Source organism: Hylobates moloch, unplaced genomic scaffold, assembly GCF_009828535.3.
Source record: "Hylobates moloch isolate HMO894 unplaced genomic scaffold, HMol_V3 SCAFFOLD_1, whole genome shotgun sequence".
Lineage (NCBI taxonomy): Eukaryota > Metazoa > Chordata > Mammalia > Primates > Hylobatidae > Hylobates > Hylobates moloch.
This window is the reverse complement of record NW_026652276.1, coordinates 56,195,328-56,339,506: the sequence shown is the minus strand read 5'-3', so window position 1 is coordinate 56,339,506 and position 144,179 is coordinate 56,195,328. Positions and strand designations below refer to the sequence as shown.

At 35.1% G+C, this 144,179-nt stretch overlaps 1 protein-coding gene and 1 long non-coding RNA gene across 3 annotated transcripts; both read right to left on the bottom strand.

Annotated features, from left to right (window-relative positions):
• Window positions 1-30,507: 30,507 nt before the first annotated feature.
• On the bottom strand, window positions 30,508-76,835 carry LOC116810569 (uncharacterized). Of its 2 annotated transcripts, XR_004370322.2 has the most exons (5): window positions 76,747-76,835; window positions 52,853-53,065; window positions 51,862-52,004; window positions 50,450-50,541; window positions 30,508-30,548 (listed from the first exon to the last, which is right to left on the bottom strand). It is a non-coding gene; the product is annotated as an uncharacterized LOC116810569 (long non-coding RNA). The 2 variants fall into 2 exon arrangements; XR_009213991.1 differs by lacking the exon at window positions 30,508-30,548 and having other exon boundaries at window positions 50,241-50,541.
• A 16,847-nt stretch (window positions 76,836-93,682) lies between these two features.
• On the bottom strand, window positions 93,683-94,243 carry LOC116810567 (trace amine-associated receptor 1-like; the record flags this gene model as incomplete). Its single annotated transcript, XM_032755204.1, has 1 exon — window positions 93,683-94,243. A coding segment is annotated over one exon (561 nt), but the record flags the coding sequence as incomplete, so codon positions are not given.
• Between the last annotated feature and the right edge of the window lie 49,936 nt (window positions 94,244-144,179).

The window sequence follows — 144,179 nt, the reverse complement described above, 5'->3', positions numbered from 1 at the left end:
TGAGATAAATTTTCAATCCCTTTGCCCCTTTATTGAAGTGTCTGTTTCTGTTTTCTGACTGGAGACTATGCTTTCCAGTCTGTCAGAATGGCCACCTTGCATGCAGGCTGTAATCCTTTAAGGGAAATAAAGCTCTATTTTCCAAATTTTTTTTAAATAGCTCTTTTAATAAAATAAATGTTAATCTCATTCAAAATTATCCAAACAGAAACACCCAGAATTATGTTAGCCTAAATATTGGGGCATCCTGTGGCCCAGTCAAGTGACATATAAAATAAACCAACATAATACTATATTATCTGAATTTTTTCCTGTTCAAATTTTGTTTTCGCTGCATTTAAACATTCTTGAATTGCACTGTAGTTCCTACAGGACTATATAAGTATTTGTCCACTTTTCTCTAGCTTTGAAAATTATTCTTAGAAAGTATAAGTTCAGCTTGACATTTTCATTTATAAGTGACTTTGCATATTTTTTATGTATACCTCATTTTTTATCTGTAGTGTCCAACAAAATTTTGGCATTGACCACTGGATGCCAATTATTTTCTTAGCATTTTTTGATTCAAGTCTGATTTTATTCTTGCATATTTGTCTTGAGTTATAACTTACAATACTTTTTTTTCTTATTTTGTTACTTGTTCAGAGATACCAACTTTTCCTGTTAGATGGTCATTGTATATTTTCCTTTGCTCTTAATCTCTTTTATTGTATTAAATATATGTTCTCTTTTATTTCATTGTGCTTGAATTTATCAGTCCTGTGTTCTGTCCTGAGAATGAAAAAAACTGGTTCTATAACTGACAGCTAGTAACAGAGAATTAAATATGGTCTTCCCCATGCGACATAAGAAATGGCCATGACAGTGACTATGATAGAGAAAGATAAAAACAATACTATTTCATAATTATATCTGAATGCCAAGAAAACAAAAGGACACTCTAGTGGACTAAATAGTACCCTCTTATTCTAATCCCTATAACCTGCAAATGTTACTTTATTTGGAAAAGAAAAAAGGTCTTTGCAGATGAGATTAAGATAAGGATCTTGAGATGAGAAAATTATTATGGACTATCCAGATGAGTCTAAAATGTCATCTCGTGTATTTGTATAAGAGAGATAGAGGAGATTTGACACAGGAACACAGAGGAGAAGGCAGTGTGAAGACGATATCTGGTAGATATTTGAGTGATGTGGCCACAAGCCAAGGACTGCCAGTAGCCACCATGAGTTAGAAGAGGCAGAGCCTCTGGAGAGAGGAAGCACAATTCTACTGACATCTAGATTTTAGCTCAGTGAAACTGATTTTGGATTTGTGGCTACCAGAACTGTGGGAAAGTAAATTTCTGTTGGTTTAAACTAACAAATTTGTTGCAGTAACCACAAGAAATGAATGCTGATCCTTCCCAAAACAAGACAAAAAAGCCAAATAGCTCTCTCTCCTGGGTAAATTGAATGAAAACTGCTTCGCTACTAATGACAACTCTGGCCTCACTTCCTTTCTTCCGCCCCCTAAATAAAAAATTAAGATACATTATTATCTGATAGTACCAAAACCCAGAACAATTGAGCCTCCAGGAACCCTCTCTAAAATCACTGAACATGAGCCCAAATTCTATAACAAGTACCCCCACACACACCTCATTCCATTCTGAGTTGCTCCAGTTTTTCCAGTTATGTGCATACATGTAGCCTTGCTACAATGATTAACAAGAAGAACTTTGTTAGACTACATGACTATATTTGGTAGTTGTTGCATCTTTACTATGTTTTCACTGTATCTATAATTCTTTGATCATTTCTGTAACTGTCTCTGTTTCTCTCTTTCTCTCTCTCTCTCTCTCCCTCCCTCCCTCTCTCTGTTTTCACAGTTACAGGTACTTATTAGTCTTGTGGAAGGGGTAGTTTGATTTCTGTACTTTATTCTTTTGTTTTCTTTTGAACAGGAATTTTTTAATAGTGAAGTATGTAACTTCATCTTTTAACACCATGTAAAACCTGACAGTCCTAAGAAACATCTTGAGTAATTTCTCCTTCCTTTCAAATACCATAACATGTTCTATATAGCAAACTACTTTTTACTGTTACTCTATTTATTCATATACATGTCCTCTTCTCCACTAAACAATAACCACCTTGAAGGCAGAGACCTTTTGTTTAATATTTATATAATATTCACTCCATATCTATCTATATAGTCACTTAGGATAGCAGTTGGAACTAAGTAAGCTCCCCTAAATTAATTAATTTCATCACCAATTCAGCAAATGTTTAATAAGTGTCAGACACTGTGCAGGATGCTATAAATAACAAAATGAAATAGACATGCCTCAATCTTTAAGGAACATAGTCTAATAAAATAACAAGGATATTAAAAGTGTGATACAATACTTCAGATGCTATGAAAGATGCATATATGAGTAGGTCTTCAAAGAAAAGTGGCAGACAGGTGGGACAGGTGTGGTGACTCATGTCTATAATCCCAGCATTTTGGAGTCCAAGGCAGGAGGATTACTTGAGCCCAAGAGTTCTATACCAGCCAGGGCAACATAGTGAGACCCCGTCTCTCCAAAAAACAAAATGTAGCCAGGAGAGGTGGAGCAGTAGCCTCCTAGCTACTTAGGAGGCTGAGGCAGGAGGATCACTGTTGGGAACAAGTCCCCCAAAATCTGGCCATAAACTGGCCCCAAAACTGGCCATAAACAAAATCTCTGCAGCACTGTGACATGTTCATCATGGCCATAACGCCCATGCTGGAAGGTGGTGGGTTTACCGGAATGAGGGCAAGGAACACCAGGCCCGCCCAGGGCAGAAAACTGCTTAAAGGCATTCTTAAGCCACAGACAATCGCATGCGATTTGTGCCGTAAGGACATGCTCCTGCTACAGTTAACTAGCCCAACCTATTCCTTTAATTTGGCCCATCCCTTCATTTCCCATAAGGGATACTTTTAGTTAATTTAATATCTATAGAAGCAATGCTAATGACTGGCTTGCTGTTAATAAATACATGGCTAAATCTCTGTTTGGGGCTCTCAGCTCTGAAGGCTGTGAGACCCCTGATTTCCCACTTCACACCTCTATATTTCTGTGTGTGTGTTTTTAATTCTTCTAGCACCACTGGGTTAGGGTCTCCCCGATCAAACTGGTCTCAGCAGATCACTTGAGCCCAGATGTTCAAGACCAGAGCAAGCTATGATTGTACCACTGCACCCCAGTCTAGGTGATGGAATGAGACACTATACATATTTTAAAATATTAACAATTAAGAAATTAAAAAGTTAGAGAAAGAAAAAAAACTGTCAAGCTCTATAGGAACAAGAGATGAGACTTCATAGATGTGACAACATGAGCTAAGAACATAATGACATATAGACATCTTTCAATAAAGAGGTTTTCCAAAGACAAAACACAAATAAAGAAATAAAACCAAGGTACTTTGAGGAATTATTCTTTTATCAATAGAATTGTGTCATATGTTGCATGAGGGGCACTCTATGTGTTATGCCATACAGTTAAGCAAAAAAAAAAAAAAAAAAAAAAAACAGATTGATGATGAAGGCCTTTATGTACCACGCTATGCAATTTGTACCTCATTGAGAAGAACCACTGAAGTGTTTGGCATGGAAGTAAATTATCAAGTTTAAATATTATGATCAATCCAAGGCACTTATGAGGATAGAATGGAAGAAAGAAAGATTGTAGATCACTTTATAAACTTTCACATTATTCAAGCAAGAGACAGAAATAATCTTAAATAAGATGGTAGCAATAGCAATATTATCTTTACCAATATTCCTAGACCTGGTTTCCATCACAGACTGAATGTTTGTGTTCCCCTAGATTCAAATGTTTAAATTCTAAACTCCAGTTGACTGTATTTGGAGATGAGGCCTCTATAGGAGTAATTGAAGTTACATGAGATCATAAGGTTGAGGCTCTGATCCAATAGGATTAATGTCCTTATAGGAAGAGACATCAAAGGGCATGCTTGCTCTCAGTAAACACTAAAAGAAGTTTTGCAAGCACACAGCAATATGGCAGCAGTCTATAACACAAAAGAAGAGGCCTCAGAATGAAACCTACCTGGCTGGCACATTGACCTTGACCTTCCCAGCATCGAAAATTGTGAGAAACAAATATATGTTGTATAAGCCACCCAGACTGTGGCATTTTGCTATGAAGCCCAAGCTGACTAATACAGTCCTCCATTGGCTACAGGGATGGTGGGGAAGAGGGGGAAGGGAGAAGCAGGAAATGAAGACAAAAAGAAAAGAAGGAATTCCTCGACACAAAGATTGAATAACAATGCATTACACCTTCAGGTGCAGGATGAACCCAGGTGAATAGGTTCTGGAATGGAACCCCAGCAAACTTCAGCAGCCCTATGGAAGAGGGGCCTGACTGTTAAAAGAAAAACAGTCAAACAGAAAGCAACAACAACAGCATCAACAAAAAAGTCCCCACAAAAACCCCATCCAAAGAAAGGTTAGCAACCTCAAAGATGAAGCTAGATAAACTCATTAAGATGAGAACAAATCAATGAAAAAAACGCTGAAAACTCAAAAGAACAGAGTGCCTCTTTTCCTCCAAATATTCACAACACCTCTCCAGCAAGGGCACAGAAGTGGGTGGAGGCTGAGATGGATGAACTGACAGAAGTAAGTTACAGAAGGTGGATAATAACAAATTTTGCTGAGCTAAAGGAGCATGTTCTAACCCAATGCAAAGAAGCTAAGAACTTTATAAAACATTACAGGAGATTTTAAACAGAATAACCAGTTTAGAGAGGAACACAAATAACCTGATGGAGCTGAAAAACACAACATGAGAACTTCACAATGCAACCACAAGTATTAATAATCAAATCTACTAAGCAGAGTAAAGAATTTTATAGCTTGAAGATTATCTTGCTGAAATAAGACAGGCAGACAAAATTAGAGAAACAAGAATGAAAAGAAAAGAACAAAATCTCCAAGAACTATGGGATTATGTAAAAAGACCAAATCTATGACTGATTGCAGTACCTGAAAGAGATGGGGAGAATGGAACCAAGCTAGAAAACATACTTCAGGATATCATCCAGGAGAACTTCCCCAACCTAACAAGACAGGCTGACATTCAAATTCAGGAAATCCAGAGGACCCCAATAAGATACTCCATGAGAAGATCAACCCAAAGACACAAAATCTATCAGATTCTCCAAGGTTGGAATGAAGGAAAAAATGTTAAGGCAGCCAGAAAGAAAGGCCAGGTCACCTACAAACGGAAGCCCATAAGACTAACAGTGAAGCTCTCAGCAGAAACTCTATAAGCCAAAAGAGATTGGAGGCCAATATCCAACATTATTAAAGAAAAGAATTTCCAACCCAGAATTTCATATCTGGCCAAATTAAACTTCATAAGTGAAGGAGAAATAAAATCTTTTTCAGACAAGCACATGCTGAGGAAATTCATCACCACCAATCCTGCCTTGCAAGAGCTTCTGAAGAAAGCACTTAATATGGAAAGAAAAAAAAAACCATTACCAGCCACTGCAAAAACACACTGAAGTACATAGATCAATGACACTATGAAGCAACTACATCAACAAGTTTGCAAAATAAATAGCTAGCATCATGATGACAGGATCAAATTCACACATAACAATATTAACCTTAAATGTAAATGAGTTAACTGCCCGAATTGAAAGGCACAGAATGGCAAGTTAGATAAGGAGTCAAAATCCATCAGTGTGCTGTATTCAAGAGACCCATCTCAAATGCAAAGACACACACAGGCTCAAAATAAAGGGATGAAGAAAAATTTACCAAGATAATGGAAAGCAGAAAAAAGCAGGGGTTGCAATCCTAGTTTCTGAAAAAACAGACTTTAAACCAACAAAGATTTAAAAAGACAAATAAGGGCATTACATGATGCAAAGAGATCAATTCAACAAGAAGAGCTAACTATCTTAAATATGCACCCAATACAGGAGCATCTAGATTCATAAAATAAGTTCTTAGAGATCTATGAAGAGACTTAGACTTCCACACAATAATAGTGGGAGAAATTAACATTCCACTGTCAATATTAGACAGATCATTGAGACAGAAAATCAACAAGGATATTCAGGACTTTAACTCAGCTCTGAATCAAGTGGACATGACAGATATCTACAGAACTCTCCACCCCAAAACAACAGAACAAACAGACTTCTCAGTGCCACATGGCACTTACTCTAAAATCAATCACATAATTGGAAGTAAAACACTTATCAGGTATATAAAATAGCTGACATCGTAGCAAACAGTCTCTGAGACCACAACACAATCAAATTAGAACTCAAAATTCTAAAACTCACTCAATACCACACAACTACATGTAAATTGAATAATCTTCTCTTGAGTGTCTCCTGGGTAAATAATGAAATTAAGGCAGAAATCAAGTTCTTTGATACCAGTGAGAACAAAGAGACAACATACCAGAATCTCTGGGACACAGCTAAAGCCGTGTTCAGAGGAAAATTTATAGCACTGGATACCAACATCAAAAAGCTAGACAGATCTCCAATTGACACCCTAACATCACAACTAAAAGAACTAGAGAACCAAGAGCAAACAAACCCCAAGGCTAGCAGAAGACAAAAAATACCCAAGATCAGAGTGTAATTGAAAGAGATAGAGACACGAAGAACCTTTCAAAAAATTAATGAACCCAGGAGCTGATTTTTTTAAAAAAAATTATAACAAAATATATAGTCTGCTAAAACAGATAGAATCAAGAAAAAAGAAGGAAGAATAAAATAGACACAAAAAATGATATAGGGGATATAACCACTGACTTCACAGAAATATAAACAACCATCAGAGAATACTATAAACACCTCTATGCAAATAAACTAGAAAACTGAGAAGAAATGGATAAATTCCTGGGCACATACACCCTCTCAGGACTGAATCTGGAAGCAGTTGAATCCCTCAATAGAACAATAACGAGTTCTGAAATTGAGGCAGTAATAAATAACCTACCAACCAAAACAAAAGCCCAGGACCAGATGGATTGAGAGCTGAATTCTACCAGAGGTACAAAGAGAGCTGGGACAATTTCTTCTGAAACTATTCCAAGCAACTAAAAGGAGAGACTCCTCCCTAACTAATTTTATGAGGCCAGCCATATTCTAATACCAAAAACTGGCAGAGATACAATGAGAAAAGAAAACTTCAAGCCAATATCCCTGATGAACATCAATGTGAAAATATTCAATAAAATACAGGCAACGTGAATTCAGAAGCACATCAAAAAGCTTATCTATGATGATCAAATAGGCTTCATCTCAGGATGCAAGGCTGGTTCAACATACACAAATCAATAAATGTAAATCATCACATAAACAGAACTAAAGAAAAACCACATTATTATCTCAATAGAAGCAGAAAAGGCCTTTGATAAAATTCAACATACCTTCATAGTAAAAACTCTCAATAAATTAAATATTAATGGAACATACCTCAAAATAATTAGTGCCATTTATGGCAAACCCACAGCCAATATTATACTGAATGGACAAAAGTTGGAAGTATTCATCTTGAAAACCAGCACAAGAAAATGATGCCCTCTCTCACTACTCCTATTCAACACAGTATGGGAATTTCTGGCCAAAACAATCAGGCAAGAAAAAGAAATAAAGGATATTCAAATGGGAAGAGAGGAAGTCAAACCAGCTCTGTTCACAGTTGACATGATCCTGTATCTAGAAAACCCCATAATCTCAGCCCAAAAGCTTCTTAAGCTGATAAGCAACTTCAGCAAAGTCTCAGGATACAAAATCAATATGCAAAAATTATAAACATTCCCATACACCAATGATAGACAAGCAGAGAGCCAAATCATGAATGAACTACCATTCATAATTGCTACAAAGAGAATAAAATACCTAGAAATACAGCTAAAAAAGGAAGTCAAGGATCTTATCAAGGAGAACTATAAACCACTGCTCACGGAAATAAGTGAGGACACAAACAAATGGTAAAACATTTCAGTATCATGGATAGGAAGAATAAATATCGTGAAAACGGCCATAGTGCCCAAGATAATTTATAGATTCATTGCTATTCCCATTAAAATACCATTGACATTCTTCACAGAATTAGAAGAAAAATACCTTTAAATTCATGTGGAACCAAAAAAGACCCTTTATCTAGCGGTCCTGCCGCAGGGGTTATTCAGGGATGCACCGAGAAGTAGTGAGAGGAATGATGAAAGAAAGACACAGAGAAGCGGGATTAGGAGGGACGGTCCTGATAGGGAAGCGCCGACAAGCTCTGGTTTATTCAGTGTTTTTATACATGCCAGGGGTTAACAGTCCAGACAATAACTATTTTTGTCTTCCTCTGATGCGGCCTCTGCAGTCTGTCCTGTGCTAACCATTAACTATGAGAAGCCATTCACAGCGCTTCACTGATCTGGTAAGAACAGGAAGCTACCCATAACAGGACCTTCAGCGGTCAGGTCTTTGCCATGACACCTACTTCCCTGTCTGCAGGCTTTGCCAATGCATGGGAATGTGAATTTGGCTCTCCACACCTTTATAGCCAAAACAATTCTAAGCAAAAAGAACAAAGCTGCAGGCATCACACTACCTGACTTCAAACTATACTACAAGGCTACAGTAACCAAACAGCATGGTACCAGTAAAAAAACAGATACATAGACCAATGAAACAGAAGAGAAATCTCAGAAATAAGACTGTGGATCTACAACCATTTGATCTTCAACAAACCCGACAAAAGCAAGCAATGGGGAAAGGATTCTCAAAACTGGAAAATTGAAACTGGACCCCTTCCTTACACCTTATACAAAAATTAACTCAAGATAGATTAAAGACTTAAATGTAAAACGCTAAACTATAAAAACCCTAGAAGAAAATCTAGGGAATATGATTTAGGAATAGGCACAGGCAAATATTTCATGATGAAAACACCCAAAGTGATTGCAAAAAAATCAAAATTTAAAAATGGGATCTCATTAAACTAAAGAGCTTCTAGACAGAAAAACAAAACTATCATCAGAGTAAACAGATAACCTACAGAATGAGAGATAATTTTTGCAATCTATCCACCTGATAAAAGTCTAATATCCAGAATCTACAAGGAACTTAAACCAATTTACAAGAAAAATTCAACCTCATTAAAAAGTGGGCAAACGACATGAACAGACACTTCTCAAAAGAAGACATTCATGTGGCCAAGAAACATATGAAAAAAAGTTCAACATAACTGGTCACTAGAAAAATGCAAATCAAAACCACAATGACCACCAGTCAGAATAGTGATTATTAAGAAGTAAAGAAACAACAGATGCTGGTGAGGCTATGGAGAAATAGAAACACTTTTACACTGTTGGTAGGAATGTAAATTAGTTCAACCATTGTGGAAGACAGTGTGGTGATTCCTGAAAGACCTAGAACCAGAAATACCATTTGACTCAGCAATCCCATTATTGGGTATATGCCCAAGGGAATATAAATCATTCTATTATAAAGACACATGCATGTGTATGTTCATTGCAGCACTATTTACAATAGTAAAGGCATGGATTTAACACAAATGCCCATCAATGATAGACCGGATAAAGAAAATGTGGTACATATACACCATGGAATACTATGCAGCCATAAAAAACAAGATCATCTTCTTTGCAGGGACATGGATGGAGCTGGAAGCCATTATCCTCAGTAAACTAAAACAGAAACAGAAAATCAAACACCACATGTTCTCACTTATAACTGGGAGCTGAATAATGAGAACACATGGACACAGGGAGGGGAACAACACACACTGGGCCCTGTTAGGGGTGTGGGGGGAGGGAGAGCATCAGGATAAATAGCTAATGCATGTGGGACTTAATACCTAGGTAATGGATTGATAGGTGCAGCAAACCATCATGTACTTACGTAACAAACCTGCATATCCTGCACATGTATCCCAGAACTTAAAATATTTTTTTTAAAATGCATTGAAAAAATTAAAAATATATTTGCAAGTGTCTCATGCCAATATAAAATACTTTGTAATGATAAGCCTGTATATATCTTATGAAATCAGTTAGAATGAACATCCTAATAGTCACATTTATATAATTTGATATAAAATAGTCACAGGATACATATTATTAATTTTGAAATTCTAGTTTTAAAATTTATAGTCTGTTTAAAGTACTTCACTTTATTTCTGAGGTCTGGGATCTTATTTAGTTGATAATGTCTCTGAATTATCTGAGTACCATGAGCCTGTGTGGCTTATTCTGCTGCCTCTAATGTTGCTGTTGTTGTTTTGAATATGGAATGAGTGTGGTGAGTGGATTTCTTCAACTATTTACTACCATAGAACCTCAAGATATTTCCACCAAATAAATAGTAGAGAACCAAATAAAATAAGTCAAGTGTATTTTTACAGCTACATTCACATCTATTAGACAGTCTTTCATAGAAATTTTATAAAAGAGCTTCATAATCCTCACACTTGTCACAACACAGTCTAAACCGGCAACCTCTATTCACTCTAGGACAATATCTAAGGGACGGTGTGAAGGATATTGCAGGCATGCACACACACACACACACACTCACATCTCACCCCAAGTTAGTTTACAAATAGAGGTTTACCTTTTAGGTAGTAAGAGAGGGCCCGTAAAGAAGTCACACACTTTCAGCCTAATCAGTAATTAGTTCAAATCCAATAGAAATGACATTTGAAATTGTAATCTTAGAAACAAGATTCTACTGAAAGGAAACTTTGGAATGCACCAAAAATCAATTTTTCAATTTAGAAATGTTGCTTTTTCACTAACTCTTCAGTCATCACACATTGTATTTTTTGATGTCTATATCTGGAAAAACCTTTGTAGCCACAGGTAAAATTAAATATGGGAATTGTCACTCTACCTTGATTTAATAAATGTATTCAATTGTTTTAATGACATAAAATAACGTGGTTTGTCTTAGACTACACAGTCTTGACAACAGGGAATTCATGTGTGTACTTAGCAAAATGAGGTACAGATAATGACAATGTGAAACCAATAATTTTCAAAATTCCTAGTGGTGTTGACAAGGGTTATTATCTTTGTGGATTCTTAGAGTTTATGTCTGTAAACAGCTTTGGGAAGTGAGCAACCAAAATGTAGAAAAGAACCCTGCATCACCATAAGAACAAGTATGAAAATAAGGAGGTATTAGGAACGTTGAAGAATTTAGCAATGTATGTAAAACCTCATCCTTTGTTTTCCCTTTCATCTTTTCTCTCCCACCCTCACCCACTTTTATCTCCTTCTCTACCCGCCCTTTTCTGCCCCCGCACCTCCCACCGCCACCATACACACACACTGTGCAGTCTTTCTGTTATCATCATCTGCTCCTCACTGGCAGTAAAATAAAGAGGATAAAATTACTGGATTCTTACAGAGAACCCAGCCTTTGAAAATATCCCTTCTCAACATCTGGTTTCACTAGTTCTTCCGTCACTCAATCTATAAGTGAACATGATTTTCTGAAAAGTCATCAAGAATCAAACAGAATATTTTAAGCATCTTGTAACCAGGGACCACATTTATCCTGCTTAATTTTTATTCCCTGCCCAGTAGGACACCTGCTATGAGCTCAGTAAATGTTTGTTGTTTAAACAAATTATCCAGTGATTCTGAATCACAGCCATGCCTTTATAATGGACATTGTAGATTTGTCTTCCCAGCTTCTTCACACCAATCCAACCCCTTTGCCCTCACACCACCCATGGTAAGAGCAGTAATAATTGTAAAATATGGTCATAGGCTAAGATTTAATACCTGATCCAAACTCAGCAAATGAGCTCTTCCCCTAAGTAACTTACAATCAGAACTAAGGGATTCAGGCCAGACACAGTGGCTCACACCTGTAATCCCAGCACTCTGGGAGGCTGAGGTGGGTGGATCACTTGAGGTCAAGAGTTTGAGACAAGCCTGGCCAACAAAGTGAAACCCTGTGTCTACTAAAAATACAAAAATTAGCTGGGCGTGGTGGTGGGCACCTGTAATCCCAGGTACTCAGCAAGCTGAGGCAGGAGAATCGCCTGAACTCAGGAGGCAGAGGTTGCAGTGAGCCGAGATTGCGCCATTACATTCCAGCCTGGGAGACAGTAAAGGATTCAAGAGTAAGTCTGACTGCTTTATTGTGATGAGACCATGTAAACCCGGAAGCTGAGAAACATAGGATGCTTACATGTAAAGGTAGAGAAGACTGAAGCTGGCTTGCAAAGACAGAAAGGGGACCAGAAAGGAGACTGCAAGAGAAGCCCTCTATGGAGCACCTTCAATGGACTCTGGCCACATCCCTACTCTGTTTCTATAAGAGACCTTTTTATCCTTAAAGTAAGTTCGCCTTTTACAAGGTAGTGCAAGATAAGTTTTTTATTTATAACCTAAAGAGTGTTAATTAATTCAGTCCCACTATCGTCTGTGAAGATTTTTCAAAATGAAAATGAGAGGCCACCCCAGGAGATTCAGACTCAGTTTGAAACTCAGTATGAATGGGTAAGGATGCTAGCCTCTCTCACCATATGTTTTAAAGCTTCATAGATCACTGAGATGCTTAACCAGGGTTGAAAACCACTGACCTATGTTATGCATGTAGGAAAATACAAAGAAAAGGAAGACAGAGATTTTGGATTTCATTAATTGTATTGGACATGCACATGTAAATAATACTTAAGTAAGTTTTGAAAGAACGCATCAAATTTTTGAACAAGCTTTATTTAGAAGTATTGAATAAATAGGGAGGAAATATGATATTGGAATTAGAGCAAACTGCTTCTCTTGGAAAAGTGTGTTTATTTCCATTTCAAAGGGATCTTTCAGGACAATATATTAGAAAACTTTAACCTCTTGAAAATGTAAAAATAATGTCAATTTAGGTTAAATGACATAATTTAAGGTTAAAAGAATGGTTCAAAACATTCAAATCATGAAAATAAATTGTAAATTAGCTTCTTGAAACATTAAGATTATAAAACTGAAAATTTCTTTTGACTTATTACCAGATGAATTCATCCTATTTTAATTCCGTGTATCTGCTCTGGGCCATTTTTCTATGAATTATATGCTATTCATCATCCTGACATTACTAAAACAGCATAAACTTCTATTGATAAAGATACTGCATTTAAATGTCATTGCTGATATTCTCTTTATATTTCTATGTACGTCAGAAGAGATGTATGTAGTTCTGAATATGTGAATATTCAGAATATTCATCCGAATATGTGAAAAGTTCTGGATATGTGAATAATGTTGGCCAACATACATTTTATCTCAGAGATAAAAATACAGATTATTTTTCCATTAGAGTAACTTATGTATTCCTCATACATATTTTTTATGAGACAACATGCATAAAAATATTACTGACAAGCCTAGAACTATAGAGGGCTCTCAACTCTAGGCCACACATTTCCATTTATGCCTTTATTTAAACATTCATCTTTATTTTCCATAGTGGAAAACATACACATTCCTTCTAGTTGATAAGAAAAAGAGTCATTCTTTTGCTTTTCTTTAATTCCACTTTATAGCCCTGAATTATAATGTTTTAAATAAACTATGATCACTCAAAAAATTTCTCTTTCAGAAAGATGTTATTTTGAGATACGTCCCATCAATACCTAATTTATTGAGAGTTTTTAGCATGAATGTTGTTGAATTTTGTCAAAGGCCTTTTCTGCATCTATTGAGATAATCATGTGGTTTTTGTCTTTGGTTCTGTTTATATGCTGGATTACATTTATTGATTTGTGTATGTTGAACCAGCCTTGCATCCCAGGGATGAAGCCCACTTGATCATGGTGGATAAGCTTTTTGATGTGCTGCTGGATTTGGTTTGCCAGTATTTTATTGAGGATTTTTGCATCAATGTTCATCAAGGATATTGGATATATGCCGCATATCTGCAACTATCTGATCTTTGACAAACCTGACAAAAACAAGCAATGGGAAAAGGATTCCCTATTTAATAAATGGTGCTGGGAAAACTGGCTAGCCATATGTAGAAAGCTGAAATCGGATCCCTTCCTTACACCTTATACAAAAATTAATTCAAGATGGATTAAAGACTTACATGTTAGACCTAAAACCATAAAAATCCTAGAAGAAAACCTAGGCAATACCATTCAGGACATAGGCATGGGCAAGGATTTCATGTCTAAAACACCAAAAGCAATGGCAACAAAAGCCAAAATAGAGAAATGGGATCTAATTAAACTAAAGAGCTTCTGCACAGCAAAAGAAACTACCATCAGAGTGAACAGGCAACCTACAGAATGGGAGAAAATTTTTGCAACCTACTCATCTGACAAAGGGCTAATATCCAGAATCTACAATGAACTCAAACAAATTTACAAGAAAAAAACAAACAACCCCATCAAAAAGTGGGCGAAGGACATGAACAGACACTTCTCAAAAGAAGACATTTATGCAGCCAAATAACACATGAAAAAATGCTCATCATCATTGGCCATCAGAGAAATGCAAATCAAAACCACAATGAGCTACCATCTCACACCACTTAGAATGGCAATCATTAAAAAGTCAGGAAACAACAGGTGCTGGAGAGGATGTGGAGAAATAGGAACACTTTTACACTGTTGGTGGGACTGTAAACTAGTTCAACCATTGTGGAAGTCAGTGTGGTGATTCCTCAGGGATCTAGAACTGGAAATACCATTTGACCCAGCCATCCCATTACTGGGTACATACCCAAAGGATTATAAATCATGCTGCTATAAAAACACATGCACATGTATGCTTATTGCGGCACTATTCACAATAACAAAGACTTGGAACCAACCCAAATGTCCATCAATGATAGGCAGGATTAAGAAAATGTGGCACATATACACCATGGAATACTATGCAGCCATAAAAAATGATGAGTTCATGTCCTTTGTAGGGACATGGATGAAACTGGAAACCATCATTCTCAGTAAACTATCGCAAGGACAAAAAACCAAACACTGCATGTTCTCACTCATAGGTGGGAATTGAACAATGAGAACACATAGACACAGGAAGGGGAACATCACACTCCAGGGACTGTTGTGGGGTTGGGGGAGGGGGGAGGGACAGCATTGGGAGATATACCTAATGCTAAATGACGAGTTAATGGGTGCAGCACACCAACATGGCACATGGATACATATGTAACTAACCTGCACATTGTGCACATGTACCCTAAAACTTAAAGTATAATAATAAAAAAAGATGTTATTACAGTTTATACGTTTCAATCAAGCTATAAAACCTGAATGTAAACCTAATTAACTACTATTAGCTGGGAAACAGAAGGTAGATGTATACCTTCCAAATTGAGGAGGAGTTACTGGTTTTCAGGACTTGGTCCTCACATTTGCAGTACAGAAATTAGATGTTCATTTGATGAGTATTTTTTTAAGTTTACCAGACAGATGCATTACTATTTTTCTGAACTGCCTATTCAGTTTTTTTTTCTTGTCCCATTTTTCTATTGCAGTGGTCATCATTTTTATTGATGTATAATAATATTGTATCATAAATCTTCATAATATGTGCTTCCAAAGTTTTTTCTAATTTTTCACTAATCTTTGATTTGGTATTTAATTTTTAGTTGTCAGAAGTTTTTAATATTTGTATCGTCAAAGCTATCAGGTTATTAAAATTGACTTCTTATTTAGACATACTACGAATTTTTTTTAGGTAACAGAAATAAATATGTATCAAAGAAAAAACCAGAGCATAGCAAAGCTGGCTATGTCCAATGGCAATTGGATCAGTCACCTTTCTTAGCTCTTGACAGCATGTACATGTACCTTCATTCATGAAGTTCTCTCTTTAGCTTCCAGGATAATATCTTCCAGATTTCTTGTTTCCTCTTTTGCCCCTCTTTTTCTATCTGCTTCATAGGCCCATCATGCATTACTTGCATATTTGTTGCAATTCTTCAAGATTTAGTGATAAGACCTCTTCTGATTTTATTTTTTACTCTCAACCTTGGATACCTCATTCATGCTAATAAATTTAACTGCTCTCTGTGGTCCATTGGTTGCTCACATTTTTATATCCCCAACTTGGATCACTCCTCTGATCTCTGTGTATGTTCAACTGCCTACTTGACACATGTACTTGTAAACCACAAAGGTACCTGAAACTCAACATGTGCAAAACTAAGTGCCTTATTCCCTCTCTTCCTGCATGATGCTCTTCTAATATTAACTAATACAATGATAACTATCAATATATCATGCAATTCTGAAATTTAGAAGCCATGTTTGACATCATGCTTTCCTTTATGTCTATATCCAATGCATTATGAAGTGATGCATAACAAACCCAAGTAGTATGATTCTACCTCTTGGGTTCACCTATTTCCCTTGCTGTTGTAAATTGACAATTTATAATTATATTAATTTATGGGGCACAAAGTGATGTCATGTTTTACAAATATATTGAGAAATAATTAAATCAAGGTAGTTAACATATTCATCACTTCAAATAGTTAAAATTTTCTGGGATGAGAACATTAAAAATTTACTCTCTTAGCAATTTTGAAATGTACTGCAATGTGTTATTAACTCTATTCATCATGCTGTGCAATAGAACTCAAGAAGAAAAACAAATCCTTTCTGTCTCTGAGATTCTGTGTCCTTTGACTACTATTTCCCCATTCTCCCATGCCCCTGCTTTGTGTAATCACCATTCTACTTTCTGCTTCTATGAGTTTAATTGTTTTAGATTCTACATATAAGTGAGATTATGTGGTATTTTCTTTTTGCCTGGCTTATTTCATTTAGTATAATGCTCTCCAATTCTGTTCATGTTGCTACTTATAACAGAATATTCTTTTTAAGCCTGAATAGCATTTTATTGTGTATATATACATTTTCTTTCTTCATTCATCTGTTGATGGACATGTAGATTGATTCCATTTCTTGGCTGTAGTGAATAATGCTATAGAGAACATAGAGTGCAGACATCTCCATCTCTTTGACAAACTGATTTTAAAACTTGTGAGTAAATACCGAGAAGTGGGATTGCTGGATTATATGCCAATTCTATTTCTAGTTTTTTTGAAAAACCTCCATACACAGTTCTCCATAAGGCCCACACCAATTTACATTTCACCAAGCGTATGAGGCTTCCCTTTTCTCCACAACTTGCTAACACTTATTTTTCATCTTTTGTTAAAAACCATTCTGACAAATTTGAGATCATATCTCATTGTGGTTTAAATTTGCATTTGCCTAGTGATTAGTGATGTTGAACATTTTTGTATATATCTGTTGACCATTTGTATGTCTTCTTTTGAGAAATGTCTGTTTGAGTCTTTTGCCCCTTTCTTAATTGTTCTTTTTTGTTTTCTTGCTGTTGAGTTACTTGCATTTTTTTGCACATAACCCCTTATCATATGAATGGCTTGCACATATTTTCTCACAATCTACAGGCTGTCTTTGAATGTTGTTGTTTCCTTTGTTGTGCAGAAATTTTAGTTTGATGTAATCCTATTTGTCTATTTATTCTTTTGTTGCATGTGTGTTTGGGTGATATCCAAAAATAATTGCATTGCCCAAGTTGTGTGAATTTTCACTGATGTTTTCCTCTATTAGCTTTAAAGGTTCCGGTCCCATGTTTAAGTGTTTAATCCATTTTGGTTTGTTTTTTGTATATGGTGTGAGATGACGATCCAATTTTATTCTCCTGCATGTGGATATTTAGTGTTCCCAGAACCATTTATTGAAGAGACTGTCTTTTTCCCTTTGCATATTCTTGGCATCTTTGTCAAAAATTAATTGACTGTACATACATTTTATTTCTGGTGTCTCTATTTTGTTCAATTGGTTAATATATCTATTTTTTTTGCCAGTACCATGCTGTTTTAATTGCTACAGCTTTGTAGTATAGTTTGAAATCAGATAGTGTAATTGCCTCCAGCTTTGTTCTTCTTGCTCATGGTTGCCTTCTTTATTCAGGGATTTTTAGTTCCATGTGAATTTTAGGGTTGTTTTTTTCTATAGCTATGAAAAATTACACTGGAATTTGGATAAGGACTGCACTGAATCTGTAGATCTCTTTGGATTGTACAGACATTTTATTATAAAAATATGTAATTCTTCCAGTCCATGAACATGAGATACTTTTCTGTTTATTTGCTTCTTATTGAATTTCCTTTATTGATATTTTATGGTTCAATGTACTAGTCTTTCACATTTTTGGTTACATTTATTCTTAACTATTTTATTTCTTTGTAGCTATTTTATAAATGAAATTGACCTTTGATTTTTTTCAGAAAATTTGCTGTTAGTTTATAGAAACACTGCTGACTTTCACATGTTGATTTTGTATTCTGCAATTTTACAGTATTAATTCAGTTCTAACAGATTTGAGGTGAAACCTACAGGGTCTTGTACATTTTCTATACATAAGATAATGTCCTCAGCAAAGGCAATTTCACTTCTCCTATTTGAGTGCCTTATTTCTTTCTCTTACATAAAATTGTTCTGGCAAGAACTTTTAATACTATGTTGAATAGAAGTGGCAAGAGTAAGCATCCTTTCCTTGTTTCAGATTTTAGAGAAATCTAAAAAGACCTTCAACTTTTGAACATTGAGTATAATGTTAGCTGTTGGCTTCTCCTATATGGTCGTTATTGTATCACTGTATATTCCTTCTATACCTAATTTGGTGAGAGCTTTTATCACGCAAGGATGTTGAATTTTGTCAAAGCTTTTTATGCATCTAATTAGATGATCATATGATTTTTGTTCTTCATTTTGTTATTGTGATGTATCACAATTACTGATTTGCATATATTTCAACAATCGTTGCATCACAGGGATAAATCCCACTTGATCATGGTGGAAGATCCTTCCACCATGTGTTGTTGAATTTGGTTTGCTCGTATTTTGTTGAGGATTTTTGTATCTATATTTATCATGAATATTGGCCTACAGTTTTCTTTTTTTGTAATGTCCTTGTCTGGCTTTGGTATCAGGGTAATGCTGGCTTCATTAAAAGAGGTTGCAAGCATTCCTTCTCTTTGACATTTTGGAAAAATTTGAGGATTGGTATTCGTCCTTTTTTAAATGTTTGATAGAATTCTGCCGTGAAGGCATCAGGTCCTGCGCTTTTCTTTGAAGGTAGACATTTTATCACTGATTTAATTTCCTTGCTTGTTATTGGAAATCTCTATTGAGACCTACTTCTTCATGATTTAGTCTTAGTAGGTCATATGTGTCTAGAAATTTATTTCTTCTGGGTTATTTGTTAGTGCATAATTGTTCATAGTAGTCCGCTATATTTTTTGTATTTCTGTGGTATCAATTATAATGTTTCCTTTTTCATTTCTGATTTTGTGTCCACTTTTAGTTTAGCTAAAGGTTTTCAATTTTGTTTATCTTTTCAAAAACCAATCAATCATTCTGAGAATCTTTTGTATTTTTTTCTAGTGTCTATTTCACATATTTCTGCTCTGAACTTTATTATTTCTTTCCTTCTGCTTACGCAGGTTTACTTTGTTCTTTTTCCAGTTCCTTGAGGTGTAACATTACGTTATTTATTTGAGATCTTCTTTTTTGATGGAGCCATGTATTCCCAAAGACTTTTCTCTTAGAGCTGCTTTTGCCGTATTTCATCAGTTTGGTATGCTGTGTTTCCATTTTCAATTTTTGCAATTTTTTAAATTTTTCTTTTAATTTGTTCACTGACCAACTGGTTGTTCAGGAGCACGTTGTTTAATTTCTGGATATTTGTGAATTTTCTGAAATTCCTCCTGATTGATTTCTAGTTTCAAACAGAAAATATATTTGATATAATTTCTATCTTTCTTAATTTTACCGAGGTTTGTTTTGTTTTCTAACATATGATCTATCCCGGAGAATATTCCATACGCAATTGAGAAAAATGTGCATTCTGTTGTTGGATTGAATATTCTGTATATATCTACAAGTCTTTTTAGAGTTAGATTACTACCTTTCTCTGTTCTCATCTTAACACCATCTTGATGGACATTTTATTTCATGATCAATGTATTTCTCTCATCAATAATTTTTAATCAGTACTTTTATCAATATAATTAATTCTTGATTTTTATGCACTGTATCACATATTTGAGATGATTACTAAGTATGTGTTAGAAAAAGGTTAGAGATAACTCTCTTATAAACGGTTAATGGAAAATGGATTTCATAACTTTGCTTTCTTGCATCACAACTTACTTAGAAAATATATATTTTCTGGTTGTCAGCTCCTATGTGACAATTGTGTGATGCCACATAATTATAATCTTCAAGACAGTTTCTAACTCTATTTCATATACTTCAGAAAATCATGCTAAGCATCTAGCAATCATCACTGAAAATATTTAATAAGACCTTGTAGTGGAATTTACTTAGATGCACTCATTATGTGTAACAAAACAAAAATACTTATTACTCTGAATTAAATGTTGCTTTCTACATGCATTTTTACTGAATGTAATTTTTCTTTTTTTTTTTTACTTTATAAAATGCTTTATTTATTAAATCCATTCATTCTCTACTTTTTCCCAAAAATGCTGAGAAATTGCTCACAATAAAAAAATATAACAGTAAGGTAAGATATAATGACAATCTATTTATGCCAGGTCCTTTAAGTTATATACTATTGACATATTGAGAAGGAAAAAATATTGCTAATGTACTATACTAGCCAAGAATGCAAAATCTAAATCTAATCATGAAGAAATAGCAGTCAAACCCAAATTCAAACACAATGTACAGAACAACTAGCTTATATTCTTCAAATGCGTCAATGTCATGAATGACAAAGGCTGAGGAACCATTACAGATTAAAGAAAATGTAATTTTTCAAATCAACTTATTTTAATGACTTTGAATAACCTATTACTGGCTTATGGACAATCATAAGCAAGTCAGTCAGAAATATGAGATTATTACATTTGACATGTGACTCTGTTTGGGGCACATTTAATCAAAAGAAACTCACCTACATTTTTATGCCTGTGCTGACATTCAATAGTGCCAATTAAATGGGCTGCCTATGCTAAAGCTTATGAATATTATCATAACATTAAATGGTAAAAATATGAATGATTATATGAAATAACTCTCTATGGTCAGAGTAATAATAATCACATCTAGACTTTTCCAATTAAAAATAATAATTCATTGTTCAAAGTAATTAGACAAAATTGAACTAAGTCTGGAAGTGATAAAATGTGATATCTCACAATGGCCATCTAAAAGGCTAGTAGAAAATTCAGTATGAGAGATAGACAACTTCACATAATTTAAAGAAAGAACTTAGAGCCAAAAGCACTAATCAATTGACCTCAGAGAAGTCACTTAACCTCTCTGAGTCTGATATTTCACATGTAAATGAGCTAACAATGACAAACTTATAAGATAATATCTATGAGATAATTATACATTAGTGTGTGTGCACAAATGTAAACATTCTCATATACTTGAAAGTTATTATAATGCTCACCTTTCCACGGTAAATTTGCCTGCAAGATGAACCAGTCAACATTTTACTACTGACTTGTTCTAAAATATTGAAGTAACTGATACAAGCTGAATATCACCTTCAAGGTGGGTCTATTCTGATCATTCTATTTTAAACAGCAACTCAATAAATGTATTCCATACCTCACACTCACAATGTACTTTGCTTTGCTTTTTTATTCCATAGCACTTATTAGCGTGCATCCATTTATCTACATTTCATATTTTCTTTTCTCCTTCCTTCATTACAGTGTAAGTTCTGAATGATGAATGCAAAAACAATTGCCTATATTATGCAGACTTGGGAATAATATTTGCCACACAGTAGGCACTCAGAAAGTGTTTGTTAAATAAATGAATTAACAAACTTTATACTTGGACTCTTATACGTCTTTATTCCCCTACTTTGCTCCAAAGAGTTACTTGTAAAAGCCCCCAAAAATAACCTCTCATTCCAGTTGCATGAAGTCCTATTGAACCAAAGGACATTCCTCTAAGGCTAGTTTATTTGTCTATTCTTTCCCATTCTTTCCATGTCTAATTTTAGTAATGTTGGTAATTCAGTTATTATATATTATTTCATTCTACTTTCTATGAAAACAAACAGATGTTTTATCTAATCGTGTGGGAGTGATTTTGTGAATCAATGATTGATTTTTTTTTCTTAGAACTTTTTGTTATAACAGAGAAATAGGTGGTCATAATGTCTGTTGAATTTAACAAGTACAAATCATGGAATAAAAATAGAGTAATTTAAATTATAGGATAAAATGGCATGCTGGGTTAATTATGGATGCTTTTATTCTAAAACTTATAATGACTTTATTTTTCTTCTCCTATTCTTGGAAACATATATTTTGGTTACTTTGAGATAACCATTTAAGAGGGCTATTTTAGAAGATTTGAGGTAATATAAATTGGCATTGAAGAGTCCCTGGGACAAAATACATTAAAAAAAAAGAAAGAAGTTTATTATTCCCAGGTCCAGAGTGGTTACAGATGTTGACAGGAGGCCAACGGGAAGTCTGGAGACAAAAGTGTGCTTGACCAGTGTGTACAGAGAGAGATAGAGAGCAAGAACCAGTAAGACTATGTCTTTATTATAATCCACAGGTACTATTCTTTAGGCTTTCCCATGGGGCTGTGGATAGGCTAGCTTAAAGAAAACACATGAAGGGACATCTTATTCACATGACTGGTGTTGACCAGTAGTTTTCACTGTGGCCAGCAGCTGTGGCATGTGTTGAATTTGGGGTCAGTGAGATGGGGAACAACAGGGCTATATCACAAATAACCACTAGAGGAAGGAAAATTTTAATAAAACCAAAGGTGACAAGGCATGACTGGTCACCTTGACTATGTCAAGCCAAAACTGGATGCTGAAGCAGCAACTATATTAGACAAATTTATGACACAAAATAATGTTCATCCCTATACCTAGAGTTTGATTGTTTTATACTTATCACCTTCTGAAATAAAAAACAGTCCCCAAAGCATTAAATCTCCACTAGGTGTTCCTTGATTCCTCCACAGTTGTCTCCAATGTGCTTGGATATAATGCTCTGCTTTTGTTTCAGGTTTTCAAACTTCAGATCTTACATAGCATCTATGTTCTGAAAGTTACTGGGAAGAGGTACTTTGCTATCATTGCTACTACCCTCTGTGAAGGGGTGAACAGCTACCTACCCAGGTGTACCCATAGCCATAACAGTTTCAGGTTACCACACTATACTTTAGTTCTCACCGCACTGACAAACCATGCCGCAATGGCATAATGACCAAAGAAAATGTTCCACTCCCAGACTCCATGTGGCTTGGTCACTGAAGTCATGCTGCTTATACATAAATCTCAAAGTGTTTTCAGGCATCTGTCTACTTTCATCCTCCCCATTAGACCAAATTACTGGAACTAGGAAAGCAAATAAATAGCACTTCCCTGTGTTTTCTGGTCTTTCCAATCTTTCTAGTACGTGCTTCCTTCATCCAACATTCTCTTACATGTCATCACAATATCTCTTGTGAATAAATGCCTAGAGTGTCACCAGCCTCATAGTCAGTTTCAGTTCATCATGCTGGTTGGAGTCAGATTGATCTAGATTCAAAATTGAGCTAAGCCACTTACTATAATCTTGGACAAGTTCCTTAACTTTTCTGAGTTTCAGTTCCTTATCTCAAGAAAAATGGAAATATCATTACATACACCACAGAATTTTGGGGGCTTAATACAAACGATGCACATAAATCATTTAGCTCAGTACCAGGCACAGGAAACGTGTCAGTAAATATTACTAATTATTTATTGTGACATAAAAACCATTACCCACCCATGTAATTTCTTCCAGTGATTTCTTAATTCCTCCAAAATTATTTGACATATCATTAGGTACAATACCCTGTTTTTGCTTTTGTTATTTTACATTCCAGATACTGCATAATGTCTAATTCTGAGGAAATTAAACTGCAGCTAGAACTAAAGAAAATGCTCAATTTCCTAAAAGCCAAACACTTGGTGGTATGTTATTTCTAGCCCCATTTAAGAAGAAAGACCTATGCAATTCAGCATAATATTATAGATATACTTTTGTCGCTTCCAGCAAAGTCTCAAAGTTGTCAATCATGGCCTAGTACATCAGTAAGACAGCTCTCCAGAGACATTACACAAGGCAATTCTTTTAATATTTTATCAGCTGCTGTTGATAGGAGGCACTGCAGCTTAGTGAGTCTTTTTATTACTTCCTTTCATTTATTCTTGAGAAGCTTTTATCTCTGTTTATTGATTGCCACCTTTTAAATTTTTATTTAACATCACTAAGCATAGAAATGATTAATACATTTGATTAAAATTTTTAGTAGAAAATTACTTTAAATGAGCTTTCACACATTTAATGTACTAATTTTCTCATAGACTTTTTTTGTGTACATCTGTATCCACTCCTTTGTTATGCTAGTTCTCTGAAGACTGATACTCAAGTGAAGGAGAAAGTAGAATTGTAACTAAAGAGAAGTTCCACATCGAGGGGAAATTCTTTTTTAGGCTGTTTTCAGTAGAGCAATACACAAGGGGACACATGCCAAGGATCAATCATAAACCTCAAAAAGGAAAGAAAATAGCAGTTACAAATATATAGAGAGATAATATTTATTCTCAAAATGACTTAGCTTTTCTTGTACTTCTTCCTGCTAGTATGGAACCCCAAATAACATCCAATTGTCGCAAGAGAAATTTGCTAAGTAGGCGGAAATATGATTCAAGAGCCTCTTTTAGCTTACAGCCAGAAACTTGCTGATTTCAATCTTTCCCATATTAGCAGCTGCAAAAGGAGCAAAGTGAGAAAGAGTTAGCAGAGCTAAAAAAAATTCATTAGACTCAATAAATTTATAAAACTTATTAAGACATCATTGCTGAGGTATCATGGTGCATCTCAAAAGGCTGCTGCATTAGCAAGCTTTACTATGGGTGCTGTCCTCAGCCCCTTTAATCTTATGCTGACCAGTTGTGTTTCTGAGACTAGCTGGGGTGAGGTGAAGGATCTGCTTTATGTTGTTATTATTATTATTATTATTATTATTATATAATTACCAGATAATTCTGTCAAGTATATGAAATTGGGAAACTTTGAACTAATCCTGACAAGGATGGTTGCTCACAGAACCTCAGAGAAAATGTTTTAAAGGTCAGCTCTACTGTAAGGTTTTGGGGAAAAAAGAACCATTACTAACTTGCTTTTTCCACACATCCTTCATGTTCATAGCGGTAATGTCCACAAGGCCAAAGTGGTGGTATGAACCTAGGGAAAAGGCGTCCAAAGAGGCCACGACTTGCTTTCAAACTCCACTTAAGCCAAGCAAAAAACGAGTTTAAACTCATAATTTCTCCAAGCTAGCTAACTAATGTAAATTAATTCATTTTCCAGAAATGTCTTTTATGCCCATAGCCCTTGTGAACTTTTTGAATCAGGAGCTGCCTGACTGAGCCAGGAAATAGAGGTCTTGGTGAAATCTTACTCATATCAGGAGACTCCATTAACATACATGAAATAGTGGCGTATTACTAGAACTGTTCTCAAATTCTCAACCTTGGCTGCACATTAGAATCACCTGGGAAGTTTCCAAAAAGTCTTAATGCCCAGACCACCCCCCAAACCAACTAAATCAAAATCTCTGGGGGTAGACTGAGACATTCACTTTCTTAAGCTCCCTCAGGTACAGAAAATATGGAGCCAAAATTGAGAACAAAATTGAGAAGGTATGTCCTATACTTAAGTCAGGATTGATCTATTTTTTCAGTCCTTTAAAACCTATAAATGCATGGACAATCTCAACCTAAATAACAAACAGAGAGAGGCTCTCTAAAAGAAAATGACATTTGTTCGGGAATAGGGCATTGCAAAGGGGAATGTGCATGCCATAGTAAACTATGTGAGTACTCAGGGAAGTAAAGGAAAACAAACATTTTTAAAGGAAAAAATGAGGAGAATTACAAAATTGTTTTGAGATAATTACCCTTTACTACAAGGACCAATAATAAGCGTGACACAATTCTGAGGTTTAACAGGCAATTGTCAGATAAATATCCTCACAGACGGACTTTTAGTGTAATGTTTTATGGCCTTTGGGCAAGGTTATAGCTTTTGCAGTCTTTTGTCATAGTTTTTGTTATCAGGCATTTACACATCTTATAGTTTTCTCTAACTCTATTTGTCAAGTTTTTTTTTTTTTTCACAAGTTACTCCATTTTGATTCTGACAACTTTCACAATACAATCATGCACCACATAATGATGTTTTGGTCAACAACGAACTGCATACACAATGGTGTCATAAGATTATAATACCATATTTTTCCGTACCTTGTCTATGTTTAGATACACAAATACAATTGTGTTAAAATGGCCTGCAGTATTTAGTACAGCAATATGCTGTACAGGTTTGTAGCTTAGGACCAAGAAGCTATACCCTATAGTCTAGGTGTGTAGTAGGCTACACCATCTAGTTTTGTGTAAGTACACTCTGTAACGTTCACACTGACAAAATTGCCTAACGACGTTTCTTAGAGCATATCCCTATTGTTAAGTGATACATGACTGCGTACAAAAATTTATTAGTGTGGTCAACTATTTACTACTCAAAGGGTAAAAATAATTTACATGTAACACTTTTATGTGCTAGACACATGATGCATTTGCCCACATGGCCCAGAGAAATAAGTGAATCTATCTACCAGATTTTGATTTAATATAACTCTTTACTAAAGTAATTGGACCTCCTTGGAGAAATAGCTGACTGGGGCAGAGAAAGTAGGAAGTAGGTCTGGAAAATATTATTGTGCCAGAAAAGTAAGAAAGCACTTAAAGAATGATGGGGATATATCAAAAAGACAGAAAAGCTTGCTTGACAAGTGTTCCTTTGGCCAAATACGGAACAATTTTGGCATTATAATAAATTTACTGATCTAAACAAATAAATGAATATATAAAAAGTTTAGTAAAGAATAGAATGTTTACACAGTCTCAAAGTATCTCTCCACAAAATTCTTATTTATTACAAATGTAAAATGAGTAGTTTTACAGTGAAGTCTGACAGACATGTATTTAACATAATCAAAACTAAGATCATAATAATGTGACAAATCAAAATCATATGCTTACTCATAGAAACATAGCCTCACTTCTGTGATATTCCTTCCAAATGTGCATAACTAGAATTTAATCAATAGGAAATATGAGACAAACTCAAATTCAGGAATAGTCTATGAAATAACAGGCCTGTTATATTCAGAAGCATCAAAGTTATGAAAGTTAAGGAAAGTGACACTACCCAGAACTTTACAGACTATTGATTCAGTATGAAATAATACATTTTATACTCTCTGCCAAATGTTGTAGATCATAAAATGGTTTCTAAAATCAAAGCATTTAAGCAATTTAAAAGTTATTTTTAGTTTAATGTCCATCTCCTCATATTTGTAAATTAGAATATTTTGTTGATGACCTAAAGCATTTTTTACTACTATTAAATAACATGACCACAATATATCAATAATCAAGGCTAAAGTGAATAGCTTTCTATTAGAAAAGGAGGCTGTGTTTATTTTTCTTTTCCTAGTATACACTGGGAAGATAGAATAACATAGCTATTTACTACTAATAACAATCCAGATATGGTTTTCATATAGCTAAAATAATGTAAGTTAAAAAATAAAATATTTTATTCTGTTAACATCTAAACTATAGATGTAGTTATCTTTGAATATTTGATTATTGCTAATTTGATTTTGAAAAGTATTTTCATCAAAATTGATTTTTTTAACTCTATTATTATTAGCAACTTGAACTTTCATCAACTGAAAAGTAAGATAGTAACTGCTAACAGCAGCAGTGCTTTAAATTTGTATGTTGCCAGACATTTGAATTATTTTCATATGGTTCAATAACCTTTTAAACAAACACAGAATTTATAGTCTTTGTCAGTTCCATTACAGTCCTCTTCTATAACATGGTTTAAAGTGAGAACTCTTTTCAAAATGATAAATGATATGAGAGCATGACCAATAATTTGTCATCACACAAGATAAGCTGATTGTATTCAGTATCTTCACTTGGGCTCTACTAGACCATATATAACCTCTTCGGGTTGTCTTATAGAGCACCTAAAAGCATTTTAGCCTGCTGGTTCAAGCAACCTATATGTCAAGCAGAAAAAATAAAGCCACCGTTCTCAGGTTTGTGTTTCCCCAGAGGAAGAAAACAGTTTGATGCAATTTGTCAAAAGCCTGAGTGGTACTTTAATGGGCAATTTACTTTAAATGGCTGCAGTTATTGCAGAACAAAGGTCCAAAGCTGGAGATAAAAAATCCTTCCCAAATGGTTTTACTCCAATAGATTTAATTCTCTAAGATTAACTAAGGATATCTAACTTCTTATACTCCCTATCTATCTAAAAGCAATAAAACTAATAGTAGAAATTTCTGAGTTTCTGGGATTTCTTCATCTTTAATATGTGAAACAAAATCAACTCCCTAAATCTGTCATTCTGTTAAGACATCTGAGACAAGAACCAAATCAACAAAAAGGACAGCAACAGAATCCTAACTTCCCAAACTCAAGAGTGCTTCAGCTTTTGGGTAGAAGTTTCAAATGACCTAAACATTTTATTAATATATTTTATAAATATATACATATATATGCACATGTGTGTTTGTGTGTATATATAGATATATTTACACATATTTTTTGCTTCATAAATTGATTATTGAATAAACAGGAGATAATTTGAAAAGTTTTCACATTTTTATATGAGTATTTCTATTTTACCTTACATGCTGAGTTGTAAACTACTGTAATTAATAATTTTCATGACAGGGATTTTAAGAAATGCCTACTGAGAAAAAATTCATATTTTGTTCCTTTTATTTTTCTGTCATTTAATTCCATGTTAATATTTACAATATTTGAGATTTTTACTGGAAGCAGTACCATTATGATTCTTTATATTTTTATCTCCCTGCTCCAGAAATCTTGGTTCAAAAATTAATCCCAACTCGCAAGAGGCAAGAAGTGCTGAATGTGGACGTGTGTTTGCCTGAAGCTGACCAGAGTCCCACATGTTCAGTTTCTATAGTATGGACTGATGCTAGAAAAGTGGCCAGCCATCCTAGAGACACTGAGGACCAAGAAAAAAAAAAAAAAAAAAGAAGTGGTTCAGAACAAGAGACTGATATAGTAGACTAGAACAATTTGGGCTTTCTACATGTCTTTCTACGTATTTTGTACATACTATAAAAACTAACCTTCTATGAAGGATCACATAAAGAAGTAAACTCCAGGAGAAACAAATCAGGACTGATTTTCTCAATACCAGTCTCCGTCAATTCACAGTTGCCTTTAAGGACCTGCTAAGAACATGAGTGTTAACTAGACTTGATAGATTAATTTTAGTTCATAGAAATACTGTATAAATTATTTATAATAAAATGTATGCACACTTTAATAGCCATATATAAAATGATAAGTTAGCTTGTAAAGTATTAAAAAGGTAAAATTTTATATTTATTACCAACTTCTATGCCCTACATAACAACACATAAGAACTTCCATTTTATAATTTTATTTCTGTGTATATCCCACAGAGAAATGAATGCTTGGAAAGCCTCAACTTCAAAATGTAAACTTCCTCTTCATCAAAGGGGATTCTAAGCCATTGAAGAAAGAATGAACCACCAATATACATGATATAGATGAATCTCAGAATAATTTTGCTGAGTGAAAAAACGCCAGAAAATAAAAGAACACATTGTGTATGATTTTAGTGATACAAAATTTCAGAAAAATGCAAACAAGACTATTATGACAAATCAGATCTGTAGTTTAATGGAGAGCGGGATAACAGATTGACCCTAAAAACTTTTGGAATAGTCATTATTTTGATTATTGTTATGGTTTTACTGCTGTGTACATAAGCCAAGCTTATGAAATTGTACGCTTTAAACATGCACAATGTTTTGCATATCAATTTTCCTTCAATAAAGCTCTTAAATTAAAAGCAAAGAAAATTATTTCTTAATCCTTAACATAGCTCAAAGGGAATTCATCTTTATTTTTTAAATTACTACTACAATTGATTATATCAAAGATACACTACTGGCACTAATAGTGGTCTCATAAAACAGTCATATTTTACTTTGCACTTTTAAATTACACAATTTTCAAAGTATATACACACATATTTTTCAAAATCCCTATATACAGACCGTTAAAGTTGTAAAAGAATTTTAAATTATTATATACAAACTTCACAAATATATCTGTATGCTTATAAATTTATCTTTAGAGCACCAGAATGCTTATTTTTTTACAGGGTTTTAAATTCTATTTTACTTTCTTAAAGTCAGATGTTCTACAGTTTTTCTTTGAATGGCATACCCCTTAAGCATAATGAAGGATGATATGAGTACCTCTTAACTTCTTGCAGAGTCTTGTCCAAATTTCTTATAGAACACTTCTGTTTCTCCTATATAAAAACAGGTAAAATAATTACAAAATTATGCTGAGGATTGGTTTTAAGTTTTAAATAAGTCAACTATATGTTTATTCTAAAAATGTATGTGCATGCTACAATGACAAATAAACTACTTAGTTATTTCTCTATAAAATTTTTCTTTGAAGTTTCTCTATCCAATTAAAAATATTCTTTGAGATGCAAAGCATTTTTTAAAGCCACAGACTAGATATGTTTTTGCAAAACATATATCCGATAAGGGTTTGTAACCAATTTATAAAGAACATTTATAATTTAATAAGACAACCCAATAAAGTGGTAAAAATTTTTGAACAAATATTTCACAAAATAAGATATATGAATAACCACTAAACACATGATAATATGTTCAACATCACCAGTCGTCAGAGAAAAGCAGACTAAAACCACAAGGAGATATTTTGAAGTATATTATTTGAAACATAAACATTTAGAACTGTTATAAAGGTATATAATGGCATCATCTTTAAATTTGACTTGTTTCAAAAAATGTGAATATATTCTTAGAATAATATTTATTAGATTTTCTTGAATACCTTCTCTGTATATATAAATATATTTAGAATACATATGTGGTATGTGTCCTTTTTAAAAAGATTATACATATAATCTTTTATTCTTATAAAATCTAATGAAATATTCTATATAATCTTTTTAAAAATGTATATAATCTTATAAAACATTTAAAAATAGCTTTTTCTTTTTTAGTTGATATATAATCATTGTACATATGTGTGGGTAAATAGTGATGTTTCAATGCATGTAATATATAGTGGGCAAATCAGGGTAACCAGCATATTTATCATCTCAAATATTTATTATTTCTTTATGTTGGAAACATTCAATATCTCCCTTGCAGCTATTTGAAAACATATATTATTGTTCACTATAGTCATCCTACTGCTATAGAACACTAGAACTTATTACTCCTATCTATCCCTTATTTTGTATCTTTTAACAAATTTATTTTCGTTAGAGAAGACAGATGACACTGCAGTGATAATTTATCTGAAAGAGACACGTCCACTGGCACAGTTCAAAGTCCTGTGTCATTCCTTATCAGACACTTAATGTTGTTAAAATAATCAGTACTACTAATACAACATTTATATGGAGGCTTTTCCTGGTATATCTCTACCGATAAATTATTTCAAGTTGTAGTTCACCCTTAACATATTTTCCAGCAGCTTCTTTAAGTAAAGCGAGCTTTAGTAAATAGCTCGCTATTTGCTAAAGAAATTTTATTAATCTTGATACTCTCTCAAATGCATAATTATCTTTTTATTAACTTTAATTTTTATATTAAAATAGAGTTCTTTTAAAACTTTAAAGTTTACTAAAAAATTGATATAATCAAAACAAGATTTTTAGCCAGGAGCATTTTAGACAAATTTGCCAACAGGCATTTTATTCTGCTATACTGTGTAGCAAGGTGACTAAGCAGGACAGCTGTGCAATCAGATTGTCTGTAAGTAAAGATGTGGAGCAACAGGAGCTTTAATTTATTGATAGTGGGAATGCGAAATCCTATAGCCACAAAGCTGAACGTAAATTTACCATATAATCTGTTGCTTGTGCTCTTAGGTATTTACCCCAATGACATGAAAACTATGTCTACCCAAATACCTGCATATGAATCTTTATAGCAGCTGTATTCATAATTACACTCATGTAGAGGCTTTCAATCTCTGGCTTTCTGACATTTTTTTAGCCATGAAATTCATTGTCAAGGTTCTGGCACCCTGAGTACTGGGGACAGCAGTGAATAAGAGAAGGCATGTTTTCATAAAGCTTACAAAAGATTGAAGAAAGTACAATATGAAAAATATTGTAACAATGGAAACAAATAATATTAAAGGTATACATTCAGGGTGCATGGGGACATACAATGGGAGAGAACAGGAGGATGTATTATGCAGCATCTATCTTGTACCACCTTGCTGCTAAAGTACTGCCTCTGCCTCCATGGTTCAACACTGTCTTACTGCCTTTTCTGTTGCTTATAGCAGAATATCTGAAACTGGTATTTTATGAAGAAAATGAATTCATTTCTTACAGTATAGAGGCTGAGAAGTCCAAGATCAAGAAGCTGCAACAGCTGAGGACCTTGCTAGTAGGAAGACTCTGCAGAGTCCTGGGATGGTGCAAGGCATCACATGGCAAGGGAGCTGAGTGTGCTAGCTCAGGTCTCTCTTCCTCTTCCTATAAAGCCGCCAGTCCCACTTCCATAACCCATGGATCCATTAACCCATTAATCCACCAATACATGAAACCACAAGTAGATTAATCCATTCATGAGGGCAGAGCCCTCATAACCAAATCACCTGTGAAAGGCTTCACCTCTTAATACTGTCACATGGGTGATTAAATTTCAACATGACTTTTGGAAGGGACAAATATTCAAGCTAGAGCATTTTACCCCTGGCCCCCCAAAACTCATGTCTTTCTCACATACAAATCATTAATTCCAACCCCATAAGCTTAAAGTCTTAACTTGTTCCAGAATGAATTCAAAAGTTCAAAATCCAGAGTCTCATCTGTGAGGCTATGCAATCACAAAATATTACCTACTTTCAAGATAAAATGGTGGTACAGGCGTAAGACAGATATTCCCACTCCAAAAGAAAGGGGTAACAGGCCCCAAACAAATCTCAAAAACAGCAAGGCAGACATTAGTCATAAAGCTGAAGAATAATTATTTTGTACTCCATGTGCCACCTGTTAGACACACTGGAATAGGAGTTGGACCCGAGGCCTCAGATAGCCCTACCCTTACAGCTTCGGTGGGTACAGACCAGGTGGCTGCTCGTGCAGGTTGGAATCTAGTGCCTGAAGATTTCCCATGTAGGCACTGCATGCTACCAGGGACTATACAGTTCTGGGGTCCCCAGGGCAGTCTTGTTCCCACAACTCCACTAGGCATTTACCTGGTGGGGACTCACTGTTATGGCCTTGCATCTATAAATCTACTAAGCAAAGCCCTGCTGGGAACTATCTGCAGCAGCTGCAACCCCACATTTCCACTTCTCCTGCTCTAATAGGGGCTCTCCGTTGGCTCCCTCCCTGTGACAAGTCTCTGTTTGGGCCCCCAGGCTTTTGACAACATCCTTTGAAATCTGGGTGGATGCTGCCAAGCCTCCACAGCTACTATTTTCTCCAAGACTGTGGAATTAGCACCACGTGGATGCTGCTAAGATTTATGATCTGCACCTTCTCAAGCTGCAACATGAGCCACACCTGGGGCTGCTTGTGCCATTGCTGGGGCAGCTGAAAAGCGCTGTGCTGGGGGTGCAAGGACCAGAATCCCGAGGCAGCCCTGGAGAGTGAGCCTATAGAGAGTGCCCTGGGCCTGTCTCCTAAAATCATCTTCCTTCCTAGCCCTCTGGGCCAGTATGGGAGGAGCAGCTTCGAAGATCTCCAAGATTCGTTTGATGTCTTACTTTCATTGTCGTGAGGAACAGCACCCAGCTCCCTTCTATCCATGTTAGTCCCTTTAGCAAAGAGTTCCTGGGCTACACCTTTGGTTTTTCCTCTCTTAATCATGTTTTCTTTTCACTCTTTAAGTTGCCAGGTGGAAATTTTTCTAAATCTTTCTACACTGCTCCACTTTTAATTATAAGCTCGGTCTTTAAATTTTTACTTTACTCCCAAATCTCAGTGAAAGTAACCAAAAGTAACTATGCAGCTCCTTTTTGTTTAGACATTTCTTCTGCCGGATACTCTAGTTCTTCACTATCAATTTCCACAAAGCCCTCAGGCATGGACACAGTTCAGACAAGTTATTTGCAAATTTATAACAAGGATGGGCTTTACTCCAGTTTTCAAGAACTTGTTCCTCAATTCCGTCTGAAGCCTCATCAGAATGGCCTTTACTGTCTATATTTCTGCCAGCATTCGAGTCAAAACCACTTGAGCAATCTCGAAGGAGTTTCAAACCTTCCCTAGTCCTCTTGTCTTCTAAGCCCTCACCAGAATCTAGGGTTCTTTTAGTGGCTCCTCCAAATTCTTCCACCTTCTGCCCATTCTCAATGCTGCATCCACATTTTCAGGTATCACCTGAAACAACTTCATCAGCAATCCCCAACTTCTTGGTACCAATTTACTATATTAGTCTGTTTTATGTTGCTTATAACAGAATACCCCAAATTGGGTATTTTATTTTTTAAAGGAACTTATTTCTTATAGTTATGGAGGCTGAGACACCTAAGGTTGAGGGGCTGCATCTATTGAGGGCTTTGTTGCTGATGAGAACTCTCTGCAGAGTTCGAAGGTAGTACACAGCATCACATGGAGAGAGGGCTGAGTGTGCTAGCTTAAGTCTCTCTTGCAGTTCTTATAGCCACCAGTCCTACTCTTACGATAACCCATTAATCCATTAACCCATCAATTTATGAATGGATTAATTCACTCATGAGGGTAGAACCTTCATGACCCGATTGTATCTTAAAGACCCCAGCTCTCAACACTGCCATATTAAGGATTAAATTTCAAATGAATTTTGGAAGGGAGAAGTTTTCAAACCATTGCAAACAGCGTTGCCATTACTGGTGTTTTTAAAAATGCAGGATCTCAGGCCCTACCTCAGACCTGTGATCGAAAATCTGTACTTTTGCAAGAAAGTTTATATGCTCACTGAAATTTGAGAACTGCCTTAGAAGCAACTGAAAACCACAAGACAAGAAATAGCTAAAAGGAATCAAGTTTATTAACTTCAAAATAGCGTATGGCAATTCCTGGTTTATCATTTCCAAGCAAAGAAACTTCAATTATTTTGTTGGTATATCAGATTATTTTTATCTGTCAGTTTATTAGAGAATATCAATACAAGTTGAGATGTTTAGACACTTAGTAATGTAAAACAATCTCACAAAACTATTGATAGCTTTTTTCCCTTTTTATGTATTATGTACCAAGAAAGTTTTATTATATACAGTCATAGTCTCATTTAATCTTCAATACAGATGATGAAAGTAAAGTTCTTCAATAGGTAGGAAATTCATTTAAAACTCAGTTTTGGCTAAATTGAGAGTTTAGATTGCCAAAATACTTTTAACATTCCTGATTTTGATACAGCGTAAGTATCAGAATATTGCAAGAAACAAAACTGCTCTTAAAACTGAAGCTAAAAGGCCTTTAACAGAAAAATTGGGGTCAGGCCCTTTAGTATGTACCAGATAAATCCAGAATTAGTTTAATATGTTCTCTGGTCTGAAAGCAAAAAATAATTGATATCTGATCAATGACAGTGTTAAGAGCACAAAGGTTTTCAGGCATTCCAGCAGGAAATCGATATATAATAAAGTTTTTAACTTATCAGGCATAACAAATGGCAACAAACATAATGAAAACCATATGGTAGTGGTTAAAGAGCTTGAGCAGAACATAAAATTTATAATAAAGGAATCATATGGTACATTTAATGTCAGTGCTAACTCTATTTCTCCACAAATAATGGCTATAAATTAGTGCAGCATGGTTGAATGACTCATTTAATTCTATCAAGTGATTTCTACGTAATAATGGCATTTTTCTTTACAGCTTAATTTTTGGAATTGGCATAGCTGCTGCACAGAACTCAAGTCAGTACCTACAAGATGAAAAACTATCTTTAACAATTGTACTGCAGCTGTATTATAAGTATTCATAACATACACCAGCAACTGGGCCTTGTAAAGAGTATATCTGAGTTTTTTTCAGTAACTTGCAAGTCTATTTGAAATCCATTGTTACATTGTTATACCAGATGTTACCACTATTTTAAACACAAAATTTATTTCATAAATTTTTAGACTGCAAAAGTATATAAAATGTACTTTTACATTGTAAAAAATACATTTATATTGTAAAAATATAGAGAGAAAATGTGGGGGGAAATAATCTCTAAAGGGAAAAATAGAGTCATTCCTAAAATACTCAATGAGACATGGACACTGCTAGTATTTTGGTATTTCCCACTTTTTCTATACATTAAGTATCCTTGTTTTTAAAAGTTATGCCTTCACTTAGAAAAAAAGCAAAACCATACAGAAAAGTTCAGTGTAAATGAATATAATCATATTTCAGTTTCTATTTTCCATTTCCTCTCGGGCACTTCTATAAAAAGAATAGCTTATAAGTTTCCTGATAAACCTTCTTTTTCCTAACCTTGCTGAAGATGTATTAGTTATAATTTATACTTCTCCTCATGGCTGTATTTATAATATTAAATAATCTACTTAAACCTCTGTCTCTTACTCCGTCACCATGAAGCTCAACTACTGGTTCTCTGTAGGTCAAATGAGAAAATGAGAGTACCTATGCTTTCCTACTCTTTCATCTTTCAGATCTCTGTCGGTTATACTATTAATTGCAATTTAGTAATTATATGTTTTCTGTGTATCGTCAATAGAAAAACTTCATCATTTTGAAGCTGACAAAACATTTATTACAATATTGCAATTATCATGCACTACAGAAGCAAATAGTGCTATCAGACCCATAGGAAGGGAAACCTAGTTATGTTTAAATTAACCCTCAAGTGTTTCTGCTTAAAGAAAAGTGCCTCAGGCGTCAAGGTTCAGTGGATTTCCTGAACTGTTTTTTGATTCTATTTATTTATTTCAGATTATACTTAGCTGCTTTTCATTGTTATATCTGATGTTCAGCTACTTTTGGCTATAAACAGAATTACAGAAAAAATTCAATTTCCTTAGCACTGAATTTTCAATCTGGCATTATTGGTAAGTAATCTGAAGTCATTCTTAGTTTCATTCATTTGGTTGTATTTTTTATTATTATTATTATACTTTAAGTTTTAGGGTACATGTGCACAATGTAAAGGTTTGTTACATATGTATACAGGTGCCATGTTGGTGTGCTGCACTCATTAACTCGTCATTTAGCATTAGGTATATCTCCTAATGCTATCCCACCCCCCTCCCCCAACCCCCCGAACAACAGTCCCCAGTGTGTGATGTTCCCCTTCCTGTGTCCATGAGTTCTCATTGTTCAATTCCCACCTATGAGTGAGAACATGCGGTGTTTGGTTTTTTATCCTTCTGATAGTTTGCTGAGAATGATGGTTTCCAGTTTCATCCATGTCCCTACAAAGGACATGAACTCATCATTTTTTATGGCTGTGTAGTATTCCATGGTGTATATGTGCCACATTTTCTTAATCCAGTCTATCGTTGTTGGACATTTGGGTTGTTTCCAAGTCTTTGCTATTGTGAATAGTGTCACAATAAACATACGTGTGCATGTGTCTTTATAGCAGCATGATTTATAATCCTTTGGGTATATACCCAGTAATGGGATGGCTGGGTCAAATGGTATTTCTAGTTCTAGATCCCTGAAGAATCGCCACACTGACTTCTACAATGGTTGAACTAGTTTACAGTCCCACCAACAGTGTAAAAGTGTTCCTATTTCTCCACATCCTCTCCAGCACCTGTTGTTTCCTGACTTTTTAATGATCACCATTCTAACTGGTGTGAGATGGTATCTCATTGTGGTTTTGATTTGCATTTCTCTGATGGCCAGTGATGATGAGCTTTTTTTCATGTGTTTTTTGGCTGCATAAATGTCTTCTTTTGAGAAGTGTCTGTTCATATCCTTTGTCCACTTTTTGATGGGTTTGTTTCTTTTCTTGTAAATTTGTTTGAGTTCATTGTAGATTCTGGATATTAGCCCTTTGTCACATGAGTAGGTTGCAAAAATCTTCTCCCATTTTGTAGGTTGCCTGTTCACTCTGATGGTAGTTTCTTTTGCTGTGCAGAAGCTCTTTAGTTTAATTAGATCCCATTTGTCAATTTTGGCTTTTGTTGCCATTGCTTTTGGTGTTTTAGACAGGAAGTCCTTGCCCATGCCTATGTCCTGAATGGTATTGCCTAGGTTTTCTTCTAGGGTTTTTATGGTTTTAGGTCTAACATGTAAGTCTTTAATCCATCTTGAATTAATTTTTGTATAAGGTGTAAGGAAGGGATCCAGTTTCAGCTTTCTACATATGGCTAGCCAGTTTTCCCAGCACCATTTATTAAATAGGGAATCCTTTCCCCATTGCTGTTTTTGTCAGGTTTGTCAAAGATCAGATGGTTGTAGATATGCGGCATTATTTCTGAGGGCTCTGTTCTGTTCCATTGATCTATATCTCTGTTTTGGTACCAGTACCATGCTGTTTTGGTTACTGTAGCCTTGTAGTATGGTTTGAAGTCAGGTAGCATGATGCCTCCGGCTTTGTTCTTTTGGCTTAGGATTGACTTGGTGATGCAGGCTCTTCTTTGGTTCCATATGAACTTTAAAGTAGTTTTTTCCAATTCTGTGAAGAAAGTCATTGGTAGCTTGATGGGGATGGCATTGAATCTATAAATTACCTTGGGCAGTATGGTCATTTTCACGATATTGATTCTTCCTACCCATGAGCATGGAATGTTCTTCCATTTGTTTCTATCCTCTTCTATTTCATTGAGCAGTGGTTTGCAGTTCTCCTTGAAGAGATCCTTCACATCCCTTGTAAGTTGGATTCCTAGGTATTTTATTCTCTTTGAAGCAATTGTGAATGGGAGTTCATTCATGATTTGGCTCTGTGTTTGTCTGTTATTGGTGTATAAGAATGCTTGTGATTTTTGCACATTGATTTTGTATCCTGAGACTTTGCTGAAGTTGCTAATCAGCTTAAGGAGATTTTGGGCTGAGACAATGGGGTTTTCTAAGTATACAATCATGTCATCTGCAAACAGGGACAATTTGACTTCCTCTTTTCCTAATTGAATACCCTTTATTTCCTTCTCCTGCCTGATTGCCCTGGCCAGAACTTCCAACACTATGTTGAATAGGAGTGGTGAGTGAGGGCATCCCTGTCTTGTGTCAGTTTTCAAAGGGAATGCTTCCAGTTATTGCCCATTCAGTATGATATTGGCTGTGGGTTTGTCATAGATAGCTCTTATTATTTTGAGATACGTCCCATCAATACCTAATTTATTAAGAGTTTTTAGCATGAGGGGTTGTTGAATTTTGTCAAAAGCCTTTTCTCCATCTATTGAGATAATCATGTGGTTTTTGTCTTTGGTTCTGTTTATATGCTGGATTACCTTTATTGATTTGCATATGTTGAACCAGCCTTGCATCCCAGGGATGAAGCCCACGTGATCATGGTGGATAAGCTCTTTGATGTGCTGCTGGGTTCGGTTTGCCAGTATTTTATCGAGGATTTTTGCATCAATGTTCATCAAGGATATTGGTCTAAAATTCTTTTTTGGTTGTGTCTCTGCCAGGCTTTGGTATCAGCATGATGCTGGCCTCATAAAATGAGTTAGGGAGGATTCCCTCTTTTTCTATTGACTGGAATAGTTTCAGAAGGAATGGTACCAGCTCCTCTTTGTACCTCTGGTAGAATTCGGCTGTGAATCCATCTGGTCCTGGACTTTTTTTGGTTGGTAAGCTATTGATTATTGCCACAATTTCAGAGCCTGTTATTGGTCTATTCAGAGATTCAACTTCTTCCTGGTTTAGTCTTGGGAAGGTGTATGTGTTGAGGAATTTATCCATTTCTTCTAGATTTTCTAGTTTATTTGCATAGAGGTGTTTGTAGTATTCTCTGATGGTAGATTGTATTTCTGTGGGATCGGTGGTGATATCCCCTTTATCATTTTTTATTGTGTCTATTTGATTCTTCTCTCTTTTCATCTTTATTAGTCTTGCTAGCTGTCTATCAATTTTGTTGATCATTTTAAGAAACCAGCTCTTTTATGGATAACCTTATATCATTTACTTTTAAATCCAGAATTCTGAAATCTTACCCAATGTGTCCAGATATGAGGTCTTTTTATAATCACCTTTTCGCTGTTATTAGGTTCTTTCAACATAAAGAATTTGAGTAATTTTTAATTTCACTTTCTAAAGTATTATCTTTTTTTTTTTTTTGAGATGGAGTCTGGCTCTGTCGCCCAGGCTGGAGTGCAGTGGCGTGATCTCGGCTCACTGCAAGCTCTGCCTCCTGGGTTTATGCCATTCTCCTGCCTCAGCCTCCCGAGTAGCTGGGACTACAGGCACCCACCACCACGCCTGGCTAATTTTTTGTAGAGACAGGGTTTCACCATGTTAGCCAGGATGGTCTCGATCTCCTGACCTCGTGATCCACCTGCCTCGGCCTCCCAAAGTGCTGGGATTACAAGTGTGAGCCACTGCGCCTGGCCAACTATTATCATTTTGAAATGCCAAGGGCTTTAGAGAGTAAGTCTTCATTGTTTACATGTCTTCCTAGCAATATGACCATAGCACCCTACATATACTTCTATTATTGTATTTATCACATCATATCAAAATTATACTTTAGGTCTCTCCAACTTTACTACAAACTCTGCTCAAACAGGAATGGATGGCTGCCTCACTCATTTCTGAATTCTAAAATGGGCTGAAATATAACAACTAATCAATAATCTTTTGTTCAACTGAAGTGAATTTAATATATGGCATGATGGCTTATGTTTGAAAAGGAAGAAATTCAACCATCACCTTAAGGTGATGCCTAAAATTTATGTTAACAGGTATATTTCTTCTTAAGTAATACAAGATATATTCTTCTAACAGACTTCTACTAACTTTCCAAATGATAACTGATAACCATGGCAACCTGAACACTCCTGGTTGATAGGCCAATTCTCTAGGGCTTCAAGTCATGTTGGTTGCCTTCAGATGGAAATGCCTTCTCAAAATTGCAATGTAGGTATGAGATACTCCCTTAACAAGATTACTGTCTTATCTGTTCATTATTTACTTTGATTAAGGCCACTAATTGAGTTTTTTGATCAACTCAGGCTTTATTGAAGAAGTGATGATGGAATGTCAAAGCTCTCTGTATTCTACTCCCTGACTTTGCCTGAAAATGAGTTTGGAAAGGCACACAGTAATTTTTGCATCCCATGCATCCATATTGTAAACAGAATCTATTGTAGGATTTTTAATTAAAGAGTGAAATGATCATATATATGTTTTGTAACCAACTTTCAAGATGCTAATGGGATGATGATTGTTAAAGAATGAAGTTACAGTCTAGGAAGCATAAGGCTATTTTTAAAAGCCCATCAAAAAAATGATGACGTGGTGAAGGTGGAAATGACATGTCAGAGATTAAGGAAAGTGAAGAATCTGTGATTGTATTATTCTGTTCTTGCCTTGCTATAAAGAAATACCTGAGGCTGAGTCATTCATAAAGAAAAGAGGTTTTATTGGCTCTCGATTCTGAGGACTGTACAAGAAGCATAGTGGCTTCTGCTTTTGGGGAGGCCTCAGGAAGCTTCCAACCATGACAGAGAGCAAAGGCGAAGCAGGGATCTTACATGGAAGGAGCAAGAAAGCAAGATGGGAAGCTGCTACACACTTGCAAAAAATCAGATCTTCACAAGAACTTACTCAGTAACCCAAGAACAGCACCAAGGGAATGGTGTTAAACCATTCTTGAGAAATCCATCCCCATGATCCAATCACCTCTCACCGTGCCTCACTTCCAACATGGAGGATTACAATTCGACATGAGATTTAGGCAGGGACACATATCCAAACTATATCAGTGATTTCTCTCAGATTTCTACCAATATATTTTCCAGCAGTTTACTTTCAGTGAAAGTATCTGGTAGTAGTGCTATTCACAGAGAAAGAAAGGCAGTTTCTAAAGAAGTACAAGTTTTTATACCTGTATTATGTGATCTCTTACAACAAGAATGAAAAGAGATCAGAAGTACAGTAGTCCTTCTTATCTGAGGGACACATATTCCAAAACCCTCTTGGGTGCCTGAAACCAGAGATAGTACTAAACCCATAATATTGTTTTTCCCTAAACATACATTCCTATGATAAAGTTTAATTTATAAATTAAATGTGATTAAAAATAATAATAAAATAGAACAATTATAACAACATGCCAGCTTCACTACTCTTGTGCTTTGGGGCTATTACTAAGTCAAATAAGGGTGACTTGAACATGAGCACTGAAATACATCAACAGTCAATCTGATAATCAGATGGCTGCTAAGTGACTAATGGGGGATATCACATACAATGTGAATATGCTAGATAAAGGGATGATGTACACTATTCAGAATAGTGTGCAATTTAAAATGTATGAATTATTTCTAGAATTTTCTATTTAATATTTTTGGACCACAGATGACCACAGATAAATTAAACCACAAAAAATAAAACCATAGACAAGGGAGGACTACTGTATTTTTAAAATCCTGTCCTGGGGAAATGTGTGACGTATGCATTATATTCTTAAGTCTTTTAGGAAAAAAGATGTATCGCTCTTGAAAGGTCACAAGGGATCAACTCCAAAGGGAACTAATTCTCCCCATTTAATTTTTACCGAAAAGGAAGAAATGGTGGATGAAGAAGAAATGATGAGAAGCTGCACTCAGAAAATGTGATCAAATGATCTAAAAGCATTCATAATAATCAAGGCAGAGAAGGCTGATAAGAGCAAGACATCAAAAACAAGCAAATAAAAACAAAGCAAGGACATTTTTTTTTTAATCTAGAGCTTCTTTTACTATCTCCCCCAAGCTAATTCCTACTTATGATTTAGATTCCTAAACTCCTAAAATTGCTTTTGTCTACTGCCAAGTGCTCTCACAGTACCTTGCACCTGCAGTTATTGCTCTGCGTATCAACTCCATTTATCCTATGTATAGCCTTCGTCCATTCAGGCTGCTGTAGCATAATGTCATAGACTGGGCGAATTAGGAATGACAGGAATTTATTTCTTACAGTTCTGGGGCAGGGAAGATCTAAGTGTCGGCAGATTTGGTGTCTGGGGAGGACCCACTTTCTGGTTCATAGATGGCTATCTTCTCAATGTGTCCTCACATGGTGGAAGTGGTAAGGGAGCTCTCCACCGTCTCTTTGATTAGGGCACTAACCCAATAATGAGAGCTCTGCCCTCATGACCTAATTGCTTCCCAAAGGGGCCTGCCTCCAAATCCCATCACATGGAGAGTTAGGATTTCAACATTTCAGTTTTGGGGGGACACAAACATTCAGTCTATGGCATCAACATCCTCCACAGATACTGTGAGTATCTTCTTATTCATAGCTGTGCCATCAGTATATATGCAAGACACCTAAAAGGCATTTAATAAATAAATATTATTTAATTAATAAAGAATGATTCCATGACTTATGACTCTGAAAGAGAAAATAACTAATATTAAATACTAAAAAAAATTATACTACTAAAGGGCCAAGTGATTCTGATAAGATAGTTACCTGATTAGCAGGTTAATAATTCATAAAGGAAAAAATATATAAAACCAACCTGTATTAGTATAAACAAATCTAATATTTATTACATATTTAGTTTGCTAAGATTGATGAGCATAATAAAAAATACTCTGTTAGGTACAGCATGATAAAAATATTTCAAGAAATAGTCACAAAGTGCCACTATGTGCAAGGCATTGTGTTAGGTTCTGTACAGACATCAATATAAGTGCAGTGTGTTCTCTAATCTTCAGATTATAATCAAATTGAAAGGAGTGTTACTTTTAGGGAAGAAATATACAGTGTAAAAATATATTTGTGAAATCACTCTATAGATAATCTATACCATAGAAATACAAAGAAGAAATGTTACTAACAGCTGAAGAACTGAGAAGACGTCTGAGAGGTGAACTAAATTATGGATGTATTAGCCCATTCTCATGCTGCTAATGAAGACATATCTGAGACTGGGTAATTTATAAAGGAAAGACGTTTAGTTGACTCATAGCTCAGCATGGCTGGGGAGACCTCATAATCATGGCAGAATATGAAGGAGAAACAAAGGCATGTCTTACATGTAGCAAGCAGGAGAGCGTGCACGAGGAAGCTGCCCTTTATAAAACCATCAGATCTCATGAGACTTATTCACTATCATAAGAACAGCATGGGGAAACCTGCCCCCATGATTCAATTATCTCCCACCTTTTCCCTCCCACGGACATGTGGGGATTATGGGAGCTACAATTCAAGATGATATTTGGGTGGGGACACAGCCAAACCATATCAATGGGAGAATGAGGGGTTCTAATAAATATTTTTGTCAAATCAAAAGAAGACAATTCTGCCTGCCATCAAAGCATAGAATTAGAAGGAAAAAATATTTTAATGTATTATTCTCACTTATATGTGTTTTTTTTAACTTGGGCAAGGAGAAGAAACAAAGAGATTGAACATAAATAAACTAAGGATACAACTGCTTTTCCTATCAAGCTTTAGTGTTCAAACACAGCTCAATACAATTCTTCCCTGCAGGAAACACTTTCATTTAGGGCCAATTGAGAGGTGACAAATTCAACTGCTTAAAATTAAGAGCATCTACAGCCCTAAAGTACTAAGTGAAAGAGATAGACTGAGAGCACATGATGAAGTAAATGAAGTGACCTCGGTGTGTCTAGTGAGGCTTTCTACAGGAAGTCTTCTGCTCCTGACATTTCTGGCATTTTTTGCCCTTGGATGTGTGGATCATTTTCACTCCAAAGATGAGAACTTTGACTCCCTGTCAGGCTTGTCGGGTCTTTTATTTTTCCTCAACTTCAAGCAAGAAGTTTATTCTTATTTGTGAGTGCCTCTATTTTTATTCCCTTTCAAAGGCCAATGCAAGGCCAAAATGCAAGAAGTCTATACTTTAATATAATATCATCTTGTTTTGTCTAAAAGGCATAAAATATTTTTAAAATAGCATTCACGTTTTAGGATATATGATGACATTTATACATAAACCTCAGGGGGGAAGTACACAACTGTGTGGCTCCTATATTATTAGATAATTTCATGTCAAAAGTAACGATAAAATTTTAGCTAAACTTTTTTTGCATAAGCTGAAAAATATGCCAATTTAATGTTTGTTTGTTTTATTTTTACCTTTTGGTAAAAACAGTAAGCTTGAAACAGAGAAATGGAACTGAAGATTTCAATTCTCAGGTGCAAATTATATTAAGAAAAATACTCAGTGTGCTTTTAAATGGTTTAAAAAATAATCATTATCATAAATACATATCAATTATGGAATATTAATGAGGCCATGTGGTCCTTCCCTTAATTTTATTGTAGTTTAATCACAATAAGCTCATGACACCATGAATAAATTATAAAACACATTCTAATAACAAAAACTGAAGGAAATATTCCTTTGCTCACCCAGGGCCTCTTGCACCTGCAATTTTCTGTCCCTGGAATTCTTTTCTCTTTTCCTTATTTCTCCTGAACTGTGCAGAGCAGCCTTCTTCTCATCCTTCATCTTTAATATTATATTCTCAGAAAAACTTTCCAGATTATCCTATCCTCCACCCTCTAGTATTCCCTACCCAGAGCATTTCTAGAAAATACCATAGTTTAAAGTTACGTTACATCTTTTATCTCTTTTTTCCATTAGATCAAGCACCCTATCTTTCTTGTTTGCAATTGTAATCCCAGTACTTAGTAGAATGTTGAGAACATTTTTAAAATAGTCTTTGAATGACTGGAAAAATAAACTTAAATATTACTTAATATTACTTAAATAATATTAACATAATATCAAAAAACAAGAAAACTGCAATATAAAAATTAAGTTGAAAAATCTAAAGTCAGAGTAAGTCTGAAATCTCATATGTAAATGTTATATTAATTTTTTTAAAATTCCATTTACTTGGCCGAGCGAGTGGATCACCTGAGGTCAGGAGTTCAAGACCAGCCTGGCCAACATGATGAAACCCTGTCTCTACTAAAAATACCAAAAAATAAGCTGGACTTGGGGGTTCCTGTAATCTCAGTTACTTAGGAGGCTGAGGGAGGAGAATCACTCGAACCCAGGAGGCAGATGTTGCAGTGAGCCGAGATCATGCCATTGCACTCCAGCCTGGGCAACAAGAGCAAAAATCCATCTCAAAAAAAAAAAAATTGATTTACTCTGTATTGAGTTGAAATACATTGTGTTTAGTTTTAAATATGAGACTTACATTTAACTGATAGGACCTCAAGACTTTTTTTATAGAGGAATCATTTTTATAGTGCCTTTAAGAGTTATATGTGAGTGTATTAAAAAAATCATGCTTTTATTTCAAGAAAAACACATGTAAGAATGTCAAGGTTATTAATAGTTTTATATAAATGTTAACTTTAAAACTTAATGAAATATTTTTTGAAAGTTACTATGCCTAATGCACCATGTTAGATGCTATTAAAACCAGAAAATACATACACATGATGGTTAATTTGTTCCAAATTTGGAGGTTTTAGAGAAGTTACAATTTTAAAATCTTTTTCAGTGTTTTCAGGCAGTTGACAAGAATGACAACTTGCAAATGCCATCTCCAAAATTTACTCTAGTGATATCCTATAGTCTTAACGCTACTATATGTTTATGCTATCCAAAAAAAAAAATTGAAAAACATACTAAAGGTACATCATACAAAACAATTATCTTTAATATTCCAAAAAGTATTGTAATTCTACAAATTAAGCTGAGTCATGATGTAGAAGGCAGAAGCCATGAAAATAAATCTACAGGGAACTAAGCAGTACAACAGCAATAATAGTTTTGTTTTGTTTTATTCTAAAACATTGTTTTTTTTAAGTGTGTTTTTTGTCAAGTGTTGTTGCCCTACCAGCAATACTCCCAAAGCAGCAGCTCAGCACCTCAACATTACCCCAATACAGAGGAGTGTTTCAATGCAAGGGCTCTGTGCTCTGGAGTCAAATTTACCTGGGCATGAAAACTGGCTCCTCCACCAATTTCATGATCCTGGATGAATACCTAAATTCCCTGCACCCCAATATTTTCATCTGTAAAATAACAATTATCATAATAATAACTCCTTCATTTTCTTATGAAAATTAAATGAATTCATTTGTATAAAGTACTAAAGAACAATGCTCAGCATGTAGTAAACCCTCCAAACAATGGCCATTATTTTTTATCAGAAAAGACTATAAACATAGATGGGTGTGAGGTACATGGAAGGGGAAATAATAACCACCTTACCATGGAAACAGAAAACAGTTCAAACACAAAGACTCTAATTTATTCTTTATTGAACTGCTGCATGTACAGAAAATTGTGGAAGAGAAAATATATAAAATATGGCATCCCTCAAGGAATACAGGAGATAAAGCATTTATATAGATATCAAGCCCACATAGAATACTTGTCAGAGGATGTATATCAATAAGAGTTGGTGAAGTAACTTGGTTATTTTCATCAGTCAACTTTTATTTTATTTTTATTTTTGAGAAAGGCTCTCACTCTGTCACCCAGGCTGTAGTTCAGTGGTGTGATCATAGCTGACTGAAACCTCAAACTTCTGGGATCAAGAGATCCTCCTGCTTCAGCCTCCTGAGTAGCTGGAAATACAGATGTATACCACCATGCCCAGCTAATTTTTTTTTTTTTGTAGAGACAAATTCTCAGTATATTGCCCAGGCTAGTATCAAACTCCTGGGCTGAAGTGATCCTCCCACCTAGGCCACCCAAAGTGTTGAGATTACAGTCATAATCCACCATGTCTGGCCAGTAAATTGTTATAAGGAAGGATTTGAGGTAGAACCTGAAATATTAATAGAATGTCCATAAGTAGACAAGAGGAAGAAACCTCTAAGAAATGTAATGAAACAAACATCGAGGTGTAGGAAAGGAGAGCATATTGTGTAATCAGTACAAACAGTCCAGGTTATTGGTGATGTATGAAATACAGCAGTAATGGCAATGGCAAATGAGCCCCAAAGATAATATAAGGAAATGTCAATGAGTTTGTTAATTAGTATAGGTCTATAACAACATGTAACCCCCGTGAAAAATGTTTAGATAATACCATATTTGCTTATACTCAAGCAAAAATATTCACTATTCTATTCACTTTGGTTTTTCTGGTCTGCAGCAAAATCATAATGGCAGCATTATCATAATAAAAGTATATAGTAATGGATAGCTTTTAAAGTAGAATTCATTATGTTTGTATTTTTATTTAGCAAGATAGTAAAATTAAAGGACAAAGATAAGTTGTAAGACTCAATAAATAATACTTGCGCAGATAATTCTCAGACTTAATGGATTTTGTCATTACTGAGGAAGCAAAAAAATGAAACACAGGAGGTAAATACAAGGTATAATGGTTGAAATTAATGAAATAGAACTTTTAAGAATATTTTTTAAATAACTTTTCCCTTTCCTCTATAAATGTGTGCTGAAGATGAAACAGAATGACTATTCTTGGCAATAGGCTGTAACCATTAAAAAGACAAATATAGATACATTTTAGTTTTTTTTTTACATGACAGTTATTGGGTTATAGGTAAATATTTTGTTGTTACTTTTCTGACTTGGAAGGTTATGTCATTTAAAATTAGGAAAACATTTATATGAGCATAGGCAAAAAGGATATGAAAAAGATTGTAAGTAAAGATGTAGAAGTTTCTTTCATCCTCAAAGAAAACCCTCATCTTGTCTCTTATAAACTGTTCAGGTTTAAGAGACATCAAAAGAAGCAAATTACTGAGTTTTAAGAGAATTCCACATGCCTCTTTTCTGTTGGCTATAATATATTTATTTTGAGCAGATCTAAAATGCTACATTTTGTATCACGTGCTTCTACTAAAAGTGATATAAAGAAAATGGTGTCCTTTATTTAAGTCACCTTCCAGATCTCCAAGTGCTTCCGAGAAACCCAGTTCCACTCTACTGGCCCTGATCCTCCCCAGCAAGATTTATGGCAGGCCCCAGAATTCCATGTGCTCTTGTTGATGTTTTCATCACCCATCCACCCGTGATACCACCTAATGCTCTCTTTAAATCAAATCTAGAAACCCCTCAGAGACCTATAATTAAGGCTAGGACACCCAGAGCTGCCTGTTCTAAAGCCACCCCTCCATCATTTGTGACTCTACCCTCAACATAACATAAGGATGCACTCCATATAAGACTATCATTCTTCCATACTACAACACCGTCAGCCTCACCTCTGACAACTGACTAAAAGATCAATTCTAGGAAAAAGATATAATTAGAGCTGATTACCATTTCCCTTGGAAGACCAGCAATACCAATCCTGACTTCCTTGTTTATTTCAGATACTCCCAAAAGTGAAAATCTCCCCAAGCCCCCATCTAAGTTTGTGTACAAATCTTACTCTACACCCATCAAGCTTTGACACAACTGACCACGCCCTCCCTGAAATTTCTTTTCTTTTTTGCAGACATCACACTCTTAAGATTCTCATTTCTCACTGGCTACTCTTATTCTTCATAGCTGGTTCCTCCTTATTTTTAGATCTTGAGACGTTGGAGTGGCTCAGTTCTCAGTTATTAGCACTCTTTGCTCTCTATATTGTCTTTCCCTAGGTAACCTCATTTATTCTTACATTTTATAAATGATATTATTAATATACTGATGAATATCAAGTTTACATGCCCCAAACTTTACCTTTAATTTCAAACTTATGTATCTAACTTTCCAGACAACATCAGCAGTTGGATTTCTCATAATCTAATAGGCTTAGCATATATAAAAGAGAACTCTTGATTTGCCCCTCCAAAAAACAAGTCCAGCATCATCCCCAGGCTTACTTATCTCAGCAAATGGTACTACTATTCTTCCAGTTGTTTAAGCCAGAAACACACACACACACACACACACACACACTATTTTAACATTTCTTTCTTGCTCTTGCCCCTCATTTCTTATTTGTTATTAAGTGCAGTGAACTCTATCTTCAAAATATAGACTGTATCCAATCAATAATCATCCCTTCCACAACTACTATCCTAGTTTAAGCTACCAACATCTCACGCAAGGACTACCAAAATAATTTTTTAATTGGCTTCCCGTTTTTACTCTCCATGCAGACTTTTTCTGTCTGTCTCTGTAGATCCTTACAGTGCTCACTTACCTATTCTTTGACTTCAGTCTCTTGTTGCTCTCTTTACTCCACATTCCAAAGTAAACAAGCCTTTTTTTTTTTAATTTCTTTAGAGGCATATACTGGAAGAAAGGGAAAAAATCTTGCTTAAATTCACCATCTACTAGCTACCATTTCATTTCCTTCTCTCCTTTCACTAAAAAATATCTCAGATGAAAAATTAACATCCTAGTCAATGGTTTAACAAATATTAATTGTTCACCGATTTCTCAAGTATCATCAATTACCTCTTAGTTATGATATATAATGCTTTTTTCCAAGTTCACATTCTCCTTGTCCTACCTATACTGCTGTCTCTCTATATATATAAATATATACATACACATATCTGTGTGTATATATGTATACACAGATGTGTATGTGTGTATATGCATATATACACATGTACACATGTATATACACATATACACATGTATATACACATATATGTATACACAGATGTGTATGTGTGTATATATGCATATATATACATGTGTACATGTGTATATATGCATATATATACGTGTATATATATGTATATATATAAAATCACTTAACCTACATCATTTAGGCTTTTCATTAGCATTTGTGATTTTATTTTATTTTTCTTTTCTCCTCAAATTGAAACAAAAAAATCCTTACAAACAAGACTCTCTCCTTTGAAGTAGAGGACACAGTATATATACATAGATACATAGATATATATGTATCTATGTATATATATGTATCTATGTATATACACACATATATGTATATGTATATGAATATACACATATATGTATATCTGTACATGTGGGTATACATATGTGTGCATATACATGGCAATGTTTTTGTGTTCCATCACTCAGACATATGTATATATGTGTATATACCTATATACATATGTGTGTATCTATTCATATATATAAATATTTTTTTTCTCTTGAAATATGTCTGTTCTCTACTTACTGGCCACCCTTTCCTCACTAAATACTGTTCTTCTCAAAAAAGTTATTAATAATATCCTCTACTTTCTTAACCAGACTTAATTCACACCTATGATTCCAGGTACTTTCTCTTTTTATTAGAAATTTGATAAAGATCTCGATTAGAAACATGCATATAATATATATTTCAATTTTCCATCTTTAAACATATTCTTGATTTTTATGTGTAACTATATATTTTCAACATTACATGTCATGGAAGATATATATAAATTATTTTCCATTGCTAGATACCTATTCTAATCATCCTACTTCTGCTTTCTATCTCTGGAACCACTGCTGTTAATTCAGGCTCCATTCATCTCTAACGATTACCTTTCTCAATGTTCCATATCCAATCAGTGATTTTTCCATTTCAATGCCTCTTACAACTTCCCATTTCTTTCCATTTCTGTTCAGGCTCTTATCACTTCTCACCTGAATTACTTCAATAGAATTATCACTGGTCTCCAGGTTTCAGATACTTCTCTTTACTCTCCATCTTGCTTACTGTTGATAGATTAATCTTCCTAAAAGTTCCACAGCACGTTTTCCATCATATCATTTCACTGTTCACAAATCTTTAGTGAGAAGGAAGATGGAAAAACAGAAATAAATGGTTTTCTTGGGAGGAGAATATGAGGACAAGTTTTATAAAAATTATATTTCATTTTAAATTCTACATTATTTTTATAATGTTGCTTTGTGTAATTAGTATAATAAAATTAATTATCCAGAAGTTAAAATTCAAGTGACCTCTATAATATGCTTTCAACATTCTTTTTGCACTTCTTATTCCACTGTTCTATTGAATAAAATTTCTGCTATCTCTATATCCTCATATTTTCAACTATGAAAATTACATCCTTGAATTATTTTAAACTTAAATTCCACTATTTTATAAAGCTCCTGATTACATTCGCTGGAAATAATTTCCTTTTCCATATAACAACCCTAACTTCTTATGAGAACTAATCACTTAACCTACATCATTTAGGCTTTTCATTAGCATTTATGATTTTATTTTACTTTTCTTTTCTCCTCAAATTGAAACAAAAAAATCCTTAAAAACAAGACTCTCTCCTTTGAAGTAGAGGACACAGTAGCTTGAAAACACACAGTAGTCATTTAATAAATATTTATTGTTTCATCAGATAAGTAATCATATGTTTCTAAAGCAACAAGATATTTTCTCATGGAGTAACTTTTGACTTTATTTTAAAGTTAAAAGCATAAACAGAGATGTGTTGCCTTTAGAAACTCTTTTGAAAGAGCAAGCTTTATAGCAATTGTTTAATCTATTATTGATATATAATATAAATGTGCCATACCTACTACAGCAATTCATTTATTGAGTATAAATTAGAAAGTCTTTTCTTATTCAATTAAATTACAAGGTACCACTCAGCACCTAGCTCTCCAACTTTACCTCAAGTTGCAGAGAATATGAGTAGCACTCCAAGTGTCCCTTTGTTAGGCAATGTTTTTGTGTTGCATCACTCAGAGATCGACAGTCACTTGAATTGCTGTCATTATGGAGCTTGAATAGGAGAAATTCACTGGAGCCATCATTAATGCTTTTTAATGAAATATTAAATCGCTGTGGCACAGAGTATATGGAGTGAGCCAGTTTAACAGCAGTCTAAGCAAAAAAGAAAACAAACTTCTAAACACATAAATAATTAGGACATCATTTTTCTTTTCCCTTCTTTTTCCAATGAGACAACTAAGCTGGATCAAAGAAAGCAAATGAATGTATCCAGCTTTTTGGACAGATTAACTGATATTTTTACTACACATTTAATACATGTTTCACTGCAGTAAGCAATTCAGGCAAAGATCTGATTACTCTATTTATCATTTGATACTCTTTACAAAAGCTGAAGATTACACTCATTCTAAATCTTATGTTAGCTGGCAGTAAACAAAGCTCAAAGCTGGCCAAGGGGTTGCTTATATAATGCTGGCAAATTGCCAGAGAATAAAAATAGCTCTTTGGATTTCTGCCTTCCACCCCAACTGATGGCAAAGGAGAGAGGTGGCAGTACAAAATCACCACCTTAGCCACCAGTTGCTACTTTTGTCAGTTTCCAACCTATAGGTAACATAACTAGAGCAACTACTTATTTCCCATGTGCAGGGTATGTACTGAACCTGAGGAAGTACAGGTTTCAGCCAATGGTGGTTGTAGAGACATCGGTAACTGCAGTGATCATTGAATTATTTAAAATATTTTTTTAAATGAGTGGTACCAAATTAGTTATGTAGGAAATAATTTTCTTTGTTAAAACTCAGGCATAGTGAATGATGAATATACAAAATACTATAAGTATATATATAGTATATATAGTTTGTGCTGACATTGGGTAGATTACAAAATCCTAAGAGAAAGATTCCCTTAAGTGCGTAAACGAAACTCAATATATTTTAAAATTCTACCATTATCTTTTGGTGCCAAATAAAATGCTATTGCCAGTCATAGCTGCCTGTGATGCTCTCTGTTGCATGAGCAAGTGATACCTGTATCTCAAAGCAATCATAACACTTCTTTATATTGTCAATTTCCATCTGATATGTACACCCAAATATAGCTTTAACTGAAGATTATTTCTATCCATATTGCATAGAAGAGGTGTCCTGGTTTGTGGCACTAACTGGTATCTCCAAAGCTTGGCAATGTTTGGGATAATGACTAGCTGAATGTTTGCTTCTGCTTTTGCTTTATATTTGTTTCAGTTAAAGCTCTCTCTCAAGATGTCCTTCAACAGTGTCAACTTCCACCCTTCTCATGTTTTTTTACCATCGTTTTCTGTCTAGATTGACAGAATTATACTATGAGTATATTTTATTGTGATAGGAACACATATTCTTCTAAAACCTGGAGGATGATCTTAATAAAATAGGGCTCTTTAAGGAAAACACCAAAAAAAAAATGTTCAAGGGCAGGATTAGGTCCTATTACCTGAGAAGACTGATATGTTTCCAATGCTTTGAAGAGCTTCAGTTTTACAAATGGAACCATGATTGTGATTGCTGTTGATTTGTATGTTTGTTTAATGTCCTATTTCTTTCTAAAAGTAGAGTCTATGAAACTAAAGCATCAAAAACATACATTGATTTTCCTATTACATTGCCAGGTGTTGGCCTCAAATTTATTACTGAGATTCTGAGCAGCCAATGCAAGAGGGTAAATGCAATTTATAGTGTTTATAAGCCAAACAACGTATTTTCTTAAAAGAAGCAAGATATCACTGTGAATGTCCTGAGAATATTTCTTCCATGGATCCTTATAAATGGATCATTGCATGATGTTACAAACACTGGTTGAATGCTATATACCCATATGCCTCCCAAAGATCATGCTGTCTCAAAGTAAATTTCAGTTCCATGATGTATATTGGCATTTTAGACTTTACATTCCCTTCTTCATTAATTATGACAGTGTTTGGTAAGGTGCCATCTGTTCAGTTTCAATCCAAATCTGTTTGTATGAGGACAGAGGCTTCTTCTGTTATCTCACTATCATGTTCCCAGGACCTAATCAGAACCTGGAACATAGCTCATCAACGTTTAGTGGGTTAAAAAATAAAATCTATAACTTGGAGCAATCATGTATCTTCTTTATATAGTTAATCTCCATTTTTTACTTTTATTCCAATATATCTAAATCTCAGGACTATTTCTTCCTAGATGCTTTGGAATCTCCCCAATTTTTACACAATCAGAAATTGATAATAGGAGATTCTAGATTTCTGTTACTCATAACCAGGAAATTATATTCAGTGCTTTGGTTTATTTTGTATTTCCTTGTCTTCCAACATGCTGCAAAATGGAAGGCCCTTGTATTGTCAGATTTTAGGCCTCAGGGTTCCAGGGACAGAAGAAAGTATATATAAGCTACCAAAACAAATTTAAATATATATCATCTTTAACAATTATGTAAAATTGATACTGTGTTTTTAACAATTGACTAAAAGCACATTTAAACAATTTTAAACCAATAAACTCTAATGCAGATTCTAGGCAAGTAGATGTAATTTCTTAACAGCTTCAATCTTGCTGAGTATCAGTATGAGTTCAGCAATACAGAAGTTGCTACAGCTTCTGAAATTCAGAGATTACCATTTCCAGATGATAGAATTACCTTGAGATTTAACCCTGAACCCAGTTAATTGAAAGTTTCAATGACCTAATTTGCCTTCTCTACAATCACAAAAGCTGCAAGATTTCTGCTGTGCTCAAGCAGGGCTTTCCCATTCAAATAACAGAGAAAATAATCTTTAAATTTCCTGTGTAAATACAGAAATTGGGCTGCAGTTAAGGTTTATATCACATATTCATCCATAATATTTTTAAATCCTTTTAACAATCTCATTTCAAACTCTACTTATTTTATTTCTATACTGTAGCCAAAAAAAAATCTTCTATCTAAATCTAACCTCTATCTTTCTCTCTCTTCTACTCCAATTGATCAGGATCTGTTCAATCCAGCTGAGAAACACGAATTATTAAGAGCTGATGGATTGGGAGTCTACCAGAGTGGATCTCATTGGACACAGTATTGCTTCCACTGTGACCCTGCCTAAATATTCTTTAGTGTTACTGTCTCAAAAAACTCATTTCTGGTGAAGGCTAAAAAGAAATAATTCTCATATTCCAGCTGCAGATTTTCTATCTGGATAACTTTATTGAACTTATTTAATTTATATTTTAAAAATCCTCTGGTTGCCAGCTGGCAGCCATAAATTTCGAATATCAGTTCAAATGACTACAATTTAATTTATTTTATGATTCATCATTCAACTGTCCTTACTCATCAAATTGTACTTTATAAAATGCTGTGTATGCTTCCTAGAGATGTATTAGAGTGATTATAGATGAATTAAACATTATTATTCCAAGACAGTAACTGGCTATTATCTGATGCTGCTTAGTGACTTAATTATGTTAGACAGACTAAATTGTTTCAAATGAACCTTCACAAAGGTCCTTAATAAAATAAAACAGTGATTTTATTTTGTGTTATCTACTTTCTCCCAGAAGGTTCTCTAGAGGCTTCTGCAGTTTTCTTTTCTTTCCTATTAGCTAGAAAGCACAATCTAGTAAGCCTGTGAACCTTGCAGGAGCTTACACGGAAGATATTTCTCTGTCTTTGACAAGCACTATGGTAAGATTTGGGGCTGCTGTGTAAGCAGCAAGATTTAGTGGTTTTCTCTAAGGGAGCTAGTTACAAAAGTGACTTAGAATGCCTTAGGAAATAAAGAAGAACTTTCCTATTGATAGTGTGTAGAGGGGATAAGTTTATATAAAATTTTGAGTGGAGTGGATATTTGAAATAGAGAGGAAGCTTCCAAAGTAGAATTTAAAGTGTCAGCAGATTCATAGAGGAACTGCCTTAGACAGCAGGCTATAAAAGATATTAAATTTTAAAATAAGGGGTTACATTATTACTTCAGTTTGCTTTGTGCAATACCAGAAGTTTAGGGATGAGGGTAGACAATTCATCTATTATTTCTAAGACAGAGCATATTAGCCATGACTACACAGAAGGAGGCCCCCTCACTGTTGGGCAGTGTGATGAGGGGTTGAATGTGCACAAACTATTTCTCACTTCCAAAGCAGTTTGACAGGCAGGTCAAGTACGTGAAAAAGTACAATGGGATAATAAACTTACTACACTTCTGAGCAAGATGTGCAGTGTAGCAGCCAAAGTGTGGGTCTTTGTGAGAAAGTAGCAGACAAAAGTGGTTCTCGGCAACTAAGAACTGTTTGGGACAGTGGAAGCTTTCTAGACTAGTTGTTGCTATTCTTAGTCTTCCCTCACTATGATGTCCATGCTCAGCACAGCCAGCCATTGTATAGAATTATTTCTTTCTCCTTCAGTGCACATGCCCAAGAAGAAAACAGTACATGCACATCAACAATACAGAACTCTTATTTTAGAAACTTTTCAATTTCCAGCACTTCTCTTATTTATGGAGTACCAAATAACATTGGAATTTTCCAGATGTTTTAACACTTTTGTTTCAGAGTATCATCTTTCCTGTGTAGAGTACAATGAGGCTGACCACAAAAAAAATAGAAAAAAGAATAAGAATTATATGTATTGCTATCAAAATTTTCTGTCATTACAATGTGTGCCTTAGCTTCTAGCAGGTAGGTATCTATCAAAAATATATCTCTAGCTCTATCTTAATATTTATAAATTTTAGATGGGGAATATGGACAAAAATAAAGAGTATGTTAAATCTAAAAACATTTTAAAATTGGCCAAATACATAGTTTCAGTACATGCCCCAAATTTTGTATATCTTATTGGAGAAAGTAAAAAACAAATATGGTTTATTCCACACAGGTAAAGTAGGAAGACACAAATGAGGAAATAAATAGCTTCTTTCCTGACAGTTGGGAAAAGCATTAACAAAGAGCTCACCAACCTCTAAACATTATTAGTGCTCAGAAAAGGCCTAGAAGGGATTCATAATTAAGCCCTTGGGGGAAACATAAGAAATAAGTATAAAGTTGAGGCAGTAGAAAGGAAAGCCTGTTTTCAAAAAAAATATATTGCTGAAAGTAACAAGAACTAGTTTGGTTTTAAAATATGAGCTCCCCAGAAGTAATTCCTAATGTAGAATCTTTGAACATTCCAATTGAAAATACACTGGACCTTAAAAAAGAAAACAAACAAATAAACAAAAACTCCTGCAACGTCAAAAAACACTACTGTAACCTCAAAAACTAGGACTGACGGTCAACTTCTGGCAATCATTTGAGAGAAATTTACACCATAATATGATAAATTGGACTGAGAATTAATCATTATTTTTGCCAAAAAATGAGTAAAATTGTTAGCCAAAATTAACATTAGAAATATATTTTATTGAGTACTCCAGCTTTTCCTGGACAGATAAATGAAAAATCTGTAAACATTAAAACTGGCCATCTCTTATTTCTTTCAAGCAACTTGGGAATGGGTTACCTACTTCCTCTATAATTACTTTTATCTACTTTTTCTACATCCATTCTGAGATGAAACGCTACCCGTGGCAAGAAAGTACATAGGAGGAGGGGAATGGAGTTAGCATAGATCATCCTGTTAAAGTTTACATCTCGAACATAACATTTTTAACTGGAATGACCAAGAAGCGGGAGCTAGAAAGCTCAGTGACCTCAATGCATTTTGAAGATTATAGTTTTTCATGTACCTTTTCTTATGTGAATGTCATAAAACCAATCTAAGAATGCATTCATCTGGGTTAGTTGTATTAACTAACATTAACAACTAATAATAAAGTTGTGTTAGTTAATAAAACCAACCCAGATCAATGCATTCTTAGGTTGGACTAAGAACAATGCACATTCACTTGTGTTTCTGATATTTTTCTACAAAGAGGATTCATTCCTTCCCCAGGTCAACTGACAACACTCCAATTTTCAATTTTGGCAGACTTTTGGTCTAGAGAGCCCTTTCTCTCTATTAATTATTATTGATTTCTTCCATCAGAAAAGAGAAGCAAAAGCAATACAAATACATAAGTGTCATAAAATAACTGTGTTTTTAGACCCAAAACATATCATGAAGCAAAGATATCTTTGTACATGTAAACATTAACCAGCCAGAAGATTCTTATTTATTAAATATTGCTTCCTAAAAATTTGTTAAAAGTTGTGGCAACTGTAATTACTACTCCACTGCTCTAACTGGCTGCTAAGAAAAAAATAATAAGCCAAAGAAAATTAGATCCTCTTCCCCTGCTACCAGCATCCCTGTATTCCTCAGTAGAGACACACATGTGCATGCATACACTCACACTATTCACACACATGCACATACACAAACACACTCCCCAAACATTGACAGTGAAGAAAGAAGCAGGGAAGTCCTAATCACGCTCTAGTAACAAAGTGCTAGGCAGGTGGGCTGGGGGTAGGGAGTCATGTTATAAAATATCTTAAGCCTAAATACAGCCTCTTTCTATGGAAGTTGCTTTATATTCATTACTCAAATGGATAATGCTCTGAGAACAATCCACATTCTACTAAGTATATGAAAATTGGGAAGATGGGAAGCTAAGACACAGTCCAGGACAACCAATTAACACTATCATAGGCAGTAAGGTTCCCAGGAAAAACAATATTTAAACATTGAAAATATTTCATTCTTAGGAGGAAGAAAATGAGAATTAGATGATCTTTTATACTTCTGTGTTTTCACATTTTACGAAATAACTGTACCTCCAAAGATATTTTTTCTTTTTAAGGCTTTTAAATATTTTATCTGATTGTTTCACAAATATAGATGAGATGAATTTTAAAAGGCCAATTGAGATTAGCCCAGGACCTATTTACTCATTGATGTGATGTGACCAAAGTGTTACTGATATGGTTTGGCTCTACGTCCCCACCCAAATCTCATGTTGAACTGTTATCCCCAGTGTTGCAGGTCCGGCCTGGTGGGAGGTGATTGGATCACGGGGGTGGTTTCTAACGGTTTAGCACCATCCCCTAGTGCTGTCTCGTGATAGAGTTCTCACGAGATCTGGTTGTTTGGAAGTGTGAGGCACTTCCCCCATCACTCTCTCTTCCTCCCGCTCCAGCCATGTAGGATGTACTGGCTTCACTTTCACCTCCTGCCATGATTATAAGTTTCCTGAGGCCTCCCTAGCTATGCTTCCTATACAGTCTATAGAATTGTGAGCCAATTAAACCACTAGCAATGTGAGAATAGACTAATACAGTGAGAAATAAATTTCCCAGTTCTTCAAAATTTATAGTTTTTAAAATGTTTGAAACATAAATATATTTCATAAATTCAAACTTAATAATCTTTCATTTAAAGATTTTATCTTAATTGTTAAAGTTAGATTGTCCTTTCCCAGTCAATGATCTCATATTTGTTACATAGCATTTTCCAAGGGTTGCTAATATTTATTACCTTGTCCACATTGTCTAATAACTGTTTCTGAAAGCATTCTAGGCAGAGAGAATAGGCAGTGCAAAGGTCCTGAGGGAGAAGTCTGTTTGTCTGATTAGGAAACAGCAAGGGGACAAGCATATCCAGGGAAGACTGTTAAACAGTGTGATAAGAGATGAAACCTGAGAAGAGGACAGGCCAGAACTTGAAGGCTTCCTTGGACATGACAAGAGTTTTTTTCACCCAAGTATAATAGGAAGATAAGGGAGGGTTCTGAGCGTGTAAATAGCATGATCTGATTTTTATTTTAAGAGTGCCTAGCTTGTTATGTGGATAGTTGATCAGAAGGGAGAAAAAAATGAGGAGAATGAACATATGTTTCAAAGTTTCTTCACTAACCCAGGCAAAAAACAATGATGGCTTGGTTTAACATGGTAGCCAGTTGGGGGCAGGGGTAGGCAGAAAACGTTGGAATTCAGATATATTTTGAAGAAAGTAATACCAGGCTGATGAACTGATCTGAAATGTGAAAGCAAGAGGAAGACAGAAGTCTAGAATAACTTAAAGTTTTCAAGCTTGAACTATTGAGTGAATGATGATGCCATTTAATGAGCTTCCAGGGTCAGTGGGGAGACTGTGTGTCAAGAAATGAGTCAGCTTTCAATATCTGTTAGACATTCAATGGAAATGGTAAACAATTAGATGGATATACAAGTCTGGACATTTAGTGAAGATACCTGGACTAGATAAATAAACTAGGAAGTCATGGAAGCTGTTGTATCACATTAAAGAGTTTGAAAATTTTATCTTATGGGTAATGGGTACACTATGCAAGAATTTCAGTCAGGGAGGAGATATGCCAACAACTCTAACTGTATCAATTTTGTCTCCAAGCTCGTTGGTTTCTGGAGCGTGAGAAATGAGCAGCCTACACCAGGATTCAAAGAAACCATATCCTCCTTGTAATTTACTTAATACAGATAGGTTTTATAATAAATAAAATACAACCTAAATCAATGAAGTGATATACTATTTTATTGAGCAGAAGAATCAATATCATCAAGATGACAGTTTTAGCCCAAATAACTTATAAATTCAATGCAACTCTAATCAAAATTCCAACACTGATTTAACAGAAATTAACAACTTTGACATAAATTTAATATATATGAGTAAAAAGCCCAAACGTTTTTAAGTAACCCTTAGGAGGGACTCACTCCATCAGATAACAATTGCTGTTAAATTACAATAATTGAAATTTGAGTATTGTTGCAAAGAATTAATATATCAAGAAACAGAACAGAGAACCTAGAAATTAATCCATATATGTGTACATGAGGCACTCAACAGGTGAAGCAGGGGCTATTCAATAAATGGTGCTGAATAAGTGGTTAGGTCTATTAACGAATAAGTACAGGGTGATCATTATGTAGCAGGCATTGTAGTTTACACTATTATTTTATTTAATCTTCTAAATGATATATGAGGTAAAAACTATTATTAATCCCATCTCATCGATGAGGAAACTATTGTACACAGAAGGTAGGTATCTTGGACAAGGACACACTGCTAGTAAGTGGCAGAATCAGCATATCTCTATGATACAGGATAAAATTAAATCTCTACCTAATGCCATAAAGAAAAATAAATTTTATGTCAATTAAAGATGCAAAAATGAAAAACCCATTTTAGAAGGAAATATTAGAAAATATTTTGGTGAACAACAATTTTTTTTTTTTTTTTTTAGAGACAGAGTCTCGCTCTGTCACCCAGGCTGGAGTGCAGTGGTGTGATCTCAGCTCACTGCAAGCTCCGCCTCCTGGGTTCACACCATTTTCCTGCCTCAGCCTCCCGAGTAGCTGGGACTTCAGGCGCCCACCACCATGCCCGGCTAATTTTTTATATTTTTAGTAGAGACGGGGTTTCACTGTGTTAACCAGGATGGTCTGGATCTCCTGACCTCGTGATCTGCCCGCCTCGGCCTCCTGAGGTGCTGGGATTACAGGCGTGAGCCACCGCGCCCGCCATGAACAATTTTTAAGAAAATATTTTGTTAACAAAAGATTTCTTTACCAAGATACAAAAGGCACTGATCATTAAGAAAAAGATGGATTCATATGAAGGCATTAAATACAAAAGCTTCTATACACCAACATCAAAATAAATGTATCAAATATATCATTAACACAGTAAAAAGGCAACCACAAACTGGGAAAAGATATTTATATGATTCCCAATTAGTATATACTAGGAAAGTTGTAGTCATATTTAAAAATAATTCAGTACCAGTTATAATTAATAATAATGACTCTTAACCCCCCTTAAAGTTTTTCTTCCTAGTCTTCCCATCCCTTTCAGGAGCTCCCTGACTTCCCCACGATGCAGCAGAGGACATCAAGTCACCCTTAGAAAATTAGTGTTAGCTATTTTGTATATTGTGAATAAATATATTTATCAGTCACTCATGTGACTAATAGAGGAGATAGTAAAGGTAACTGCATGTATGATATTTTATTAAGTCAGAAAACAATAGAGATTGGTATAAAGACAATGTCAAAATATTAACATGGTAGGTTCACATTTATTATGTTTTTGTACATTTGAAATCCATTTAGTTAAAAAGATTTAAAAATAAATGAGAATTACATATTACCTATCAAAAATTAATACGTTTCTAGGTTTTAACCCTGTAATCAGATTACCAACACAAAAAAAAAAAAAAAAAAAAAAGCAACAAGCCATACTTAAAACCCTGGTGTTCCAGAAAAGACTCCTCTCTGACTTTATTCCTCACCTCAGGGGCATCATTAAACTTTTTCTGCACAAACTCCTTTTCTCCTTTTTCCTTGAGTGAATTTACGTGTTTGGTTTTATGCCTGGCTTGTTTTCTCTGCTCACCCCTGGAGAATTGATGTTTGAGACTGTCTTTGCTTCCTGAGGTTAACTCATCTACCTCCGGTATCCACTCTGTGCAACATAGGCAAAAATTCTGTGGTTCACTCTTTTACTAATTTGGCCCAAAAGGTGAGTTTAGGCAGCTGTTTTTGTCAGTTTTCTATTGCTATCCCAAAAATGTAGTGGTGTAAACAATACACATTTTAGTAATCTATAACTCTGGGTTAGCAATTTATTTTGTGGTCAACTGTGTGGTTTTCTGCTGTCTGTGTCAGGGTCATTTATGTAACTGCAATGATATGGTGGACCAATTGCACATGGATGGTCTGAGAAACCCTCATGTCTGGAGGCTGCAGCTGGCTGTCAGGTGGGCCATGTGTCTCCAGCAGACTGGCCTGGACTTTCTCACACAGTGGCAGCTTTTCAAGAGATTAAGCTTCAATGTGTTAAGTGTTTGTAAAGCCTGTGCTTGTATCACATTTACTGATGTCCCATTTGCCAAAGTAAGTCATGTGGTCAAGCTCAGAGTCCCATATTAAGGGGTAATATAGCAGAACAAAGACACAGGAATTCATGTGTGAATTGGATCTATTAATCTTTTAAAAGACAGTTGATTATGTTTTTTTATAAAGTCATTCCCTTTTCTGCTTTATTGTGCTAGTCGGTAAGATGAAGGGTAAAGATGAAAGTGGGTAAATGGGTAAATCTGAGTAAATCTTTGATTTTTCACATGCATCATATTTCATTTTATGGGAAGTTTATTTAACACCAGTCAAGACCACTGCAAATTTGAATAGATCACTAAGCTAATTAACCAGAACATTCAGTTCTTTTAAAGTCCTCATGCATTTGCAGAAATATCTGAACTTCATCATAAATGTCAGGACATCTATAGTTGAAATTTCATATTTTTATCTGCAACTTGATACCCTATTTTAACTTTATTTTTATGTAATGAATAAGATGGTAAAGTTAAGTATTTAAATCTTTAAGCTATAAAGAATTGTTTTCATTTTGCCTTTTTTTTTTTGTGCTTTTAACCTGGAATACCATAGATATTTCCTTGAAACTATATTGGTACTTTTAAGTTTTCACTTTTCATTTAATGTGAGAAAACTAACAACTGGCTTTTCAGCATCATATGTTAAATTACTAGAGATTTGATAGTTATATATAGATTTTAAAGAATGATGCCATTCTTCATTATAAATAATTTCTCTTAAGAGATCTCACTTTAGAAGTCTGAATGGGTTTCTACAACTTAAATTTGTATTACTCTTTTCGTGTTTTATCCCTAAAAAACACAAAAGGGTGGTTTTATCCCTAAGTTTAGCAAACGCTATTTTGGTAACAGACCATAAAATATAGCTTTTAAGTCCTCTAAAATCGATACTCACATGCAACTGAAGCAGAAATTGTTCCTTTTTTATTTTTTTGAGTTGTTTTTTTCCTAACAACAGTGCCCTTAACTATTCAGCATTCACATCTGTGACTTATACACAGCTTGCTATTTCACCTCACATAAAAAGAAAGCCAAAATGCTGAAATCAGACTGTTCAGGACTTTGAAGGAACACAAGCAGGTTACTTCTTTCTAAACAGAAAGGAACCTCAGCACAATAGCCTGACATTGCACAGTGCCTGCTGATCTACAAGTTAGCCACATGTGAGGAACCAGTTGACCAAGACAAACTAAGGACACATACGGATGGATATGCTATACATTATGTGTCCTGAGAGATTTGTTGCCAGTTACAGTATTTCTTTTAAAACATATGATGCTGGAGGATGTTATTATTTCTTCTGCACATATCTTACAAATTGCAATTTAAGCACTGAAAAAAGAGACCTGCATTGTAAATTTAATAGTTGATTTACATGTTCCAATGGAGAAGTAAAAGAACACATTCACTGATGTCTTAAATTAGCAGAACATTTCAATATCAATCATATTTTACTTTGAATTTCAAGAAATAATATCTATCAAATATCCACATGTATTAAGTGAACATTCATATCCACTGTGAAGGCTACTATAAGCATAATTTTCTGTTTCCAAAGCATATAACAACTGACAGAGGGGAAAGTCGTACAGGCACCACCTCTTCCTCAGCAGGAGGCTAGCAACTTCCATTTAAAATTTACTACAGAGATAATTGAAAGTTAATCCTAAGTATAAAACATTACCCCAAATTTAGATATGTGGAAATAAGGATACAAATAACCTTTAGAATCTATTCTAAAGTTTACACAACCACAACAATATAAACATGGAATCTAGAGAAAGAAAAATAACATTACCTTTGTTCTGTTTTTATCAGATCACGTAGGGTAGAGTGCCAAAGGGCAAAGAGAGGAGTGATGTAGATAGTGAAAGTGATGCTCAACAAGCCACTTATCTTATGAGTTGGAAACATTTTAATAGACAACTAGAGATAGGGGCAGTAGCTCCAAAGGATATAACTCTAACCACCGAGCAAAAGTTAAAAATAGGAAGATTTTGAAGCTGTATAAAATAGAAATTTCAACTCAAAAGAGTTACTAATAAAGCAAGCTGCTTATATGGTAGTCAATCTTAGATCACTGAGAATTTTTTAAAAAGTGGAAAGATTATTTGTAGACAAGATTGCTACACTGAGCAGGAGTTTAGGATCTAGAACTGTAAGTATATTTTTAATAATAAGATAATATTGCAGGCATTTTTTTAAAGTGGAGTTACTTTTGTTTTATGTTCTCTGAATTTAAGAATATTACTTTTACATCAACCCATATGTAATGTGGGTAATCAAATGTACTGCAAAATAAACAATAACTTTAAAACATATGAACAAAACATGTGCTCACATTAAAGAAATGTCTCTTGGGAATACAAACAAAATTACATTATTAGAAATTATCTCCTGTTGCTGTTCCCTAATTTCTAGGTAACATTCCTCAGACCCTGAGTCTCTCCTCAAGCTTAGCTCAACTTTGGACCTTAAACCAGCTTGGTTCAAATTGTCAGTTACTAATAAACCTTAGATTTTCTTTCATGGATTAAATACTTCTTTTATTAACAGAGCAATTCTATTATGTCAAACAAGACTTGTTCCAGATGGAATGGTATATTCTAGACATCCTAAAAAGTCATAAATGGTAAAATGAAAACAATAAAATAAGTTAGACATCATCTGAAATGACCTCTTTATTTTACAGATGCTTTTGGGGGAATCCAGCATACCAGAGGTGACCACAGAAAGCTTATCCTCTGGGTAAGATTCTGAGATTGAATTACTCACCCATTGTATGTTTCCAGAAAAACAGAACCACATATATATAAATTAAGGGACAGACAGAGAGAGAGAGAGAGAGCAACCGACTTAAGTTTTACATATAGGGCAGAGAGATAGATTTATTATAAGGAATTGGTTCATGTGATTATGGAAACAGGCTAGTTCCAACGATATGCAGAATAAGTCAGTAAGTTAGAGAACCAGGATAGACAATGATTTAGCTCTAGTCTGAGTCTGAAGGCCTGAAAACCAGGAGAGCCCACTTCGTAGTTTCCATCTGAAGGCTGGCAGGCTGGAGACCCAAGGAGAATTGATATTTTAGTTAGAGTCCAAAGGCAGAAAAAAAAATTTCCAGTTCTAAGGGCAGGCAAGCAGGAAGAATTCTGTCTTAATTGGGAAAGTATTATCCTTTTTGTTCTATCCGGGCCCTCAACTAATTGGAAAAGCCCTATGCACATTACAGAGGATCATCTATTCTACTCAGTTTACAAATTTACATGTTTATATATCATCTAAAAACACCTCCACAGAAACACTTATAATAATGGTTAACCAAATATTTGGGCACCTTATGGCTTGGTAAAATTGACACATAAAAAACATCACACCCGCCATATGGCAATAAGGAACCATTTTTTGTTTTAAGTGGAGTTGCAATCATTCCTGGAAATATAGTAGCTTTAGAGTAAATAAGATTCTTGTCTTTGATGAATTGGGATGGTACACAGGTGGAAATGTGATAGCTTATCCAATATCCGTATTGTGTGAGGGATATAGTAGCAATGATACTATTAGAAATGTGTAACTGTTAAGTGCAATTGATTCACTGAACAAAGAAACAGACAGCCTGAAATTAGCCAACCACCATCTAGGGTCAGGTTTGGAAGCCAAAAGTCTCTATGGTGGTGTGTTTTTTTTTTTTTAAAAAGCTTCATCTTCAGAAAGGAAACAGTAGATTAGTCTGAAAACTAGGCCAAGATTTGGTTGTGACTGTAGCAGAACTGCAGAGAACTTTTAAATTAATAACCCTATCAACTTTCCTCTGCTGACATCAAAGCACTAATAAGAACTACTGTAACATCTGGTTGATGCACTTAAGAGCTTTGATTCTCTGATTCCCTGGAACCCTCTGATCCTGCCGAAGTTGTCAACTATACTCTTGCTAGAAGATAGCACCCTCCCTCACCTGGAAATAATATAGAAGCTTTAGTTAGAATACATTTTGCAAGAATATATTTGTCCCACTTAAGAAGTATCCTTCATGGCTTCTAAGCACCTAACTAGGTCTTTTCCAGTTGAGAAAGAAAGGGCTGCCCCAGCTTTGAGAAAAAATAAATTATTTGCCAAAAAGCCTCAGTGAAAACAGCTAAGGATTAGATCTTAAGGGTGATAGACTGGCTTAATAAAAGAGTGGATAAGACTTGGATTTTTAAAAAATTGTTTCTTTATCCAGTATTAACTCTAAACAATTACTTGCAGACACTCCAATCTGAGAAGTACGGTAATGACAAGCTTAGACATTCACTGATGAGGATTGTGTTATCCAACCAAAGAAGGGAATCTAGAGCAGCAAAGCCATCTAAGCATGAGAGGATTCTAGATCAGATGCTAGAGAAACAAGATGAATTTCCATTGCAGCCTTAGTACCAATTACAGAGGGGTGACTGTAGTTTTTCTCACCAACCCTGTGATTTTAAATGTTTGTTTAAAAAAATATATATAACCAGGTACAACTTTTAAGAAACAGTAATTAGATATAGTTAATATAAGATGTAAATATGCAGAAAACAGAAACTGGACTCCTTCCTTACACCTTATACAAAAATTAACTCAAGATGGATTAAAGATTTAAATGTAAAACTTAAAACCATAAAAACCCTAGAAGAAAACCTAGGTAATACCATTCAGGACATAGGGATGGGCAAAGACTTCATGACTAAAACACCAAAAGCAATTGCAACAAACGCCAAAATTGACAAATGGGATTTAATCAAACTAAAGAGCTTCTGAATAGCAAAATAAACTATCATCAGAGTTGAACAGGCAACCTACAGAATGGGAGAAAATTTTCACAAGCTACCCATCCGACAAAGGTCTAATATCTAGAGTCTACAAGGAACTTAAACAAATTTACAAGAAAAAAAAAAAGCATCAAAAAGTGGGAAAAGGATATGAATAGACACTTCTCAAAAGAAGATACTGATGTGGCTGACAAACATACGAAAAGAAGCTCATCATCACTGATCATTAGAGAACTGCAAGTCAAAACCATAATGAGATACCATCTCACACCAGTTAGAATGGTGATCATTAAAAAATCAGGGAATGATAGATGCTGGTGAGGGTATGGAGAAATAGGAATGCTTTTATACTGTTGGTTGGAGTGTAAATTAGTTCAACCATTGTGGAAGACAGTGTGGCGATTCCTCAAGGATCTAGAACCAGAAATACCATTTGACCCAGCAATCCCATTACTGGGTATATACCCAAAGGATTATAAATCATTCTGCTATAAAGACACATGCACATGTATGTTTACCGCAGTACTATTCACAATAGCAAAGACTTGGAACCAACCCAAATGCCCGTCAATGATAGACTGGATAAAAAATATGTGGCACATATACACCATGGAATACTATGCATCCATAAAAAAGGATGAGTTCGTGTCCTTTGCAGGGACGTGGATGAAGCTAGAAGCCATAATTTTCAGCAAACACAGGAACAGAAAAACAAACATCGCATGTTCTCACTCATAATTGGGACCTGAACAATGAGAACATGTGGACACAGGGAGGAGAACATCACACACCAGGGCCTGTCAGTGGGTGGGAGGCAAGGAGAGAGAGAGCATTAGGACAAATACATAATGCATGTGGGGCTTAAAACCTAGATGATGGGTTGATAGACGCAGCAAACCTCCATGGCACACGTATACCTATGTAACAAACCTGCACGTTCGGCACATGTATCCCAGAACTTAAAGTAAAATTTAAAAAAAACAAAAGATGTAAATAGATCTGAGCAGTAGAAAGGCTAGACTATAGTCGATATTCTCAGGGGTCCACTTACCTCAAACCTTACCACAATCAGTGTGATCTGGACAAATTGTAGTTTAAAATGTGTGCATCTCTGTGATTAAGGCATGTTTCTGAAACTGGGGAAGGCCACTTTCTGGAAGTGCAAAGGAATCACCACTACCAGAAGCAAACTCAACAATTGATTCTTGGGAGGTGGTTATAAATGTCTAATTATCCTCATCACTCAGGCGAGATATTCTTTTATTTTTTATAAGCTTTATTAAGATGTAATTTACACAACTATTTTATATAGAAAGATATAAATCATCTATTTAAAGTATGCAGTTTAAAGTTTATAATTTGAAAATTTTTGTTATAATCACAGATATGTGTAACCATCACTATAGTCAATTTTAGGACATTTTCATCTACTCAAAAATAAACTCTATACTAGTTAGCTGTCATTCTCCAATCTCCCAATCTACATGCCAGCTCTAAGAAATCACTAATTTACTTTCTGTCTCTATATATTTGCCTATTGTAGACATTTCCTATAAATTGAATCATATAATATGTCATTTTTGTGATTTACTTCTTTCACTTAGCATTAATGTCTCAAGATTCGTCCATGTTGTAGCATGTATCAGCACTTCATTCCTTATTATGGTTGGATAATATTTGTCTTTCATTTTACTTTTTGTTTCTATTTATCTCATGTCTTTTTGTTCAACGCTGCTTTCATTGTTTTATTTTGATTGTTAATATTTTCTAATGTGATAATTAAATTTCTTTAATAACATCTTTAGGACAACTTTTGACTTATTTCTTTAGTGATTGTTCTACAGCTTATTATATACAGTTGAATTTTGAACATGGGTTTGAACTACACAAGTCCACTTATACAAGTATTTATGAGTGCCTCTTCTACCTCCCCTTTCACCTCTTCCTTCTCTACCATCCCTGAGACAGCAAGAACAACCCCTCCTCTTTCTCCTTCTCCTTAGCCTACTCAATGACAAGATGACAAAGATGAAGACATTTATGATGATCCACTTCGACTTAATGAATAGTAATATTTTTCTTCCTTATAATTTTCTTAATAATATTTTCTTTTATCTAGCTTAATTGTAAAAATATAGTACTGTTTATGTTATCAATAAGGCTTCCAGTCAACAGTAGGCTATTAGTTAAGTTTTCAGGGAGGAAAAATTATAGGGGATTTTTTTTACTGCATGTGGAGTCAGCACCCCTAACCCCTACATTGTTCAAGGGTCAGCAGTACATGTTAATGTGTCAGAACCAGCTTCAGATGTGTACTAACTTAACTCCAGTAAGATATACAAATGTTACAGCTACATAGCTCTATTCCCTTCCTCCCCTTATAGTATTATTTGTTGTGTATCTTATATCTATAAATATTACAAACCCAATGATAGAATGTTATAAATATTAATTTACATAACTTTATGTCTTTTAAAGAAACTAAAAGGAGACCAAGTATATATTTATAGCTTTTGTTATATGAACCTTTCTATTTATCATTTCTCCATTTGTTCTGGTAGATTCAAGTTACCATCTTTTAGCATTTATTTACTCCAATACAAATCCTTTCCCATTCACCATTTTTCTGCTGTTTTTATCAAATGTATTGCATTTCCATACATTATAGGCGCAATAATAGATACATACATATTGTTTTATACAATTTCTTTCTAAGTAATGAAAAAAGAAAAATGCATTTATAACTGTCTTTTGTAAGTGCATAATTATCTTCACTAATGCTTTTGTTTTTTCAAGTGACCATCTGAGGTCACTTACTTTCAAGCTAAAGAACCTCCTTTAGTACTTCTTGTAAGATGAGTCTGATAACAACAAATTCTCTCCATTTTGGTTTATCTCCAAATGTCTATTTTTTCTTAACTTAACTTTTGAAAGATAGCTGTGCTAAGTACAGGCTTCCTGCTTGATAGTCTTTTTCATCCAAGTGCTTTGAATATGTTATCCCACTTTCTGCTGGTCTTCATTTTTTTCTGATGAGAAGTTAGCTATTAATTTTAATGGTCTATCTTTGTACATGACAAATTGTTTTTCTCTTGCTGCCTTCAAGATTTTCTCCTTGCCTTTGGCTTCTAGCATTTTTACTGTCATGTATCTGTTTGTAGCTCTCTGTGTTTATCCTGCTTAGAGTTCACTGAACTTCCTGGATATGTGGATTCTTGTTTTTCAGTAAATTTTGGAAGTTTTAGGCTATTTTTTTGAATACTTTTTCCTCCTTTGTCTCCTGATATTCTTAATATGCATATATTGGTATGCTTAATAGTATTCAACGCTTCTCTAGGGATCTGTTTATTTTTCTTCATTTCTTTCCTCTGTGTTTTGAAGTTGCATAATCTCTATCAATCTACCTTCAAGCTCAATAATTCTTTCTTCTGTCAATTTATGTCACCAAACTCAATGACACAATGTTATAAATATTAAGCACCACTAGTTAATTTTTCATTTCATTTATTGGACTCTTCAGCTCCAGAATTTCCACTTGGTTCTTTTCATAAATCATTTTTATCTCTTTATTTTTATTCTCTATTTTATACCACATTGTCTTCATAGCTTCTTCTATTTATCATTTTTTCATTACTTTGAACATATTCATAATGACTACTTTGAAATCTTTGTGTGTTAAAATCTGACATCTGGTTACTCTCACAGGTAGTTTTAAATGCCTGCTTTTTTTGGTGTTTGAGTCATACATTTCTGTTTCTTTTTATATCTCAAATTTTTTTGTTGAAAACTGGGCATTTTAAATAAATTATAACAACACTAGGTACTGGCCATCACTCTTCAGAACTTATTACTGCTATTTGCTTATTAATTTGTTTAATGACTGTCTAGATTATTTTTGTGAAGTACTCTGGAATATAAACTGTTGCACAGATAAAGATAATCAAATCTGGGCTCCTTTGAGAGGTAGTTCCGGAGGCCAGTGGTTAAGAGTTGTTCTGACTCAGGCGGATTCCAGCTGCTATTTCCTAGGTTCTGTCAGGCAAACTAACTGGCCTGCAGTCTAACATATACATCTGATGAATCTACAAACTCCTTCCAATTGCCTTTCACTATTACCTCCACTGTTTCTGAGAACACTTTTAGGCTTGAATTTCTTCAGCCTGGGTTACACATAAAGTGAGTTCCTTGGGGAAGAGATTAGTAGTTATTAGTTTTATGCTTTGCTTCTCTCCAGGCAAAATACCTGAGCTATGTCTCTGGATCTGGCAGTAGGGACAATGGTGCACTTCTCTATGAGTGACAGCCGCCACTTTAGGAGCTAAGTGCTTCATTAGGGTTGAGAAGGCACGCAGCAGCCTCATATCTTGTCAGATTGCCTCTCCCATGGTGGGCCCATCACTTTATGAATTTGAGTCATGGAGACTGAGGCTTCAGTATTTTCAGTGGCTCCCTGCCTAAAGCATAACCTCTATACCATGAGTGGGGGTGAGCAGGAGAAGGGATTTCCTGCCTCTCAGGAACTCTCATCGAGAACTTAGGCTCAAGGGCAGGTAACTGGGGGAAGGATGAACCATCCTACCTCTCCAGAGATGAAAGCCCTCTTACAGTCCCACCAACACTAGTTCAACAATTGTGGAAGACAGTGTGGCGATACCTCAGGGATCTAGAACTAGAAATATCATTTGACCCAGCCATCTCACTACTGGGTATATACCCAAAGGATTATAAGTCATGCTGCTATAAAGACACATGCACACTTATGTTTATTGTGGCACTATTCACAATAGCAAAGACTTGGAACCAACCCAAATGTCCATCAATGATAGACTGGATTAAGAAAATGTGGCACATATACACCATGGGATACTATGCAGCCGTAAAAAATGATGAGTTCATGTCCTTTGTAGGGACATGGATGAAGCTGGAAACCAACATCCTCAGCAAACTATCACAAGGACAAAAAACCAAACACCGCATGTTCTCACTCATAGGTGGGAATTGAACAATGAGAACACATGGACACAGGAAGGGGAACATCACACATCGGGGCCTGTTGTGGGTGGGGGGAGTGGGGAGGGATAGCATTAGGAGATATACCTAATGTAAATGACAAGTTAATGGGTGTAGCACACCAACATGGCACATGTATACATATGTAACAAACCTGCAGATTGTGCACATGTACCCTAGAACTTAAAGTATAATTATATATATATATAAAAAATTAAAAAAGAAAGAAAGCCCTCTTACTGGGAGCTGAGGGGAGAAGGAGACCTGTGTTTTTGGCTGAAATAGTCTGCAGTAGTTTCTTTCTTGATGATTTGGGAGAAGGGAGGAAGAGAGTGAGTCTCTATACAAATACCACAGATTCTCACCATTCTTACCAATTTTTAGTAGATTTTAATTAGCAAATGTTTATTTTCTCTACACCTTTGGGATCATTTCCCAAAGACTTAAAAGAGTGGGTTTTTAATAAATAATTTTCACCAGTTTCACTTGGGAACGGGTCCACAAAACTCACATTGTCTTACTGGAAGTACACCCTCCAAGTAGTATACTTCTGAGGCATGTGTTCCCTACCAATTTCTGATCAAGGTCCAACTGACCACACGGTTAGTACACTTTAACTGCCACCTTCTGTTAGCTGCTTTCCCTACCCGGCATCACTTCTGTACTCTTCTGTTAACATACTACGAAACCGTCAAATAAACTCCTTGCTCCTGAATCCTTATCTCAGAGTTGGCATTTGAATGATGCTAACCTGAGATCTCGAAAATAATATTTAATCTTTTGACTTCTGCAATTAAACACTTAGAGATATAGAGATTGAATGAATAGTGGGTAGAATACAATATGAGAACCTGGAAAGGGGATGGGATCCAGAACATAGGTGCTATGATTAGGCTTATATAAGAGAAGGGATACTTCCTCCCTTAAAGCAGGACAGCAGGAGGAAGAAAGAGAGAATGGATGCAAATGCAAGCATATGTATGCATTTGGTAGCAAGATTTTCACTATTGAGATGACTTTCCATTAGAATCTTTATACTACCTAATGTCCTTTAGCTTCACAGAACGCTTAAACACCCTAAAGACATGCTTGCTTACTAAAATATACAAATGATGACCCTAAGGCTTCCTTTCCTTTAAAGCCCCTTTGGGGACTATAAATCATGCTGCTATAAAGACACATGCACGCATATGTTTATTGCAGCACTATTCACAATAGCAAAGACTTGGAATCAACCCAAATGTCCAATAATGATAGACTGGATTAAGAAAATGTGGCACACATACACCATGGAATACTATGCAGCCATAAAAAATGATGAGTTCATGTCCTTTGTAGGGACATGGATGAAGCTGGAAACCAACATCCTCAGAAAACTATCTCAAGGACAAAAAACCAAACACCACATGTTCTCACTCATAGGTGGGAATTGAACAATGAGAACACATGGACACAGGAAGGGGAACATCACACATTGGGGCCTGTTGTGGGGTGGGGGGAGGGGGGAAGGATAGCATTAAGAGATATACCTAATGTTAAATGACAAGTTAATGGGTGTAGCACACCAACATGGCACATGTATACATATGTAACTAACCTGCATGTTGTGCACATGTACCCTAAAACTTAAAGTATAATAATAAAAATAAAAATAAAAGAAAAGCCCCTTTGGATGCCACTGCTGAAGTTTGCCTGAGACTTCTCTTCATTATTGTACTCAAGTCTAATTTAGCATGAGTGTCTCATTTATTGTTTCAATATGTTAGTATACACAATAGGACTATGATCCAATATTTTAGAACTGAGAACTCTTTCTCCTCCTTTGGATGCCCTTCTATCCCTGCACTGACCCATTAGCATTGATTTTAAAAATGAACTCTCAAAGGACTAATTTACTGGTATTTCTTATGTGAAGTTTCCTGCTGTAAATCTACATACTCACTGAAAATCTGATGAAAAAGACAGGTCCTGGAGAGGTTAAGAAAACGGAGAGCATATTCAGTTAGAGATGCTGAATATGCTCTTCCTTTTAAAAACCAAATCTTTCTTTCTTCAAGAAAGACTCAATACATAAGACAGATTTGGACTTTAAAATGGACTTGAATGATGAGCAAAGAAAGCAAAAAGCTGAAAGGGTGGTTTAGGCAAAAGGAAATGACAAATCACAAAGCACTAAATATGTTTGAGGAATTACAAGTTTAACAAGATAGAGTTCACAAAGTTTAAAGAGAAAATTCAGAGAGATAGGTTTGAAACGTGTTATGAAAGGGCTTAACAAAACAGTGTGCTTAATTTGATAGACAATGGAGGATTATAAAAAGGTTAATTTAGAAGTTTGTCTTATTTAAGCCAGGCTTTAACAAATGCTATACAAAATTATGTAGTTTTGTCTACATTCTTGGTAATACCTGCTGTATCACTGTGACCATTAATTTAGACATGGGGTTTTTCATATATTCATCTCGAAATCTGTGTGTTCTTTTTACTTCGTAATACCCCAAAACTAATTATGATAACAGGCAACAAATTTTCAGATACTATTATCATTCCTGTTTCCTCACCATGTTTAGTTAGTCCTGAAAGCATGCCTGACTATTTTATGTGAAGTGCTTTTCTTCCTTTTGCTATTCAGCTTCCAGTTTGGAACTCTGGTATTATCTTTCTGCTTGGATGAATATCCCTGTGCAGCTGCTTTAAAAAAAGAGAGAGAGAGAGAGAGAGACAAACCATACTGATACCTAATGGACACACTGCATTCTTGAATTTCATTATTAGAGATAAAACCACCAAATTGACTTTACATGTGAGATGCAGGTGTCCACAAATGTAACTTTCCAAGTTGTAATCAAAATTTTACATTTAACTTACTATTGCCTCTCTATAAAAAATTCATTTTTGCGGTTTTTATATATGCTTTCTTCTCACAATAATTTCATTAAAATATATAATATTATATATATCCAACTATATGAACATATATTTGGATATAATATTTAGTATGTATATTTGGTAAAAAATATGAAGATATATTTTGTAAATATATATATGTATATATATATATGGGGCTATACCTAATAAATACATTGTCCTGCCCATTTTACCAAAATAAACACAACTTTATATATATATATATATATATATGTATGTATATGTAGAGAGAGAGACAGAGACAGAGACAGAGACAGATCCTTGTGAAATAGCAGAAAATGCACCTGATTTGGAAGCTCAAAATCTGTGTTCAAATTCAGTTCTTGAAGTTGAATAATTGATCTCTTAAGCTTTTAGAGTGTCTGTATGTCTGCAAAAGAAAGATGTTATGAGAATTATATATAAGACATGCCAAGTATATGCATACGTTAAATAAAATATATTATATAATTACATATATAATTATATAATGGAAATAAAGATGTTTGGAATAATTCTTGTAATATTAGCAGGTAACTAAAGAATAATGATACTTCGACTTTTTTGTCTTTAGTATAATTGCAATCATTTGAGTCTGCCACTATATTTTACCCATTTTAATTCTGAAACATAATAAATATTTCACATTCATCAAGAATACCAGACATACTAGATAAAAAACTATAGTCAGCAAAAAAGACGTTTCTCATATTTAAATGGCCATGAATACTTAGAGGTGTGAGATCTGCCATAAATTCTAATTTCAGTTCTGTCACTTGGTTCATAATACATGCAATCTATATCAATACATAATATCTATATCAATCTATTTTCTACTTCAATATTTAAAAATCCAAAGTTAAAAGTTGGCCCTAAAATGAAAGTCATGTTTCATATAACTGTAATATTACCTAATAGAAAAACATTACTAAGTTGGGGCATAGAAATAGTTGAATTCTGTTTCACTCATTACAGTAATAAATTGTAAATGCAAACCACTTATTCTGTTCTTATCTGTAAAACAGAAAAGAGGACATCTACATATGCTCAAGATCTAAAATTCTGTGGTTTTATAATCTTCTAATTCTATTAATTTCCTAATAAATAATTTAAAATATAAACTAGTTTCAAAATACTTCTGTTTCAAATAATGCAGGAAGCATTTTCAGTTTTCTACGTTCATCAAAGATGAGGCTTACCTTTCTTGGGCTGGCATCATATTTCAGATATGGCATGTCATATTCAACAACTTAAAAATGGCTGGGTGTGGTGGTTCACACCTGTAATCCCAGCACTTTGGGAGGCCGAGGAGGGCAGATCATGAGGTCAGGAGTTCGAGACCAGCCCGATAAACATGGCAAAACCCCATCTCTACTAAAAATACAAAAATTAGCCAGGTGTGGTGGCGTGCGCCTGTAATCCCAGCTAGCAGGCTGAGGCAGGAGAATTGCTTGAACCCGAGAGGTGTAGGTTGCAGTGGGTTGAGCTCATGCCACTGCACTCCAGCCTGGGCAACAGAGTGAGATTCTGTCTCAAAAAACAAAAAACAGGACGGGCGCGGTGGGATTACGCTTGTAATCCCAGCACTTTGGGAGGCCGAGGTGGGCGGATCACGAGGTCAGGAAATCAAGACCACGGTGAAACCCCGTCTCTACTAAAAATACAAAAAAAAATTAGCCGGGCATGGTGGCGGGCGCCTGTAGTCCCAGCTACTCAGAGAGGCTGAGGCAGGAGAATGGAGTGAACCCAGGAGGCGGAGCTTGCAGTGAGCCGAGATCGCGCCACTGCACTCCAGCCTGGGCGACAGAGCAGGACTCTGTCTCAAAAAAATAAATAAATTTAAAAAACAAACAAACAAAAAAACAACAACAACAACAAAACTTAAAGACTAGAGGGGTTAAAATATGGAAGGAAATGATATGTTTTAAAGAAAAAGACAAAATAATAAACAAATGCATGTAATATCCACTTTATGAGTAGAAGAGAAGATTTGTCTATTTTCTAGTGAAGAATGGTCACTGTGAGCAAAGCTTCTTTCATTCCACATTGCCTTCCTCAAGATTTGTATCATTACAGGTTTGCAATGCACTGCAATGTCACAGTCATTGTTATGAATAATTACAAAGTGAGATGTGTATTTTATGAGACTATTCCAGAGAATGAATCAGTGGGGGAAATTAAAAATAAAAGAGCCTAGATGTCTTCACAGCAGAAAGTCATAGTTACATATGCCCCTCTTCAGCTTTTACTATAAAATGTTTTTAGTGCTCAGAACCTCAGCTTTTTTTTCTTAAGTTCCAGAGACAATCATTAAAATCATTTTGTTATCAATGTCTTTAATTTCTATGTCCCTCTCTCCATCCCTTCTCGCATGTTGGTCAAGATCCTACTAATTTCCTTTGCGCTTACATCCTGCCAACTGAGGGTTGTTAAATAAAATCACATAGATTGGTATTATATATTCAAAATAGTCAGTATTAATTGAGTAGTCAACAATGTCCATCAATCTTACTCTATTTTCATATGGTGCTAAAACATTTATATCAATGACTTTTCAATGCATTTTCCACACTAACCAAACCTCTCACTCCCTTCATCTTTTCATCACACTTTTTAGCTGATGACCTCAATTACTATTTTGTATAATCTTGAAGCCATCAGATAAGAACTCAACTCATCTCATCATCAAACTGCAAACTTAACCTGAACAGTCACCAACACTCTCTTTATTCACTCTTGTTATAATGGATGTCAGAGTTGTGGTTTCCCTTCTTCTATAATCCTAGCACTCTCGTTGTATTTGGGACCCTATCTTACTCATTTTTTAGTCACATCCACTGACTATATCTTCCCTTTCTACACATCGTTGTCTGTGAGTATTCAAACATTCTCTGGCATCTCTCATATTAAAGAAAACTAAATCGCTCCTGAATCCCATATTACTTTCCATAAGCTATAATATTTTCTTTTTCATTTCAAGTCAAATTTATTGGGAAGAATCTTTATATATGCTACTTTATCTCCTAAGCCCATGTTGAATCTGAACTGACTCTCCATTTGGCTTCTACCTTTGCCATTGTATCAAAACTGCTCCTACCAAAGACACCAAAAATATGTTCTGCCCACCCCAACCTTTCTTGAATAATTGGATAATTCCTATTCAAGTCTCATATTTTGTTTCCTCAATGATACCTTAATAATTAATTAAATTATGATGTCACAGTAATCTGTATTTATTCTTCTTAGCATTTATCAACATAGACTACAATTCAATGCTTATTTTGTTGTTGCTCAAAGGCACATCATTCCATGCTGGTACAATTAAATAAAAATTCTGACCAAGAAGCATTACTGAGTACTGAGAGTAACACTATCAATACATAGCAAACTTATCAAAAGAAATCTGCTTATTGCAATTTTTCCCCTAAAGATTCATTCAACAATGTGATGGCTCTAATCTTTCTTTCACTTTTCTCAGCCTAAAACAATCTGAATTTTACCTCCAGCTAATCAACTATCGTCTTCATTTCTTACTCAATTATCTTGCTACCTCTTTATTATATACAGAAATCTAGTCTTTTTCAGCAGCATGAAAAAAATGTCTTCTAAGAAGGATAGAGACCTTGTATCCTTCTATAAATGGGAAAGGGTTATCAACTCTTCAGTAATGTTTAATTTTTAACCTTTACTACTTACTTAGTCCCTATCTTTCTTAGATCTCTTACCTATAATTGAGGGAGTGAATGAGTGAATAAATGCTTGAAAAAGAAATTGGTAATGACATCATGATTCACTGAGAATATGCCAAGAAAGAAGAATGAAAATAGTTAGAATGAAATATTTGTGTTATTTTAAGGTTTTGAAACTCTGCCCTTTCTTTTAGAGGTCTAAGTCATTAGATCCCAATATCTTTATTTAATTTTTATATGGTAGAGATCTAGGAAGAACATAATTGTGACATGTCATATAATTACTTCCTGATTTGATGTGCCATTTTAATTAATTTGGGGTTAAGTTCCCATACTATAGGATAAAATGGTGGGGTTCATGTTATCTCTTCAATTTTTCCATTACTCTGGGGAGGAGAAGGGAGAGTACTTAAGCTTTTCATATTAAAGTTTCTAAGCTGATAAAAATTCAAGGTTAGCACAGATTTTGTGTTGTTCAAGTAAAACACACACTATCTGAGGAATATTTAGGCGATCAAATATATTTTTAGAACTGTCTCAGAGATTTTTTTCTCTGACAAAATAATAGTTTCTAGGAAACCATTGAAAGACTATTTTTTTTAAATTAGCTTCATGATTAGAATATTTTAAAAACCATCAGTACTTATTTTTTACTGAAACATTTCTCTATTCAAAACAAGCAGATGCACTCTGACTCAATATCAAACTCAAAATCATTGCTGTTTATATCCAAGATTATCAAGTAGCTAAACTTATATCTGCCTGCTGTTTGTCAACACTTCCTCCTCATCTGGCCAAGTGCACAGTGACTTTGTTTGACATCATTTGGCACACGAATTCTCCAAGTTTAATTCTTCAGGCCAGCACAGTTGCAAGTTTCTTTAGTCCTTCCCCTCCTCTGGATTATTCCAGAACACCTTTCCTTTTTAAAGGGGAACTGCTGCCCCATTATCTAGGGCTCAGCTCTCTATGCATAAATCTCCAGTAAGGTACACATGGATTTTTCTCTCCCCAAACTAACTTCTTGAGAATTTCATGCCCCAGGGAATAATGAAGAAAATGTGATTCACTTCCGTTTCCACTTAATGACATATATTAACTTTGTAATGAATTCATAGACTTAAGTAACAATTATTCTAAACCAGGAGTTAGCAAACTTTTTCCATAAAGAGCCAAATAGTAAACATTGTTGGCATTGTGAGCCATATGATCCCTTTCACAGCTATTCAACTCTACCACTGTAGCTCAAGAACAGCCATAAGCAATTCATAAAAGGATGAGTGTGACTGTGTAACAATAAACTCTATTTACAAAACTAATGGTGCACCAGGTTTGACCCATAGGCCATAGTTTTCTGACCCCTATTCAAAACTAACTATTAACATATAGGGAGCATACTGACATAAGTGAAAAAACATGGTTATTGAAGTCAAGCCAACATGTATTCATATCCTGGCTCTGGCAATTTATATAATTTGGGATAAATGATAAGACCTATTTAAATCTTCTTTGTCATCTGTTAAAGGAAATTGTATCTCCCATCCCACACACGTTCTATGAATATTAGATGAGAAAAAATGTTTATAAAAAGTTTAAACAGAAATTTTTACAACAATGAACATGAAAATAACATTGCTATTTATGTGAATAATAACCATTATTTCAAATTCTATGAAACTTACCTCAGATTCAGTTTTATGCTTGACTGAGAATGGCTTGTCCTTATATACACTAGATACTTTAAAAACTGTGCTAGTAAGTGAAATGCAAGAAACACATGACTTTAGTTAACTATTTGAGCAGTAATTGTCAATCTGTAACTTGGGCATGACAAAAAAGTTTCATTTAAAAATCTATTATACCTTTTATTCTTCAAATCTAGACTCACAGGTTATTATCATTTTAATCTTGAAACCCCATCTTAGTTAGTAATATAGTTGACATCCAATATAATTTTGCTAGATTTCAATAATATAATTAGTCATTGAGATAATCTTCATAGTGAACATATTTAAATTATTTACAAAATTAGTTTGGTTTACAATATTTATAACAGTTTTCAAACATGCATTTGGTTATTCTGACTACATACCAATGTCACAGTTTTATCACAGTTTTATCATGTTAACATTTTCAAATTTCCTACTTTAAATTTTATAGGGAACCAAAAAAGAGCCCATAGAGCCAAGACAATCCTAAGCAAAAAGAACAAAGCTGGAGGCATCACACTACCTGACTTCAAACTATACTACAAGACTACAGTAACCAAAACAGCACGGTACTAGTAACAAAGCAGATATATAGATCACTGGAAGAGAACGGAGGCCCCAGAAATAACACCACACATCTACAGTCATCTGATCTTTGACAAATCTGACAAAAACAAGCAATGGGGAAAGGATTCTCTATTTAATAAATGGTGTAGAGAAAACTGTCTAGCCATATACCGAAAGCTGAAACTGGACCCCTTCCTGACACCTTATATGAAAATTAACTCAAGATGGATTAAAGATTTAAATGTAAAACTTAAAACCACAAAAACCCTAGAAGAAAACCTAGACAATACCATTCAGGACATTGGCATGGGCAAAGACTTCATGACTAAAACATCAAAAGCAATTGCAACAAAAGCCAAAATTGAGAAATGGGATCTAATTAAACTAAAGAGCTTCTGCACAGCAAAAGAAACTATCATCAGAGGGAACAGGCAACCTACAGAATGGGAGAAAATTTTTGCAATCTATTTATCTGACAAAGGGCTAATATCCAGAATCGACAAGGAACTTAAACAAATTTACAAGAAACAAACAAACACCATCAAAAAGTGGGCAAAGAATATGAACAGACACTTCTCAAAAGAAGACATTTATGCAGCCAACAAACATATGAAAAAAAGTTCATCATCATTGGTTTTTAGAGAAATGCAAATCAAAATCTCAATGAGATACCATCTCACACCAGATAGAATGGCGATCATTTAAAAGTCAGGAAACAACAGACGCTGGAGAGGATGTGGAGAAATAGGAATGCTTTTACACTGTTGGTGGGAGTGTAAATTAATTCAACCATTGTGGAACACAGTGTGGCAATTCCTCAAGGATCTACAACCAGAAATACCATTTGACCCAGCAATCCCATTGCTGGGTATATATCCAAAGGATTATAAATCATTTTACTATAAAGGCATATGCACACATATGTTTATTGCAGCACTATTCACAATAGCAAAGACTTGGAACCAACCCTAATGTCTATCAATGATAGACTGGATAAAGAAAATGTGGCACATATACACCATGGAATACTATGCAGCCATAAAAAAGAATGAGTTCATGTCCTTTGCAGGGACACGAATGAAGCTGGAAACCATAATTCTCAACAAAGTAACACAGGAACAGAAAACCAAACACTGCATGTTCTCACTCATAACTGGGAGTTGAACAACGAGAGCATATGGGCAGAGGGAGTGAAACATCACACACTGGGGTCAGCTGGGGAGTGGGGGGTTAGGGCAGGGATTGCATTAGGAGAAATATCTAATGCAGATGACAGGTTGATAGGTACAGCAAACCACCATGGCACTATGTAACAAACTTGCACATTCTACACATGTATCCCAGAATTTAACGTGTAATAAAAAAATTTAAAAATAAGAACAGTAATAGAAGCAATCATTAATAAAATCTATTTAGCCTGTATCTTAACACCTAAGCAAAATGAGAACATTAATAAAAGTTGCTTACTTATGTTTTACATAAACATATGTAACTTACATTCGCTGAATTTTTTTCAGATAAAGAATAACAACTCAAAGTAATTGTATGCATGCATAAAAGACAGACATCACAACAGGAAAATCTATACACATTCATGCATTGCTTAACACTGAGGATATATTCTGAGAAATGCATTGTTAGGCAATTTTGTTATTGTGAGAACATCATAGAGTGTACTCACACAAACCTAGATGGGAGAGGCTACTACTGTATGTATAGCCTGTTGCTCCTAGGCTACAAACCTATACAGCATGTTACTATACCAAAACTGTAGGTAATTATAATAAAAAGGTAAGTATTTATGTTTCTAAACATTGTAATAAAGAGGTAAGTATTCATGTTTGTAAACATAGAAAAGATACAGAAAAAATACAGTATAAAAGATTTTAAAATGATACAAATGTATAGAGGCTTTACTATGAATGGAGTTTGCAGGACTAGAAGTTGCTCTGGGTGAGTCTGTGAGTGAGTAGATGTGAAGGCCTAGGACATTACTGCACACTATTGTAGACTTTATAAACTTTGTACACTTAGGCTACACTAAATTAATTTTTAAATAAAAATAAATTATATTCATAAAAATAAATTAACCTTAGCTTTCAGTAATTTTTTTACTTTACAAACTTCTTAACTTTCTTAGCTTTTCTACTGTTTTTCATAACACTTAGAAGACAAACACATTGTACGGCTGTACAAAAAAATTTCTTTCTTTATATTTTTATTCTATAAGCTCTTTTCTATTTAAAAAAATATTTTTAATTTTTAAACCTTATTTTAAACTAAGACAAACACACACACTAGCCTTGGCCTGCACAGAGTCAGGATCCTCAATATCACTGTCTTCCACCTCCACCTCTTGTTCCACTGGAAGGTCTTTAGGGGCAATAACACTCACGAAGTTGTCATCTCCTAGGATAATAATACTTTCTTCAGGATTACCTCCTGAAAGACCCACCTGAGACTGCTTTACAGTTAACTTTTAAAAAATGTACTTACTATACTGTACTTTTTGTCATTATTTTAGAGTGTTCTCCTTATAATAAGAGGACATATTTGTTTCCTGCCTATGCTAGTAAAGATAATGTCTTCCTCCGGAACAAAGATAGGACAGATTTTCTAGCAGTACCTTACATGATTTTGAGTTTCCTAAGCCATGGATTCCACAGCTGTCCCACAGATCTATTGTGTGTCCACTTGTGTTGACTTTTGCATTGCGCCCTACGGGACTTGTCAGGAGAGGAAGCAAAGGAAGTGCAGTGAACACAAAGCTCTTTGCAGGTCACTGTGGCATAAGTAATAAAGTTCTTTGTCTTTAACACAGGAATGTCATGTCTACTAGCATCTATGAAACTGTAAAAGGCTAATTCATTAGTTTGAAAGCAGGGTAAAATCTGAAAATCATTTTTTTGACATAGGCAGATTATAGTCTTTCTTTTATGCCTCGTAATTTTCTATTAAATCCTAAATTAAGTAATACATTGTTCAGTGCTATATTAAAGTATTTCCTTTAAATAATTTTTGTTTGTGAAGTTTTCCAATTAAGTTTCTTAGAATGTGTTGTATTTGTACATCCATCAAGGTGATGCCCTTCAGAAGACTCTATAGAATACAGATTACAAACTCTTCTCTGGTTGATGGCAACTTTATGTCTAGCCTTGTGTGAGCTCTGGAAGTTGTTTAATTAAATTTTTTACTATTTAATTAATTAGTTATATTTAATTAATTAATTAAATTTTTTACTTGAGTTCAGTGGTTTCTGCTAAAGTATGTGAATATTAGTACTCAGGAAAAGACTAAAGAAGATTCCTCTATGTATCTCCAGAATCTCTCTGGGCAGCTACCATCTTTCCAGTTCCTTACCCATGAATTCTAGTTGCTTTCACTCAGGGATACCACCTGAGTGTTCTGTTTCTTCAACTCAGAGAGACCACCAGCCTATGTTTAGGCTCCCTTCCTCACTCTGTGAGCCACAAACTTCTTCCAGGCAATACAAAATGCGGAGAATCATAAGGCTCATTTCTTTTTTTTCTTTTCTGTCAGGGATTATGATCCCTGTGCTTCCTGATGTCCAATGTTTAAAATCCATTGTTTTGTATATTTTGCTCAGTTTTTTAGTTGTATACAGTGGAAAAGTAAATTGAGTCTCCATTACACTATCCTCACTGACAGTGGAAGTACACTTGCATTTTTAGAGTTTACAAAACAATTTTGTTACTATAGAAATAGTTTTAGAGATAGAAAATTGAATTACTTGCAAAAAATAAAGAATGGAAGACAGGATAAGGAAAAAAACACAATTCCATGTGAGTTTTTTTCTAATTTTTAATTGCCATTAAAATGGTAGGTGCTTTGTGGATGAATAGAGTCAGTGATCACAATAGTGTAAATAATACAAGTAATCATAACAAAGTAATATTCTTCTGTTATTATTTTTTAAATTTTCTAAGCTCATAATCTCTTAACAGTAATTTTTAGTAACTTTTATCAGCAAACATTTTTAAGATATTTTGCTATGTGTGATGTGGCATATAAAGATGTGTAGGTCTGAGTTTTCTGATTCAGGAACTTCAAATCTAGTCATGGAAACAAGATAATTTCTGTCTGCTATACATTAGCTGTATGAATCTATGCCAATTACTTAATTTATCCAAGCACAAATAAATAAAAAGTAGAAATAGATGATATTTAAATGTTTTCTTACATCAGAAAAGTTAGGCTCAATAAAAGAGTACTTTAAAGGTTTATCTGTGTGTTTACCTATATGTTACATAAGAGGGTGTCAGAAAAAAAATGACTCCATGACTTACCCTCAAGACGTTTAAAACTAACTGTAACGCAAAGGCTTTTATTTTGTAAAAGAGTGTTCCAATGACAAAACTGTGAAGTTGCTAAAATAGGCTCTATTAATAATGAATGAAATAATATTTATTGGTGTGAGTTGGAAATTTCATTATTATTGCTCCCCAAATAACCAGAAGACAGAACTAAAGGGATATCACTTTTTTATTATGCTTTAGTTGGTAGCTTAACTTGGCTGCAAAAAGAGGGAGCGGTTCATCTCCCTGAGCATATTCTCACTAAGTAACACACTTTGTAGCACTTTTAAATGCAATACCTTGAGACCAGTATTTTAAATGTAATACTTTGAGAAGAAACAATGTCAAATAGGCAAATTCCAGTCAGAACTGTTATGTTTATGCTTTAAGGCACCTAATTCTACACTATATAAACAAAGTAATAATAGGTAAAATATAAAAATATAAAACTAAAGTGCTACGATTGGACTCAAATATAAGACAAATTACTGTGGTCCAGAAATACAACTTCCCTGCCTAATGGGACTGAATCAGCAAGTGTGCTGCACTATTGATCCAGAGACAGGCAACGTCTCAAGTTTGGCTCTGGTGAGGTAATGGACATCAGTATTGCTCCAAAAGAAACATCAACTGGAAACAGGCACATGGCCTGATGTCAAGAGGTGGGAAGACTCATGACAGAACCAGCATAGTCTTCAAGGAAGACGAATCCAAACTGTTTCCAATCTGCTGAATGTAACTATGACAGATATAAAGATACAGGCAAAAAGGCAGAAGGACAAAACTAAACTGCATGATCAGAACAGCTAAGAACACACCTTGTTCCCAAGACCCAGACTAGGAGATCTGGCTCTCAAGAGTTGGAGTGAAAAAACCCATGAAACTCACTAATTCAAAAAAAGAAAATATGAAAAATTCAATGCTAAGAAAGGCAGCAATTAAACATTAACATCAAAATAGGTGTGCAGTCCAGAAGATATTTAACTTCATAGAACAATCTGTCAAAGACTTATATTGGATACTGTCTTAGTCTGTTCTGTGATCCTATAAAGAAATACCTGAGGGTGGGTAATTTATAAAGGAAAAAAGATTTATTTGGTCCACAATTTGGTGTCTGGAAAGTTCAAGATTGGGCATCTGCCTCTGGTGAGGGCCTCAGGCTGCTTCCACTCATGGAAGAGGGCATGTGTAGATATCACATGGTGAAAGAAGAAGCACGAGCAGAGGGGAGAGGTGCCAGAGAACCATCTCTCAGAGAACTAACAAAGTGAGAACTCACCACCATAGAAGGGCATTAATCTATTCATGAGAGATCTGCCTCATGACCCGAACACCTCCCATTCAGCCCCGTCTTCAACATTGGAGTTCAAATTTCAACATGAGGTTTGGAGGAGACAAAATAAACCATATCCAAACTATAGCAAAGGTTTATAATAAAACCTTATAAACTGTAAAACTCACAAGAAACAGGAAATTGTGAAATATGATAGGAAGAAATGAAACAAAAAACATTGTTTCTAGGAAGAATTGTTCGAGTTGAAAAATATAGTCACTGAAATAGCCCAATTTAAATGTAAAATATGGACAGGATAATAAAGAATCTGTGTAGTAAAAATAGAGCTGAATAAATCACTTAAAACACAGCATAGAGAGACATAGATATAAATGTCACAAAGTAATTAAGAAAGAAGTGGATCAGATAAACGTTACCAAAAATAATGAAGAAATTATGAATGGTTGAGAAATTTGCACAAATGTGTATATGATGAGATCAAAAATAAACTTCCTGTATCGATCAGAATAAATAAATACAAGTTTACAGCTAGTCACATTCTAGCTAAACTGCAGCTGGAACAAATGTTATAAACTACCAGGGATAAAAGACAGATTATCCTAAAAAATTAAAGAATAAGTATGATAGAAAGCTTTTCACCCACTATTAGAACCCATAAATCTATAAAGTAATATCTCCATATTTCTTCATAAAGGAAAAACCAGTCAGTGTGACATTTTATACACAAATAACATATCATTTTAAAGCAAGAGCAAAATAATGATGCAAACTTTCATAAAAGAATGTTTAAACATGTGATTCTGCTATAAGACAAGAGACCTCAGAAAACGTACTAAGTTTTCATATCCAATAACTACAAAAACCTCCTTAAGGTATTTGCTTAATGTCACCTACTCAAATGAGACATAACCTGCCAAACACCAAATTAAGACTAGATTTTTTTCTGAAGATGAGGAGGAAAGATACTGAAAAAGGTTTATATGATACTTCAACTGTGTCTATAATGTTCTATTTCTTTAAAGCAAAAGAAAAAAACAGGAAAACAAAAAACCCTTAAAAATCAAAATCAGAGGTCAATAATGAAAACATTAGACTCTGATAGAACTGAATGGTAAAAGCATGGTGGTTGGTTTTATTATTATGTTTACTTTATTATATACTTTTAAAAATATCTTAACCTAACAAAAAATGACAGTAGAAAAAGAAGTATAAAAGCAAAAGTTGTTGTTATTCACACATTATTGAAATATTAGTGGTCGATAGATGATATTTGTAGAGAAGGTGGTAAATGTTTTTATGCTCTAATTCCCCCATCAAACATTAGCGCACATCTCACCCAACCCTCCACCAATGCCAACCCTAGCTCATACTCCATAATGTTAGAATGTGTTTATGACAGAAATGTGGGTTCTCACACTTTGAGTTTGTATAGTGGTTTCCAAAGATTGACAGCGTATTAAGGTTGCAGCCCACCAGATATCAGAGAATAAAGAATGATACAATGAGCAAGCAAGGAGCCTGAGCACCTCCATGCTCCTCTGTGGTTTCAGGTAGCAGTCCTTTAGTTTCCAGCATGGGTCAGACTTGAGTATAGTCATAGAAAAATTGTAGCTTAAATAGTGAGATTAGAATAGAGTTTGATTTGTGGGCACTGTGAAGAAAATACCTAAAGGAGTAAGATAGGGTCATTGGATGGAGATCTCTGAATTCCATCTTGAGGATTTTAGACTTGTAAATTAAGTTTATTTTAGTAAATTAAGTTCATTGTATACAAGCATAATATAATTAAACAGCAAAGCTGAGGTTATTACAATCATTATAAAATATATCAACTGTAGAAATATGTCATACGGTTGTGAAAAGAATGAGAAAATAAAGTAGTAGTTAACTGATGAAATGATAGATGTTCTTATATTGTATTAATCTTCTAACTAAAACTCTCATTTTTTTATTGAAGGTAAAGGAAGAGAAATAAAAGGATAAAAATGAATTTATCTTTAAATTAACAAGTACAATGAGATCTCCGTGTGTTTCCTAGTTATGCAGGGAATTAATTTGGGGGAGGAAAGATGAAAGGAAAAAGAAACAGATCAAAGTTTTCCTAGTTTTTCTGCCTTTAAATTATCCTTCCAGTGAGTTACTTTAGAAGATTTGTTATTGTTATTTTGCCATCCACAAGTGTTAGCTTTATTCCAAATAAGGCAAGGGTTCTATTTCTAAATAAATAATACTATAGCAAAAGTTCAAAATTAAATATTAGGCAAAATAGTTTATCCATTTAAACTAACTTGGAGCATTATTAGAATATTTTAAAAATCCTAAGAACCAATGCAATCTAACAAATTTTTTAATTGCATGTCTTCTAAGATTATACTCAAGGAGTTACATAATGAACAGTACTATGAAATACATGCTTATTTAGATGTTACTCTGTGAAGGAGGAGAGCTAATCATCCTTGGTATTTGGTGGCTAGACTAGGGCCATTTAATAGGACTCTCTGTGATGGAGAAAATGTTCACTCTAAACTGTCCAATGTGGTAGCCATTAGTGACTTGTGCTATTATGCACATGAAATGTGTCTAGTATAAGTAAAAAAATTTTTTTTTAATTTTATTACAGTAATTAAAATTTAAATATAGGCATACCTCATTTTATTGCACTTTGCTTTATTGTGTTTTGTAGATATTTCAATTTTTATAAATTTGAGATTTGAGAAAACCCTCTAGAAATGCTATTGTCATGTCATCATCTTTTTACTAGCATGTGCTCACTTCATGTCTCTGTGTAACATTTTGGTAATTCAGGCAATATTTCAAACTTTTTTATATTATTATATCTGTTATGGTGATCTGTGATTGGTGATCTTTGATATTAATATTGTAATTGCTTTGGGGTGCCATGAAGCATACCCGCATGAGATGGAGAACTTCATCAGTAAATGTTGTGTGTCTTCTGACAGCTACACTGACCAGCCATTCCCCCATCTGTCTCCCGGTCCTTGGGCCACCATATTCCCTGAGACACAACGATATTAAATTTAGGCCAATAAATAACCTTATAATGCCTCTACGCATTCAAGTGAAAAGTGTCAGGTTTCTCACTTTCAATAAAAGCCTAGAAATAATTAAGTTTAGTGAGAAAAGCATGTCAAACATCTAGATAGGCTGAAAGCTAAGCCTCTTGCATCTGGATTGTGAATTGTGAATTAAAAAAAACATTCCTGAAGGAACTCAAAAGCGCTACTCAAGTGAATACATGAATGATAAGAAAAAGAAATAGCCTTATTTCTAATATGGAGAGAGTTTCGGTGGTCTAGATAGATCAGACTAGCCACAACATTTCTTTAAGCCAAAGCCCAATCCAAAGCAAGGACCTAACTCTTCGATTCTATAAATGGTAAGAGAAGTGAGGAAGCCGCAGAAGAAATGTTTGAAATTAGAAGTTGGTTCATAGTGTTGAAGGAAAGAAGCCTTCTCCATAACATAAAAATGCAAGGTGAAGCAGCAAATGCTCATATAGAAGCTGAAGCAAGTTAACCAGAAGATCTAACTAAGATTATTGATGAAGGTGGCTACACTAAAGAGATTTTCCATATAGACAAAGCAGCCTTATATGGGACGAAAATGTCATATAGGACTTTCATAGCTACAGAGGAGAAAACAATGCCTGGCCTTAAAGCTTCAAAAGACAGGCTGATTCTCTTGTTAGAGACTAATGTAGCTGAAGAATTTAAGATTAAACTAATACTCATTTACCATCCTAGAAATCCTAGTACCTTGAAGGTTTATGCTAAATCTATTTTGTCTGTTCTCTATAAATGGAACAACAAATCCTAAATGACAGAATATATGTTTACAACACAGTTTACTGAATATTTTAATCCAGCCATAGAATCCTACATCTCAGATAAAAAAAAAAATCCTTTCAAAATATTACTTCCATTGGCAACGCACCTGGTCACCCAAGAGCTCTGATGGAGATGTAGAAAGGAGATGAATGTAGTTTTCATGCCTGCTAACACAGCATCCATTCTAAGCCTATGGATCAAGTAATTTTAACTCTGAAGTCTTATTATGTAAGAACTATCCCTCATAAGGCTATAGTTGCCACAGATAGTGATTTTTCTGATAGATCTGGGGAAAGTAAATTGAAAGCCTTCTAAAAATGGTTCACCATTCTAGATGACATTAAGAAAATTTCTGATTCATAGGAGGAGGTCAAAATATCAACACTAACAGGAGTTTGGAAGAAGTTGACTTGACTCCAACCCTCACAGATGACAGAGTGGTTTAAAACTTCAGAGGAGAAAGTATAAACCTTGACAGATGAGGAGTTGCTTCTTATTGATACATAAAGTCGTTTATTGAGATGGAATCTATTCCTGGTGAAGATGCTTTGAATATTATTGAAATAACAACAAAAGATCTAGAATATTACATAAACTTAGTTGATAAAGCAGTGGCAGGATTTGAGAGGATTGACTCCAATTTTGAAAGTTCTACTGTAGGTAAAATGCTGTCAAACAGCATTGCATGCTACAGAGAAATATTTTATGAGAGGAAGAGTCAATAGATTTAGCAACCACCACCCTGATCCACAACATAGTCAAAAATAAACAAAGACAGAGGAATATATAAAAAGTAGTTGGTAGAAGTTAAACACTAGATATTATCAAGACTTGAAGAATTATAATTTTCATATTCCCCTAAATCTTATTGTACTCTGACCTAATGTCCATTCACCAACTTTTATGTGAACTATCTCGATTAGTAGTCAAACTGAAACCTAAATTTAAACCGAAAATCTTTGCTTCCGTCACATTCCTTGTGAAACGTAAAAAGTTTGAAACTAGTCCCAGTATTGTGAAGAACTCTATAAAGACTCAAAAAATCATGTGTTTTACTGTGTGATTCCCACATGCAATAGTGTGGGGGTGATGACTCAGAAAACCAAGTCCTTTGATGGAGTATGGACTTATGCTTAGACAAGAGTAATTCAGGTCAGGATTAAAATTCATGTGGTAATGAGAACTTCAGTGTTCCCTTCTCCCATTCTCATTACATACTGTTACCCTCCTTTCTAAAGCATTTTCTTTACAACTTTCTTTTCCCCTGGAAACAATTTCTTTGTTGGAGCCAAATGTCTAATTTCTTTAAATGTTTAACACATTACCCCATTTTATTTTATTTTATTTTATTTATTTTTTATTTAGCAGTAACATTTAATGTGTGTACTTTTAGTTGATTTTACTAAAAGACATATACACATATGTGACAAGGACATGTATACATATATGACAAAATCATTCTGATTTGCATCCTCAAATTCAGCCCTATAGTTTCCACCACTGAACAGCTGACTAAGGTACCACAGTAAACTCATGGCAGTTCTTCTAAGGGCAGGAAAAGTTATATAAAATATAGGCCTTTAAATGCTGGATTTGCAAAGTTCCAATATGTGTGGTAAGAATGGAAAAGAGTATACCTACTGTGTCCCAAATAGGAAATTACCTATAAGCATCATAATTTAACTCACCATACATATTTTGACTCAAGTAACTGATTAAAAAAAAAAAAAATCCGTGTGGTTGGTGCACGTGGTTCGTTATGTTGTGTTCATAAATATGATCACCAACCAATTTGCAAAACAGTAAAATATAATAATTCTATGAACTCGATTCCAAAAATAATTTACACCTGGAAGAATCTTTTTGGAAAATTTTACCAAACAGAATCATCTTCAGTACTTTTCTAAACCAGGGATAGAAAAATGCATAAACCATTGGATTAAATGTAGAGTTCAAGTAGCCAAACCAAATCAATACATCAGTCAAAGTAGGTGGAATAATGTAGTGAATAAAAGGGTCCATGACTGTACAGACAAAGAAAGGGCACCAGCATATTAGGAAAACTCCCATCACAATCCCCAATGTCTTCGCAGCTTTCCTTTCTTTGCTTTGTGAAATTCCATTTTTCATTTCCAATCCAATTTGGAGATTCTGATTGGCATCATTAATTGATCTTGCCTGCTCTTTAGCTATAAGATATATTCTGTAATAGACACATAACATAATAGATCTAGGTATATAAAAAGAAGTCATAAAGGCCAGTACTCCAGATATTTTGCTAAAGAAGACAGAGCAACCGCCTCTGCAGTGAACATGTTTGTAATATATCTCTTCGGCGCCTTTGAAGTTTAGCTCCAGAAAGATCATTCCAAAGGCAAAAACAGCACATTACCCCATTTTAAAGTACCTTGAGAGAGTGAGATGTTAAGGCCTAGAAATTGAGAGCAAAAGTAGAAAATCCAAATTAAACAATCTGTTTAAGCCCAGTAGGTTTATATATCTTTCTTTCAAATCTTTCTGGACTATTTTCTTTGAATACAAAGCTCTTCAAACATCCACAAATCTTACCTTCCACTATCTCAATATCTGGTAGAAATAACTCTCACAAAAAAATTCGTGCATTAAACAACTCATAACAAATTGCTGTGATAAGTATATTAAGTATCAATTTAGTATATTATGGTTTTGTATCTATTTTAATTACCTTTGTTGTTATCTCTATGAATTACATGCAATTTAAGATTAGAAAGTAAATATTTGCACTTTGGCATATTATTCTACTTCAGGAAAAAACTCTAGTATTTATTTATTTGGTTGAATAAAGATGCACACCCCAAGCATTGCCTAATATTTTCAGAGGTCATGAAAAAATAACATCAATGATAAACAACAACAACAAAGCAGTGTTAGTGACTTTTACATAAGATTTAGTTTCAACCTAAATACCTGCTCCTCTAATTCATCTTGTTATCTCAATTCTTTCATGCAAGTAGTTTTCATCTGAGTCTCTGCAGCAAATCCAGAATTTGAAAATAATCAGATAGAACAGTGTGCAATTTAAGGTCCCAACGACAAGTACAGAAATGTTTTATGCTTGAGGGAATTGTGCATAGACCATCTGCTGCCTTGGTGATTCCCATGATGCCTGTCAAAGCATGCATGCATGCATGAAGAAGCAGAGAATAAAAAGGGAGATATTCTCACAGCAATTGGATCTGGAATCTAGGAAACCACAGCATCCACCCTGGACATCATTCAAACTAATAATTAAGCCCATGTGGTGTATTTTAGATCCACCTACTGAATCCAGATTCTAAGAGAAGAATGCCATTGAGGGTTTTTAATATTCTAACATCACTGTGCATTTCATGCAGCTTGAGTTAAGAGAAAAATTGAATAGACCCTCATGCAGTATTGGTACTGCATTGTGAGACACAATGGAAATAACATGGAAAACGTTAACTTTTACTAAAAGAGAAGGCTGTTTTACTAAGAGTCTGCAACATGATGGTCCCTGCTATCTTTGAACTTACTCCCAAAGCAGCACAAAATTTCTCTTTGCCTATTTATTGAACAATAAAAGTACTTATGCTTAATAATACCTGCAAACATTCAGAGTTTGACATGTGAGTAAAAGGCAAAACAAAATGGGATATGTGACAGATTCATAGAATAGACATACAGAATTGGAAATTCCCTACCCCTAACAACAAAAAATAGTAAAAATTAGGAATTACCAATTACATCTGTCCCCAAAGGTATTTAGCAAGAGATTCTGGACTTGAACTACCTATGCAGGCCTTATTGTAAGTTATTTCTGGAACTAGGTACAAAGGAAGAAAATAAAGTATTTACAAGTTTATCTACATGAGTTATTTGTCCCTAAAGAATGCCTTTTAAATGTAAGAGTAATACTTTTATTCCAGAGGGCAATCTTTCTATTTTTTAAACAGATTGTACTTCATACGTCCGGAAATTGTATTCTTGGAAGCTACTCACTAGAACTTATAACTGGAAATGATTCCTATGTGGAAAATGGAAGCATGACAGAATGTGATGGGCTGCTGTTAGAGTTAGTACAACCCTCATAAGAGCATGCCATTCTTATTAGTTGCATATTTGGTAGATATACATTAATTTATCTTTAAATAATAACCCAGGGTATTGATTCTTATAGTATTCATCCTTGAATTTAGCTATGAATTGAATGCAACACAATATTTTCAATACCTTATTGGAGAACCTGATATTTATGAGAAAGAGTGTGATTTAAGACACTTTGGTAGTAGTGCTGGAAAAACTAATACTATATAAATAGATAGAATAGACCGGGTGTGGTGGCTCATGCCTGTAATCCCAGCACATTGGGAGGCCAAGGTGGGTGGATCGCCTGAGGCCAGGAGTTCTAGATCAGCCTGGCCAACATGGTGAAAGCCTGTCTCTACTAAAAATACGAAAATTAGCCAGGCATGGTGGCGGGCGCCTGTAATCCCAGCTACTCTGGAAGCTGAGGCAGGAGAATCGCTTAAGCTCCAGAGGCAGAGGTTGCAATGAGCCGAGATCACGCCACTGCACTGCCCTCCAGCCTGAGCAACAGAGTGAGACTCTGTCTCAATCAATCAATCAATAGAATACATTCAAATATTGTAACTACTGTAAATACTTATATTTCATGTCAAGGTACTGAACATCTTTATATAAATGCAATAAATACTTAGTGAATACTGATTTTGTAACACAATTTGGGTGGTAAAATTAGGAAAGCATATGACTGGGAGATTATGGTAGATTCGATGATAGATTTGATAACATTGTTATCTCTTCCGGGGCACATAGAAAGATTATATTTCCTAAATTCTTTTCCAGGAAGGTCGAGCCAGGGACTGAGTTCCAGCCATTGAGATTATGGGAGAAGTGAAGAGTGCCACTTCCATACCTGGCAACTAAAAACATTCTCTGCAGTCTCATGACTTCCTCTTATTCTACTACAGTGACCTTGGAGTCCATGTGCTCCAGATGGCCTGGCTGCAAGATAGAGAAGGGCTAGCCAAAATTCATTTGATTTTACAGGAGTGAGGATAAAAAATCTTTGTTTTATGAAAGCATTAGGGCTTGGTCTTCTTTTTCTTTCTGCAGCATAGACAAGCCTATTCCGAATAATTCAAAGAACTTTTCAAAATGCCGTAGAATCTTTTTAATATTGTCTCAAGCCCCTACTACAACTGTGATACTTTGGCTTCAATTATGAGTAATTCATGAATTTACAGGCTTTTTCATGTCTAATGGTTCTCCATTTATCTCCTTAGGAATAAGACAGTTGTATAAAAAAGTTTATTTTTGCCTTTAGGGTTTACCTAACCCCTTTCAAAAAAATGGCCACATGATGAAAAAGTAATGCTTATTAGTTGTCAAAAAATGCTGTGAGATGGGCTTTTTGAGGAAATTACCTAAGGAATTTTCCAGTTCTTCAAATAGAAACAAACAAAAAAATCACAGCTTAAGAATGGATGTGCACCTCAATGCCTGCCTAAATCATTTTTATTTATACTTGTAAATACTATTTGTTCATTTTTACACAAGCTTAGTCCTATTCAAGAACTATGGAATTATTTCAGGGTAGTTATTTTTTATTTCTACCATAGTAGAGTCATAGGACCTTCATCCTATGGAATCCATACTACATATGGAACAGTGGCATTGCCATGTAAATAATTTTCAAAGGCATTTCTAAAAGTATGACTATGAAACCATTAATACATAATTATTAGAAGTCTTCAAGATTTAAAATATATATAACGTAATGTATCTAATATTATATGCAGGTATTAGATAATACTTGAGAATATGATTTTAATCATTGTATAGTTTCATAATCATACATTGAAAATATAAATTTTAATATATTAATATTACTTATATTAATTTTCAGCTACAATAAAATTAGGAGTCACCTAATATTTAAATACCTACTAAAGTACCCAGGGACAGCTTAACATAAGCTTCTCTGCTGATTAAAGGATTATGGTAGCTAAGGGAGCTGATGTGTTATACATGCTGGGTAGTTTTGTTTCAAATAATAATGGATTTTGTTTCTTTTAGTTCTTCTAGTTGACTCCCAGGAATACTTAGGATAGGGTACAGTCAGAATTATTAGTCTTTGACCTTGCTTTTCATCCACTTCATATTGTCTGACTGAACTCTGGGAAAGGCTCTGGGAGAGAGTAAAAAATTATGTTAGTGGACTAGTACACCTGCATTCAACCATATCTCTTCATAATTTGCTGTGCAAGCTTAAAAAAAACTCACCTATTCTGTCTTTGCAGTTACCGTGGGGATAAAAAGATTTGTTTCCAATCTAAATTTTTCTAACTATAGATTATTAGCTATTGTTAGCTCAATGTACGTTAGGAGCATAAAGGAAAGGGTTTTAATCTCTGGCATGAAAAAATTAAAGTTACATTTACTGGGAAATAGTATCTATGAATTGAGAAGTAGATTATGAAGGACATTTTGAAAATCTTTTCCTTGAATTATTTTTAAAAGAGCAGAAACTCCTGTTCTAGAATTGTTTACATATGATCTTGCTCAAGTTCGGGGACTATTAAAAGTACTTTTCCAATCTGATTTCATAACTCTAGCAAATAATTTGATTTCTTTCTTGAACTTTGGAGTACTATATTTTAAAGTCAATTTTGTCCCCAGCAGTACTAAACTAGGGGTTTTGGTTTGAGCCTACTTTTTCATACACATATTATTTTACTTATCAATTTATTTATACATTTTTTTACTAATTCTGTGCTGAATATATAGTATGTTCCATTCACTTATGAGGATACTCTCACCCTAGCTCTTGGGAAATCCAGGTGTCCTGACCATTTCCTTGTCTTAGAACATGTACTTTAGAAAACTTGTAATTGTAAATACTTCTCTGCTCCCTTGAAATGTAAATCTTTTTAAAGGCTTCTTGCCAGTTTTGCAACCCAAGAATATCTTTCTCAAGTACCTGGAAGCCATCCCTCTGAAATGTAATCATCAAGAATATAGAAAATAGGAGCCTAACTTAGGTGGATGACTTGCTCCAAGTTTTAAAACTCTTGCCTGTCACAAAGATATGAGAAAGTTTACTCTTCCTTTGCGTAAAGTCAATTAGCAAACACTAAAAACTCTTCTGCCTTTTGTATCAATGGAATTGAGTTCATACTACCTTCTGGGCACTCTCCTCTATTGCAGTATCTTTAATAAAACTTTCCTTGCCTGTTTGAAATTGTTCAGTGAAGTTTTTGCTTTCATAGCATAGACTAGATAGTCTCAAATAGCCTTTTTCCAACTTTGGAACTTTATGTTTCTAGAAAAAGGGCCTTTTGCTTTGAGTTGAATGCAAAGAAAGTAATACCTATTTTATGGGATATAAAAAAAATCTAATGTGGCTTCAAATTTAGCAGAATTATAGGTTATTTGTCTTTATGCATTTACTAGTACTCATTCAGCAGACTAATCTCCTCCATTGACCTAACAGTTTTCTAAAACTACTCTAGCATTCTATAACACTTCAACATCCTTTCAAGATGAAAGTCAAAGTTTTGCTACCACCGTTGGCACCACTTTCTTTCTTCTATCTTACTATTTCAGAATCATTAGAATGATCAGATATAAGCAATTTAAATTCATATAAATATGTAGCTCACATCTTAAGAATGTAGTGAGGTTGTAGTCAATAAGCTACTTCTATATTCCTGAAAGCACAATTCTTCTTTATTTAAGGAAAAATATAATTGACTGCCATATCATCGACTGTGTTTCTTTCCTTCAAGATTTACTGCTATGACTTTAACTGATGCTTTGTCTCAAATTTTAGCACTGCTATCATTATAGATTGTAAATATTTACTGAATATGAATGAATGAATTAAAGAATAAGTGAATGAGAAATTCTGTAATTGTTTTCTCTCATGGCATATCTTTCTGTAGTGATATATAAATATCTGATATTCTTAGTAAGTATGTACCTTGCATATTTTTAAATGGCTACAGACATGGAAGATTTTTATAAATACAACTATGATCTAAACTTTTGACGATGTACCATTCTTAAGTGTTATGGTTTCCATATAAATAATCTTTTACATTTTTCATTACATGAAAATATTCAAGTCTAGAACAATATTAAACCTATAATCTTCACATATGAACAAAAAGAAATTCTGCATGAAAACATCAAATAATGAAGTTTCCTCATTATTAAGCACCTTACATTTTCAATATTATTTAACAATGTCTCACTTAATAAGGAGAAAAAGAAATCACTTTTGTGATTCATAACAAGGAACCCTGCAGTTTCATCTAGTGATTATTCAGAGATATGAAATTGCACCACATAACTTTGTGTCAGTGTAATATATGATTCACAGTGTAGGACACAATATGGAAAGATTTCAGGAAACTTAATTGACTAGAACTGCAGGTGACTTAGCATGATGTTTTCTTAAAGTCCACCAAAAGCATTGTTTTCAGCTGCCTAAACATTCACAATGCAATAATATAACTGACATAAAGAATGTGTTGGATGCCAAATGGTCTGAGGCTGCTTGCATATCACCTAGACAAAAATAAAGATCTTCCTAATTCTGCCTTGTTCCCCTAGGCTGTATGGCACAGTTACCATGGCTCCCAGGGCAAGAATGATAGGAGGGAAAGAGTGGTAGGAAATTGAAGCCACTGTTAGTGTTCTCAGCGTTTGTCTATTCTTCTCTCTCTCTAGCAGCAGAGAAAGAAGGGAAGCAGGCATTCTGTACAGCAGGAAAGGAATCCTTATGTACCTAAAACAGCTCCAAAACAGGCTGGGCGTGGTGGCTCATGCCTGCAATCCCAGCACTTTGGGAGGCCAAAGCAGGTGGATCACGAGGTCAGCAGTTCAAGACCAGCCTGGCCAAGATGGTGAAACCCCATCTCTACTAAAAATACAAAAAAATTAGCTGGGTGCGGTGGCAGGAGGATACTACCTCCTACTTGGGAGACTGAGGCAGGAGAATCACTTGAACTCGGAGGATGGAGGTTGCAGTGAGCCGAGATCGCGCCACTGCACCCCAGCCTAGGCAACAGAGTAAGACTCCATCTCAAAAAAAAAAAAAAAAAAAATTGCCTAAACAACTTACTAAGAAATTTAAAATATGAAAACTACATCAAAATGGCAACTGCATGTTTATGTTTGCTTGTTTCTTTATCCTAAATAACAATTTAAAAGCAAAACATGGAGTAAAGATATAATTCTGGCCATGATCCTAATTGGGAATTCAAGAAAATAAATCTATGAGTTGAACAGTGGAAAATTTATAGTAAATTACTTGTACCCTGATCTAAAGGCTTTTGGTTTTTTGATTATTTTGCTACTATAGTGGCAAATGTTACAAAATTGAAGCATTTAAATCCACGGTCTCACAAACTGAGGTATTTTTCTGCTACTGTGAGTTATCAGGGAAAAAAATTTTCCTCAGTCATTAGGAATTCTAAAGCAATCTTCAGATTATCTGCTGCTACAGGACATTTAGAAAGTTTCTGTTGCAATTAAGTATAAACTGCTCCATAACCTTTACATGCATGATTATTATATCTCTTTTATTACATCAGATTGAGTTGAAAGCAGCTTGATTCTTCATGTGTCAGATAAACAAAGATTTAAGTATTGTGTTTAAATATTTCAACTCTCTACAAAGTACCTTAATATCTGGAGTAGCTCACACTATTCAACATTGAGCAGCTTGGGCAGGATTTCCCTCAGATTTCAACCTTGCTGCCTGCTTTCCCCACTGAGGAATATAGCCAATAGGGTTGTAATATTACATCCATATTCCACCACCCTAGGCTTCTGTATAGAGACCAATCCCTAATGTACCTTGCTAGGGACTCTATATTATAATCTCAGAACATTCCAAATACAAAAGGAGGATACTGAAAAGGAAACTTCAGAATATCATACTCTAAAATACTACACTTAATTTACACTAAATGAAGTGGTAGAATAATCTCCATTTCTGACCCTAAGCTTGTCCCATGATTGTAAACTCAACTCGACCAAACATTAAGGATATCTTGGTGGTGTTAACCAAGGAGATAAGAGATGAAATGGGTAATGTGACTGGGGAGGATCCAAAACAAAACAAAAAAAAGCTGTTTCACTCTTATCTACTAAGCTTTTGAGTATTACTTTCAATATGGTGTTCTACATTTAAAAAAACAGTTGCAAAATCATTCTAGTATATGAATGTCTTCAAAAAGCTTGTGAAAATGCATATTTTGACAAAATACATGAATTTAAAATTATGTTTGCACCAAAATAAACTCATACTAACTTGTTATGACATATATGAACAGGATCTAGTTTGAGGCACTAAGAAAGATAAGACATCAGCTTGAAAAGACCCCTTGAAGTCAGAGCAACATGAATTCTGCTAAAGTCAAAGCAAAAACAAACATTAAATTTATGGTGAAGCTTGGGAGGAAGAACAATGAAATCACTGATGCTTTACAAAAAGTTTATGGAGACAATGCACTCTCCAAAATCAGCAGTTTACAAACGGATTACTTATTTCAAGCAGGGACCAGATGATGTTGAAGATGAAGCCCACAATAGCATAGCATCTACATCAATTTGTTAGAAAAAAATTAATTTTGTCTGTGCCCTAATGGAAGAGGACCTATGATTAACAGCAGAAACTGCGAACATCATCAACATCTCAATCGGTTCAGGTAGCACAATTATGACTGAAAAATTAAAGTTGAGCAAACTTTCTACCTGATGAGTGCCAAAAACCATTGCACCCAGATCAGCTGCAGTTAAGAGCAGAGCTTTCAATGCAAGTTTTAAACAAGTGGAATAAAGATCCGGAGGCGTTTCTTTGAAGAACCGCCAAGAGGAGATAAAACATGGTTTTCCTGGTATGTTCCTTAAGACAAAGCACAATCAAAGCAATGGCTACGAAGAGGTGGAAGTGTTCCAGTCAAAGCAAAAGTACCAGTCAAAAGCAAAGGTCCTGGCAGAGGGTTTTGGGATGCTCGAAGCATGTGCTTGTTGACTTTGTGGAGGGCCAAAGAACAATAACATCTGCTTATTATGAAAGTGTTTTGAGAAAGCCAACACTTTGGCAGAAAAACACGCAGGAAAGCTTCAACAAAGAGTTCTTCTTCACCACCACAATGCTCCTGTTCCTTCCTCTCACCAAACAAAGACAATTTCTGTAAGCGCTTATGTTGAAAAATAAAGCTAATTTTTTTATTTTTGTCTTGTAATTCCATTCTTCTGTGAACTTTTTGAAGTCCCCTCACATAAAGAAAAAAATGTTAAATGAATTATATTGACATAATACTTAATGGTAATACATTGCACATTCACTATCCAAATGTCATTACAATATCTACTTTATAGCTATCCAGAAAAATTATGTTGTTCTAGTAATTTTTTAAATGTAGCTCACATTAACAAAGAGAATTCTATAAGTAGAAGATATAATTTATATTCTGATAAGGTTTTTATCTAAGTTTTAAATAAATTGATGATATGCTGCTGTAATTTTTAAATACATTTTAATTATCAATGTTATTTTTGGTTGAAAATTATAATTATATAAATTTATGGGTTCTACGTGATATTTTGGTATATGTATACAATGTGGAATCAAGATAATTAACAAACCTATCATCTCCTATCTTTTTTTATGGTGAGGCATTTGAAATTTACTTTATGTTGAAATATGCAATACAGAATTATTGACTGCAGTTGCCCTGTTGTGCAATAGATGGCAAACCTATTCCTCCTGTCTACATGAAACTTTGTACCTTTTTTTTTCTGAAATTATATTTTAGATTCCAGGGGTCATTTGTGCCTTTTGATCAATAACTCTCTATTCCCTTTGTCCCCACCTCCCACCCCCAGCCTACCACTATTGTACTCTGCTTCTGTGAGTTAAACTTTATTAGATTCTACATATGAGATCATGTCATATTTGTCTTTCAATGCCTGGCCTATTTCATTTGGCATAATGTTCTCTAGATTCATCTATGCTGTTGAAAAATGATGAGATTTCCCCATTTCATAAGGCTGAATAGTATTCCATTGTGTATATCTACCACATTTTATTTATCCATTCCTCCACTGATGGACATTTAGATTGGTTCCATATCCTGACTATTGCAATTATGGAAGTACAGATATCTCTTAGACATAGCAATTTCAATTCCTTTTCACATATACCCAGAAGTGGAATTACTGGATCATGTGTTCTATTTTTAATTTTTTGAAGAACCTCTATGCCATTTTCCATAATGGCTGTATACATTTACATTCCCTCAAACAATATATAAAAGTTCCCTTTTCTGTGCATCCTCTCCAACGCTTATCTTTTGTTGTTTTGATAAAAGCCATTCTAACAGGTATAAGGTGATATCTCATTGTAGTTTTGATTTTCATTTCCCTAATAATTACTGATGCTCAGTATTTTCTTGTGTACCTATTGGTCATTTGTATGTCTTCTTTGAGAAGTGTCTAGTCAGGTCCTTTGCTCATTTTTAAACCAGGTTGTTTTCTTGCTATTTAATTGTTGGCATTTTTTATTACTCACCTAACCCCTTATCAGATGTATGCTTTGCAAATATTTTCTCCCACTCCATGGTTGGTCTCTTCACTTTGTTAAGTGCTTTCTTCACTGCACAGAAGTTTTGTAGTTTATCATCCAATTTGTCTATTTTTGATTTTGTTGGCTATGTTTTTACGGTCATATCCAAAAAAATCATTGCCCAGACCAGTGGAGTCAGAGTATTTACCCTAAATTCTAGTTGTTTTACAGTTTCACATCTTACATTCAAAATTTTAATTCATTTTGAGTTGATATTTGAATACGGTGTAAGATAAGAGTCTAATTTTTCTGCATGTAAATATCCAATTTCCCAGTAACATTTATTAAAGAAATTGTCCTTTTCTCATTGTGTGTTCTTGGTAACTTTGTCAAAAATCAATTGACCATTAATGTATGGGTTTACCTCTGGGTCTTGTATTCTGTTTCATTGGTTAATATATCTAGTTTTATGCCGGTAACATGAAGAAGTTTTATTTACAGTTGCTTTATAATATGTTTTGAAATAAGGGAGTGTGATGCTTCCAGCTTTGTTCTTTTTGCCTAAGACTGTTTTGACTATTGGGGTCTTTTATGGTTCCATACGAATTTAAGGATCATTTTTCCTATTTCTGTGAAAAATGACATTGGAATTTTGATAGAGCTTGTACTGAGTTTGTGAATCACTTTGGTTTTACAATATGAATTCTTCCAATTCATGATTACAAAATAACGTTCCATTTATTTGTATTTTACTCAATTTTTTCAATGTTTCGTAGTTTTAATATACAAGTCTTTTACCTCCTTGTTAAGTTTATACCTGAGTATTTACTGCTATCATGAGATTTCTGAATTTTCTTTTCAGGTAGTTTGTTATTAGCATATAAAAACACTAACTTCTGTATATTAACTTTGTATCCTGTAACTTTACTGAACTTGTTTATTAGTTCTAACAGTTTTTAGATGGAGTCTATAGGGTTGTCATATAAGATCATGTCATCAGAAAACAGATACAATTTCACTTCTTCCTTTCTTATTAAAATGCCTTTTAATTCTCTTTCTTGCCTAATTGTTCTGGCTAGAATTTCCAGTACTATGCTGAAGATAAGTGGTAAGAGTGAATAGACTTATCTTGTCCCTGATTGTAGTGGAAACATTTTCAACTTTCACCACTGAGAATAAGTTAGCTACAGATTTTTCATATATGGCCTGTATCGTATTGAGATATAGTCCCTGTATACCTAATCTGCTGCTAATATTTTTTTTAATCACAAAAGGGTGTTGAATTTTGTCAAATTCTTTTTCTATACCGACTGAGATTCTCATACAATATGTATTCATCTTTTTTTAATATGGTGTATCACATTCATTGATTTGCATATATGGAGTCATCCTTGTATCTCAGGGGTAAATAGTTGATCATGATGAATAATTAATGTGTTCTTGAATTTTATTTGCTAATATTTGTTGAGAATTTTTGCATCTATGTTAATTACGGATATTGGCCTGTAATTTTCTTTTCTCGTGGTGTCCCTGTCTGGTTTTGACATTAGAGTAATGCAGTCTCCTTAAATGAGTTTGTTAGTATTCTCTCCACTTCGATTTTTCTTTTTTTTTTTTTTTTTTTTGAGACTGAGTCTTGCTCTGTCACCCAGGCTGGAGTGCAGTGGCGCCATCTCGGCTCACTGCAAGCTCCGCCTCCCAGGTTCACGCCATTCTCCTGCCTCAGCCTCCCAATTAGCTGAGACTACAGGCACCCGCCACCACGTCCGGCTAATTTTTTTGTATTTTTAGTAGAGATGAGGTTTCACGTGTTAGTCAGGATGGTCTCGATCTCCTGACCTCGTGATCCGCCCGCCTCGGCCTCCCAATCCACTTCAATTTTTTAGAAGAGTTTGGGAAGAATTGATATTAGTTCTTTAAATGTTTGGTAGAATTCATCACTGACGCCACCCACTCCTGGGTGCTTTTTGATGGGAGACTTTTTATTACTGATTCATTCTCCTTACTAATTACTGGTCATTCAGATTTTCTGTTTCTTTATTATTCAGTCTTGGTAGGTGTATGTGACTAGAAATTTAGCCATTTCTTCTAAATTATCAAATATTTTGGTGTATAATTGTTCATAGTGGCTTCTTATAATCTTTTGTATTCCTGTGGTATCATTGTAATTTCTCTTGATTCATTTCTAATCTTACTTGAGTATTTTATTTTTTTCCTCGTTAGTGCAGCGAAGGATTCATAAGTTTTGTTGATCTTTTCAAAGATCTGACTCTTGGTTTTGTTGAATATTTTTCTCACTTCATTAGGGTCTGTTTCATTTATATCTGCTCTGATCTTTGCTATTTTCTTTCTTTTGATAACTTGGGGCTTAGCTTGTTCTTCTTTTTCTAGTTCCTTAAAGTGTACCATTAAATTGCCTATTTGTATTATAGCATATTTTTGGTTATAGGCATTTGTCACTATAAATTTTCCTCTTAGGGCTGCTTTTGCTACATCTAATAAGTTCTGATATGTTGCATTTTCCTTTTTGTTTGTCTCAAGGTATTTTTTCATTAATTCTGTGACATATTAGTTGTTTAGGAGCATGTTAATATCCACATATCTGTTTATTTTTCTCAATATCTCTTGGTATTGATTTCTAGTGTCATGCTGAAATTATCTCAAAACTCGGCTTCACATTATTTTAGGTCTTTTAAATTTGTTAAAATTTGTTTTGTGGCCTAACATGATCTATCCTAGAGAATGATCCCTCTGCACTTGAAAAGGAAGTGTATTCTACTGCTATGGGATGGAAGGATCTATATATCTGTTAGGTCCATTTGGTCTAAAGTGTAACTTAACTCCAGAGTTTCGTTATTAATTTTCGGTCAAGATGATCTGTCCATTGTTGACAGTGGTACATTGAGGTTCCCTACTATTACAGTATTACAGTCTATCTCTTTCTTGAGATCATTGAATAATTGCTTTGTGTATTTAAGTGCTCTGATAATGGGTGCATATATATTTACAATTATTTTGTTTTCTTGGTGAATTAATCCCTTTATCATTATGTAATGGCTTTTTTTTCTCTATTTGGCTTAATGTCTATTTTGTCCAACATATATAGCTTCAACTGCCCTTTTCAGGTTATTTTGCAGAATATCTTTTTCCATCATTCACTTTCAGTCTATGTATGATGTCCTTATCAGTAAAGTGAATCTCTTGTACACAGAACATGGTTAGATTTTGTGGTATTTTTTTATTCCGCCACTTTACATCTTTTTATTCTAGAATTTAATCCATTTACCCTCAAAGTAATTACTGATAGGTGAGAAATTGCAACTTCCATTTTGTAACTATTTTTCTGATTGTTTTGTAGGTCCTTTGTTTCTTGCTCTGTTGCTATCTTCTTATGCGGCTTGATGATTTTCTGTGGTGGTATGCTTTGAATCCTTTTTATATTTTGTACAACTACTATACATTTTTGCTTTGTGGTTACAATGAGGCTTACATAAAATATCCTTGTAACAGAAATCTTTAAGCTGATAAGAGCTTGCCTTTAATTGTATGACTTTCACTTTCTAGCCTTTTTAAGATTTTGATGTGAAAATTTATATTTGTTTTTGTAATTTGTAATTCTATAACAATTTATTGTAGCTACAGTTGTTTCTGTTTTTTAAAAAATTCTCATAGTAGGAATAAAATTGCTTTACACACCATCCTTACAGTACTAAAAAACACTGAGTATGACTAGGTATTACTTGTGATATTTACAGTTCATTTGTATTTTTACTTTCATATGTGTTTTGTTGTTAATTAGCAGCCTCTTTTCAGCTTAAATAACTTCTTTTAGCAATTCCTATAAGACAGGCCTAGTGGTGATAAACTCCCTTAGCTTTTATTTGCTTGGGAAGGTTTTTATGCCCATTTCTAAAGAACAGCTTTGTTGGGTACAGTTGGCAGCACTTTGAATATCTTATCCCACTCTCTTTTTGTCCTGAGAAAACCACCGAAAGATACATTGGGGCTTTGTTGAAGATGATATATTTCTTATCTCTTGTTTTACTTTCAGTATTCGTTCTCTGTTTTTGGTTTTTGATACTTTGATTATAATATTTCTTGTTGAACTCATCGTTGGATTGAAATTGGTGACTTTTGAGCTTCTTGTACTTGGCTATTGTCATTTTTTTCTAAGACTTAGAAAACTTTAATTTCCAGCCATTAGTTTCTCAAGTATGTTTTCTAGGCCTTTTACTCTCTCTTATCCTTCAGAAAGCCTGTTTGGCAAAGATTAGTTTGCTTGATGGTGCCTGATAATTCCCTTAGGCCTTTTTTATTCTTTTCCTTTCTTCTTTTTTTTCTCTTCTGGGTGAATAATTTTAAATGTCCTATTTCTATGCTCACTGAGTCTTTCTTCTGCTTGACCAAGTATGTAGTTAAGGCTTGCTATTGAAATTTTCAGTTTGGGTATTGCATTCTTTATCTCTAGGATTTTTATTTTTATTGTTATAGTTTCTATTTATTTGTTAAACTTCTACTTTTGTTTATAAAATTTTCTCCAAATTTTAGTTATTTTTTAATCTGTATTTTCTTGGAGTTCCCTGAACTTCTTTAAGGAGATTATTCCGAGTTCTCTACCAGTCATGTCATAGGTCTGCATTTTATCTGGGTCCATTTTTGGAGCTTTATTAGTTTCTTTTGGTGGTATCACATTTCCTTGATTCTTCGTAATCTTACATTGCTGGCTTCAAATTTGGAAAAAAAAAAAAACAAAACACCTGTTACAGCCTTTGTAGGTATTCTGTGGTGGTAATAGATCTTTACTATCTAATTTAGCCTGGGTTTCTGGATGAACGTTCTGGTAACAACACCAGACAGGCAGACCTTGGTATTAGGTTCTCTAGTTTGGCTTGGTTACTTCCCATGCTTTGAAGTAGATTGGTACTGCTTGCTGTGCTCTATGTTACAGTGAGACCACTAGCTAGAGTAGATTGTCAGGTGGAGCTACTATTGGATGGGCTCTACAATCAATCTCTAATTAGGTAGGGTTGCAGGTTGTTTATCCTGGTTGAGTGCTACTGTTGTTTAGAGTCTAGTTAGACAGGGCCATGTGCTGGGCTCTGAGGCTGAGGGAGATCTCTAGGGTTGTTGCTCAGCCATAGTAGTGAGCTGAGCAAGAGGCTATGTTCCAGGTGACATGCTTGGACTTAAGCTTGTCACCCCACACCTTGGGTAGGCTTAAGTAGAGAACCAAGTTTTGCTGGAGTCATTAATCAGCAGCTGAGGTTGAGTTAGGCCAGATACTTTCTCTTTGGGTAACTGACTTGCCATTTTGTGTCTGGAAGACTTAATGCAAAGACTATAACTTAGTTGGATTACCTCTTTGCCACTAGGAGTGGAGAGGTCAGATGCTCCCCCTGCAGTTAATCACTCACCTTCCATTGACTGTCGGCAAGGGGACAATTTAAGGAGAGCACCCAGCCCATATGAGAATGCTGGCTAGATATTCAGGTCTGGAAGTGGCATGATCCATGTTTCCTACAGTGTGATACTGTTGGCTACCCCCTTTGGAGTATCACTTGCATTGGTCAGAAGGTAAAGCAACCACCAATATCTGCACACTAGGTGCTGTGAGTCCCATCCCATTCTTTGTTTCTAACTGACCCCAGGTAATCCAGCCTTGGGGGCATTTCCAATGTTTTCCATAGGATAAAACAGGAGTGAACCTCTTGCAAAGTGTTCCAGAATGGTGTGGAAGCTGAATATTTGCCTCCAACTCACTTTTCCCTCTGTAAAAACTGTGAGTCCAGGGGAATTCTGTGTGTATGGCATTCCTCTTATCATTGCATTGCAGCTTTTGTCAGTTCTGCAGTCCAGGAAAGCTGTCTCAGCCTCACTCCCAAGTTCTGGAATATTCAGAATGTTATTTTTGCTTGTGGATAGCAGCTAGTTGGATTTCAGTGAAGGGAAGTGAAACTGGAGAACTCCTATTCTGCCATCTTGCTGACATCACTCTGGAAATTATTTTTAAAAGAAATATTTAATTTGTATCTAATTAATAATATAAATGGGAGAATTCTTGGCATGTTATTAATAAACTATTTCTTTTGGAATAAAAACAATAGCACAGTAAGCGAACAATAATTAAATAATATTTTTAAGTCTTATGTATTCAGGGAAATATAAGACTTGTGCCGTAGACAAGAACAGGTGGTAATAATTAGATTTTCCATCTGCAGATTGCGAAGTCATCTGCAGGTTAGCTTTCACAAGTATTATAGCCAATATGTGGAAACCTATCAATTTTCAAATTATGCCAAATGGACCTTGACCAAATTCAAAGAGCCATGTAGGACCAATGTTTGATGTTTTATTAAAGCTTAAAACAGATGACCATACCATTTGCACAACAAAATAGGACCTATGAACAGCAAGTGAGCAGCATTTATTTAGTGAGTGGAAGAAGGGATCAGTTAATGACATCAGAGCACCTTTAAATCCCAGATTCTAAGTATCTAATTCCTCCGCAGATGTGACCCATTCAGAGTTAAGAGTGGTGATTTTCTGTTTTTAACTGGAGCCTATTTCAACTTTTTCAGATACCTACAGTTAAGTATTATTATTCTCACATTGTGACTTGGACTGTTTTCTAGTATTATCACTCACCAGTTAGAACTGTGCTATATGCTAGCCTGATAATTAGCATTTTGCTTGGGAGTCTTTATGCCTTAGGGCTGCTTTGGCATAAAAGGGCCTCTACGTTCATCAAAAGAAGCATATCAATGAAACCACCCCCAATGAAATTTTATAAAATTTGTTAAGAAAATAAGATAAAATCCAACTAGGCTTACCCATTAAGCCAGCTTGCCCTTTGGCCCACTTCCTTCTAGTTAGTTGCTACTTACTACCCCATGATAGCATAGCCCTTGTCACAATGTGTCTGGAATTGGTTCCTTCCAGTGGGTTCTTGGTCTCGCTGACTTCAAGAATGAAGCTGCGGACCCTCACGGTGAGTGTTACAGCTCTTAAAGATGGTGTGTCTGGAGTTTGCTCATTAGATGTTCACATGTGTCCAGAGTTTCTTCCTTCCGGTGGGTTTGTGGACTTGCTGATTTCAGGAGTGATGCCGCAGACCTTCGCAGTGAGTGTTACAGCTCTTAAAGGTGGTGTGTCCAGAGTTGTTTGTTCCTCCCAGTGGGTTTGTGTTCTCGCTGACTTCAGGAATGAAGCCGCAGACCCTCGCGGTGAGTCTTACAGCTCATAAAGGTAGTGCGGACCCAAAGAGTGAGCACCAGCAAGATTTAATATGAAGACAGAAAGAACAAAGCTTCCACAGCATGGAAGGGGACCCGAATGGGTTGCCACTGCTGGCGTGGGTGGCCAGCTTTTATTCCCTTATTTGGCCCCACCCACGTCCTGCTGATTGGTCCATTTTACAGAGTGCTGATTGGTGCATTTACAAACCTTTAGCTAGACACAAAGTGCTGATTGGTCCATTTTACAGAGTGCTGATTGGTGCATTTACAAACCTTTAGCTAGACACAAAGTGCTGATTGGTGCATTTTTACAGAGTGCTGATTGGTGCATTTACAAACCTTTAGTTAGACACAGAGTGCTGATTGGTGCATTTACAAATCTTTAGCTAGACAGAAAAGTTCTCCAAGTTCCCACTCAACTCAGAAGTCCAGCTAGCTTCACCTCTCAACAAGATCCTTTGTTCTTCTTCTGTTATATAGATGCAATCTAAGACATCATGAGATGGTAAGCTTTCTGTTTCAACTTCTTATTAAAGTTCTGTGTACTAACAAAACTACAGACAGATGACAGCTAGTCTGGAGGGCCCAGTAAGAAACTGACTCATGGAGAAATGCTGGCCAATTGACAACCTCAAATTTTTTAGCCCCTCACCCTCCACAAATCCCCTTAAAAATCCTTGCCCAGAGCCCTTCAAGGAAACAGATTTGAGGCTTGAGAATTCCTCCCATTTCTTCACTCAGCATTTTGTTATTAATAAGCTCTTTCTCTGCTGCAACCCTGTGTCAGTGTATTGGTCTGTTGCTGTGCAGCAGGCATAGAAAACTGGCAGTCCTGTAACACAGCAGTCCCTAATTGCCATGGAAGGCAATTTTTCCACAGACTGGGGGCAGCAGAGGGGGGATGGTTTCAGGATGAGACTGTTCCGCCTCAGATCATCAGGCATTAGTTAGATTCTCCTAAGGAGTGTGCAACCTAGATCCCTCACATGCGCAGTTCACAATAAGGTTCATGTTCCTATGAGAATCTAAGGTCGCTGCTGATCTGACAGGAGGCAGCGCTCAGGCAGTTATGCTTGTTTGCCTGTCGCTCACCTCCTGCTGTGTGGCCCAGTTCCTAATAGGCCATAGACAGGTACCTGTACATGACCATGGTGGTGGGGGACCCCTGCTGTCATATCAACATCATGTGGCTGCAGCATTCATTAGTGTTGTCTGCTAACTTTAATATAGTGATGCTAACTATTTCACTTTTATAATCATAAAATATGCAGTATTGTAGGCTTTGCCTGCCTTCCCCTTTCTCATGTATTTGGGATAGAAATATTTTGTGGTCTTATATTCAAAGAAAGGAAAGGAAAAAAAAGAAAGGAAGGAAGAGAGGGAAAGAAGGAAGTAAGGGAAGACAGACATTAAAAGAGATAGTAGAAGAGCTGAATTTAGCCCTACCAAAATTCAGAAATTTAATTTCTAACACCCAGCTCTTTGGAATATGACTGTATTTTGAGACAGGATTTTAAAAGAGGTAACTGTGTTAAAAATGAGGCTATTAGGGTGGTCCCTAATCCAATTTGACCAGTGTCCTTATGAGAGGAGATTAGGAAGCTAGGGGAAGAAAACTAATTTTAACTCTACCCTACTGAGTTTTTCTCTGGGACAGACCCCTGTAACAAAAGGCAGACTACCAAGAGAACAGCCAACAGAAGTTTATTGATGTGTATACTTCATAGATACCTGGTAAATGTCCACAGAAATGCATAAATCTCAAAGAGATGGCTTAGAGTTCAGGCTTACATATCATCTTCTGCTGAAGCAAATAAAGAGAATGTTAAGAGGCAAGTAATGGGGAAGTGACTAGGAAAGGCATGGTAAGCAGAGTAAGGTTTTCTATGCAGATTTAAATTGGAGCCTTCTCCATTTATAAAAGTCTCTAGAGATTAGAGTCTTTCTTCTCTTCTTGGTATAGAAGAGAGAGACACTCTTACAAATGGAGATTTCCTTACAAAAGGGTACTTTCTACTCTGCTTTCAGAGCTTCTACTGTGTCTGCAGTTTCTCAAAATAATCACCTCAAAATCATCTTTATGCCAAAGAGGCAGGACTTAAATATCATATTCTCACCTAAAATGTACACAGAAACACCAAGGGCACATGTACATGGAGGAACAAGCTCTTGTGAAGATGCAGCAAGTATGCAGCCCTCTGCAAGCCATGGAGAAAGACCTCATAGTAGACCAATTCTGCCAGCCCTAGATCTTGGACTGCCAGCCTGCAGAACTGGAAGAAAATACATTTCTATTGCTATTTTGTTGTAGCAGCCCTAGCAAACTAATACAGATTTATAAAGGTACTTTGCTCCAGATACCCTTAAAAGAGAGGAAAACAAGTTTTGTAGTTGAAGACGAAAAATTTATTAACACCAAAGAACAAATTTACCTAGAAAATGTTTATTTATGGGAGAATAGAAATGAATTAAAATGACCTCAAATATCAGAATTAGTTTTCTTTTGAAAATTCTCCTTTCAATGTCCAGAGCTTTGAGATTACCTAATCATGAGGAATCTCTTTCTGATGAATTAGAAACTAGATGCTGTCTCTATGGAAAAAACAATAGTAGGGAACCCCTTCTAAATTTCCATTTTGGAAAGCAATAACCTAGTTGGTTACTTAAGGGAACATTTCTTGGAAAACTAAAATATGTATTTTTAAAACAATTTGTTCTAAAATTATCAAAATTATTCTGATATGTATGTCATATAATCGTATTAGTTATTAAATATTATAGAACATTTGTGAATATATAAAACAAGTTAAAATTGAATATAAAGCAAATGTATTGAATTCTTCATATCTTTTACTTGATTAGAATAAAAATGTTGTTTAACTTAAAAATAATCCAACAATCTAATGTAAAAAAATAAACTATGAACTAAACTTGTAATAAATTCTTCACATGGCCAGGCGTGGTGGCTCATGCCTGTGATCCCAGTGCTTGGCAGTCCAAGTACTTTGGGAGGCCAAGGCAGGTAAATCAGTTGAGGTCAGGAGTTCAAGACCAACCTGGGCAACATGGTGAAACCCTGTCTCTACAAAAATACAAAACTGCTACTCGGGAGGCTGAGGCAGGAGAGTCACTTGAACCTGGGAGGTGGAGGGTTGCAGTGAACCGAGATTGTGCCACTGCACTCCAGCTTGGGTGACAGAGCAAGGCTCTGTCTCAAAAAAAAAAAAAAAAATTCACATGAGAAATCTTACATATCTTGCAGGTGCACTAAATTATAATGGAAATTTAATAAGCTACATATATAAGGTATGTATATAAGTTTTTGAAAACATATTTGAAAAGTTCTGACATATCAATATATTTATGAAACATGAAACCAGCACCACAAATCAGGATAATGAACAAACCAAAACATTTCACTCCCCTCCATTTCCTTCCCCAGGCGAACACTCATCCACTCATCTGCTTTCTGTCACTATAAATTAGTTTTCATTTTCTAGAATTTTATATAAATGAAAATACACATTATATATTTGTTTTTTGGCTTGTTTGAATCAGAGTAATTATTTTGAGAGTCATTCTTGTATAAATTAATAGCTCCTTTTGTTGTTGTTGATTAGTATTTCATCATGGGAATATACTACATTTTCTTTATTTAGTAGACATTTGAGCTGCTTTCACATTGGGGCTCTTAAAAATAAAGCATCCATGAATAATTTTATACCATATGTTTACAATTCTCTTAGATAAACAACCAAAAGGAAAATAGCTGAGCCATCTATAAAGTATATGTTTAAATATTTTTTAAATGTAAACTGTTTTCTGAAGCAATTGTAACATTTTACATTTCTTCCTTTCTTGTATCTGCCTTCTCATTAACATTTGACATGGTCCAAACTTTTAATTTTGGTGATTCTCTCAGGGTATGTAGTGATATCAAATTATGGTTTTAATTCTAATTACTAATGATACTGGGTGTCTTTTATATTCTTATTTTCAATCCATACATCTTTGTTAAAGTGTTTGTTTCGTTTTGTTTTTGTTTTTTCTTGAGACAAGCTGGAGTACAGTGGCATGATCCCAGTTCACTGCAACCTCTGCTTCCCAGGCTCAAGCGATTCTCCCATCTCAGCCTCCCAAGTAGGTGGGATTACAGGTGCAAGCCACAAACATCCAGCTAATTTCTGTATTTTTTGTAGAGATGGGGTTTTGCCATGTTGCCCAAGCTGGTCTCGAATTCCTGAGCTCAAAGTGCTAGGATTAGAGGCATGAGCCACCATGCCCAGCCCTTGGCTCATTATGAAGTAGTAATTAATATGTAGTATTTATAAGTGGTATTATGTAGTATTTGTCCTTCTGTAACTGGCTTGTTTCACTTAGCATCATGTCCTCTGGGTTCATCCATGCTGTAGCCAATGACAGAATTTCATTTTTAAAGGCTGAATAATATTTTATTGTATGTATATACTACATTTTTTTCCATTCATCCATTGATGGATATTTAGGTTGCTTCCATGTCTTGGCTATTTTGAATAATGCTACAATGAACACTGTAGTATAAATATTTCTTTGATTTCAATTTCAGAAGGGGAATTACTGAATCATATGGGATTATTGAATCATACGAATGAAAAAATCATATTTTTAATTATTTGCAGAATCTTCATACTGTTTTCCAAAGTGGCTGTTTCAATTTACAGTCCTATCAAGAGTGGACAAGTGTTGCTTTTTTTCTACATCCTCACCAACTCTTGTTATCTTTTGGGTTTTTTGCTAATAGCCATCATAACAGGTGAGAGGTGATATCTCCTGGTGGTTTTGATTTGCATTTCCCTGATGACTAGTGATGTTGAGCACCTTTTCATATACCTTTGGCCATGTGTATGTCTTCCTTACAAGTATGTTTATCAAGATCCTTTGGACATTTATTAATTGGATTATTTGGGGTTTTGCTATTGATTTATAAGAGTTCTGTATGTCCTTTAGATATTAACTCATTATCAGCTATATGGTTTGAAAATATTTTCTCCTATTCTGTAGATTGTCTTTTTGTTTATTGTGTCTTTTGCTGTGCAGAAGCTTTGTAGTTTAATATAGTCCCACTTGTCTATTTTTTGCTTTTGTTTTCTCTGATTTTGATGTTGTATAGAAAAAATCCTTGTGAAGACCAATATAAAGAAGATTTTCCCCAATTTTTTCTTAAGTTTTGCCTATTTATTTATAAGACTATAATTATGAGGAAAGAAGGGGAATGGCTAATGGGTACAAAAATATAGTTAGATAGAATGAATAAGATCTAGTATTTGATGTCATAACAGGGTAACTACAGTCCACAATAATTTAGTGTACATATTAAAAGAATATAATTTATAATTGAGTTGTTTGTAATAAAAAGAAATAATAAATTCTTGAGTTGATGGATACCCCATTTACCCTAATGTGATTATTATGCGTAGTGTACCTATATCAAAATATCTAATGTACCTAATAAAGATATATACCTACTATGTACTCCAAAAAATTAATTTTTTAAAAAAAGAATAGAATTATACAATATATCTGGCTTCTTTTGGTCAATGTTACATCTGTGATAGTCACCTATGTTATTACTTGTAAGAATAATTCATTATTTTTTGACAAAAATTATGTATATTATGTATATTTAAGGTGTAATACCTGATGATTTGTTATGCATGTTCATTGTGAAATAATCACCAAAATCAAGCTAATTAATGTAGTTATCACCTCACATAGTTACCATCTTCTCCATCTTTTCTCCCCCTGTGTGTGTGTGTGAATACTTAAAATCTACCCTCTTGACAAATTTCAAGTATATAATATAGTATTAACTACTTTCAAATTATTGTACGTTAGATTTCTAGTAGCTATTCATCTTATTTAATTGAAATTTTGTACCCCTTGACTAACATAGCCTTATTTTTTCCCTCCCTCAGCCCCTATTACCACTATTCTACTTACTACTTCTATGAGTTTAAGTCCTTTGAATTCCACATGTAAGTAACAGTTCTTTTCAGTAAAGTACTAAGAATCTTAGGTAGAGCAATTAGACATGAAAAAGAAATAAAAGCCATCCAAATTAGATAGAAAGAAGTAACATTGTATCTATCTGCAGATAACATGATCATATACATAGAAAACTCTAAAGATATGACAAAAAATACCTGGTAGAACTAATAAAGGAATTCAATAAAGTTGTAGGATTCAAAGTCAACAATACAAAATAGTCATGTCACAAACAACAAACTATCTGAAGAAAATTAAGAAAACAGTACCATTCATAATAGCAACAAAAAGAAAAATATATTTAGGAATAAACTTAATGAAAGAGATGAAAGAGTTGTACACTGAAAATTATAAAATACTGGTGAAGGAAGTTAGAGAAGACACAGATAAATGGAAAACATCCCAAGCTCACAGATTGAAAGAGTTAATATTGGCAAAATGATAATTCTACTGAAAATGATCTACAGATTTAATGTAACTGCTGTGCCCTATGTTTTTCCCAGAAGTTTTATGGCTTTAGGTCTTACATTTAAGTATTTATTTTGAGTTATTTTGTGTATGGTATGAGGATAAAATTTTATTCTTTTGCATGTGAGTCCAGTTTCTCATACCACTTTTTGAAGAAACTATGCATTCCCTATTGTGTGCTCTTGGCACCCTTGTCAAAGTTTCATTGATCATATATGAATAGGCTTATTTCAGAACTATTTACTCTGCTTCCATTTATCTATATGTCTGTTTTTATGCCAGTACCATACTGCTTTGATTATTGTTGCTTTGTACTATCTTTTGAAATCAGGAAGTGTGGCACTTCCCATTTTGCTTTTTTATTCAAAATTGCTTTGGCAATTCAGGGTCTTGGATTCCATATGAATTTTATGATGTTTTTGCCTATTTCTGTAAAAAAAAATGGCATTCAGATTTTGATAGGGATTGCATTGAGTATGTAATCACGTAGGGTAGTATGGACGTTTAAAAAAAACGTCCATTCTTCCAATCCGTGAGCAAGGAATATTTTTCCACTTATTTGTGTTTGCTTTAATTTGTTTCATCAGTGTTTAATAGTCCACTGTAAACATTTTTTTATTTGGTTAAGTTTACTCCTAAGTACTTTTTATGCTACTGTTATAACTTTAGAAACATTGCAGACAATAGTACTATATCCATATTTGTTTGGTGAAAATAAGTCAAGAAATCTCTGCTGTTTATTTATATGATGGGGATAAGTGAGGCAACCTCTGCTCTCTGTTCTTTAATTTGGCATCTTCATTTTCACTGGTGATAGTTACTTGAATTGCTGAGAATGTAATCAAATATAAATTAATCAGCCTCTTAAAGTACATGTCTAACCAATGAGACTACCTTGCACTAATTAGAGCCATAAGAAATCTCTAGTTCACCTTTCCTCCAACTGCTTTGGGGTTCACAGATTAGGGAGATGTTAGAATATTCTCTCACAGACTTCCATCACAGCCCTCTCCAATCAGTGTATAATTGGCCAGTTTTCTAGGAGTGCCAGTGAAAATGAACAACAAGTTTACTAACATTTAGGCTTTTTTATGATCAAAAATTACCTTTTGGAACTGTTAAATTTTGCTGATCAATATATAAAGGAACCTGAGATATGCTATGGCTCCAACTTTCTTAAACTAAAGCCTCAAATGCAAACATCTATAGGAAGCTACCTAATTATGCAGTCCAGATCCCTTCAGGTTTCTATCTTTGTTGTGATTTTAGATGGACTAGTATATTTATGCTTTTCTATTGATATCTCAAATTTCCTGTGATGGTTTCTCTGTAGGATAACAGAGATAATTGGAAAAGTAGATATGCTATCAGGAAGAAAAAAATGGTGCTGTTGAATACAATTGTGCTGGACATACAACTTAGCCTATTCCTTGCCATCCCCAGGGAGTGACAGATTTCATAGCTAGGAAGAAAAAAATAACCTTTAACATCAGGAGTGCAGAAAGAAACCTGAAAGCAAAGTGGACTGGCTTTAAAATATTCTGGTTCAGCAGGTAAAGCACTCACTTAAGAATCACATTTTATGACCCATAAGGATGTTTAGGTCCATATTTTATTTAGAACATGGAGTATTTCTTTTAAATGCTTCTGTACTACAATGATGAGAAATTTAGACTCCTATTTGTCTTTTTGTTAGAAATAGCTAGACATTAGTTAACTGATTACAAAACCACAATTAATGACAAAGATACATTTAGATCTTTTTTATTTCAATAAATAATGCAGAAAAATAATGTCACCTAAATATAGCTATAATATAGTTTTAATCTCTCAATTATATAAACTGTTTTTCGTAAGAGAAAAATGTTGAGGTTAACAACTAATACCCTTTATGGGACTTGGCTTTTGTTAAAACAATATTTGTGTTTTGTTCTGCTTTGTTTAAAAAAGCACACACACCACAAAATAAATCAAGACACAGAAACAAACCCACAAAAGAGAGAAAAAAACACAAGATTTTACTTTATCTCTGGAATTCTAGATAAGTCTCAGGAATTCAAGCATAAGGACATGGATGGATTACAGTGAAACAGAATCCCCATCACAATAGCGCTCAGGGAATTGAGAGTGGAGCAGAAGTTGTTCTTTACAGGCACTTTGCAATTTGTTAGTTCTTTTTAGATATATAGGCTTTCTATCAGACTTTTATGAGCTTTTCCTTATGCATAAAAACTTGGCAAACAGTTTCTGTGTGTGTTGGAGGGGGTGAGTACATTTCAATAAGTTTCGAAAGCAAAAAAAAAATTCTACTAATAATACAATAACAAAGTTTAATATGAATCAGCATCATGAAAAAGTATCAGCTCATTTACTGGGTCTGTTAACTTCAATTATTGATGACAGAACCATGACTCAAATGATGACAAAGTAAGTATCCAAGTTCAGAGTGAGACAGACTACTAAAAGAACAGCTATCCTATAGCTAATAAAAGGAACGATGAAAGACATGTGGACTATATATTCACTACTTGATATGAGAACAAGACAACTTGTGTAAACCTTTCAGTGACTAAGAGCATGTCCTCTTGGCCATGAGTAGAACTGGTCTGCCAGGTGTAAACAAAGGCAGAGTCTACATATGGGGATTAGAATGTTACGGGAGAAAAGAGCCAAATCATCCTTGATGTCTATTAACACAAAACTATCTTGATTATTTTACCTAAAATATATAACAATCTATTATGGTTAGCAGAATAATATGTTTACAGAATAAGAAGAAGTATAAATTCATTATACTATAGTACAATAGGAAGGAATTATAATCTAGAGACTATTAGTGTCACCAGTGGGATTCTCCAGAAGCAGGGGCTGAAATGGAGTTTGGAGTGAAAGATGAGTTTAGGGATCAACCTCTATGAAAGGAAGAGGAAGAAAGTAGCATTGGGCACAGGAAAATGCTGAAATACAATTTATGTGTCACCAAGCTTTGGCCAACTCAGCTCCAGTTCTAGAGCAAATATTGCTATCAAAGCATCCTATGACAGGCTGAAGTGGCTGGGCCTTATACCCTGTCTTAATCAAGGGATGTAGGCTGCCCAGAAAGTGTGTAGTGATTGCCAAAGGCTGCCTCCTGAGTGCACTGCCTGAATCCAAGCAGGAGATTTTATTTTGAAAAAGGATCTGGGCAGTTTAGTCCTGCATCTGCCACATCAGGCCTAGAAATTCCCCCAAAGGAATCCTGCACTCTAATATCTAGGTCTTAATATTACAAAAATAATTTATACTTATTTTTCCTTCTTAATAAAAAAATGAGAAAACTATATTTAATATGATTCCCCCCAAGATGATCACAAATGAAATGTACCAAACAAGCCATATAAAATTGAACTCACATATAAAAAAAAAATCTATAAATTCCAAAGAATACTTAAGATGTTGAACACTGAAAATATAGTACAAGTGAAATTGTTAAAGGAACAAAATATAATTTGGATGTCTTACTAAATATTAATTGGTATGGTGAAATATCTATACAAGTAACAATGAAAAGTGCTTTTAATGTCACAGAATTTTCTGTTTCTAACTCTACAGCCATAGAAACATAGATGATACAGTGATTACTAATACATGTCCCTTGCCATGATCAACAGTTCATAGGCTAATGCAGTAAAGAGACACATTAGCAAATAATGACAATAATATGCAATAACTGCATCTGGAAACACGGGTGCTAAGGAATCATCTAGCCTAGGTCTGGGTTAGGGCAGTGTGCAGACATCATGAAAAACCTAACAAGAAAGGTTCTCCCAGCTCTTAGAATTTCCACTCACAGTCATCTACCACCAGGCAAAGAGCACAGGGTTTATCTTAAAGAAATGCAGAAAATTGTCTGAAGAAAAGTAAGGCTTCCAATACTAGCACCCCAACATAAAGCTCTACTTATTCTGGCATTTAGGAACCCATATTTCGTCAACCTCAAAGCAATGCCTGATGGTTCTCACACCCCATTCAAGCCACATACAGAGTTCACAGTCAAAATTCCACCTCAAGGAAAACAAACAAACCTAATATGAATACTATATACAAAGTCTATGTGTGTGTGTGAGTGTGGATGTGTATACTCAATCTCTCATGCACACACACACAAACACATATATATATACACACACACACACCTATACACACACACACACACAGAGATCCCTACCCTCCTAAACTTCTTTCTTTTTTAAATATAAATGAAGAAGGAAGGGTCATTAATATGTGAGGAGAACCAAAAGCATTCGATACAGTGATAAACAAAGATAGACAAATGAAAACTCACCACAAGGTAAAGAGAGAGAGAAAGAGAGATAAAGAATATAGTATAACTAATATTCTTCAGAGAGGTTTGAGAAAATATTACTTCCATATATCAAGAATAGGATGCTAGGAAGAGGGAATAATTATATAGTAAGAAAGAATCCAAAGACAGTAAAAGTATAATACCTAAAATTTAAAATGTCAGAAGGGGCTAGAATAAAAGTCAAGGAAATCTCCCAGAGCATACATGAAAAAGCGAAGATAGGAAATATGAGAAAAATACATAAAGGATTAATCCAGGGAGTTCAACAATTTATCTTATAGGAGTTCCAAAAAGAGAAAAATGGACAGAAGAAAATAAAGGAATAATAAATGATTATTTTCCAGCACTAAAGAAAGACAAGGCTTTAAACTAAAATGGACCAAAAAGAACAAACCTTGATACAAGCTCATAAAATTTCAAATAACACTAAGAACAAAGAATAAAGAAAATATGTTAATAACTTCTTTTGTATATATATATTTATTATACTTTAAGTTCTAGGGTACATGTGCACAACGTGCAGGTTTGTTACATATGTATACATGCGCCATGTTGGTGTGCTGCACCCATTAACTCATCATTTACATTAGGTATATCTCATAATGCTATCCCTCCCCCCTCCCCGCACCCCACAACAGGCCCCCGTGCATGATGTTCCCCTTCCTGTGTCCAAGTGTTCTCATTGTTCAATTCCCACCTAGACTGAGAACATGCGGTGTTTGGTTTTTTATCCTTGCGATAGTTTGCTGTATGAAAGAATGAGAATAAGACTGATATCCACTGTCTCATCAAAAATAGTATGTCAAGAAAAATGGAGAAATTAGCTATAAAATACAGCAGAAATTTAAAATTCAATATTTAGAAATTGTATCAATCAACTGTAAAAGCATTTTTCGATGTACAAAGGCTCAAAAAGTTAATTTTTCATACACCTCTTAGAAGTTCCTTATGAAGTATGGACATTACGGCTGCAATTGAAGTATGGGTTAAGGATCAACAGAAATAAACCACAAACATAGACCTGCTGTAAATTTATCATTTCTGTGGAAAAGGAAACAATTTAACAGAAGTGTCCACACAGAGCAGATGTAGCATGTATCTTTGTGTGGCGTCTGAACCTTTATCCCTGTGGGGCACAGGGCTACTGGTGAAACTCAGAATTCCTGCTAAGCTACTGTTCTTTTATACTATGATTTCATTTTCATACCAGAACTTAACCTCGCCATCCATTGCACTTCTACTCAAAGAGGTCTTTAGAAAGATGATGCTTTCCCAGATTTTGAACCAAACTTAGTATAATAATTTTTTTTTCCTCAGAGACAAGCCGAGTAGGTGCCCAGGTATCCCTGAAAAATATTACTGCACAACTTCCCAGAGTCTCAGGAAACCTGTCTTCTCATCATGTCACAGCCAAACAAAACAGAAGTAGTAAAAGACCAAAGACATAAAATAGGGGAAGCAGTGAATCTAATCAAGGAAAGCAGTGAAGGTGAAGTTCCAGGACAGCATGTGTGCAGGGGCTGAAAAGGCACCAGGTCCAGTTCTGAACAGAAAAATGCAGAGCCATGGAGAGTCCCAGGAGAAAGAGAATTCTATACATGTTTATCCACTTTCTTTTTTTTTTTTTTTTTTTTTTTTTTTTTTTAGTTGTCTGTTGAGGGTAGATGTAGGTGAATTGAGACATTTTTTGTTTTCGGAGTCTGGCTCTGTCACCCAGGCTGGAGTGCGGTGGCGTGATCTCGGCTCACTGCAAGCTCCGCCTCCCGGGTTCACGCCATTCTCCTGCCTCAGCCTCTCCGAGTAGCTGGGACTACAGGCGCCCGCCACCACGCCCGGCTAATTTTTTTGTATTTTTAGTAGAGACGGGGTTTCACCGTGGTCTCGATCTCCTGACCTCGTGATCCGCCCGCCTCGGCCTCCCAAAGTGCTGGGATTACCAGCGTGAGCCACCGCGCCCGGCCTGGATTTCTTATTAAGGAACAAGAGTTTGGACTTTGGACTCTTATTATTTCTTCTATTTTGTTATTTAGAATTAAGCATTATTGCTATTTTTGGTGTTTTACTCCATCTAAACAGTAAAAAGATTGCATGCTCAAAATGATATAACTCAAGAAGACTTTACTCAAAAGGGACAAATTATAAAAGTGTGATGGGGTAAAAAAAAAAAAAAAAAAAAATCCACAAGAGACAATAGAGACCTGGAACTAGCAGTAGCAGAGCTTGGCCCAGGAGATGATGGTGGAAGAGGTTATCAAACTCAGGAAGAGGAGAAATGCGTGCAGAACAGGATGCTGGGAAAGGAACAGTAATCTTTATTTAAGGTATATGACTGACCTAAGGGAAAGAGTCAGGAGAATAAATGCTAAACTTCACTATTGCCCTTCTCTATTTCCTGCTGAAACTCACTACAGCCAAACCCAACTGGAAGCCAGTAGCCAGGGAAGTACAAGTGACAGTCAGTCTCCCCAGGAAAGAGCAGGGTGGGGTTTGTCTAGAAAGGAAATATTTGGCCCAAATGTCATCCTACATTTCTCATATTTTCAACGGGTGCTATGTCCTGTGTTCCTCTTATCTGAAAATGTTTCTTTTTGTAATTTATATGTAGAATTTTAGTAAGTAGGTTTAAATGTAATCCATTGATTCTAGACAGGAGGAAACGCTCAAGAGGCATCTTTGGTGCCAAGGTAAACAGCTAAAGCTCAAATCTTTCATTGGCTATGGCTAGTAGTTTCAAATTACAAGGAACCAAAAACCTCTGAACTGTACAGGAAGAGATGTCTTTGAGTGCAAACATTTCTGAATTCAAAGTACACAACTTAGAGGTAAGCTGACTTTATGTTGGAAACACCTGTAGTTGTCTTGGTAATGGAAGGCTGATGCAACTGGGAGAGGAGTATGAAATGTTGCAGTTAGTTAAGAGGGAGGCTGGAGTTCAAGGATTTCTGGTTATTATTTCTCTCCTTTTGTTTGTATGCCTTGGTTAAAATGAGCTATGCGTGAGACATCCATAACTAAGCCCCTTCAGTTTTTTGCAAACAAAATAAATGATATCACCACTGGCTTCAAAGCATATAAAAACAATACCAGGGTTCATGTTATATATGTTGCCACAGGAGCACAGGACTCACTGAAAAGGAATCTGGGTGCTGGCTACAAGTTCATTCCAAAATTGCCATGAAAATACTGATAGTTGTATTTGCTACTGTTTTTCTTAGTTGCTTTAAACATATGATTATCCTTAACTGATAGGTTATGTAAAGTGGGTGCAAAGTGGGTCATTTGTGACTTTAAAAGATTGCAAAATTAAGCAAGATAATTATCAATGACCTGACAACTTCATATTACACACAGAAACCTGAACTTCATTAAGCAGAAATGGATTTATGCCCAGGGAGTCTTGCTACTTTTGTTCTGCTTGACTGTTCACTACCTACCCTTTGCAATGGTGTAAACTACTCATTAATTTTGTATATTTGGTTAGTGACAGTTTCCATTCTCAAAATCCTTGTGATGAATTACACGACACAGTGGAAACAACTATAGAACAAAACAAAAACACCACATGTGGTCTGCTAACCAGTCTCCTGTCAAACAAAATTGGATGCTGCGTTCCCATGGTTTCCTTTGAGTAGTAAAAGAGAAAATGAATGCTCAGAAGCACCATTTCTGTAAATTGCTGAAAAATCTTCATATTAGTGTAGCCTAGAAAATATTTCAGTGGCAAAAAAGCTACAAGGAAACCAAGTTATACTTTTTTTTTTTTTTGGCTAACACAAAGAAATACATTCTTTACAAGAAAATGGAGCAGAAATAATAACAATAGGTCCATTATTCTCATTCAGTAATAAATCCCATTTAGGGAGAAGGTATTTTAATGAGCAAATGCTTTATTCTACCTTGTTGTTAAATAAGAATTTTTAAATATCACATATACTGAGTAGAGAGCTAGAGTGCGTATCAAACAAAAAGAACAGGACCTGGCCCTTTGAGAGTTAACCTCCTGAAATTAATGCATAATGGATGAAATTAATCATCTTCAGGAGCCTCCTAACAAGAAGGGATGTTGCCTAGGACAAAGCAGGAAGACTAAAGCCTACAAATCTAATCATGTCCATTAGAATTTGAAAGACAACTTTTGTTTAATTAATGGGAGAAAGATACCTAAAAGAAAAAGTAAAAAGATCACTTGTGACTAGGTGGATTCTACATAAGACCTTACAAAAGTGGGTTCTGGAAATAGGAATTTGTCAGGGTTTATCCCAGATTCTCTTTTTTTTTTTTTTTTTGGTTACTGAGATGGAATCTCTCACTGTCGCCTACCCTGGAGTGCAGTGGCATGATCTTGGCTCACTGCAACCTCCACTTCCCAGGTTCAAGCAATTCTCCTACCTCAGCTTCCTGAATAGCTGGGACTGTAGGCATGCACCACCACATCCGGCTAATTTTTGTATTTTTAATAGAGACAAGGTTTCACCATGTTGGCCAGGCTGGTCTCGAACTCCTAAGCTCAGGTGATCTGTCTGCCTCAGCCTCCCAAAGTGCTGGGATTACAGGTGTGAGCCACCATATCTGGTCCTATCCCAGATTCTCTAAAACAGTAACAGCCTATATCTGGAAGGCTGAGAATCAGGTGACTGCTTAGAGAGGCCTTGATCATCCTGCTTTGCCACAGTCTATAGAATACATTACAAAACTACCTTCTAATTAAATTGAGCTTCCCATGTTCCCATAGGCAGGGAAGGAAATACTCTGATAGGTAGCAATATCCCAATTATAAAAGTAAACACATAATTTCAAGATCCATGCCAGTTACTCATCGGTCCTCAACCAATAAGTCAACTTTGGGAACACTCACAAAACTATTTTTCTAGGTACAAAAGCCAGTGACCAGAACTTGAACCACTGTTTCTTCAACTGGACACTGTGAGTAGCCACCGTTCTATCTTCTCTGATGTTGTTGTATCAATTCTTTAACACTTACACCACATTTACCACACATTTTTAATTTCTTTATTTATAAGTCTATTACTCTTTTTACTCTAACAATAATACAACTTAATAGCAAAAAACTGAAAAGCACAAAAAAAGATTTTTAAATGATCTGATACCTCACTATCAACATTGTGGTGTTATTACCTATAGTCTTTGTAAATTTTATTTCAGTTCTTGCATTTACATTGTGATATAAAATGTGCTTAAAGAAAAAAGTGCATAAAGCATACGCCTTGAGTTCTACTCCAAGATCTTGAACAATCAACTTTCTCTGCCATAGCTATAAATCACAATCAGGATTTATCTTCATCTTCACTAAATCCCTAACTGTTTTCCAAATTAGTGACATTTTCAACCAAAGTTGGTATTGTAATTTTTGCCAATCAAGTCGATGTGTAATAAATATTCATGTGGTTTTAAAGTTCATTACATAACTGTGTATGTAGTTAGAGGGAGCCTAGGCCACACAAGACTGTTCCTACTTCTGACATCAACAAAAGTTTGGAGGTTCCCCAAACCACCCTCAGGTTCAACAATTCTTTAGAAGGACTCACAGAACTCACTGAAAGCTGTTCTACTAGTATGGCTTATTACAGAGGAAGGATACAGATTAAGATCATCTAAGGGAGGAAGCACATAGGACAGAAAATCCATGGAAAAAAGAATCAAACACAGAGCTTCTGCTCTCCTCTCCCCATGGAGTCAAGACAGTGTCACCGTCCTGGCATAGATGTGTGACAATACACACAGAATACTGCCAACTAAGGAAGCTCACCTGAGCCTGGGTGTCTAGTGTATATAACGGAGCTCCATCATGTAGAAGTGATGGACTTCTCATTTCCAGATTCTCCAAAGGTTGAGCTTCAAAGCCCTCACTCTAAGTCATATATTTACCATCTGGCTTGGCCCAGGATTCTCACCCTAAATCATACTGTTACTATTTGGTGTGCCCAGCTCACTGTAAATTACATTGTCAAACTATCCAATGTGACACAAGGTCCCCAGCCAAAGACACTCCTCTCAGGTATGACATTTCAGGAGCTTAGAGATTACCTCCCAGAAGCTGAGGGCAAAGGCTAGGCTTCATTTGAGGCAAAATTAAATTCTTTACTACACCCCTGATCACTACCAAAGTTGAGTATCTTTTCATATATTTATTAAACATTTGATTTTCCTTTTTCTGTGTAATATCAATTCTTGCACACAATTTTTCAATTAGGTAAACTGTCAATATTTTTAATTCTCATGACAATATTCTCTCTGTTATCTTCTAAAACTTTCATAGTTTTCCTTTTTACATTTAGGTTATTAATAACCTTGCAATTGATTTTTTCTATCTGATGTGAGTTACGGATCCAATTTTCCCCCACATAGATAACTCATTGTGGCAGAATCATATATTACTTTTACAGACAGATGTAGTACAATGTCTGATATGAGTGTCTTTTCTGTAATTCTTTCCTTGGTACATATGTTTTCCTTTTTTTTTCTGTCGCCCAGGCTGGAGTGCAGTGGTGCCATCTTGGCTCACTGCAAACCCCGCCTCCTGGCTTCACACCATTCTTCGGCCTCAGCCTCCCGAGTAGCTGGGACTACAGGCATGCACCACCATGCCTGGCTAATTTTTTGTATTTTCACTAGAGACGGGGTTTCACCGTGTTAGCCAGGATGGTCTTGATCTCCTGACCTCGTGATCCATCCATCTCGGCCTCCCAAAGTGCTGGAATTACAGGCGTGAGCCATCACTCCCGGCCATATATTTGTCTATTCTTGTGCCAATATCATAGCATTTTGACTAAAACTCTAGCTTTATAATGACTATTCATATCTAGTAGGGAAAATTTACCACACTGTTTTCTAATTCAAGAATGTCTCTCTGCATTTGTATTTAAACTTTAGAATCAGCTTACTAATACCACCTTCCCTTCCCCTTGCTCCCCCCAAAAAATTGAGATTTTTATTGGAACTTCTTTGATACAAGTGAAGTGAAATAGTTAACTCTACAAGATAGTATTCTTCTCTCCATGGATAACATTTCCACAGGTCCATTTACAATATTATTTGCATTTTGGGTAGATCGTTTATATTAGATTTTTAAAGTCTTCTGTTTCCTTTTAACCTCACAGGTATTGTCATATTGATTTATAGAGTTCATCTTTCTTTAGACTTATCCACATATTTACCATTTTATTTGCTTTTCATTCTTCTGGAAGCTCAGAATTTCTCTCAAGTACCATTCGACTTCTGTCATATATATGTGTGTATGCATACATATATATGTATATATACTTTGGAATTTTGATTAGTGACAGTCTATTGGTAACAAACTCTGTGTTGGTATTTATGAAAAATGTATTTTGCCCTCATTCTGAAAATATATTTTTTCTTGGTATGTAATTCTAGGTTGGAAAATATTTTCATGCAGCATATAAAAGATTTTTAAAAGATCTTGTTTTGTTAAAAATTAGAAGCACAAAGATGAAAACAGAATTTTTAAAACTGCTTCAAATCAAACTGTCCAGAGATGATATTATTAATATTTTTGTGTATATCTGCCCAATCTTTTCAGGCATATACATGCAATTCATTTATAAAAGGTAGATCTTAGTGTTTACAACTTGAATTTTTTAAACTTGACAACTACTGTTAAGTTATATATTTTATTATTCTTTGCATAGTGTAATTTTTAGGAGTTGGGTTTGGGCCTGGTGCGGTGGCTCACACCTGTAATCCTAACACTTTAGAGGCTGAGGGGGGCAGATCTCTTGAACTTAGGAGTTTGAGACTAGTCTGAGCAACATGGTGAAGCCCATCTCTACAAAAAATATAAAAATTATCTGGGCATGGTGGCATGTATCTGTAGTTCTAGCTACCTGGGAAGCTGAGGCAGGTGGATCACTTAAGCCCAGGAGGTTGAGGCTACAGTGAGCTCTGTTTGCACCACTGCACTTCCACAGCCTGGGTGACAAAGTGAGACCCTGCCTCGAGGAAAAAAAAAAAAAAGAAGAATCTAGGGTTTGAAGTCAGCCACCTAAGTTCAAATTCGGATTCAACTCCACACTAATTGTTTAACCTTGAGCACATTACTTAGCCGCTGTCCCTAAATTTCATGTGTAATCCAGCTGAGCCTTCTGTTGTCTAGTGCTACAACTCAACTCAATGCATATACTCCAGGACAAGCTAAAATCACTTTTCCACATTATAAGACTGCTTCTTTATCCCGAAACAACTCACACTAGTACAACACAAACACTAAATAAATCTTAAAAGCTGGCTTCACTGCATTATTTCATTTTCTTAACCTCTTTAATTTGCTTTCTCCTTTGGCTCAATGCTAAGCTCCTGTTCACATGCCTAACCATCATCATAAATCTCACAAGTGATCATCAGTATTTTCCCATTCTCCTCTTCATTCCAGAGCCACAGATTATTTTATTCCTCTTACAGTTGAATGGTGTTATGTAACTCATGCTGGCTAATGAACTGAGTCATGAGAGGTATTTCTAGTTTAAAGCACATAAAAAGCCAGTTGTAATTCTCAATATTCCCTTACTCTGACAGAATGTACTATAACCCTATTCCCCCATCTATTAAAATGCAGTACTATGAAAAAGGAGCAGCTTGGAATTCTTTGCCACCACTTGGAAGAGGCTCTCCTGGATATTCCAGGATCTTTTGAAGACCAAATAATGTTAATAATAAATAGGTAAGTGAAATGTCAGCTTCTAGCAACCTTCTGACATATTTCTGAATATTGTTCTGCTATTTAAAAATCTTTTCCTTTGCGAATATTGGTTGGTGGTAGAGAACAAAGCTCAAAATTAAAATACATTAAAAACTACTTGAGTTCTAAAATGTCACGAGAAAATCAAATCCAGTGAACATTTCTATAGAAAAGATATTTTATCACTTTTAAAGAGAATATTTTATAATAAATTATCAGTAAATTTGAGATTATAATTATGTTGATTCAGTGTTAAAATTTTCTATTTATTTATGTTCAGTATTTTGATTTATAAAATTTATGAACAATTTATCATTGTAATTATTATCAAGAAATAAATCCTTTACTAATTTTAAAATTTGTTTTACTTTAAAAAAGGATTACATTTTCTAATTCTCACAAAGGTTCCATGTGGTATAGAGCAAGCCTTATGTGTACCAATCCCTTGAAGTTCTTATTATAGTTATAAATTTATATTTGTGTAACTTCTCCTTAATGCATATCTTCCCCACCAGACTGTGATCTCTAAGAAAGCAGGGATCTTTGCTCATTTGAATGTATCATCCCACCAACAAATGTTATATAGATGTATGCCGGGTGTGTAGTAGGAGTTAAATAAAAATTATTTTCTGAACTCCTAAAGGAATAATGACATTAGACATTCAAATCTATTCAAATCATGTAACTAACTACAACCATTCTAAATTTATGCTCACCAAGCAACATTCTAAAGGTTAATTTCCCATCTTTAAGGCACTGCAGGACAGTGCATCTAATCCATTGATTGTTTAATTTTGATTGTTAATATTTCAAGAACAATTCTGGCTGCTTTTTAAAATATCTGTAGCTTGTGAAGATTTCAACATGACTCATCATATGTGAGTTTCCAATTCTTTGACATTATTACAAGGTTGTAAGTCTACAAGGTTAACACCAGAGACTTGAGACTATGGCAAATTCAACATGTGATGCCAATCTTATAAAACTTATCCAAGGCCACCCAGCTAGTCTTCTGCAATCATCCTCTTCATTGGTGACTTTTCTGGGTGGTATGTACCTTTCTGTTTAAACTTCTACATATAATCCTTCCTCCAATTAATCAAGAAATGTTCTTCCTACATTTTTTTAATGCTTAAGAAATTTGGGATATTGGTAATCATTACATCAAATCTTTGATCAAATAGTGAATTCAACCTGGAAGCAGAGATGGATCAGCTCTCCTTGAGAGAGGCATATTGTCACATGCCAAGCCATTTCTCTTATTCAGGGGAGCTAGAACCTACATTCTGGTTAGTCCCAAAATTTTAAACTGAAATTAAAATATTTTCACCACTAATTCTATAGATACATATTTACACATAGCTTTTACTCTAGAAATTCAGTTTTTTTAATCACATGTTCTTTTACATAATTCTCTTTGCATATAAATATATCTGTTTCCTCTTGGATCATTGTGGCTTTTAAAAACATTATGATCTTCCTAATATTTAGTTCAATAAACAAAAATTGTTTTATTTAGATCAGTAAATTAGCTAATGATCTCCTGAAAATCAAAACTAATCAAACAAATTGACTTCTTACAACTCTGATTATAGATGGCAAACAAAGATGATTAAAAACAAATTAGGATAAAATCCACAATTTTAAATTTAGCTGTTTTAGCCTATCTTTACTAATTTCTCCCCTAGGACCTTGTGTCTTAAAGCATTCTTTTCTCACTTTTTTTTTCATATAAATCTTCTTAACTTACCTGGCTTCAATTGGTATTTATGCATTAAAATTTGAATATTTCTAACTCAATTTAAACTTATCCAAAGTTTTTCCTATGGTATAACCACAAACCTCAGGACATCTCTGTAGAACAAATCATGCCCAACTCATTCTTCCTCCTCTATCTTTTTAATTTTCTTCATGTAGGAATTTTCACTGTGCCCAAAAAGAGGGTCCTCAAAAAAGAATTTCCTGAACTTACATATACTCAAAAGACATAGGCATCCTATCATATGTCCTCATACCATATGTCTTTTCCTCCTAATCCTGACCTCAGTTTTGATTTTATATGTGTTTATATAATTGTTTCAGTAATCTTTGACTTTCCTCCAGAATCTAAGCTCCTTGAAGGTAGAAACCATGTTTGTTTTTGCTCACCCTTACATTCCCATTGTATCTAGGACATGATAGGTAAGAGAAGAAGCAAGAACTGTGAATGATCTGAATTTGCTATATTTACCAACTATTTAACCTGACAAAAAAGCTTAAACTTAATTATGTATTGAGTGAAAGAGCAAATTTAACATACTATTAAGTATTTGTTCAATATCTGTATAACTCAAAAGACATGTGAGAGCAGAGTCTCTTTGTCTCATGTACTCTTGTATCTCTACTCCTACCACAGTGTCGGGCACATTAGTAGCTTTCAATAAAATATATGTTAGATCAATAAATGAGTAAATAGATTCCTGATATAAAATTAAAAATCAGTGTCTTCATTTCCTTCCTGCATTGACTCTAATTTATTCTTTGGTACCGGGATAGGGGTGGTGATAGAGTTTTAAATAACACATCTGTAAGGTTCTTTTTTCCTATATGACAGTTGACCTCAAGTTCTGCCTCTGTTTTTTCTACACAAGCTCTATTATCTATAGTTTCTCTATATGTTTCTCAAGAGAAGGAGTAATTCTCAATTACTTTACACACTAGTTGTTACCTTATGACCATTTTGTTTTGTTTTAAAATACACCACTAAGCATTGACTGCAGTATTTGAAGTATTTATGAACTGTAGCTCTTGGGGAGAAACACATAAGAAAGTATTTATTAGAAGGCTGATCCAAAATACATAAAAGTAAAACAAACTGCAGCAATAAATGTTTACTGTGAGAGAAGATTTGAGTCTTGAGGGAAAAAGGAAGAAAACAAAGTCTAAGAAAACTATATAGCTTTATAAACAATGGGAAAATGAAATACAAAGGGAGTGATCAGATATTAATTAGGTCTGCCATGGGGATGGACATTCTGGGGCTGGAGGAGAATGACCTCTGTTTTATGGTACTCCAGAGGCTGAGCTCTGTCCAATGAGTAAAATTTAAAATAAAGATATTATAGCTTAATATTTAGATAAAACTTAATATTAACCAATGCTTTTTATCAGTAGAAAAAGTTGCCTCTGAGGAAATAAAATAACTATTAATTTTATTTTGAAGTCTTTCATGATCTTCCAGTTAGAATAAGGCATTCATCTTCTCTGTATCCCCTGGGAGCTTATTTATACCTTGATTATTGTATTGTCACTGTGTGATGGATTGTATAAAATCTATTCTAAGGATAGAGACCCTTGGCATTTTAAATCTTGGTGTTCCCGCTGACTAACACATTGCTTGACACAAGACAGGCTTTCTTTTATTCTTTGTTGAATAAATGGGTGAATGAATGCTTTAAAAACTATTCATGTATTTGAAAGAAGGCACCAGGCAAATCAGCTCTCAGGTTTTTTTTTTTTTACAACTCCAAGAAGGCAAGCATCCATAAAGCTATGATTAGTTTTCAAAGTTACAAATAGCTTAGATAGGACCGATGGCAATTAGTCTTTTCAGATACTGCCCACAAATATGGAAGTATCCATAATACAATTCTATCTGAAAAACAATTTAGGAGTATAAAAAAAGTTAGTCATGGCCAGTGTATTTGCTATATCAGGATTTATCAGGATTATAAATTTTTATGTAAAAAGTTTGGGGTACAAAATCATGAAACATTCCTTCCTCTCATAGAAAATTCCATAAGAAAGCATAATGATTTGAATATATTTAAATATAGCCAATATCTTTGATTTTCTCACTTAGAAATTATATATACAGTTGACCCTTGAACAACATGAGGGTTAAGGGCACCAATTGCTTGCATAATCAAAAAAACTGCACATAAATTTTGACTCCCAAAAAACTTAACCACTAATAGCCTACTTTTGACCAAAAGTCTTACTAATAGCAAAAACAGTCAGTTAAAACATATTTTATGTTATGTGTGTTATATAGTGTATCCTTACAATAAAGTAAGCTAGAGAAAATAAAATGTTAAGAAAATTATAAGGAAGAGAAAACATATTTACTATTCATTAAGTGGAAGCAAATCATCATAAGGGTTTTCATCCTCATCCTCATCATCTCCATGTTGAGTAAGCTGAGAAGGAGGAAGAATAGGAATGGTTGTTCTTGATATTTCAGGGGTGGCAGAGGCAGAAGAATATTTGCGTGCACATGAACCCACAGAGTTCAAACCCATTTTGGTCAAGGGTCAACTTTATACACATATGTAAGTCTGCAAATACATAAAGTTCTGGATATACATGTATATACGTGTGTGTGTATATATATACACACACTATATATGTGTGTGTATATATATATACACACTATATATGTGTGTGATATAGATATCACTATATATGTACACTATATAGTGTGTATATCAGAAATAGAATTGAGAAAATTTTATGATAAATATGTCAAATTTGAGAAACTATAATTTCAAACCCACTACGCACATATATATGCATTTGTTTTTTTAAAACAATGCCTCATCTTACAGAAAACTAGCTAAAATTTTCTAGGCAGAGACTCATGTACTGGCATTTTAAATAATAACATGGCTGGAGAATCCTTCAAGACCTAGACCTTGTCTACCTCTCTGATTTCCTCTTCTGCCACACTACTTCCATCTCTCTACACTCTATCCACACTGGCCTTTTCATTACTTAAACATGCCAATGTCATGTATCTCTCTGTTACTTTTGCCTAGAAAGCTTTCAATTTAAATCATTACCTGGCTGTGTCCTGTTAGAATATAATTCTCTATGTGTTTCTCACAATGTCTTTCAAAGAGAAGCCCTAACGGGTTTTGTTTATGACTATTTTTTCATGGATGTTTACATAGTGTCTTCCTCCAAAGCAAAAGGCAGATTTGTTTACTGTCCAGTATAGTAAAGATAATGTTTCCTCTGGGGCACATGTTGGGTAGGTTTGTTTGCAGGTCATCATTAAAGATTGATTTGTTCTGAGCTTAGGTTCCTCAAGTGAGGTGCAAACCTACTGCCTGTGCAGCATCCACTGGAGCCAATTGGCAGTGTCATATCGGATCAAAGGGGACTGGTACACACATGCGACTCATGCTGTTTGCTCTGTCATAACTAATAAAGTCTCTTATCTCTGACCCAAGAGTTTTACATCTTCTGCTAGCAATTATGAAACTGCATCAATCTAATTTGCTAGCATGCAAGTAGTGTAAAATTTCAGATCATTCTAGGTTCATGGCAGCTCTTTCATGTCATTCACATCTCATTTCAGAAGTCTACTTGTCTATTAGGAGTTCCATTAACACCCAATTTAAACTGATCACATACCAAGTCTATTTCTATTTCACTATACTTTATTATTCTGCCTTCAGTATAAGTACCAGAAACAATACCTTTCTTTTATGCATCATAATTATCTGTCTAACCCAACTAGATTGTAAACTCAACTAGAGTAAGAACCTTGTCTGGTATCTTCACCATGGTATTTTCAATATGTCGATAACTGACACCTAAAAGACACTAAAGTGTATATATTGAATAAAAAAATAAATGATTTCCTTGAATCGTGATTACTCTTCCTTAGACTTTTTCTCTTTTTCTTCTGTTGTTACATAATTTTGTATTATTTACAGTGTATTCAAACAATCATATTGCACTCATTTAATCTTTAGTGTCAATGCCCCAGCTTCAGGATATTAAAAGATTACTTTCTACTTCTATCTCAGTCTTATGAATTTAGCAGCTCCTTGCTTCTGTGTCCTCTGTCCATGGATGGTATGTCACTGATGTGAATACTCTGCACATACTCATGATGTTCACAGGCTAGCACCTTTCCCTTCTGAATTGCTTTCACTGTGCTGGGTTAAGTACTCATTACCCTTCATTTGCTTTTCTGATCCCAATAAAGATTCTCTTTCTGTACTGCCTTCCATAAAATTATACTTTCAGGAAAACCCTATAGGAAACTTCTCTGAAAAGACAAGCTACTTGGGGTCCATTAAAGGGAACTCCAACTCATTACAGCTGTCTGTTTGACATCATTATGGAGCCCTTCCATGAATAAGGGATAGCACAAAGCCCCTAGAAAACAATAAAAGTCACACAATAATTGCCTCAGAAATGAAGAGATAGCAAGCGCAAAATTACTGAGCAGTGTGGTAATACATTAATAGAATTATGAATGAGAGAGGATCCTAGAGAGAGTAGTTTAGGTTAAATTTAAGTATTGAAGTCAAAATAGAACTAAGCAGGAATGGACAGATAAACATTTCAGCAAGAGCAGTAGCAAGGAAATTAAGAAATGATTTGTTTGAATTTTAAAAGGGAGCTTTGGGTGTGGGGCTAGAGCTTGATTATCATCACACCTTTCTCACTTGGCAAATGATCAATTAAGTTATATATCTCTCAGAAATTATTATTTGGGAGGAAAACTATTGATTTTACCTCAGAATGCTGCTGGAAAATTGAAAAGGAAAAAATTGTAGCACATTTTGATGTTTATACTCTGAACTGTGTCTCCTTCACTTTAGGAATTTTATTTTAAATATTACATTTTATACATACATTATACTATAGTAACTGTGATGGGCTGAATTCTGTCCCTCTAAAATTCATACATTGAAGCCCTAATCCCCAATGTGACTATATTTGGAGCTAGGGTCTTTAAAAAGGTAATTAAAGGTAAATAAAGTCATAAGAACAGGAGCGTAATTCAATAGGACTGGCATCCTTATAAGAAGCGGAAGGAATACCAGGGGTGCATGTGTAGACAAAGGGCCATGTGAGGACACAGACTTCTTTCCTTAACTTGCAGGTGGTTACTTTCTCTCTAGAAGTCTTAGGACGAACCAAATCTGCCAATGCCTTGATCTTGGAGGTCCAGCCACCAGAATAGTGAGAAAATATAATTTTGTTGTTTAAGCTACCCATGTATGGTATTTTGCTATGGCAGCCCTAGCAAGCTAATATAGGAACCCACGTAACAGAAACTAAGTTGCTCTTCAAAAATGATAAATTTTGGTGAGATAATTTTTATCATGAAGGGAACAATGATTTTCACTTATATGCAATTTAATTCAATAGCTTTTAAGCACTTGGTTCCAGGAACTATGTTAGAAGTTGAAACAACAGCCAATTTTAGAATAACTTATACAATGAAGGATTTCTGTAACTGTTTTCTCACAATTATCTGTGAAGAATTATAATCCTCACATTAAAAAAAAAAAAAAGATAGGATGCAGAGCACTTAAAGAATGCAGCCAAGATTTCTCATTTGGGCCTGGAAAAGCTAGCCCCAAACACTGATCCTCTGGGGGGGGGGAAAAAAAACAAAACACAAACCAAACACACATTCTTACTGTTTTGCCACAGTTAAGTCTACCTCACATTAAGGAATTTTTGTTTTCAAAGTAGAGAACCAGTCATGAAGTCAAGTTAAAGGCTATAAACCAAATGTTTATTATAAGGTCATATAAATGGGTGGAAAGCTTAAAGTTTCATTAATTTATTCTACTCTGTGTACTGGGCTAACAAAACACATATTTTATTTGTTTTTGTCATTTTATTGTTTTGCTCAATACACTCCTGCACTTTACCTGTGAGAAATCAAAAGGGTTTTAGACAGATAATCTAACATGTAGAAGAAATCTAGATATATTGCCAGTCACTTTCATCTTCTCCTGTAATAAAATATTATTTCCTCCTAAAAAACACCATAAGTATTTTTCAAGTTCCACTAGATCCATTTTCAAAAAATTATCTTATATATTATTTGCTATCCACTGGCCTTGACTCATCTCCATTTTCCCTCAATTTAGAGTTTATCAGTGCTTTTAGCATTGCTTTACATTTATATTTCTTTATGAGATAGATTGTTTTAAAATATTTAAATGAAAGCAGAGCAGAGAAATGAGTTTAGTGGCAATAATTTAGAGAACTTTTCACTGTAAAGCAAATTCAGTTCTTCAAAAAACATCACAAAATATGACCAAAATATGTGGAGATAAACTAGATAAACTCTGCAAAAACTCTAAGCATATATTTATTAAAAAACATCTTAGTGCTTATGGTAATGCACCAGGCCCTAGGGGTAAATGTAAACTAATTATGATTCCTGTCCTTAAATATGCAGTCTAACAATTATTACATACCAGGTAATAAATGCTTGGAATGAGCTGGGAACAGACAGTGGAGACACCTAAATTAAAATGGAAAGTCAAGGAAACCTTGCTAGAAGAAGTAGCCAATGAGCTGAGTTTGAAGAATGAACAGACATTGGTTAGTCAACAAGAAAATGAAATTTCAGGCAGAGAAAATATCACTTGAGAAAGGGGAAAGAAAATGTAAAATAGCATTGCACAGTCAGAGCTCCCTTAAGACAGTATGGCTGGAGGAAAATATATGTAAGAATGAATAATTGAAGGTAATGTTATACATGTGCATAGGCATCATATCATGAGAGATTATGTTTGCACTTTATCTTGGGAACAATGGGACTCTTTGGAGGTTTTAATAATTTTGTAATTTCTTTTCATCAGATTTGTATTTTAGAAGCTTTTCTGTGAAATGGTGTAGTGAGTATGTTACACTCAATTTTGACAGAGAAGAAAGATGCTAACCTCCAAGCTGGTTAAGAGCTTGAGACTCATATAGTTACAGACCCAATAGGAAATCCTGTGTTTACCACTTGCTTGGCAAAATTATTTGTGAGACCTTGGACAAAATATATATAATATTTGCAGCTCAGCTTTTTTCACTTCAAAAATAGAAACAGGGGGCGGGGCCAAGATGGCCCACTTGACGCACTAGCGTTAGGAGGCTCCTATCAAAGAAAACCGTAATAAGCGTGTGAATCCTTCACAGGCAACCAATGTATCCAGGTTCTCTCATCCAAATTGACTAGAAGGCTGGCATGACCCACAGAGAGAAGGAAGAACAGTGTGGTGCAGCAGCCCACCTGAGAGCCACACAAGGAAGGGGAACCCCCTCCCCCCACAGCCAAGGGAGGTGGTAAGTGAGCATGCTGCCCAGCTAGGGAAACTGTGCTTTTTCCATGGAACTGTGCAACCCACAGATTGAAAGATCCCACTCGCAAACCCACACCACTGAGGCCTAGTGTCCCAACCCTGAATGCACAAATTCTTAGAACCTCTCAGCTGGAATCTGCTTAAGTCTATCAAACTCCCAGGGGGAGGGGTGACCAGCACGGACTGTGGCTGCCTGCTGTCTAAGCCCTTTGAGCTCCTTTAGGGAGGGGAAGCAGCTTGCACTGGGACTCAAAACTGCCTAACCTGCTAAGCTTCCCGGGCGGGGGAAGTGTGGCTCCATTTCTATAGCTCCAGAATATGCTTTTTCCCCTGACGGAGGCGGGCAGGCTGGACGGCTAGGTCCCAAGACTTGTCCCCACAGCCCAACACACCAGCTGTGGTAGTCTGCAACCAGAGTGCCTCTTCAGGCCTAACCCTGACCCATCCATCCTCAGTGAGTGGAGCTTCCCTGCAGGATCTCCAATAACTCCAGCCAGAGGCTCCAAGACAGAATTAGAATCTCCCTAGGCCTGAGCCCCCAGGGGGAGGGGTGGCCATAGTCTCTGTGGACCAGCAGACTTAGCCTCTCTTCCTGTAGTTCTGAGGAATCTGGGCAGCCCAGACAAGTGAGTTTCCCCCAAGTGAAACATACCCTTTCCACCAAGGGACAAAGTGCTTCATTAAACAGGTCCTGCTCCCCAGGCCACCCAACTGGATGAGACCCTCCAACAGGGGTTATCAGACACCCTATACAGGATCAATTCTACTGACATCAGGTTGGTGCCCCTCAAGGTCAGAGGTCCCAGAGGAAAGGACAGGCACCCATATTTGCTGCTCTCCAGCCTCCTTGAGTGACATCTGTAGGCAGGGGTGCAAATCAGATGAACAGGTCCTGAAGTGAACCACCAGCAAACTGCAGTAACCCTACAGAAGAGGGACCTCACTATTGAAAGTAAAACAAGGCTGGGCGTGGTGGCTCACACCTGTAATCCCAGCACTTTAGGAGGCCGAGGCGGGTGGATCACCTGAGGTCGGAAGTTTGAGACCAGCCTGACCAACGTGAAGAAATCCCGTCTCTACTAAAAATACAAAAAAATTAGCCAGACGTGCTGGCATATGCCTGTAGTCCCAGCTACTTGGGAGGCTGAGGCAGGAGAACTGCTTGAACCTGGGAGGCGGAGGTTGCAGCGAGCCATGATCATGCCACTGAATGCCAGCCTGAACAACAGAGCAAGACTCCATCTTAAAAAAAAAAAAAAAAAAAAGAAAAGAAAAAGAAAAAAAGAAAGTAAAACAAACAAGCAGAAAGTGACAACCACAGCATCAACAAAAACAACAACAAAAAAGGCCCCCACAAAAACCCCATCCAAGGGTCATCAGCATCAAAGACCGAAACTGGACAAACTCATGAAGATGAGAAAGAATCAATGAAAAAATGGTGAAAACCCAAAAGGCCAGAGTCCCTCTTCTCCTCCAAATGATTGCAATGTCTCTCCATCAAGGGCGCAGAACTGGATGGAAGATCAGATGGACAAATTGACACAAGTAGGCTTCAGAAGATAAGTAATAAAAAACTATGATGAGCTGAAAGAGCATGTTCTAACCCAGTGAAAAGAAGCTAAGAACCTTGATAAAAGGTTAGAGAAATTGCTAACTAAAATGACCAGTTTAGAGAGGAACATAAACAAATGGATGGAGCTGAAGACTGAACCTACCATTGGTTGGAGTACCAGAAGGAGACAGGGAGAATGGAAACAAGCTGGAAAAGACACTTCGGGATATTATCCAGGATAATTTCCCAACCTAGTAAGACAGGCAAACATGCAAATTCAGGAAATGCAGAGAACACCATTAAGATACTCCACGAGAAGATCGACCTCAAGACATATAATCATCAGATTCTCCAACATCAAAATGAAGGAAAAAGTAATAAGGGCAGCCAGAGAGAAAGGCCAGGTCACCTACAAAGGGAAGCCCATCAGACTAACAGCACACCTCTCAGCAGAAGCTCTACAAGCCAGGAGAGATTGGGGGCCAATATTCAACAATCTTAAAGAATTTTCAACCCAAAATTTCATATCCAGCCAAACTAAGCTTCATCAGTGAAGGAGAAATAAAATCCTTTCCACACAAGCAAATGCTGAGGGATTTCCTTACCACCAGGCCTGCCCTGCAAGAGCTCCTGAAAGCAACACTAAATATGGAAAATAAAAACTGGTACAAGCCACTGCAAAAACACACCAAAATATAAAGATCAATGACACTATGAGGAAACTGTATCAACTAGTGTGCAAAATAACCAAATAGCATCATGATGACAGGATCAAATTCACACTTAACAATACTAACCTTAAATGTAAATGGGCTAAATGCCCCAATTAAAAGACACAGACTGGCAAATTGGATAAGGAAACAAGACCCATTGGTGTGCTGTATTCATGATACCCATCTTATGTGCAAAGACACACACAGGCTCAAAATAAAGGGATGGAGGAAAATTTACCAAGCAAACAGAAAGCTTAAAGAAGGTCTCTGATAAAACAGACTTTAAGTGAACAAAGATCAAAAAAGACAAATAAGGGCATTACATAATGGTAAAGGGAACAATTCAACAAGAAGAGCTAACTATTCTAAATATATGCACCAAATACAGGAGCATCCAGATTCATAAAAAAAGTTTTTGGAGACCTACAACGAGACTTAGACTCCCACACGATAATAGTGGGAGACTTCAACACACCACTGTCAGTATTAGACAATGAGACAGAAAATCAACAAGGATATTCAGGACTTGAACTCAGCTCTAGATCAGGTGAACCTAGTAGATGTCTACAGAACTCTCTCCTGCAAATCAACAAAATATACATTATTCTCAGTGCCACATGGCACTTATTCTAAATCCACCACATAATTTGAAGTAAAACACTCCTCAGAAAATGCAAAAGAACTGAAATCATAACAATCAGTCTCTCAGACCACAGTGCAATCAAATTATAACTCAGAATTTAAAAACTCACTCAAAACCTCACAATTTCATGGAAATTGAACAACCTACTCCTGAATGACTCCTGGGTAGATAATGAAATTAAGGCAGAAATCAAAAGTTCTTTGAAACCAATGAGAACAAGGAGACAATGTACTGGAATCCACGGGACACCACTAAAACAGTGTTAACAGGGAAATTTATAGCACTAAATGCTCACATCAGAAAGCTAGAAAAATCTCAAATTGACACCCTAACATCACAATTAAAAGAGTTAGAGAGGCAAGAGCAAACTAATCCAAAAGCTAGCAGAAGACAAGAAATGACTAAGATCAGAGAAGAAAAAAAGGAGATAGAGACACAAGAAATACTCCAAAAAATCAACAAATCCAGGAGGTGGTTTTTTTGAAAAAATTAACAAAATAGATAGACCACTGGCTAGATGAGAGAGAAAAATCAATTAGACACAATAGAAAATGATAAAGGGAATATCACCACTGATCCTACCAAAATACAAACTACCATCAGAGAATTCTATAAACATCTCTATGCAAATAAATGAGAATCTAGAAGAAATGGATAAATTCCTGGACTCACACATCCTACCAACACTACACCAGGAAGAAGTTGAATTCCTGAATAGACCAACAACAAGCTCTGAAATTGAGGCAGTAATTAATAGCCTACCAGCAAAAAAAAAAAGTCCAAGACCAGACAGATTCACAGCTGAATTCTATCAGAAATACAAAAAGGAGCTAGTACCATTCCTTCTGAAATTATTCCAAACAATTGAAAAGAAGGGACTCCTCCCTCACTCATTTTATGAAGCCAGCATCATTCTGTTG